At 41.2% G+C, this 144,179-nt stretch overlaps 3 protein-coding genes across 7 annotated transcripts; 2 read left to right on the top strand and 1 right to left on the bottom strand.

Annotated features, from left to right (window-relative positions):
- The first annotated feature begins 23,073 nt into the window (after positions 1–23,073).
- Positions 23,074–43,250, top strand: GTPBP4 (GTP binding protein 4). Its single transcript, XM_061587500.1, has 17 exons — positions 23,074–23,204; positions 26,278–26,448; positions 27,430–27,533; positions 27,808–27,944; positions 29,322–29,422; positions 30,072–30,164; positions 31,394–31,585; positions 31,685–31,750; positions 35,132–35,221; positions 37,570–37,680; positions 38,082–38,159; positions 38,256–38,307; positions 39,080–39,180; positions 39,531–39,728; positions 40,795–40,860; positions 41,459–41,602; positions 43,041–43,250. The coding sequence occupies exons 1-17, from the start codon at positions 23,157–23,159 to the stop codon at positions 43,191–43,193; spliced, it is 1,905 nt and encodes a 634-aa protein (XP_061443484.1). The 5' UTR covers positions 23,074–23,156; the 3' UTR covers positions 43,194–43,250.
- A 3,552-nt stretch (positions 43,251–46,802) lies between these two features.
- IDI1 (isopentenyl-diphosphate delta isomerase 1) lies at positions 46,803–53,766 on the bottom strand. Of its 4 annotated transcripts, none has more exons than XM_061587506.1 (5): positions 53,667–53,766; positions 50,548–50,720; positions 49,087–49,179; positions 48,341–48,471; positions 46,803–47,327 (listed from the first exon to the last, which is right to left on the bottom strand). In XM_061587506.1, the coding sequence occupies exons 2-5, from the start codon at positions 50,687–50,689 to the stop codon at positions 47,010–47,012; spliced, it is 684 nt and encodes a 227-aa protein (XP_061443490.1). In that variant the 5' UTR covers positions 50,690–50,720; positions 53,667–53,766; the 3' UTR covers positions 46,803–47,009. The 4 variants fall into 4 exon arrangements, with proteins under 4 accessions (XP_061443490.1, XP_061443491.1, XP_061443489.1 ...); XM_061587507.1 differs by having other exon boundaries at positions 50,548–50,708; XM_061587505.1 differs by lacking the exon at positions 53,667–53,766 and adding an exon at positions 52,239–52,564 and having other exon boundaries at positions 50,548–50,708.
- A 7,270-nt stretch (positions 53,767–61,036) lies between these two features.
- Positions 61,037–143,660, top strand: WDR37 (WD repeat domain 37). Of its 2 annotated transcripts, none has more exons than XM_061587501.1 (14): positions 61,037–61,373; positions 78,313–78,490; positions 81,890–81,986; positions 83,895–83,990; positions 84,143–84,207; positions 96,036–96,171; positions 98,468–98,539; positions 100,830–100,874; positions 102,684–102,760; positions 103,878–104,115; positions 105,450–105,591; positions 131,870–132,004; positions 133,207–133,321; positions 140,289–143,660. In XM_061587501.1, exons 2-14 carry the CDS (start codon positions 78,353–78,355, stop codon positions 140,418–140,420), a joined length of 1,488 nt encoding a protein of 495 aa, XP_061443485.1. In that variant the 5' UTR covers positions 61,037–61,373; positions 78,313–78,352; the 3' UTR covers positions 140,421–143,660. The 2 variants fall into 2 exon arrangements, with proteins under 2 accessions (XP_061443485.1, XP_061443486.1); XM_061587502.1 differs by lacking the exon at positions 61,037–61,373 and adding an exon at positions 61,423–61,706.
- Positions 143,661–144,179: the final 519 nt, after the last annotated feature.

Raw genomic sequence — 144,179 nt, 5'->3', positions numbered from 1 at the left:
CGAATCGTCTTGCTACAAGAGAGAGGAGGCACCAGACATCCAGTGGCATATCTTAGTCGCAAGCTGACATCGAGGGAGAAGAATTATTCGTCGGTCCAAAAGGAGTGCCTAGCGGTCGTGTGGGGACTGAGCAAGTTGCGCCCATACGTGTGGGGATGAAGATTTACAGTGACGACGGATCATCAAGCATTGTTATGGTTACAGACTATGAAAAATCATAACACTATGCTGCAGAGGTGGTCCTGGGCTCTACAAGATTACCAGGTGGACTTCAAGTTCATCAAAGGCAAGGACAATGTATTGGCCAATGGACTTTCAAGGCAGGTGGCCGGGACTGCAGTGACGTGACCCAGACGTGGGTGCAAAAAAGACATTTTCCCCAAAGAGACTTGTTTTTTATTGTTAACGCGTCGTATGAATCCTAGAGCAGGAATAATACTTTGCTGTTATTTTAAGGGGGGGGATGTGATGTTCCTGCTTATAGTGTAAATATGGTAAGTGCTGTTTATATAGAAGACATATGGTAAGTGGAGTGAAAGAGGAGGGGGAGTACATGAGCAGTAGAATGCTGGATGATTGGCTGAGCGTTTGAATGGCTGGGAGTATAAATGGAAGAATGACAGTTGAATCTGGTGGTGGATGTTAGTAGGGTGGAGAAGAAGGTGTTTGGTGGTGGATGTTAGTAGGGTGGAGAAGAAGGTGTTTGGTGGTGGATGTTGGGAGTGTGGAGAAAGAGGTGTTTGAGGGTGGAGGTCAGGAGTGTGGAGAAAGAGGGAGTTGGAGTTCTGATTAATAATAAGTCAAGTACAAAACAGGAATAGATGAAACCATACGCTTGTGAAACATTCTAAAACTAATCTTGTTATTTCTGATATTTAATAAATACTTATTTGGTTTACCAAAGGCCTGATCCTTGGCTGGGGGATATACATAACAGAAGGGAGGGCAAGGTAATTACCAAGGCTGAACAGAAACAGTATCTAATGGTGGCAGCGGTGAAGGGAGGAATAATAACAATTCAAGTATCCAGAGCAACCCAGAGTTGTATGCGTTATCTATAAAGATACAAGGGGGTTGGGAACAGCATAAGCACGCAGTCACAAAAATAACCAGCTAGAGAGAGACTCAGGCAAAGTCTCTGGGAGTATTGGTTATAGGATGTGACTGGTGGCGCTGCCTAGCAGGGGGACTGGTGGTATCCCTGGTGGTGCCTAGTGAAAGGCAGTAGCCACAAGCAGGTGGGAACCTGACAGGGAGAGCCAGGGAAGGACGTCACATGGTCCAACAACACCTGGTGGCCCACTAGTTGGGAAAGGCTGTCCTAGGGTAAAGTGTGCATAAAAATGCCTGTGTTAATGTAAACAGCATATAAGAATGTGTTATATGAGGGGGAAATTGCTTTGCAAAAAAAAAAAAGTGTATATCGGGGGAAACTGCATAGAAACATGCGTATATTAGGAGAAATTCACACCAAAATGCAGGTGAATTTTCATGAGGACTTTTTTTAAAATTGCCAACTGATGTGGAAATGTGGAGAAGCAAATTTAAGATTGGAAAAATGAGAATTGAAGAGAAATTGAAATTAACAGATTCATCCATCCTGATCTGTCTGTACTTTGAGATCACAGGCAGAGGCTCTTGTCTCCCACTTTCTGAGCTACAGAGGGTGGGTACAAGGCAATGGGATTTTTTTCTGTGTTGGCACCCTAGCTTTGGAGTACTCTACCCAGAGAAGTTTGCCTGGCACCCATGTTGGTGTTTTTCAGGCACTTGGCAACAATCTCTTGATTTTCTCATCTCTTTTCCTACCCTAGACCCAATTCCCCCTTAGCTCTAATCCTGCTTCCTTTAGCATGAATTGTGTCCTATCATTATGACTAACTTTTCTGTGCAACGAGTGCCCTTTTGGCACATAAGCAAAGTCCCATTTCCAACTTGCTATCTTTTGAAAACAAGCGTGTCTGTTTTCTCAACACTGCTAGCTGGAGCTGGAGACAAATATTGATCAATAGCGACAATGTCCTAATTTATTTCATTGTTGGGGACTGAGTTCCTTCCTTGGCCTCCACAAGTATTGACTGCCTTCCCAGAAATGTCCCTTGATTTGTTGCCTTTAAGGTGTTGCTGTCAGAGAAAATAGGGGTGGGGGAGATGGGGGCAGAAGAGGAAGAATCTAAAATATAAAATTCTTTAGATGTGTACGGAACACTTGACATGTGATGAAGTTTGAATCACAGGCCCTAGTTGAGGGAGAAACAATGTTGGCTGAGAATGATAAAGGTGTGGAGTGGCGCTTCCAGCTAAGAGACTGGATCAGATTCACAACCTGAAGCCTGGAGAAAGGATATTGATCGTTGGACCCTCTTGGTTTCTCTATGGGGGAGGGGGCAGATGAGCATCCTCTACTTTGACCGTAGGGAGAAGGGAGAAATTAGATTCAAATTGCATTTAAAGCAGAATCTATCACATTTGCACTTTAGTGAAAATACCATACAAAAAATGCATTACATTAGGGAAAACTGCTTTGCCAAATTGTGTGCATTGGGAGAAATGTGCACTAAATGTGTTTCATAAGGACTTTTACAAAGCACATGCGGACTGATATGAAAATGTGGAGAATTGAAGTAAAGCCTGGAAAAATGAGCAGCAGGGAGAAACTGACAGATTCAACCATCCCTATTTGCAGGGGTGTAGTTGTCTGGGGTCTCTGGAGGTCTTAGACTCATTACCTTTTTGGGGAGCAGAGTCCCAGCAGGGTCCCTGTGTCTCCAGCATACTACAAGTCAATCAGCATGAAAGGGAAGTGTGTTAGCCACTGAGAAGAGTCTTCTAACATGCTTCCTTGCCCTTTCCTCCTGATTGGAGCCAATCAGAGTGAAAGGAGGTGAGTCAGCCATTGAGAAGATTCTTCTCAGCAGCTAACACTTTCCTCTTTCATGCTGATGAGTTCCTAGGGATGTCCGTTGCTGAGGGAGAAGGCATTGACAGGATCTCATTCTTAACCCAGCAGGAAAAAAGGTGGGGAGGGTGTGTGGCTGTGACTACCCTTCACTTCTGAATTTGCCACTACAGTACTGCCTATTTGACAGCACAGTCCCCTGGCAGCATGGCAAATAAATGGAGACCTGTAAAAGTCAGCAGAAGAGAATACACTGTCAGCTTATCTGCTGCATTAATGTGCATGGCATGAGGTTGAGCGTTGTCGGGGGAATGTGGTGATGGCTGTTTTCATCACTTGGTAATCTTCGAGGAGGAGGAGGAGGAGGAGGCTGACTTTATCATTTCTGTGCTCCACCTTCCTCCTTCAGTCGATAGCATTGCTAGCTCCCTATTCGGATGCTATCTCACACTCCCAAACGAAAGGAAGGCCTGGGGGGGAGTGTGCAAGGTGACATTCCAGAGCACTGAAGCTGTTGCTGATGTGATGGGCAAAGCACACCCATCTTAATTGCAGTGTGGCAGAAATTCAGTAGAGTCATACCCGCTTTGGCCAGAGCTGTCAGGCCTGACTTGCAGTATGTATTTATAGCATTATCTTAATAGAGACTCATGAGTAAACCGTGTTGCTTTCCTTGGGACTATCAGTACTGTTGAATTGCCAAGATAGTCCACTCCCAGACTGATCTATGGACAGTGTTATGCTCTTTGGATTCAGCTAAAGGCCAGCGGCTGTTTGGTCAGGGGGGTGAGGTGTTCCCACAAACAGCTGGATGAATCAGAGGGAAATGACAAGGTTCAACATGGCACCTGATGAGGCAGGCTCTTTCTTACAAAGCTCACTTCAGTAAGATTTAGTTTTGAAGATGCTGGAGGACTGTTTGCTGTTGCTCTGTTTGAAAAACAACAAAAAAGTGAATTTAACCTTTCCCTGTCACACATAATCCTATCTATCAACTAATGATCATAACAATTTAAGATATATTTTATAATGCTTCTAGCGTGAAAAGTACTTCAAGTTTTTATTCACCACCACTAACAGTTTGGAGTATGTAAATATTCTTTTTTTATAGACATATATGTTTTAAAGAGGTGTTTATGGTAATTCATTACTATATCTACTTCATGAATTACCTGAGGGAGGACAGACCAGAAGCTGGGTGCTAACTGTCCTGCCCAAACTTGAAGAACTCAGACTCAGACACAGCTGTCGTTTTTTCTTTTATTGAAGTAAGATAAAGTTTCAGTTCAGTGCACTTCATGAATCTATTTACGGCTTAGTCAGAACTCAGGATCTCTCTAGGTCTAACTAGGCACAACTTTGCTGCACTAAGATGCTGAGTCAGCAACTACTCCCCCCCCCCCGCCAGCTTAAGTAAGGCTGGGCGGGCACCCTACTTGTGTCGCAACTGTGTCTGTTGAATTTCCCACCGCTTTTGCCTCCTGGTGCAAAGCGAAGGTGGAGCCCCCATCACCGTCCCGTCTTCCCCCTGAGAGGGAGGAGGGCTGCCTGCAGGTGACATGGGCGCTGGGAGAGGGGAAGCGTCAGGCTCGGAAACAACTGGCTGGTCAGGGTAACTCTCCACAGGGCTATCCAGAGCTGCTGGGTTGAGCTGTCAAAGTCCAGAGCTGGGGTGCCTTCTGAATCCAACTCCCTGCTTGGCTCAACCATCCCACTCTAACTCCTCCTCCGCTTCGTTCTCATCAGTCCACCCCCCTCCAGCAGGGCTCATGACACTATCAGCACGAAGGCCTGATTTCCGGTTATAACAACAATTATTGCTCATCCTTCACTATTAGGACCCAAGGTGGGTTGCAGAAGTTTAAAATACAGTGTTAAACCCCACAAAACAATAGTCACAAGCTGGCCATGGAATTACCAGCTGATACTTATGCTCCACTTTCTGGTTTACTTTTGTGCAAAAATTTGCACAGATTTTTGTATGACTCACTTGAGGATAAATGGGGTGCTCTTGGTCTTCCTGGCTGTTGCTCCACCCTCTTCCTTTAGACTGGAATATTTTCCTATCTTGATGGTGAAATTGTGAAATTTAACTGTTGCACCTCTGTGTCCCACTCCCATTCATGTCAATTTGAACTGTGAGAGGTTTGGTGCATTCAGGGTATACTCAAGTTTTTAAAAAACCAGCTGTTCCAGAAGGGGTTTGTGTATGTATACAGAAAGCACAGAAACATTTGTTCTGGGATAGTAAGGTAAATAAATGAAATAAAATGTGACATGCATTCTGGACCCAGACCATAACACTATCCTCCAGTCCCCACTGCCTTCAACAACCTTCCTTTATGCTTTGTAAAATTAAGCATCCTTGTGCTTTTGCAAATGCATGTGACACCTGATAAGATTAAGTTGCATCTATTTTAGTGTGACAGCCTCCTAGTATATTGTCCTTTTTTTGCGCTTCAATCATTTTGTTTCAAAACATTAAAATGATAAAATATAAAAATAAATAAGTAAAGATATGCAGAGAAATCCTATGCCCCAATTATTTTATTTTAGTTATTTCTTGTATATCTTACCCGCTGTTCATCCCAAGGTCCCAGGGTGGGTTACATAGACTGCTTACTTGCCATACATGTAAAGCACACAACTTTCCCCAAAGAATCCTGGGAACTGTAGTTTGTTAAGGGCACTGGGAAGGGTATCTCTGGGAGGGACAAAATATAGTTCCCAGGGTTTTTGGGGGGAAGTCACATGCTTTAAATGTATGGTGTGTATGCAGCCATAGACTAAATACAATTACAAGTCTAAGGGGTTTCACTGGCTGTCAGTTTCCTCTTCCTTAGTCTCAGTGTTGTCCTTGTAGAACTCAGCAGGGAGGAAGATGGGGACAAAGTTTGAACTTGCCTGTCCTTAGCTCTGACGCCACCTACTGTTGCCCTTCTGTCTGCCCTGCCAGTCCCAAACAATTAGACTACCATCCTTTTGAAGATCAGCATCTGATCTGATAGCAGCAACAGCCCTGCCCTGAGCAAATGAGTCTGGCAAGGGAGATGTTTGGTTGACTGGTCAGCTCATATATCTATGTGCTGTCAAGGGAAAGGTTGTTAATTCATCTGTTCTGCTTGGCTGGTATTTTAACTTGTAATATTCGGATGATAATGATGTGATGGAGGATTGTACGCCATATCAGACCTTGACCAATTTTTTCCCCATTTACGTGGAAAGAGTTGCAGAAAACAAGGGAGTGACTAAGTCACCTACTGCTATGGATACTACACAGGCTTACCTAATACCATCTGAATCCTTATGTTTAGCACGCTTAAGGATCATAAATATGGAAATGCTCCAATCACATAACACTCTACTGTTGCATTAATCCATGGAGATCTGTTGTTAGCATAAGTTTATGGTGGGTATATTATGAAGGCCGATGCTTGTTACTTAATGTTTCATTGCAACAGGGAACACTTTTTGATACATTAAGCTCTACCAATCAAGCATGCTGTGGTCATTTATTGATCCTTTCCTATGTTTCTAGGTTTCGTACTTGCATCTCATCAAAATGTCAAGGTCTTAGCAGCTTAGCATACTTGCCAGACTTGCAAGGGATGAGAGTACAATAGATGTGATACAGTTCACTGCCGATTGATTTTAGTTTAATAACTGCTTTTCCATATGACTCAAGGCTTGCCATACCTCTTCTTGCAGCTGTGCTTTGTTGTCATAGCATGAAGTTCCTGTTTTTATAACTGGTTGGGGAGCATCAATACCTTTTTAGCCATGATAAAACAACGTAGAGCTGGATCTGATTAGTGGCTGAGGGCCTGTTTACATGCCCAAAAAAGCATCTGGTGCTTTTTGCAGATCCTTTTAATTTGGACCGTTTACTTGACCTTTTAGCCAACACACGTGCATTCTACTGCTTTTGCCTTTAACTCTGGATTAAATGGATGCGACAAAAACCCAAATTTGCTTTTAAAATCCGCACCTGCTTCTACCGTGTATTACCTTTTAAGAGCCATTCTTGGCTGCTCAGTTTCTTCACCATTAGATCCTCCCTTTTCTCCGCCACTTTAATTGTCTCTGGGCGTCATTTTGTTTCCTGCCCTGGACAAAGCAACTTCCGGTTGCTCTCGCCTTCCTTTCTCCCACTTTCTCCCGCTTCCCCCCAATACATTTCCTCCCCCTCTCCTTTAAACAAAATCACATTCCCCGCCCCTTCATTCTCGACACCAACAACTCCCCAAGGGTAGCAGGGCTAGAGCTCGTAAAATTCCTTCCTTGGAGCTGTGATTTTGGCATTGTTGTTTACGTCTACCGTGTCTGTGTGTGTGTGTGAGAGAGAGAGAGAGTGTGAGAAAGTGTGTGTGTGGAGGACCTCTTCTGCCTCGTAGCATCCCTCCACTACCTTCCAAAGCTGGATCTCTCCCCCCCCTCGGGTTGATGCATGTGCCCTTTTCGCAGCCACGGTGAGAGGAGGCTGGCAAAGGCGCCGCTGGGGTAATTTATAAGCGCCCAAAAGCACAAGGGAAAGGGGAGCTGCCTTGGCATCTCATCCCAGCATCTGCTCCACTCACGGAGAGCGATAATATTAAACAGTCAATGCTTCCTTTAGTAGCTGCTTTTAATGTCTCTGTAAAGATAATTGTTTGGGGATTTTTTATGTTTCCCAGAATGCATGCTGAGGTTTGTCCTGGGGTGCCAAAGGCACACCAATCTCGCACAGGGACAGCTTAACAGCCATGGCTGGGAGCTATTCCCTTTCTTTCAAGCGCCTATTCCTTCATTTAGGGAAACATCGCCCCTTTCCCGCCTCCGCAGTTAACATAGTAATGTGTGGGCGTGGCAACAAGGAAACACTGATAGCAATAAACGCACACGCGTGTGAATGCTACAAAGAAAAACAGCCAATTTATTCGTAGCGAGGGCGGAAGTATGTGAACTGTCAAAATCAATCGTGATGGAAAAAGCAACATTTTTATCGTGGATCTTAGGTCCCATGTAAACAAGCCCTGGATGAGAAAATACTAGGCACACCTAATATCCAGAAGTCTTAGGGCTCATCCAAACGGAGCGGGATAATCCATGTTTTCCATATCCGGTTCGTCACCTGACAGTCCTCACTTTGCCTGTTTGTTTGCTCTTTCTCGATTAAAAAAAATGCTGTTTTTGCGCCCGCACATGCAGTGGGATGACCCGTACTTCTTCTCGCTTTTTCCCAGCTCCGCCCATAACACTCCCCCTATCAGCCAATTGGTCCACAAAATATGACGTATGCTCCTCTCCCCTTTGCAATGAAGCACAATATCGCGCATGCGCTTGACCGTAACAGCGCAAAAGTTTGAATTTCCTGTGGGTGTAATGGAGTTCCTTGCCACTGGCCACTCTGGAGCAGCGGGGTGTGTGTGCTTATATGCCACTAATTCCTGTATTTTTGTGTGCTTGTATTTGCGATATAACGCAAAAATGAATGTATGTGTTTTTGCCTTTATGCATAGTAAACATTTTGGAGATAGACAGGGCTGGCAAGTCTCAATCAGCAGAGAGAGCAGAAGGCTGCAGGCAAAAATGAAATCCTGGCCTGGAGCCAGGGGTTCCTAGCCAAAGGATGCTGAATGCACTCTGGAGAGGGGGAAGGGGCGCCTGGGCACCTGGCATCCCTTCCTTCTCCATTGCCTGCTGCCCTTTTTGCTCGGTGCCTTGCCTGGCAGCACCCCCTGCCAGCTGCTGCCAGGCTGCCTGAGCTCTCCTCCCCTTTTCCCCACTCTGGCTGGCTTCTCTCTGATCCACCCCTGGGCTTCCAGGGCGCTCTAGCCCACAACTTTGCCATACCAGCGGCTGGAGCGAGGGGACAGCAAAAACTATCTCCAGCTCTCCCGAGGAGGGGGCCAAGGACTCCTGGGGCTTCGCAGGGGATGGGGCATCCCTCCGAGAGCCCTCGCCACCACCCATCTCCCCCTCCCCCTCCTCCCCAACAGCCAGGCTTGCACTGCAACCTCCTGCTTCTTTCCTTTGCTCTCTCTCTCTCTGCTCTGGCTGCTCCATGTTAGGCAGCCGTTCCCCCCCCTTCACCAAGCCACCAATCAGCTGGGCTGACAGCTGAGCCGTCAGCTGAGCCGTCAGAGCGCCCCACAGCTGATTCGGCAGCCCCCTTTCCTCGTCGCTCAGCTCTCCCTTCATGCAGCCTGTGGGAGAGAGGCTCCTGCGAGGAAAGGGGTTGCCTGGGAGCCTCCCTGGGGTCTCCCCCTGCGTGGGGGTGGCCTGGCATCACTGCCCGCTCTCTCCCCAGCTGGCCCTCACCACCAGCGGCCCCCTTCCTCCGCTCTCCTTCCAGAGCCTCCTTAGATGGTTGCGGGTGGCCATCTAGCAAACCACTTATATGCCAATAATTCCTGTTTTTTGGTTGTATTTGCGATATTTCGCAAAACCAACTGTATGCTTTTCTGCCTTTATACATATTAATGTTTCTGGAGATACACAAGGCTGGCAATTCCACTTATTTCTCCAGAACAGCTCCTCCCCATTCTCTCTCTCTCTCTGCCTGCCTCTTGCTCTTTGTGTAGGCGGTGGCGGCAGCATAAGGGAAGAGCCACCGTGAGCTGGCTAAAGATTAATGGCTGTTGAGCTTCTGTGCAAATGTGGTTTTTTGCATCTGCGCAGTAGAAATTGCCGAGGCCTCCCCAACACCACACCATTGCTCTGATTGGTTCCGTTTTCCCGGGCTTTCCCCAGACATTCGCGCACATGCGCAAGAGTGGAAATATGTGATTGGCTGGGGATGCGGCAAGGGGTATGGGGAAACGCCCAATGACCGCCCATGGAATGCCTCCTACTCTAAAGTCCGCGGTATTGCATCTGAGCCCCTAATGTTGCAGCGGATGATTCCCGATTTAAAAAAGCAAATTGCATTTTTTGTGGTAATGCCAAAGCGGATTTAACCGCACGAATATGCAGAAAAGCGCTCAATGTCATATGGATGACCGAAAAATAATGAATACACAAAGAGATCATGTCACATTATACAGTCGTCTGGAGCCCTTAGTGTTTTCAGACCTGGAACCTACCCTTTCACCATCTATTTGCATAGTACTAATAACTGTTGTTGCAACCACCATAGGTCAATATGCAACTCACCAGTTGAAAACCAAAGAGTAAGCTTTTTAAAGGAAAAAGTGGGATTTTATAAATATCAAGAAACCTATATCGGGATTAGGAAAACTCCAAGAAAATCACAAAGAAGCAGGCTGGTAAAGCATCAGCAGTTCAGTATAGCCCCAAGCAATATGTGAGCAACTCAGTTTGCACAAAGGAACAAGGTTCTTTTATATTTTTAATAATTGGAGTTTTAATAATTGCAGCTTTATCAACTCTTTTCTATCAGCTTATCCAGGACAAATAACAGGGTAACAGGCCTGTACTTCCCTGGCTCTCCTCTGCCCCCCCCTTAAAAAATTATGTTATTTTGGCCATCATCCAATCTTCCATAAGAAGTTAGGTTTTAGTGATAAATTGCATATATTTGTTAGAAGATCAACAATTTCACATTGGGTTTTTTTGTTTATTTAAAAAAGGGGCTCTCAGGGGTCTGTCATCTGTCCTTGGTTAAACATGTAATTTGTCTAAGTAGCCCTAGGAACAGGGATGGGGAACCTGTGCCCTTCCAGATGTTACTCCAGCTTCCATCAGCCTGAGCTAGTGTGGCCAATGGACAGAGACATTGTATTCCAACAACATCAGAAGGGCCACAGGTTCCTCATCTCTGCCCTAGAACGTAACCTTTTAGCAACTCTCTTTGACTTCATTCTTCAGATGCCCTCTTCAAAGCATTGCCCTCCGCTTGGTCAGTGTCTTCTGATTGGTCAACAGAGCAGCACCTACCCTGGCTTCAGCATGTGACCACTTCTGGTTCCATCAGACTAGAGGCTTCCCACTTCATCCAGCTTCTCCACATCCTCTTGGCTAGGGGTGGGGAACCTCAGGCCCAGAGGCCAAATATGGCCTTCCAGGCCTTCCCATTTGGCCCTCAGAACTCTCTCAAAGGCCAAACCCTCCTTGAGTGCTTTTGCTTGGCTGGAATGAGTCCTTGAGCTGTGATAATGCCCCCTGCTTGCCTGGCAGGAGGTTGGAGGTGTGCATGCAGAAACCTCTGACTTTTGCATGCCTCTGACATTTTGCATGGCTGGAATTTAACCTATGATAAAGAATCATATTGTTCCACGCATTCTTGCATCTGGCTGCAGCACCACTGGCATGCAGGCCCTGGGTGGGGAGCCTGCCAGGGCACTGAGGTACCAACTCCTCATGACAGCTCTGTCGCCTGTTCAGGTCCTCCTGGCCAACCTTTTTAGAGGCCTGTGAGCCCATCTGGAATTCTGAGAGTACCATGCTGGTCACTCCCCTTCAGAGAGAGAGAAAGAGACTTTGCTTTCTATGGGGTTTGGTTAAGAAAGTCAGATCCAATAGAATTTAAGCTGATCCTGTTGCATTTGCATGAGTTTATACAGCCCCCCTCAATACCCACCATCAAAATAAAGCTTACATTAGTTGACTGCACAGTAAATATCACAGATCTGATGCTTGCCAGCAGCACAGAATTATTGCTTCAAGGCATGGATCTGCAAATACCTGACAACAAAAACCACCAAAAAAATCACAGGACACTGAGGAGATCCCTTGTAAAAATTGAGGATCCATAAGAACCTATGCTGCAAATCTATGTTCTTGTGCCATGGCAACATTGGAAAGCACAGTATCTGTGGATCTGTTTCAGTCACTGGAGACCAATGTGATCTTGATTTGATGGTGGTTGGGGGTGGAACACATGAAAAAAAAATCCTATTGCAAGAGGACCAGTTTTATTGGATCATGGGTGTGCATGACGCTGATGCACACTCCTACTTTTCTCTGTCCCGACTCCTGCAACACCCCATTTTGTCCCCCTCCCTCAACTCTCCGTGGTCACTCTGTTTTCTTTCCCCTCAGTCTCCCAAATTGCCCCCTTTCTTTCTTACCCTCTCAGTCACTTCAGTTTCTGTTAAGCTGCTCATGTGAGCCTTGAAAAGCTCATGGAGCAGAAAGAGAAAGTGGGAGAGAACATAACGCTTCCAGCTTCCTTCTTCAGCTCTGTACTTTTCAGCGGAGGGAAGGTAAATACCATCACTACCTCATGATGAAGAGGGCAGTAAGTGGTAGTGGGGCTCAGATTCTTTCTGGGCACCAGGGGAAGTCTTCAAGGGTGCCACTGTGCCCACACAGGTACCATGTTGGTGACCCAGACAATTTTGCTGAGGTGGTGAGCAATCTTGTAGCAAGAGGGGCAGCTGTGGTAGCTCGGAATGCAACCTGCTGTTTCATCAGGTTCTCCCTAATCTACACTAAGCATTAAGACATTTGCTCGTAAGAACATAAGAACATAAGAAGAGCCTGCTGGATCAGGCCAGTGGCCCATCTAGTCCAGCATCCTGTTCTCACAGTGGTCAACCAGGTGCCTGGGGGAAGCCCGCAAGCAGGCCCCGAGTGCAAGAACACTCTCCCCTCCTGAGGCTTCCGGCAACTGGTTTTCAGAAGCATGCTGCCTCTGACTAGGGTGGCACAGCACAGCCATCACGGCTAGTAGCCATTGATGGCCCTGTCCTCCATGAATTTGTCTAATCTTCTTTTAAAGCCATCCACGCTGGTGGCCATTACTGCATCTTGTGGGAGCAAATTCCATAGTTTAAATATACGCTGAGTAAAGAAGTACTTCCTTTTGTCTGTCCTGAATCTTCCAACATTCAGCTTCTTTGAATGTCCACGAGTTCTAGTATTATGAGAGAGGGAGAAGAACTTTTCTCTATCCACTTTCTCAATGCCATGCATAATTTTATACACTTCTATCATGTCTCCTCTGACCCGCCTTTTCTCTAAACTAAAAAGCCCCAAATGCTGCAACCTTTCCTCGTAAGGGAGTCGCTCCATCCCTTTGATCATTCTGGTTGCCCTCTTCTGAACCTTTTCCAACTCTATAATATCCTTTTTGAGATGAGGCCACCAGAACTGTACACAGTATTCCAAATGCGGCTGCACCATAGAATATACAACGGCATTATGATATCGGCTGTTTTATTTCCAATACCTTTCCTAATTATCGCTAGCATGGAATTTGCCTTTTTCACAGCTGCCGCACGCTGGGTCGACATTTTAATCGTGATGTCCACTACAACCCCGAGGTCTCTCTCCTGGTCGGTCACCGCCAGTTCAGACCCCATGAGCGTATATGTGAAATTCAGATTGTTTGCTCCAATATGCATAATTTTACACTTATTTATATTGAATTGCATTTGCCATTTTTCCGCCCATTCACTCCGTTTGGAGAGGTTTTTTTGGAGCTCTTCGCAATCCCTTTTTGTTTTAACAGCTGTCCTCCCAAAACATAATTCTGTTTCTCCCTGATGAAACTGTAATCCTGTAATCTTGCACTGTGAAAAAGAAAGAAAGAAAGCAGCAGCATCTTGCCCTAGCTACACAGCAGGAAGCATATCTCTTGCTGAATGTTTCTCATAAAACTTATCTCATGAGAAATGAGGCAGGTGCCATTGAGCAACAGGCAAGGCTTGGGCTTGGAAACAGGAAAAGAAGAACCAAAAGGGGCACAGAAGAAGCTTCTGTGAGGTTCCAGTGTAGGCGTCATAGGAAAAAGAAGGAAAGTCTCTGACTCCTGCAATATTTCCTAACATGCTGGTTTTCTATGTGCAGTGATTGCCTGCCCTTCCAATGGAGAAGCATTCGCATATGTGATTCAGACTTCAAACCACCATCTGCAGTTTGAAATAACAGATTACAGGAAAAACTTTATCACTTGATTCTGCAGATTGATATGAGGTGGCCCTTAGCTCATCACTCTGGTCTGTTGACCACTACTAAAGCAGCATTGGATAAAGCAGGTTGTATAATGCTGTAGTGTTTAATGCAGATGTCACCTTCAGCAACCAGGGGTGTGAGTGGGGTGTGTGGGTTGTGTGTGTGGGGATAATGACTCAAAAGCACCATCTTCTGATTCTTGACAATGTAGCAAACAACTATAACATTGTAGACACTTGTTACCTCTGTGTGTGTGTTTGTGTGTGTGTGTGTGTGAGTAAGAGAGAGAGAGAGAGATATTTTTATTTGGAATGAAAATATCAGTTATTGACCCTGAACAATTTATTTCTCTTCCCCACCCCTTCCAGTATTTTTGTTTGTTTGCTTTTGAGCTGGTTACTGAAACCATTCCTTTTATTTCTTTACTACAAGCCTCATACCCAGTGTTGCTTGGGAATGTCACTGCAGTTTTGAAACTGGTGGCTAAAATCTGCGCAGTTCTGAAAGGTTCAGTCTGCCATCTTGATTCAAAATGGTGTCCAACTGTATCCAAACATAGATGAAAACCCATGCTTTGATCTTGGGATCTCGGGAACCATCATGCCAGATCTGGTGATGATATCTTAAGAGGTATCCAAAAGCTTAGGGAACAAATAACTTTCTAAAATATATAGTAGATTTTTAAAAGCTCATTATTTGAAAAGCTTCTATACCACTTTTCAGGCCAAATTGCCTCACAAAGCAGTTTAGTCAGTAAACAGATAGAATAAAACAATGTAAATGCTAACTACAATCTAAAAAAATAAAAACCAGCCCAGAACAAGTAGCCCAAACAGAACAGTATTAAATAATACTATGCTTCGGCTTTCTGATTTTCTTAAAAAAACTTTTAATTCTCAGTTGAGAAATGCAATCCTCTCCTGTGTTTTTATTGAGTGTTATCAGAAATGTCTCCTTTCCACAAGTTGCTGTAAAGACATGTGGTAAATGAATCAGAACTTGTCTCTCATAGGGCTTATCCACATGGGAGCATTATTTCATACCAAAGATGCTGTTTTTACCTCCATTTTCTATTTGCACTGTCCACAGTAAGGGCTCAATGCCAGCTGCAAACACAGTGTTTTCTATTCACACTGAGGGGAAAGATCAATTGCCCAGTTTCCTAATGACCATGCTAATTTAACATTTCCACTTCCTCTGGTTACTTGGAAACCAAGCATGCTCAGTTTGTTCTACCAGTTAGTTTCGTTTAACAACAAACCGGAAATGCAATTATTTGTATTTTCACTGATACAATACAGCTGAAATACAAATCTTTGTTTGAGCAGTGCTTTGCTTTTACACACAAGTTGGGGGGGAAAGAAAAATAAGGCACCATTTGCACCAACATAAAAAAGGCCAGCAGAATGGGGGAGAGCAGCCGGGAGTTGTTTGTCAGCCCACAGGAAATGAAATGAAAGAAGGGAGGAGGAGGGAGTGGGCATGGAGAGGGGAACGATTGACACAACTGCCTAAAAGCATCAGAGCAAAGTGTCTGCAAGCACTAGAGATATGGAGTGAAGACGTTTTTTCCTTCCCTTTTCATATTATCCGAGGACTGGGTTAGTATGAATTTATAGGGGGAAAATTGCTTGATAGCTTCTGTTTGCCAGTAACATCATATGAACCATGTGAATTAAAAGGGGATGTGAGTAGCACCAAACATACACTAAACCACTGTATAGATGAGCCTATAATGTTTGAGCTTGAAGCAGGCCCTGAGACCTTTTTGTTTGGGTTAAGCATATGGTGTAGCCAGAGCTTGGAAAAGTTACTTTTTTGAACTACAATTCCCATCAGCCCCAGCCAGCATGGCCACTGGATTGGGCTGATGGGAGTTGTAGTTCAAAAAATTCACTTTTCCAAGCTCTGGGTGTAGCCTTCCCCAAACTGGTGGTCTCTAGATGTTCTGGACCACAACTTCCAACTTGAATTGTAGTCTGTTGGCAGGCTGGCTACGAGCCTATGAACCTGAGAGACACTTGACCCCAACATGGTCTATACGATTTTTAAAATGGCTTCAGTTTGGTTCATTTTGCAAAGAGGCTGAGACCTTGAGACCTGATGGAAAAAATAGCAGAATGAGTCAAGTCTGTCATTTCAACCGAGAGGATGTTGCCAGTCATATGCACAGGACATGGCCTTTGGCAATCCAATCAGTGCAATTCCCCAAAAGTCATTGCAAAGGTTTGGCCCTCAAGAGAGGAGCCCATTGTTCAAATCTTGTCAAGCTAGCTGAAAAGTGAATGCCACCACCTGTCTTCTCAAAAGAAAAGCCCATTACCCTGACCATATGACTCAAAAGAGATGTGGAAATTAAGGAAGGATCCAATAAATTCTGAATTCTCCTTTGGGGCTTTTGTCCAGAAAGGTATAAAAACTGGACTCCTAGAGCCATGTTCTAGGTTCTGGTTGCCCAGTTCCACTATGAAATCACCTGCTGAATCGCTGCTCTGGGGCTTGGTCACCCACTCTGCTGAATATTACTGTACCTGAAATTGCCTGCTGAATCCCTTAGCCAGCTAGAACCCAGGGATCTGACTCCCCTGCTTTTTCCTTCACTATCTCTGGACCCCTGCCTGCTGAAGCAGAGGTCCCTGCTTGCTGAAGCTGTTTCAAAAGCTCTTTTCAGGGTTCCTGTGTTGCTCTGAACCTTTGCTAGCCAAAGAAAAGATCCAAGAAGCCATTTTAGTGCCTGTCTGCTGTATTTGTAGTTTTCCTGCATGACCCAGGAGTTTCAACCTGCTACAGTTCAATTTCTAGATTGCCCATCAGGGCTGGGAAAGGTATATCTTGCTCTCTATCCTGTCTTCTGGAGGTCCTTTTCCTACAGATTGTAGCCTTCACATCTGTATGTGTGACTGCATTTCAGAAGCCATACTCTGGTCCTCCCTGCCCAGCTGTGCATGACTGAGGCCTAGTCTGCAAAGTAAGCCCAGAGCTGGCAAGCTAGTGTGCCTTCCTTGGTTGTGCTGAATGTAACTCCCCCCATCTCTTCTTATGCCTTGTGTGCTTGCTCCTGTGTGTGTGTGTGTGTTCATATGCTGAGTGTGTATGTGAGTTTAGTTATGATTAGGTTCATTAAGCTCAGAACTTGGAAGTAACTAATTACAAGTAACAAATTACTTGTAATTCATTACTTTTTTGAGTAACGAGTGGGTAATTCCTTTACATTTTGATTATAATAGAAACTAGGAGTAATTTTACTACTTTTGTGGAGTAATTGTAACGTTTCCAGAATTACTTTTGGGCATTACTTGGGGAGGGGGGGTGAGCAGCGGAAGTCTTCTGCTCCTCTGATTTGTGGATGAAAATCATGTGCCTCAAACTGGGCTTCTGTGCAGCATCACTCTTTCCTCATGCTCTGTGGATGGGCAGGAGGCAACGAGGGAGGAGGCAGAGAGTGAGACGGGGTGGAGTGGAGAAAACAATTATTTTAAAAAATGGATAGTGGTGGTGAAGAATGGAGTGGAGGGAAAAAGGATCCAGAGGTCAAGAACATGGATAAAGGAGGAGGAGGCAGCAACAGTTGACATCAACTCCAGGAAATGGAGTTTTAGACCCTTTGGAGGACCACTGTGAATTGTTTACAAGGCGCTTTGAGGGTAAAGTTGTTTGCCTGCGTAGAAATCTTGATGCCTCATCCACATCTACTGTAGTCCACAGTGGGGTGCCCAGTGCGCATCTGCCACAACTTCTTGGAACTGGTTTGAGTTGATGCAATTTGGATCACATCTGTGATGCTGGGTGTGTGCACATCAGCCCTTTATTCTGGGGCCATATTCCTGATGGAACTCCTCTTATGACCCATCTGGGAAAACGTATGGGTAGTATCTATATGTTTCCCCTACTGGGGCAAATGCCAGCTATAGGGTGGGAGGAATGCAGGGGAAAAGAGTTAAACCCTCTTCCCCCCTGGTCCTCTTGCAGATGGCTCACCCTCTCACCACAGTTGCTTTAAAGAAAGAGAGCAAGGTCTTATCACAGATCTCTCAATGTCTTGTCTAGTTTTGTCCTTATTAAAGAAGGCAAAACTTAAAGCATGTAAGAAAATAATTTGATCCTGATTTCTGCTTTGTCAGGGTTGTATCCAGTGTTAGTCCTGCTTAGAGTAGACCCACCCAACAAGAAACAATGGGGAAAAAACCACCCTTCTCCATTAGCAATATCCTACTCCATAAGCATGTAAATTAGGGATTGGGCCACAAGGAAACAGCGATACTAAACCTTTCCAGAGGAACACTGCTTGTGTGAAAGGAAAACAGCGGATTTGAAGGTAGGAAGTGTGAACCTTGCAAATCTATCGCAATGACAAAAGCTGTGTCTTTACTGCGACGTTCCGCTCCCCGTGTGAATGATTTTTTCCTGCTATGCAGTATAATCAGTTATGAACAATTGTTCTTGAGCCTGAATTCAGGCCTTGGCAGCCTTTTTTTTGTTGGCCTTGTGGTGGAGATGATCTCTTGTTTGGTATGTAAAAAGAGAGGTACTGTGAGTAAAGGCTTTGACAGAAGCCCTCGCAAACTCTTGGAAGCCTGGTGGCTGGATGTGGTGTTGTGGTCCTCAAAGATCATTATGCATGTGTTCAACAAGGCACAGCTGTTTCCAGCTTGCTACATATGATGAAACTAACTGTTTGAGATTTTGCTACGTACTATTGCTGGCACATAACTCCAGTCCTTAAAAGTTTGCGCTGTCTGCTGCAATGCTAGCAGGGCAGGTTCAAGGTTCTTGTGTAAATTTACAATGCCCTTAATGATCTGGGTCTGGAATACCTTAAGAACAGCCTCATTCCTTATATCCTTGTCCAATCAATCACCAAGGGAGTTGGTGTTAGTGGTCCCCCATGGCTTGGCTGTACCGATCAAATCCACCAGGAGCTGTAGGTTCAGTATTGTGGGCCTAATTTTGTGGAACTCCTTTCCAGCAATCAGACAGGTCCCCCCACTGTTGAATGCCTGACACCTACTGAAGACTTTTTAAAAATTCTGGCAGGCATTTAAAGTATTTTCTGATGTTATAGTTAGTTTTCAACTGATTTTATCTTTATTGCAATTGTATATAAATTGTCTAAATAAAGAAATACTTCCATAAATGTGATTCCCTAGTAGTGACAGGGTGCAGGGGTCAGGCTGTCTGGGTCTGGCTTCCCTTTGAGGGAGAGTACTAGAGACATATGACATTTTTGCAATATTTGCTTTTTACTTACAAATATTATTTCATTTATTTAAAGTATTTCTTAATTGTCCATCACTGAGAAGATTCTAGGGCAGTATGGAAGGTGATGACTGCGGTTAGAGGGGGCAGAGCTAGAGTGGTAGTACTTGCATGCTTCCTGAACACTTATCACAAACACCTGAAGCGGGCTATTGTTTTAAGGCAAACCTGTAATGTAGTGCAGCCATTTTCCCAGTAGGTAGTAAGCCCACAACAAAAGGTGTTGCATATTCCAGTATGAAGCTGGAATAATTTCATTTTCCCAGTTTGAGAATTGCTACAGAACAGTTTAAAAAAAATTAAGTTACAGGGGCTGATATCGGTTTTTGAATCTACAACAGCCCAGTTTACATAGAACACACACTGGAATGGAGTTAATTTTTAATGACAGACAAAGGAGGCAGGAACCATTATATCACTACAGGTTGAAACCCATGCAATGGAGCAACATATTGTCCTTGTCACTGTGTATTTTATTGTAATGGCCTTGAACTATTGCAGCCAGCGCTGAGTTTTAGTTGCGCCAGTTGGCTCATAATGTGAATCTTGTAGGCATCCCTTAACATCACCATATAATCAGGGAGTGGTTATCAAATGTGGGATCACCAGTATACACACTTTCAACACAATTTCAAGTTTATATGCAATTATTCCAATCTATCCTAGCAATTTTAATATAGAACCATGGAACAATGCACATTTTAAAGAAAGCTTGAATAAAATATATGGCTGTCAAGATGTTAGCAAGGTTGTATTTTAACTCTCCTGATCTTTAGCCTGCTTTCCAATGATATGATTCAAAGGCTGTCTCAACCAGAATTCTTTCCCCCCTAAGACTTGTATTCTTTTGTATGCAGATGTTTTGGTTCTTTAGCCTCTAAAGGCCTCTCCAGAGATGTCCTTTTTATTGTGAATTCATCATAATTTGTGGTCATTTGGGGCCGTTATATGAAATCCTACTTTCAATACTGTTTTCACTTGCAAAGGTTTTGGGGCAGACACTGTTTCATTTCCATTTGGAACATGCCCTGTAACTTTCTGCTGAAATCCTGTAACTTTTCATACCACAGATGTTGTGGGTTTTTTTTGTCCCACTTGTGTTGCACCGTAGTGCAAGAGTGCTCCTCCAGATGGCAATACTTCAGTGACTTCAGAGAGAACATTGCACAACAACCAATAAAGCAGAATGATGTACAGACGATCCGGTATAAAACCACTGCTAATGCATTGTTTTTGCATCAATGATTTGTTGCAGAGTACAAAAGGTTGGGGGGAGGGGCTTACTTGTTGAGGTCTAAACAGGCAATTGTCTAGGTTTGGTGAATATTGTAAAGATGAAAATCTAAATATTAATGACTCTAAAACCAAGAGTATGGTAATCAGAAAATCAGATGGTTAATATAGATAAGCTACTGATGGATCAATGTTGTGAATTTAATAATTTAGGAACTGATTTTTAAGACACTTTCTTGGAAGACTCATATATAGATCTAACAAAGGTTTCAGTCTCCAGAACGGTGGGAGCAATATTCAAATTTTACTGAACAAAAGTTGTCTTTTTCAGTCAACCTGCTTTTAAAACTGTTTTGAGGCAAGATAGTGGCTTACTTCTGACTATTCCTGTATGCAGCTGGGAAAATTCCAATTTCCCAGATTGATAATAGCTACATAATATTTTTTTTTAAAAAAAGATTATTAATTCTGCCCTGGTACTCCATTAGTTCTAACTCATCCAGAAGTCAAATTTCCTTTAATTGAGGTCCAAGTCCAGAATGCTATAATTAACCATTTAAAAAAACTCTCCAGATAATATGTTACTTCAGGTTACAGAACTGCAAGAAATAGGTCTCCAGATATTTATAAGATACTCTGATCTTATTTTAGTTCTATGTGCTCTTTGGTCACTCTCAACGTGGATGTTAAACTCGAGAGGATTTTTTAAGAAAGCACATTTAACTGATAGAGGAAAACCATACATTCAAAAATTTCCAGATGGTTTGGTTAATTTTACTTTTCCTGAACTCAGGCAAGTCCATTTCCAGAGGATGTCCTGATCATTGGATTGCCTTCAAGTCGATCCCGACTTATGGCTACCCTATGAATAGGGTTTTCATGGTAAGTGGTATTCAGAGGGGGTTTACTATTGCCTCCGAGGCTAGTCCTTCTCAGTTGGCTAGGGCCTGCTCAGCTTGCCACAGCTGCACAAGCCAGCCCCTTCCTTGTCCACAACTGCCAGCTGGGGGGCCACTGGGCTCCTTGGGACTATGCAGCTTGCCCATGGCTGCACAGGTGGCAGGGCACGTAACTCTTGAGCCACTCACTGTGGCGGTGATCTTTAGCTGGCCCTTGACACCCAGGAGACACGAGCGGGGATTTGAACTTAGAGACTCTAGACTCCCAGCCAGGCTCTCCTCCCCACTGTGCTATACCAGATGGATCATTATTGACAACTGATATATAATTGTATTTATTTATTTAATTATATACCACCTTTTCCTCTAAGGAGCTCAAAATGGAGTACATTGTTCTCCTCTCTCTCCATTTTATCCTCACAGCAACCCTGTGAGGTAGGTTAGGTTGACTGGCCCACGATCACCCAGTGAACTTCATGGCTGCGTGGGGGATTTGAAGTCTGGTCTCTTAGGTCCTAGTACAACACTCTAACCATTATACTACACACTGCATAGGTGTTTTATTTGACTCTATACATGGAACCCCATTTTAAGTTTCTAGATACTATTTTATTGGGATTACACTCACAAATAGATGTAACTATTATGAAATACTGTCTTTTTTGTGACTTATAAGGCACCTCTCTTTTTGCACTGGCTGTTGCAAGGATTAATGCAAAAGTGCTATCAGAGATAAACTGTGATAGGGATGCCCTTATTTGGTAGTGTTATAATATTGCTTTTTATCCTTTTATGTTATCCCTTGTTCTATTGCTTTTTAAAGACATCCTTGATTTTGCCTTTAATTTATATTCAATATTTGTATTTGCAAATATGGTTTGTTGTATCTCTTTGCTCCTGTTTGAGTTTTTGTAAAGGGCCTTGGTGATACCAATAAAAGTTTGACCTGACCTACAAGGACTTATGATACTATGTATTGTGATATATTTCAGTATTGTGGGACTTGCTAGCTGCTTGGAATTATTTTGAAAATTTAGCAGGATAATTCTTAAAAACAAACAAATAAATGTGTGTCTCTTAAATTCATCCACACATGCCAATTCCCTTCCCCCCCAATATTAATAATCCTTATTATTGCATTTATATCCCACCTTTTCTCCAAGGAGTTCAAGTTGGCGTACGTGGTTCTCCCCCTTCTCCTTTAATCCCCACAACCCTGTGAGGTAGGGTAGGCTGAAAGGCAGCAATTGGCCCAAGTTCACCGAATGAGCTCGTTTAGCAGTGTTTGAAATGGTTTCAATACATAGTTGTGATTATGCTGTAAAGCTTTTTTTTTTAATGCAGCCTATGTATGTAATATAATACGGGGTTATATGTACACTCACAAACTCATATCAAAAACCAATGTGATCTATCGTGTACGGATTTCATGGTCGCTGAACATGACGCTGCAGTTCACATCTCTGGACTCCCGGCGGCGCTATATAGCACTGCTGTTACTGGTTGAGCCAGCAAAGTTCTTCCCAATGGTGCTTCCTCGCTCATCCTGTTCCATAGATATAGGAAAAGGAAGAGTCACTTCGCTTGTAAAAGTTTTCTTCACTATAATGTCCGACGTAGTTTATAGGACCTCACCACAGAGATGCCAAAGTATAGAGAAGCCCTACTCTGCGCCCATAGAGACTCAAGGCCAAGAGCTTTGAATTAGTAACGGACATTCAGAACGGCGCTATTCTAAAAACGCTTCGCTTGTTTTTGGTACTGCTGAATTACAGCGGCGATTATGACAATATTTTTTTAAAAAAATCCTCTCGGGAGGGGGGAACAATAGCGTCTAAAGGAGCGCGGAAGTTGAAGACCTGTTCGACTCTATATAGTTAGGCCGGGATCAAGTCGTGCCATAGAAACACTGTACCCGTTTCGTTCCGGTTAGCCTTTCTCGCGAGAACGGGTGAACCCGGAAGCCCCACCTCCCCCTGCCTCTCACTCTCTCTAACTTCGCCAGGCCGCCGGATGAACAGGCTCCAGCCATGGCGCTGTACAACTTCAAGAAGATCATGGTGGTCCCGTCCGCCAAGGTAAAGCGAAATCGGCTCTCCCGGTTTCCCACCTTCACCTCGCTCGAGGTGGCACGCGAGGCTCTTTGTACGGCTGCGCCGTCGCCGTGGCAACAGTTCCTGGGTTAGTTCGTGCTGAGTGGGAGAGAGACCACGTGTCGCACGAGAGAGGCCTCGTGCCCTGTCCCTCCTGACCGGAACTCTTTTGCTCCCCTTAGTAGCTAGGCAGAAGTTCAGGAGGTGAAGCTGTTCTCAGTAGAGGGGAAGCTTCGCTTGATGAATTTCTGGCAGCAGTGCCAGGATAAAAAAAAAAAAGTAGCCCTAGTAAGACAGGAGTGGGGAACTTTTGGCCCCCCGGATGTTGCTGCATTACAACTCTCATCAGGCCCACCCCACGATGCCCAGGGATGATGGGAGTTGTAGCTCAGGAACATCTGGAGGGCCAAAAGTTCCTCACACCTGTAGTAAGCATTAAACAACAGAAATACAAGAACAAAGACAAGTAAATAATGTATACATACAGGCTAAAAATAGCATTCAAATAGACGCTAAAATAAATGCTAATAGTAGCAGCTTTTTAAACCCCAGGGAAAATGGGGGGGGGTCTGGTGTTTAAATGATAGCAATGAAGGTGTCTGACGTGCTGCCTTGGAGAGGGCATTCACAAGGAGCCATCACTGGAGAAGGCCCTGTCTCTCAAGTCGTCACCTACTGCTCTTCAGATGACAGGGGCAGCTGGAGAAAGACCTTGGATGACTACTTCAGTGGGTGGGTTGTAGTGAAGAAAAGAACAGAGGGGCTTGGGATGACTATGGCAAGTGCAACTTCACTGTGAATTGGTGCAAGCTCTTCACTTTTCTGGGCAGCCTCTCCTATACACAGCAGACTTCAGCTGTCTCATATAGCATCACTCACTATCTCCACCCTAATAGAGTTTTGTTGTACGTGGCTCCTTTTCACATGTGCCCATTCTCGACTGCTTTGCCCTCCCGCTGTGCTTCTTTTGCCCAATACAGATGTCTTTCCCTCCTTCTCCTAGAAATCTATTATGAGTCAATAGTTTTATAGTGCTGGTCCTTGTTGTACAAGGACCTATGTGATGCTTATCTCAATTATTCTTGCAACATCCTGGGAGAGAGATTAAATTGTCTCTTGTGTTGGTGGATATTTATGGACCTTGAAGTGAAAGATGATTCTGTTATGGAGGTGGAAGCTCTCCCTTAATGTTGACCAAAAGCTCAGTTATGATATGCTGACTATTCCTAGGTTCCCTACCTATCAGTGGATAGCAGGCTATTGTGTACCACAAACTGTTTGGGTTGACACTGCTAGAAGCTTAAAGCCCACCACCCTTTCCCTTTCTTTGCTTGTTCCCAGAACTAGTAGAGAAGCCTGCATCATTATCATCCAGCCAATCTGTCTTTGTTTTTCTTAGACATCATTTTCTTTATGAGATAAGTTTTAAGCTCCATCTTAGTGTTACCTTGGTTTGCTCGGTTCAGTGAATTGTTGCAATTTGACTGCCCCAAGTGACTTGGCAGGAAAGTGGCATGAAATGGACATCAGTCATGGGGCTGAGGCCATAGCTCAGTGCTAGAATACATAGCGCGCATCCAGGAGGTCACAGGTTCAGTCCCCAGCAACTCTGATTAAAGAAGGGTTGTAGACTGCAGCTCTAGAAAATATCTCTGGCCGAGACCCTGGAAAGCTGTTGCTGGTTGGAGTAGACGGTAATACTAGATGGTGCAATGCAGCTCCATGTGTTTATATGGCCATTAACATCATACTGACATTTGCTTTGCTTTTTACAGATACAGATTTTAATTATTTGAAACATTCTTTTATTGCACTTAGGATTGCCTTAACCAACATGGTGCCCTCCATATGTTTTAAACTATATACTAGTTGGGGATGATGGGAATTGTAGTCCAAAATATATGGAGGTCACCAGGTTGGTGAAAACTTAGGAAATCTAAAAATACTTTATTTCTGGAGCCAAAGAAGCATGTCATGGTATATTTTTAAGAAGGTTGGTCACGTGTCTTATTTGTGAGTAAACTTGCCCTTAGTTATTTTAAAATTTTATTTGCCACTTGTTTTAATGTTAATTTTCTATGGTTAAGACTGTACCTCTAAAATATTCTGTACATGTCAGTAGGCCTGACGTGACCATCTTCTAACAAATGTATGCCATATGTAATTTTTCTAACAATACCTAAGTATGGAAGAGCAATTTTGTTGGCACATTTTTAACATTTTACCTTCTAAGATCTTAGACAGTAGAGTTGCTGAAGTCCCTGTCAAGGAACTTTGCAACCATTTAGTTTGAAATAGTATCTCGTATGTTTTTCCTGCATTGAGCAGGGGGTTGGACTTGATGGCCTTATAGGCTCCTTCCAGCTCAACTATTCTATGATTCTGCTGTAGATTCTAATCAAGGGATCAGAGTATGCATAATTACAGTGTGGTCCTGGTTGATATTTAGAGACCCTTTTGATTGTTTTTCTTGAGGGGTGGTGCTAAATCTGTTACCAAACAGGTGGCAACGTCTGAATGTTGTAATCTTTTTTAGACCTGTTATAATTGTTAGTTCCTTTACTAACTGGTTCCTCTGAAGCTTGTGATTTTGTGTTTCTTTATATTTTGTACTTTCTTGAATGGAAGTTGACTGTGACAAACACTTGATTTGATTGATTATTTATGTTGAAATGATTTTTTATTGAAATTAGTGGAATTTTGACATACATGTGCTTAAGAACAGGGTGTAAATCTGTTAGGACAATGAAGGAAGGGTTTTGGGTGGATTCTTAAGCACAATCAATGTAAGTGAAAATTTTATGAAATTGCTGTTCTTTTAATCATGGTTTAAAATTTTTGTTCAGAGGCAAGTAGGCAATGAATGCATGCCCCATGATCCCCAGTGTAAACAACACTCTTAATAGCTTGCTAGTGTGCATTACTCTGTTACAGAAGCTTGACTGAGCTCTTTCTCCCTTCCACTGCTGACGTGGGTTTTTGATTCTGTTTTATTATCTTGTTTGGTGATTTTAAAAAGACTACTTGATCTTCATCACTGTTCATTCTTTAATTGCAGGACTTCATAGATCTGACACTATCCAAGACACAGCGAAAGACTCCTACAGTAATTCATAAACATTACCAAATTCACCGCATTCGTCATTTCTACATGAGAAAAGTAAAATACACTCAACAAAATTATCATGACAGACTTACCCAAATCATCATGGATTTTCCAAAGCTAGATGTAAGTGACTTTGCCACTATGAAGTAGAACAAAAAAAGGTGTTTTAAGCTCAGAGTTATACTCTGCATGATATATGGCTAAAATAACTTGCAGAAATCTTTTTTTCTGGTAAATTATATCTGACTTTCTTAGACAAGTTATGTGCTTCAAGGACAGGCAGGGGCTGGCTGCTTCATTTATTTATTTATTATTTGATTTATATCCTGCCCTTCCTCCCAGCAGGAGCCCAGGGCGGCAAACAGAAATGCCAAAAACACTTTAAAACATCATAAAAAGACCTTAAAATACATTAAAACAAAACAACGTTAAAAACATTTTTTAAAAAACTTTTAAAACATCTTTTTTTTAAAAAAAGGTTAAAACACAAAACATATTAAAAGCAATTCTAACACAGACGCAGACTGGGATAGGTCTCAACTTAAAAGGAAAGTCTTCAATCGGGCTTCAGGACTGGGGCAGGTGGGCGTGGTTTCAAAAAAACAGCCATATGGGCCAAATGGGGAGGGGTTGTGAGCCATGTTTGGCCTGCTATCCGGAGGTTCCCCACTCCTGCTCTATGGGAAGTGAGATCCATGTCCAGTGTGCCACAATAGAGAAGCCCCTGTTCTGTATTGTTTCAATGTAAGCTACAGATTTATTTATTTATTTATTTTATTATTTGATTTATATCCCACCCCTCCTCCCAGCAGGAGATGATGACAGAACTATGAGCAGGGGCTCTCCTGTCTGCTTATCCCCCATGTTGAATCACAAACTGCTTTTTGAATTTTCCCCTAGTTTCAAAATCAGTTTTATTTCATGGCATGGGAAGCCACTGGTGGAAGAAAAAGAAGTAAAAACCCCTTTGGGTTCACAGAAGTACTCTCTCAGCCCTTTGGATCTTGGCCATGCTTCTTAGTAAAGGTTAAACTAATAAGTAATTTGCATATTCTGGGGAAAAATGATTTATAACAAAGAACTGACACAGGTTTTTTCCCCCAGGACATTCATCCATTTTATGCGGATTTGATGAACGTTCTTTATGACAAAGATCATTACAAGTTGGCTTTGGGGCAAATTAACATTGCCAAAAATCTGATTGACAAGTAAGAGCTTAACTTTTGCTGTTGTTCATGTGAAACCATTTCTGTTTGAATAATTGTAATATGCATACTTTTTGGAAAAGGCTTTATATTCTCTGCTGACAGTTCCTCTTTATAAAGCTATGCCTTTGTAACATGAAGGAATGCCTGTATTTTCCTTTTCCCCCCTTCCAGACCCCCAGTTCTGTGCTCAAATATCAGGGGGGTGGAGAGGGTAATGGGGTTCACGAGCTTCTAGCAATCTGAATGCAGATTGACTTCTCTTTTTGCAATGCAGTGTTGCCAAAGACTATGTACGGTTGATGAAATATGGAGATTCCCTATACCGATGCAAGCAGCTGAAGCGTGCCGCGTTAGGGCGGATGTGTACAATAATCAAAAGACAGAAGCAGAGCCTGGAATACTTAGAACAAGGTGGCGTATATTTGATGTGGTAACAGGACTATTTTTTGATACAATGCCGCTCCTTCTTCAGGAAGCTTAGACTGATTTATGAGGATTCCTTTCCCAGTCTTACTCAGTGTCATGGCTGAGTGATGGTTCTACCTGATCATAATAACCATTGCACCACACTGGCAATCATTAGAAGATGAACTGTCAAAGGGATAATGTTAATCCATCTGAAATGGTGTCATCAGATAATATACCTGCTCAATCTTTCCATTAAGCAAGAGAGACATTAGTAAGGGGTGCCATAGGAGGTTTGCCTTGCTTCTACAAGAAATAGGTCATTTAGTGTGCCTGTACTTGGGTTGTAGAGCCAATTAATATTAAGCAAGCGCTATCAAGACTCTCCTGGGTATTCAGGCCCTTTCCACAGGCATAGCTCAACCGTCGGTCATTGATTATCACTGTCCAGGTGTTGACCAAATATTTAATGCTGTTTTAGGGGTATGTTACATTCACTGATTGATACTCTGTTGATTGTGTGGTATATAAGCCTGTAAGTAAAATAAATGTAAATAAATATAAAAAGCATCACAGAGCATTTGTCTCTGGGTCCCCATAAATCCCTGGACTGCCCTGTCTTGATCAAAAGGACTGTGAAGGAGGCTGATAGTTTTATTCTCCCACCCTAAATAAAGTTGTTTCTCAGGTTACGGGGAGGGGAGAACTAGGAGTCTGGTGTAGGTATATGGTACTGCGTCATTCTGCTGGCAGAACAGGCGGAGGATAACAATGTGTACGTTACAACGGCTGTGAAGGCAGATGAAAGCTGCAGCAGATAAAGGACTTCCAATCGTCGTGGTATCCATGCCATTGGATCAGAGTCTTTTTCTGTCAAGATTGAGTGTTGATCGTTGTGCGCCGATCTCCTCACATACAACAAATTCACGCACAGGCGTCTTCCAAAAGTCTGAAAATATTTATTTAGAAAAATAAAAATATTTATGTAGAGCATTTAAGCATTATTTATAGCTTTGAATTTCCCTACTAATTTTTGTTGCTGTTTTGGGTTGTCTTTTACTTTGCAAAGAGATTACTGGATTGGGGGTCTGCTTTGACATAATTCTGATGCGGGATTTTTTTTATGTGTTATTTCAAGTTAGCTTTGCTAATGTCTTTCTGCAAAGATCTTTTAACTCCACATCTACCTACAGATTTTCATTTTTTAAAATTCTAAATATAAGCTATTGTTAAAATAGCTTTTTATTGATCTTCATTTTACAAACAACAATAAATAACAAATATAGTAACAACTGAGGAAAGAGAAGTTAGGATTGTTCCAATACTGTATCACAGAATAAGAGCTGTCATTTAAATCTGTAAATATTTTCATTTTTTTTACAGTGCGTCAGCATTTATCTCGATTGCCAACTATTGACCCTAATACACGGACTCTTTTATTGTGTGGATACCCGAATGTTGGGAAATCCAGCTTTATAAATAAGGTTTGTATTATCCTGAACCTCCTGCTGAAATGTAGTGCCTCTTTATGTGTGAACAGATATTTTAAATGCTCAAGCTGCAAAAGCAGGCATGAGAAACCTTTTTCAGTCTGAGGGCCGCATTCTCTCACCTTCGGGGGGGGGGCAAATGTCAGTGGTGGGCAGGGCGACAGATGTGACTCTTCCCTTTGTACTGTGGGCTGCATTCAAGCCATGCAAAAGTCAGCTGTTTCTATGCACACATATCTCTCTCCGGTAAACAAGAGGCATTATCACAGTTCACGGACTCGTTCCAGCCAGGCAAAAGCACTCAAGGAGGGGGCAGAGCAGGGCCAGTGAAGAGTGTGGCCTGCAGAGATGGGGTACTACCTGGGGAGAATCCCTAGGGCTGGATGGGGACCTAGAAGGCTGCACTCAGCACCCAAGCCTGAAGCCTCCCCAATCCACGTGCTAAAGGGGTCAAAAGGAAGATTTTTTTAGTGAGTTCTGAAAAAGAAGATCTCTCTTCTACTGCCACCCCTAAAAAAAAAGAAATCTGAACTACATTGGCTCATGTAAGAAGTCAAGTATGATTATGATATTTGTTATTTGAGAAAAAGGATTGTATTATAAATGAAAGGAGACAGCACCTTTGAGTCTTCTTCTTTTTAAGGTGACCAGAGCAGATGTTGAAGTGCAGCCGTATGCCTTTACCACAAAATCTCTATTTGTGGGGCACATGGATTACAAGTATCTGCGCTGGCAGGTAAGGACTATCCCGTTGCTAAACAATTAGTTGGGAAGATCGTTCCCCTTCAGGGTAACACTATGAATATTTTGCTGTCTAGTGTTCCTTATAAACTTGCTGAATTTCAAGTTAGGTTATTGGGATTTGTCTTGCGGTGTGTGTGTGTATGCACTGGCTGTGATGGGCTGTAATTTGCCCTGGAGATCACCTTGTTGCAAGCCTTGCCTTATGTAAGGAGCTATGTAGTAAAGTGCTAATTAGAATGGGAGCCTACTTATAGTATTAGCCGCTTCTTCTTAGCTATAATGCTCCAAAGACTGGAAACGATCGCAATGCAGCTTTCATAAAAAGGAGACATTCATGTATAACGTCTGCCCAGTCCAGCCCACGCCGCAGACTCCAAACCTACTCATTTGATGTCCCTGTAAATCAGCTGACTGGGTCATGTGATGCTGCTGTATGTCTGCTCACTACTTCTTGAGTCATCTAGATGCTCCTCTCGGTGAGCTACCCATATGACTGCATCAGACAGGGAGTCTAGAGATGTGTGGGGGTGGCTGTGAGGCTTAAGCTCGAGAGTTATGGTGAAATTATCTAAACCCTGGACTTCAGTATAAGACTGTTGCAAAAGAGTTCCTAGGGCTTTTAGCCTTTGGAGGGGTGTTGACGCACGACACATTAACATTATTAATGTAGCTCCGAATTGTTGTTGCCTTCTGTAGATTAGTGTGTCTTTCATGCTCCAGGGCTCTACCAGAAAGCATAAAATCCTGTACCAAAACGCCAAACCAAATGCATCCAGATGTGCAAGTTTGCTAGGAAGATAGGTTTGCTGGCCTCACCTTGTTCAAGTGCAAGTATGCATTGACTGCAGCTGGTAGTCCTATTGCCCAATGCTGTGCTTGCTTGCTTAGAAGTAAATCTGACTGAGTTCATGGGTCTTACTCACAGGATAAGTATGATTGTAGCCTTTGATAGTGCATGTAGGAGTAAGAATTTAATATTTTGCATTTTGAACATGGTTATTAGATCTGTGTAATATCATTTTAGCACACCCTCTTCTATTTCTCAGGAAAAGATAATAGAGTTTGGATTATAGATAGCACTTTAAATGTTTCTCTCCTCCATTTCCCGCAGTCTCTGGGGGCGCTATTTATCTCCCCTACTCCCCCCACCCGAGTTTCTGGTTTGTTACTGGTCAGTGCATGTGTGATCAAGGACCTTAGTTCTGTCTGCCTTTGTTTTAGGTAGTGGACACCCCTGGTATTCTGGATCATCCCCTGGAAGAGAGAAACACCATTGAGATGCAGGCGATAACAGCGCTTGCCCACCTTCGCGCAGCTGTGTTATATGTCATGGATATATCTGAACAGTGTGGGCACAGCCTGGAAGAGCAGCTGGAACTTTTCAACAATATTAAGCCACTGTTTGCAAACAAGGTGGGCTGTAATTTAATATCTTCACTTTAGTTATTGTTGCTTTATTTGTTATAAAATCTAAATTGGATGCTTAATTCAATTTGTTTTCCCCCCTTTTAGCCTCTAATAATTGTAGCAAATAAATGTGATGTGAAGAGGATTTCTGAACTTTCAGAGGAAAACCAGGTAGAAAACTTTCAAAGTTGTGTGCGTGTTTCTCTCTCTCTCTCTCTCTCTCTCTCTCTCTCTCTCTCTCTCAATGGGTTGTGCATTGTTTCTCTGTGCACCCTGAATAATGAGGTGAATTGGGGTGATTTGGAGAAAACTTTTGCATTCCAGAATTGGATTGTACCATTATGTCCCCAAAAGCTCAGTTGCCTTGGTTTTTCCAAAAATGTAAACGCACCATTTCCCCATCTGCTCCATCTGAGGAACAAAACCAAGCTGCCTGGGGAAACATCCAGAGCTTGAGAGAGAACGGGGTGGAGCATTTGTGGGGTACCTTTTCATTTTGATGAATAGGTTTAGCTTCTTATCACAGCAAACTATTTTCCCAGTGCACTCCAATCACAGTAATTTGGGGGAGGGAGGTTGAAGTAAACAAACAAAGGGTTGTCCTTTGCATGGTGTTTGCGTCTGAATTTTGGCCAAGACAGCAGGGTGTAAGTGGCAGAGTTAGACTATTGGAGTGGCCCTGCTTCTTTCCAAGTCATTTTTTCCCTAACAGACAAACATTATTGCTCACTTTCTTTTTTCCCCATGGAGAGTAATTGGGACAGATTAATTTATGTTCTGAATTAATGAATGGTTTTTTAGCTTAAAATTTGATTATGTTGATCTATATGTATTGTTTTTATTCTTGTTGTTCGTCGCCTAGAGTGTCCCTAAGACAGATAGGCGGCTGAAAAATAAAAATTATTATTATTATTATTTAATTCCAGGAAGTTGGGGCTGAGACAAAAAAACTAACTCTTCCATTTTTTTTAAATAATGAAGGTAAAATCACTTAGTACAATAACCCGTAAACCAATTTGGCAGGTTTCTTACCCAAGGGCACCTATGTGGTGTCCCCAGTTTTCAACCTGATTGCCCCCAAAAAATTTAGGAGAGGGAACATGATTTTCCGCCCCACCCCCAAATGGTGAAGTCTCCCCTTGTGGAAGAACTACTGCCCCTATCTTTCTGATATTTGGCAGGCTTTATCTCGTCAGCAGGAGTGACCGTACCTGCAATCTGCATTCAATTCTGCAGAAAATTAAAAAATGAGACTTTTAAGAAAAACAATGTTAAACGTTCCCCTAGATGGAGCTGCCTGAAATTTGGCAGACTTAATCCCCTCAGGCACCTTTGCCTCCAAATTTCATCCACATGTGAACAGAAAAAACTAAAAAAATAGCTTTTTTTAGCTTCCCAATTATAGTCAAGTAGAGTGAAATAGATCTTTGGATTTAACTGATCAAAGTTGGACCCTGTTACGACATTTGTCTGTTGGGAACCTGAGTGTGTGAACCTGCCACCCACGTGTCGCATTAAACACACCTCCTTGAGAGTAGGGGGATCTTTTGCTAGGGATAAAACAAGCGCTTTGCCCTGAAATGTGCCTAAATAGTGTGTACATAACCCCAGAAATGCAGGTCCAAACCAGACTAAAGCAAAACTTTCTTTTAATGAGAGAAAAGGATAGCATTACAAAATTATTGGGTGTGTGGCAGCATTAATCATTAATATCCTAACCCATTCATAGCTTTAAACTAAAGAGATCAGATGTCCCTATTTGTCCTGTTCTGAGCGGGATCCACGAGATGGAGACACGGGTGCAATTAAATCGTGTTTTATTAAAGTAATGGATACATCAAAAGCAGTGCGCTTCATAGAACCCCTAAGTTATCTCACTAGAATACCCTAACTGCACTCTAGGCATGCTCTGCAACGTTGAAAGAAAGTTGACTCAGCAGCTCCAACCCGGAAGCGGCAGGCTTAAATAGGCAGGGTCTTGGAGCGTACTCTCTGGCTTCTGCGCAGTTCTTGCCTTTGGCCTGTCCGTTTCTTCCTGCATCGAGAGCGTGGTGAAGGGGTGTGTGCTTCCAACACCTCGTCTGAAGGAACCTGCTCCTTAGCCAGAGATTCAAGGTCAGGTGGCAGCGAAGTGTTGGACTCATCCCACGAGCCACTGGGTAAAGGGGGAGTTAACGCCTGCTCTGGCTCATCGTCTAGCTGCTGCTCTGACATGTCTGGGGTCGGCGCGCTCTCCCAGCTCGGACAGCGCCGTCCATGGGAACTGGCCTGAAATCCTCCTTACTCCCTCGCTCAAGGTCTTGTGGAGTCTCAACAACTCCTGGGCCATCCTTGCCCTCTGACAGCTGAGAAGCCTGAAATTCATATCCCCCCCCTCCAGGCCCTCGCAAGAGGGTTGGGGCTCAACACTGTTGCGATAAGGAATTACAGGTAGCAGAGATTACCTGTCCTACGCCCAGGAGTGGGCAGTGGAATACAGCTGAAGTGATGTGAAGGAGCTCTGGCCCCAAAGCAAGAAGGAATCTGTTTGCCTCAAGGTTTGCACCAAGACACAGACTCTCTTCCTGTTCTGTGGCCTGCAGTCCTGCGCTGTGTTCCTTGAGAGCGTAGTTACGCATGTTGGAGCTCAGATTGCCCCTCTTAGGTCTCAAAAACTGCTCTTAAAATACACTTTCCTTCTTACAAATCAACATGAAACAGAGGGGTCTGGGTATGAGATCTCGTGTGTGTGTATTCCTTGCTGACACTCGGAAAACTAGTTCTGCTTTCTAATGCTGTTTTTGAACAATGGGATTGTTCTGCTGGGCATGAGGGAAATCTGCCAAGGAAGAAGATAACATTAACTTCAGTTTCTCTTTGTTCTTTTAGTTGCCCACAGAATGGCCTTGCTTCTGTCCTCTTTCACAGTACTTCAGGAAGGCACAACAAGTCAGAAAACAAGGGGTGTGGGGTGGGAATTACAGTCCAGAATACTCCAGGGCCTTGCCACCCCTTCGACTCCAAATGAACCAAAGTGGGGGTTAGCCCGAGCACTCGTAACAACCCAAATAATGAATTGAATTGGAATTACTTAAAGCAGATCCAAAACAGATTTGGCTGCTTCTGAATGCTACAGATGCAAGGCAAAACTTGTGGTTGTTGCACAACCCCCAAAATAATACATATATAATTCAGCTTGCATTCTGCAAGAACAGATAAGGCTCAAGTGAATGTCCATATCCATGCTTGCAACATGCTTTACTTTTAATCTTTGCTTCTGATGCAAGCTTATATTGCAACATACTGTAAGATTTCCTTTTCCATGTTTTGAGAAAATGTACTTTTTGCATACACTTCAGAGCATATGGAGCTTTTGAGTTGGTCTGTATATATGTAATTTCTTGGCAGATGTGATATGTTCCAATATAATCTTTGTATCTTTCACTTTATAAAGATCTTGTGGTTATTTTGATATCTTAGAAATAAATGACAAAAGGAATTTTGTTGGGTTTAAAAACTGAAGTTTTGTTAATGTGACAAGTACTTAATTCACTTACGTCCATCATTTTTTAGAAAATGTTTGCTGATTTAGAAGCAGACAGGCTTCCTGTAATTGAAACAAGCACTCTAACTGAGGAAGGAGTGATTCACGTTAAAACAGAAGTGAGTAGCATGTGTTCATGTTCTTGTACAAGCTCGGTTCCAAACATTCTCATTGGGTTGGTCCAGTGGTGACCTCTTCCATATTTGAAAGATGTGTGGTGCTTATATACCTTGGGATACAGTACTCTGTAGGAGAAGTGAAACCAAACCCAGAAGTGATGATCGGATGGTGCAACCACAGAACCTACCTAGTATAGCGCTGCATGAACTCCTGCACAACCTGTTGTGGCAACATCTATGGCACAATGCCATCAGCAGTTTTTCTTTCTGCTCATGGTTCTTTTGACCAACCTACTGTTCTGTTTGCTGCGGGCAGCTGAACTGAAGGTCTGTTAGGACAGTTGTGAAGAACGGGAACGTTAGCCATAGGTTTTCTTTATTGTGCCATTCTCTCTAATAGGGAGCTTGGGCTGTGTCCTGCCCAGACTACGAGACACGAGATGGAGGCAAGAGTGGAATTAATTCTTGTTTTATTAGAGTAACAGTTGCATCAAAAGCAATGCATTTCATAGACTTAACAATGCTAACTCACTACTGTCCCTAGCTAAGCTACCTAGGCATACTCTGCAGCGTGTGAAGAAAGTTGACTCAGCACCCCAATCGGGGGCACCGCCTTAAGTAGGGAAGTTCTTCACTCATAATCTCTGACTCCTCCGAAGTTCCACCTTCTGGCCTACCCGCTTCTCGTGGTGTCTAGCACGGGGCTAGGGGGAGCGAGCCTCCGCCGGCTCATCTGACAGTACAGGCTTGATAGGTGCCGGCTCTGCTTCAGGAGGCGGGGAAGCGTTTGAAGTGCCAGGCGGGGAGTCCTGGGGGGGGTGGAGTTGGTGCGCACACCAGGTCATCCCCCAACGGCTCTGTTGGGGCACCTGTAGGTGGAGCAAGGTCTGGTTTGGCGGGAGGACTGTCTGTGGGAACTGGCAGACTGTCGACTGCACCCCCTCCCTCATTGTCCTCAAAAACCTCATCTACCTCTGATTCCTCTCCCTGCTCTATCGGGAAGCTGGGGCTCGACTGACTCCCCTCCCTGATCTTCCCGGGAGAGCTGGGGCTCAACAGGCGGTTGAGTCTCACTCAGCTTGGAAGCAAAATAGGGGAGTCTTTTTTACATACATGGGTTGGATGACTCTTGCATCCCTGGGTACTCAGAAGTATCTAAGTTGGTAAATTACAGAAAACGAAATTTAAACTGCAGTGTACTTCCTCACATTGAGGTGGTGCTTTTCCCAAACTGAGATTACTTAAGAAAGATTCAAAAAATGAATAACAATAATTCCATATTGTTACCTGAACTGTGCAATATAAAATAGTTTGCATTGATATGGGGGAAAAACAGAAAGAAAAGGATCCTTGACTGACTTCAGTACACTATTATTTGGGATAGTTTTCCTGTTTGTTTAGCGGGGGAAAGCCTAATTTGTATGGCTTGGATTCCCTTCTGAACAAGCCTTCCATGCCTGTACGGTAGATTGAAAAACACATTGGTTGCACTTGGACGATTGTATTTCAATTTAATAAGCTGATATATTCATGAGCCTTTTACCTGCGCATGAAACCTCGCAGTGCATCTCAGTGCAATGCAGAAGTCTCAGATTGACTATGGCTACCAAGCTTTGGAACAACCAAAATCTTAAACTACGGTTTGAAGTTGGTTGAAGATCCTGGCTTTTGTTCCAAACCTGACAACATTTTTCGGTATAACCATTCAAATGCAACGATTCTGTTCATGTTGACAAATTAATGTTGTTTCCCACATTGCTGAAGGGCCTTTCTGTGCAGAGAGAGTTGTTTTTAATATGTCTGACGGAATGAATTCTTGCTGCATGTGAGAGTGAATTGTGAATATTGTTAGGCTTCTCTAAATCATATATTAAGTCCAAATACATCTGCAGGAAATAACCTCCCCTCTCTTTTTAGACTTACACCTCAGCAGTATGTTTTGAACTAAAATTGTTTTGCTGCAGATGTAATGTTTCCTCTTGACCAGCCTTTCCCAGCCTTTGGGTCCCCAGATGTTGCTGGACTACAGTTCCCATAATTCCTGACCATTGGCCATGCTGGCTGGGGCTGATGGGAGTTGTAGCCCAGCAACATCTGGGATCCAAAGGTTGGGAAAGGCTCCTCTTGACCATAGTTAGGATACTGGGAACATCTGTAGGCTCACATGTAGCCTAATTCCCCTGCTGTTTTTCAGTGACAATCACAGTGTGTAGAATTTGCAAGCCCACATTTGACTCCTGCTCATTGAAACTGTGGTTAAGAAATTGGGAACCATTATGGTTGCATGAGCCTTTTATTCATCTGGTTTATCAGCATAGTTTTTGAATTAATATATTGTATGTTCTTAGGCCTGTGACAGATTGCTGGCCCATCGTGTTGATACCAAAATGAAAGGAAACAAGGTGAATGATATACTGAACAGGCTACATTTAGCTGTTCCATCCAAAAGAGACAACAAGGTTGGTGTGTTTGTCCTGTTAATACTTTTTTTCTCTTCCAGAAGTGTGTGTGTGTATAAGCCCTTTAAGTAGATACCTTATTCCAGTCTGCAACTGTATTGGAATTGTTTGTTAAGATTTTTAAAAAAGGCTTTTTAGTGCTCTAACATTGTTTTGCCACCCTGGGCTCCCTTTGGGAGGAGGGACGGGGGTAGAAACTTAATGTTTATTAACAATAAGAATAATAATTATGTATCTAATCAGAACAGTCTGCCTTTTTTTGCTTTCGCAAGCTGATAGAGACAGAGGATTTGCTAGCTTGTGACCATTGTTCCTTGTAGAAAAAACATGGTTTATTAAGCAAACAAAATGAACCCAGCATGTTTTTTTAAGTTTATGTTGGTTTCATTCTTTAATCTTAGGAACGGCCACCCTTTATTCCTGAAGGTGCCTTGCTGCGCAAAAAACGTATGGAGGTTGATGTACCTAAAAAGAAACTGGTAAGTTTCTTTGGAAAATGTCTCAAAAGAATAATAGCAACATTTGTGTGATGCTTATAGAAAGGGCCTATATTAATACTGTGTGCTTCTTTACAGGAGAAAGATATTGAAATGGAAATGGGAGATGATTATGTTTTGGATCTTAAGAGTAAGTGCCAACAGCATTCTTAATGTTGTTCAGAAACGTCACTGGATTTCATATGTTCTATTTTGCAAACAGTTCAAATAGAAAACTACAACTCCTGCTAACACTACTCTTGCTGTAGTGGATGATATTAGCTTTCTTTTCCTAACTTTGGATCAGGAGCTGTCTAGTTTCTGAGATCAGTGTTAAAATATATTGAGCTTTGTTCTTAAGTTTACAAAGCTGGTGGAGAGCTTAGGAACCCTCCATCTGGAGTGGGTAACCTGCAGACTTGGCCTAATTTCTTATGGTCCTTGACCTAATTTCAGAAGCCTTCTCCTGTGTCACTCCTGGCAGTCTGTGTGTGGGGAGGAAGGGATATTAGAAAGTGTGTGAGAAAGGGTTAGCAGAAAGAGGGAGAGGTGGGCCCATCTGGTTCTGGCTCTGGTCCTGACCACCATTGGCCAAGTGTCTCACATCAATTAACCTCAAGGGACACAAAAAAGGATGCTCACATTGCCCTGCTTGAAACATGGCCCTGTGGGGTTTTTTGGACAGTGTAATCTTAAAAACCAACAAGCCATCCCACCATCAAATATTTTGAGGGTTCAAGGAAGATTGCCAACCTAAATAAACAGGCTTAGGAACTCGGGAATCACCTGATAGCATGTAACTTACTACTATAAGGACATTATAATTTTCTCTCATCATACGTGCTGCATACAACAGGGCTTTTAAGCTGCACGAATTAATAGTATTTGCATTTTTGCTTTCCCTTTTTTTTTTTTTTTTTTAGAATACTGGGATCTAATGAATCCATCTGAAAAATATGATAAGGTACCAGAGATCTGGGAAGGTCACAACATAGCTGATTATATTGACCCAGATATCATGAAGGTAGGAGTTACTTTATATTAATGTCATACTTTGCTGTACAGAAAATGTGTGTATTCATGTCATGACATAAATACACAGAATTTTCTATCTGTCAAGCTATGCACTTCTTATTTGGCCTCTTTTTGAGAATAGAAATAGTTATAAGTGTATTCATTGCTAGGGCGCTTGAGTTGGTTGACTAATTAAAACCATCGTGCTGTGCTGCTTCTCCCACTAATCTTGGTGAAAAACTTGAGAACTTTTGGATATGGAAATGAATGGGGAATTTGAGCATGAACTATCGAAAGGAAATATTTTAAGCATGCACATTGTTAAAAGTTTCTAATGTGCTGTGTTTGATCTTTTTAAAGAAATTGGAACAGCTGGAGGAAGAGGAGGAACTAAGGCAAGCGGCTGGAGAATACGACAGCGATTCAGAAAGTGAAGATGAGGAAATGATGGGAATCCAAAAACTGGCACAACAGATTCGAGAGAAAAAGAAACTGAAGATGCTGGAATCCAAAGAGAAAGATACACAGGGGCCCAAAATGCCGAGAACAGCGAGAAAGGCAGGTGTAAAATACTTTTATTGAGAATGTGTTGAGACATGACTGCAGTTTAACAGATTAAGTGCTGCCCACTCTTCCGCTTCCATTCGCTTGCTGCACCTCTCATTATAAAACAAAAATCAAAACTCAAGTTGTCATGGCTTGAAATGCCTGTTAGGTAAAACAGTCATAGGCCCATAAGTAACAGAAGAATTATGAGATGGTAATTAAGGTATGTTCTGGTTTAAGGATCAAGTCTGAACTCTGATCTACACAAAGAGCAGAATGGTGGAATGAATCAGAACACAGGAAGGTGGCGTCTGTTGAGCCTGACCATGGGTCCATTTAGCTCTGTACTGTTGACAGTGACTGATGGTTTCCCGCCTACCTGGAGATGCCACAGATTGATCCTGGGACCTTTTTTTTTTAATACAAAGCATGTGTTTTACCTCTGAACAATGACCATTGTCTATTTCAGGCACCCTTTTTTGAATTTTTTCAACGCTAAAACTCCCTGCAGTTTAACAAGCAAACCTTAGCACAAAAGTTTGCTTCCTTTTGTGCTAGCTTTCTACTTGCAGAAAGTTTTTCACAGAGGGTAGCATTCAAAACTGATTCCATACCTACATCTGGTAGTACCAGCCATTCCGTTTTCTTCCATTGTGCTTATAGCCCATGCCTTTGTAGATATGATTTAACTTTAATGATTGTAAAGTGCCTTGAGGCCTCAAAGCACTACAGAAATGCTAAGTATTATTGCCTGTTGCCTGGCTCATTTTCCACTCACACTGTGTTGTGGTGTTGAGCATGCAGAATGCATTGAATGTGTTCTAATACATGTTATGCCAAAACAAATTGGAAGGAGTGAAAATTACAGACTGTTGAAGTTGCTGTTTTATCTGTCTCCAGATTGTTGCTGAAACTCTTGCCGTCTTGGAGTCTATCTCAAACCTTTGCAGTTCTCTGCTGGAGGATTTGTCTTGTAGCTTTTGAACAGTGTATTTGATTGCTTCCTAACCTCCTTGCTGCCATTTCTAGAAAACGTGGATTGATAATTGGGAAAATAACTGGTCCCTTGTGACTTTAGGTTCAACGGAAGACATTAGAGAAGGAGATGACCAATCTTGGGCTTGACATGACAGGCAAAAATGAGGTAAGATGGGCTTTCTGTGTGTTGATTTCTTTGGGGTGTGTGTGTGTGTGTATTGATTTCTGTAATCAATAATATTTTTATTATTTCTAAATATCCTTATTCTACCTCCTTTTTCTGCCAGAGGAAATAGAGCTGTGTTAAGGGAATGGATTAAGACTGGATAAGAAAGGGAATGAGATCCAGTGTAGTGTAGTGGTTAGAGTATTGAACTACAACCTGGGAGACCAGGGTTCGAATCCCCACAGCCATGAAGCTCACTGGGTTACCTTGGGCCAGTCACTGCCTCTCAGCCTCAGAGGGAGGCTATGGTAAACCACCTCTGAATATTGCTTACCATGAAAACCCTATTCATACGTTTGCCATAAGTCGGAATCGATTTGAAGGCAGCCCATTTCCATTTCAATAAAGAGAATATACCACCAAATCAGAGGTCAAAGCCATATCACTTTTAGAGATACTAGTTATAAGCTTTTAGTTGAATTAAGTGAAGTTTCTGTTGAAAAGCAGAATACTGCATGAGCAGCATCTGAACAGTTGAGTATCTAATGTAGAAAAAAAGGGGTTCTGAATGGGCTTTTCTTGGTCTGTGAATTTCCAGGCGCATTATGTAGCCCAGGCAAGAAGATCCCGGAGTGTTACCCGTAAACGTAAACGAGAAGAATCTGTACCACCCACATCCGTGGCACGAAGTCGCAGCTCCTCTCGTACACCTCGTGATGTATCGGGCCTTCGAGATGTAAAGGTCTGTCTTAAGTTTATTAAAGTTCTTGACAGTTTTATCACAACTAATATTGCAAATATGCATTTACAAATAAGCATTTTAATATTGTAATTAAGGTTTTGTCATTGCAGAGCATTTTGAATTATGATTTTATGCACTTGCTTTTGTAATTAGTATGTGTGTAAAGAGGAAGGCCAAACAAGAGATGGATTGATTCAGTAAAGGAAGCCACAGACCTGTACAAGGTCTGAACAGGGTGGTCCATGACAGATGCTTTTGGAGGTTGCTGATTTATAGGGTCGCCATAAATCGTGATTGACTTGAAGGCACATAACAAATGTGTGTGTGCTTGAGAAAATGAATTTTTTTAAAACCTCCCCATGTATTTAGTACTGCATTGTTAATATGTAATGCAGTTCCTTTTAGACTCATTGAGAAAAGAAAAAAAGTCATTTGAAGCAGAATCAACTTTTTTGTACAGTTCCTAATTTGTCCTGTACTATGTCAAGGAGGCTAACTTGTGGCTGTCCAGATGCTGCTGGGCTACAACTCTCACATCATCCGTTTGGCCTTAGTGGCTAGGGCTGATAGGCATTTGAGTCCAACAAGATCTGGAGGGACTCAGAGTTAGCTATTCTTCCTGCACTGAGAGATGTGATGCTAATAATGAAGCTTCTGTCACTTATCATAAAACAGTAAGAGTTGGAAAGGGCCTTTGGTTGCAGTGCCCAAGACTGTAACTCTGTGCAAACATAGCTGGGAGTAAGTCCCGTTGAACATATTATTTCTGTGTAGACAACTATGTGCTGTTAACGCTGGACTAGGTGGAGGTACATATGGTCAGGAAAGATGCTGAAGTTAACATACTGGCTTGGAATAACCAAATGACTGGCTTCAGGACTGATGACTGTTTCGCTATGGCTTTTATATATACGTTTGCTTCTGCAAGGACATAATTGTCCCATGGCTTCTATGGAATGCACTTTGCCTAAAGTAAGAAGTGGTTTTTGAAGTTTGTGACCTGAAATATTGTTTTATATCAAGTTTGCAGATGTTGGTGCATTAAGCCATTATTGTTATTATTTTGATTTATTAATCACTTGTAGGTCTCCAAGCGACTTACATTTGCCTTTGTTTTTAACATTGTTGTATCTTACTATAAAACAATATAGAGCCGCAGGAAGTTTGACAGCATACTGCCTTTCCTCTAAGTAGCTCAATAACATTTTATCTTCATAACAAGCCTATGCAGTAGTTTAGGTTGAGGTCAAGTGACTTATCTAAGGTTACCAGTAAACTTCATAGCTCAGTGGGCATTTAAACCCTGCTATTTGAGATCCTGTACACTAACCACTACACCACTCTGACATATAAGGAAGTATTTGGCTCATAGTAGTGTGGAGGATGAGCCTCAAATCAAGAAATATTGTTTCACTGTGATTTTTTATTATTTGTGTAGATGGTGAAGAAGACTAAAACTATGATGAAGAAAGCTCAGAGGAAAATGAATCAGTTGGGCAAGAAAGGCGAGGCAGATAGGCACGTTTTTGACCTTAAGCCCAAACATCTGTTTTCTGGCAAGAGGAAATCTGGTACAAACCAGCGAAGATGAATGGATCTAAGAGGACAATGTAGAAATGGCAATGCAAATTAAAATATATATACATGAGACACCTTGTGGATAGTTGTTTGATTCCAATACATGGCTAATTTTGTCTTAGTGAAGTATGAAAGTGAAGTATGAAAAATACAACCCAACCATTCATTAATTCATTTCTCCCTATGTAACAATCACTTTAATAGAAATAGATTCCAATTTGCTGGGAGACTTTACCGCTGTACTGAATACCTGGAAGCTTGGCAGTAGGTACTGTATTAGTTTTCCAAAAATCTATTTTAACTATCTCTCCTAGGATTTTGGAAGCATCAGCAATAACAAAAGGCTGTATTTCAAACTTGTAGTGGTAACTAAATCTTGCAATTTAAAATAGTCTTAAGACACATGCAGAGGGGCCTTAGTTCAGTTCTGCTTTGCCTGCAGATGTTCCAAGACTTAATCCCTAGCACCTCGGCAGGCTTGGGAAAGACTCCTGCCTGAAACCAAGGAGGAGCCCTTATTAGGCAGTGTAGACAATACTGAGCTAGATGGTCCAATTTCTTCTCTTGCTCTAAGGCAGATTTCCATAATTCTAGATTAACTAGCACTTGTAAACCAACTTGTTGAAATTAAGGAAAACCTATAGCTCAGTAACAGAACACATCCTTTGTGCCACAAGTCTCCAGTTAAAAAGATCTGAGGTAGCAGAAGAAAAGCTATGCTGAAGAGCTGGAGTGTTTTCTGCCACTCAGAATATAGCAATAGGTTACCTCGATCAGTGTGGTTCAGTATAAGGCTGTTTCACCTATAACTATTTCATTCTCTTCTCAAAGGGGTGGAATGGAAAAACCAACTTGTGAAGTATCGAATCATGGAAGGGAGGTTGTGTAACAGGGATAATTAACCTATGGCCTTCTACATGTTGTTGGACTACAACTGCCATCGTTCCTGCTCGTTGGCCATGTTGGTTGGGACTCATGGGAGTCAGTCTTAATAGCTGGATGGCTCCAAGGTAGCCACCCCTGCAATCAGCAGTATTCAAGAGCCAGTCTTCCAGAATAGCTCCTTTCCTTTTGACTATCCAAAGCAGAATATGGAACATAGGGGAAACTAGCAATCGTGCACAATTTTCTGGGACGTAGAATGTATCATAAAGGGTGAGATTATTCAGTGCAGGGTACACAAAATCTTGTTCTGCTTGTTATAGTGAATTACATTAAACACAGTTTACCGTGGTTATGAAAGTAGCAAATAAACTGCTGCCAGCAAAATTGTATGTGGGAAAATCAGCTTGAAAGTTTGAATTAGAGACTGGGAAACAAATCCTCACCCCACTTTCTTGGGAGTAAACCCTCCTCAAAGGACTTTTTTCCAAGTAGACATAGCTAGAATTGCACTGGTAGTTACAAAATAAAGTTATATATAGATACATCCTGTAGTAATGGGCACTTTCCGTAATTCACAGCAGAAATAATTGGGGAGACCTCAGGTTGAGGTTCTTCAGGTATTTGGCAATATAATCTAGCCCTTAATGCTCATCAACATCACCCCCCCCGCTTCCCCCTAACTTTTCAGGGTGAGTGTTGCTGAACTTCTCTGCTTCTACCTGCTGCTGGGAGGATGGTACCATATATGTTTGTTTTGGCTATAAAAAAGCTAGAGAACTGAGGCTAAAAACAAACTTCTTCAAAATCATCTCCTGAGATTTTATAACTGCAAGAATTATGGCTGTCAGAGGCTCTTTTGTGCAGTTAGGGCAATGTATTTGAAGTCAGCTCCATAGCCTTAGAAGATCTGTTCTAGAGTCTCATGTTTACAGTATATATAGACAGTTTCCCCCTCAGCATCAATGCAATGAGGATTCCTCAATCTGTAGTGCATCTTTTACATCCTATCACACTGACCCATATTTTAACTGCCACTTTAGGTATGTCTACCACCTTATACAGGATCTTTGACTTTGAACAGCTGTCTTTCAAACTGCTTTTGAAAGTTTCCTCAGTTTCAAGAGGAGGATGTCACGGCAGAGGCTGGTTGATAAAGAACAAGATAGGGATTTTTTTACAACGCTTTTCAAAGGAAAAAATAAGTTTATATTGGATTATATCCAATTCAAGTCATATTCTGAGTAGACTCACTGAATAAGACTAACATGGATTATCGCCCATTGTCTTGCATTCCACAACAATTATTTTTTCTGTAAACTAGCCTAAATGCTCCCACTCAATAGGCTATAGTAAATTAAAAGGGAACACAACAAACATTTCCATTTTTAATATATGAATTAGTGTAAGATTTTCTCCTAATATGATTGGATCCATAGCCTGTAAAAAATTAGGTTCAATTTATAGGACTCTATTTTTAATCATTAAAATGACTGCTTTTTTCCTAGACAGAGCAGAGTGTCTGGATATGTAGTTTTTACTTTGTGACAAGAGTGTAGAACCTTTGGCCTGCCAGATGTTGCTGAACTATAACTCCCATCAGCCCTAGCAAGCCAAAGGTCCCCCCACACCTGCTTTGACTCCCTATCTAGTTCAATCTGAAAAAACAGCCTCAGCCATTTTCAAGCTACTGTAAAAAGCCGGTTTTTGTAGTCAAGAATTCCTTTCCATGTTACAGCCATTAATTCAAAAAAGGAAGGTACGTTTGGAGTCTACAGAAGAACAAATTGTCACTTGATGTTTTGAAATACCACCTGGTTTTTTCCCTTTAATGACACATGTCAGTTACCCTCACACAAAGCTTACATGTACTTAAAAGCACACTATAAGAGCATTTAACACCAGTTACATATTAACTTGTGTACTCTATACTGTTAAAGCTCCAGAAGGTTAAACATGAATGGATAAAATAAACCAACTTTGGGATGGAACTGGGGGGCAGAACACTTAAGTAACTACTACTTCCTTCATCCCCTAACATGACTTTAGTATTAAATATGAGATGTAGCCTTTAGTCCAGTGGTGGCTAATGTGTAGCCCTCCTGTTGCTGTAGAACTAAAGGTAAAAGTAAAGTTGTCCCCGCACTTAGTGTGAGTCGTTTCTGACTCTTAGGGTGACGTCTTGCGACGTTTACTAGGCAGACTGTATATATGGGGTGGGATTGCCAGTTCCTTCCCCGGCCTTTCTTTACCCCCCAGCGTATGCCAGGTACTCATTTTACCAACCATGGATGGACGGAAGGTTGAGTGGACCTCGACCCCTTTTACTGGAGATTCGACTTCCTCCTTCTGTTGGAATCAAACTCTGGCCGTGAGCTACAAGTCCCATAATCCCTGATCATTGATCATGTAGTGGGGGCTCATGGGCGGTTGAGTCCAACGACATCTGGAGGGCCACACGTTAACTACCTGCTTTAGGCCAATGACAGAGCACCTATTCCAGGTATTCCATTGTTTTGTCTGCAGCAAACGGGATTTCTGACTCCAAATAGCTGACCTCTTCCCTACTCCACATTACACAGCTTGTGTTGCCAAATACATATATAGAGAAAGATATCCTGGTTAAGATGTAACTCCATGTTAACTGGTGGCCTAGTCAGACTTCAGATTCTAGTGGTTATATCAACAAATATATTCCTGTTGCTGGCTTGTTAGAAATCTAAATAATGACTCCAGGAAGTGAAAGGCAAAGGAAACTCAAGTTTTATCAAGCAGCCATCCAGGTCATGCCGGATGTAAAAGCAAATTCCCTTCATCCTCAAAGGATTTGTTCCTATTTCAATCCTTATGTTGCAACCAACTGTACAAATGGTATTTCAGATATGCCCTTATCAGTATTAAAAACTAAACACTACTATATCATTTTAGATCAGCATATTCTACTCACTTACATTCTGTAAATTTTATCATAATCAACAAATTTCTTCAGATTATTCAAGTTATCCCACCATTTAAAGAGAAAAGTCTCTGCAATCAGTTTGAACCATGGAGTAATCTTGATTTCATTTTGGGATGCCTTTTCCAGAAGTTCTTTCAGTTCTTCCTGTGTCACATAACAGTAGCTTTTAATTTCATTGGGATCTGGATTCAGGGTCACATTCTTTTGCACAAATAGGATGTAATCTATTTCATGTTCTCCCCAGGTCCCATTAGACTGGGCTTTGTAGTGAATTCGGGTTAAGTAGAAGATTTCTTCCGGCGTTACCTACAACCAGAAACTTGTAGTGAGCCTGATAATCAGTTTTTTTATATGACTTTTTCCCACAGAACACCTCAGTACAAACCTATTATCTGAAAAAGGGGTGAGGAAAGAACTATGCCATTTTGCTTTTGCTTTAACATCTTGATTTATAACATTGTTTCTGTATAATCAGTGGCTTAGCTCAAAAGTATTACACACAGGACTTTCCCACTCACACCTTCTTTTACCCTATCTAATCTGATCCCAAGGACTGTGGTGCCATCTGGAATAGTGTAATGGAGTAGGCTGTGTGCATGTCTGCCTGGGACATTCAGGGCCTAAGCGAGTGTTTCTTTGAATAATGTGTGTATTAGCTGATAGCAGATAAAAGAACACCCTTCTCACTAAAGGCTTCAGAGAGAGCATTTCTTCTTAGCTCTCTAGTTATATGGCCAGAGCTATTGCTTTGCTTCAGCAATCAAGGAAGAAAATTAGATTCAAAATACTACCAAAAAACCCCTAATGCTGGAAAAACTGTTGGGTGCTGGTTGCCCAGACATGTAGAAATTTGATGCTGGAGCAAAGGAATTTGAAATCTTTTTCCAGCCCTTGGAAAAACTATATTACAACAGTTTCCTTACTGGTCCAAAACTTTTATAGATTATCTGGTGTGTTGTTGGACAGGTTATAACACTTAGACTATCAACTGTTACATCTGTAAACATGCAAGTCCTGATTAATTGTAATCATTTTTAACTATAAATAGGCAGCTATGTAACTAAAACTCAAAGCAAGTTTTCCCGTCATAAACCAAACTTGGTCGTTCTGACTAATGAAAAAACAGAGACATGTTGAAATAGCAGCAAACACACTGTATTAATTGTCCCTGCTCTAAGCTTTTGGGAATAGGGCAGACTAAGAGCTTCCAAATAAGTATTGTGGCTCTGTTTAGTAATTAAGTCTGCAAATACAACTAGATGCTGTTCAACTGCTTTCCTCTAGGGAAGTCATTACTGTGAAACAAGAACATTATTTACCTGTTCCACTGGAATTCCTAACTCTGCTGTCAGTCGTCTCTGAGCTGCTCTTCTAACGCCAACTGCGTTATCTTCTTCCACTTCAAGTGGGGTATTTAGGGGATGACTGCAACAAGTGTTGGTGAAACAATCTATCCAAAAAAAGAAAATTGAGTTTTAAGAATGCTTTGCAGCATTTTAGATATAGAAGCCCACCTCAGGAATCAAGTATCCACGTTTGTGAAGTTTGAAATATAAAGCTCCGATAAAGAAAGCAACAGCTCATACTGTACAGTTCAAGGTATTAAAAGCAACAAAAACCCATAAACACTTAGCACCATAAAGAGTATGTTTCCAGCATGTTAGCATCATTTGTAATTGTGCTCTCAACAGCCTCTAAGTATATTCGGCTTTTTTAAAAAAAGTACAAAGCACTAGTAATTATTTAAATTGTGGCTTTCACTGCCTTCCAATATACACTTGTTCACTAATCAAAAGTGTGCTAGTCTAGACCAAAACAGTTTTACCATGCTTCTGCTGCTGACTGAACAAAAATAGTTCACAGACATGCCCACAAGACCACACCAGGAAAATAAGGCATCCGGTTATTTAAAAATGAAGGTGAATAAATTAAGGGCATCGAAACCGTATCTGAAGTTTAACAGACTATTCTTTACTTTAAGCTTTCAAAATGTATGGGGGGATACAAAGCTGTATTGTTTTCCATGTGGAGCATAGATACAAGACTTCGTTGTTGAATAACTGACCTGGGAAAGTAATTTTGGCATCTGATCTCTGTTGCAACAGCAGTTTATTCTCCGTATTGAACAAGAAGACACTGAATGCACGATGCAGCAATCCTAGTACACAAAGATAGGCAATAAGCTTTATAAAAAATTGTACAAGGGGGAAAAGTAAACTTTATCCCTATTTTGCTTGACACTCAATCTTAAATTTTAAGATCAAAGCTTATACAAAGACAAAACCTTTCATTTTATGCATGACTGTTTCTCTTCTAGGTTGATATCTGCCTTGGAAAGGGGGCCTAGAATATATACGTTTGAGCAAAGTATTTGCTTGGGTAACCACTGGAGAGCTTTGTAGGAGTAAAATTAAAATACCATTATGTGCCTGAAGTAGATGTATTGCTACAAAACACGACTTTTGCAAAAGCGAATTGCTGATGTGCTTTTTTGCTCTCCAGGGAATGGAACTAATGATTTTGAACAGAGATCGGTTCCTTACAGATCTATAATCAAAGAAGTCACAAGCTCATGTTTTCATTAAACCAGAAACAGGCAGAATTTCCTGCACTACAGACTAAAGGCTTGTTCTTTTCCTTAGATATGTTGTTCCTCAAGCCTACTAATTCAAGAGCAGGTTGTACATCATATTTTCTCCCCTTTCCCTTAGTATTAAACAAGATAACTGCTCTTATGCTATCCTGCCTATGAAACAATACACTCAAACTGATGTGTGTGTCAAAGTCAACTTAGAACAGTGAACTCTGATTGTAACCACCTACATGCACCACAGGATAGTCTCAGGTGTTCTCTTGAAGCAGCACAAGAAAAAAAATTGTTAAGAAACTCATATTGCTTCAGTTGCTGCATCTCATCTTGTGAGCAGTGAGATAGTTGTGAATATTTCCTCCGCCAAAATTGATGTTTCAACTATGCAATGTGCTCAGGGAATATGCCCCCTGTTTAGGGAAAGCCTGGGAAAAGTGACAGAATAATGGCAAATCACTCATACAGCTTTTATTGCTCCTTGGAGTGAACATCTGAAGCCACACAGAGTTTAATTTTGTGTGCCAGGCAAATGTATATAAAAGGTTAGGCTAAACGGTGTAGCAGGAAGTTGCTCTGTGGGCAGTGTATGGCTCATTTGATATGACAAATGAATTGATGATTGGGTAACCAATTAGCAAGCCTAAGTTGCTTTTCAGCTTCCTGGTGAGAAAGGTTTTTTTTTACCACCTGAAGAACTCTATTAATTCAAAGTTATCTTGTACATGGATGTACAAGACTAGTCTGTTCAACCACATTCCTCTTTTCTGTTCCATTTCCTCAAGTTCTCTTTTCCCTGCTACATCTAGCTGTACAACTAGATTGCAAATGCCTCGGGAGTCTATGATAAGGCAAGGTAGAAGTCCTCAGTCCAATTTGGGTACTCGGGCAGAACTAGCTTACTTAAAATGGGACTTGAATAGTTCTTTTTTAAAATACCTTTGTCAATGTTTTCATTCAGGTGGCAGTTTTTCTTGGTATCTGAACCAATGTTGTTGTCATTTTCATCAATAAGGATGCACATCTCTGCCAGCAACTGTACTTGCTGTTCATCCAGTTCATTTGTATTTATTTCAGGCATAACTGTAGTATTGATCTTCCTAATAAAAACACTGATAAGAAACGGTCACATTCACACACACAAAAACCCCTGCAACAGCTCACAATTTCACAAATATTTAATGAACTATATCAGAATTAAACCTGCAATGACAATGAGCGCTGTACATAAGAGTCAATGGAACACAGGCATGCAAATGAGGAATTTGAATTTATTTTAGAAATAAAAAATAGCAGCCCCAAGTCTCCTTCAGCTCCATGATAACCTGTCAGCCCCAGTACCAAAAGCTCTGAGTGCTTGTACAGCTACTGCCTCCAACAGCAAAGTTTTGCTGCTGAAAGTGAATATGGAAGTACTTTACATTTATTTATTTATTTTATTGCACTTTTAGACCGCCCTATAGCAACAGGTTCTCAGGGCGGTGTACAACAGGATAAAAACACATTTAAAACCAGCGAATGTGAATACAACATATAAATATAAAACACATTAAAAACAGATTAAGACAAAATTAATAAAAATTACAATTAACTATAACATTAAAATTAAAACAAGACTTTTGAATTGTCTGCACTGCAGGGGGAGTGCAGGGAGAAGTGTACTACTTTTGCTATTTAACAAAAAGGTCAAGATCTTTTACTCAAAAGGTTTCTATGCTAAAAGAGGGCTAGTTATGCGCTACTCTAAAAACACATGCTTTGTGCCTTTCAAGTATCCGAACAGAAATTACATTTAAATGACTTAAATAGGGAACATATAGGAAGCTACCCAATACAGACCACTGGCCCACCTAGCTACAATGACCAGCAGTGGCTCTTCAGGCTTTCAAGCAGGGGTCTTGTGCACCTCTACCTGAAACTCACACAATCACTCTTTCTCACCTAACCTACATCACGGGGCTTGTTGTGGGAACAAAATGTGGGAGAGGGGGCAGTTCGGGGGAAGGGAAAAGAACCACAATCACCATCCTCAGCTCCTTGAAGGAAAGCTGAACAGAACTTTAATATGTTCACAGACCTTAAATAACGCTTCTATGTGGTGGAGGAAGAGAACTCGCTTCCACGAGATGTAGAGACACAACGTGCCTTTAAAGCACATCGATTCCCCCCTCCCCCGAATCATGGGGTCTACTGTTTGTCAAGAAAGGTAAACTCCAGTTATGCGCTTTAAAGGTATGGTGTGTTCCCAGCCAGAGGGTTACTTAGATTCCCCCCTCCCCGTTTTTTACTAGGTAAGTGGATATATTCGCTGGGGAGAACCTTCAACAGCTGTAAGCCAAATTAACTAAGTGGAAGCTCCAAGTACAGAGGCAGTATATCTGGCAGTAACAAATACTAGAGACGAGCGCCTGAAGGCTGCGTGTGTGAAGAAAGAAAGAAGCGCTGCTCCTGTCGTGCTCTGATGGCTTCCCGGAACCCAATAGCCGGGTACTGCGGGGAAAAGAGGAGGCTGAACCTGACGGACCTCTGGCCAGTTTTTGAAGTGGGAACCCACTTGCCCGCCCACTTCCCCTCAGGGTCATTGCCGGCATTCCTTCGACGCCTTCCCCGAAAGGCTTTTTTGTCCTTACCGCGCTCCGTTCTCGGACCTCCACCCGCCCCTTCCCCTCACGCCAAAGGAGGAAAGCCGCGGCGACGACGGAGGAAGAGGCTGCGGAAGAACCCGCGCGCCGTGACTGAGGCAGCAGCAAGGACGACTCCCTAGAGAAGAACAAGAGAAAGCGCGAGCCGCAAAACCTTCTCCTCCGGCTGCCGCGGCAGTGACAGCCGCCGACGCCAACCTGCGCCTAGCGCGCCACATCTCCAGGCAACACTCCCCCTCCGCGCCTGGCCAATGGCGCCGGCTCCAGGCGCTTGCGTCACCGCGTGGGCCGATCGCACCACCACAAACAGGCACGAAGAGCCCCGGCAAATCATTATCGGGAGAAGGGCCCCTCTCGCGGGTCTACAGACCAATAGAGAGGACAAAGCGGTACAGGGCGTGGTTAAAGACGGGGGATGGGCTTAAGGAGCGAAAAGTAGAAAAAGATAGAACATACACACGCATACAAAGTCGCAGACATAATAATGAACAACTACATAAAGAGAACAAGTATACGCTGAGGGGCCGAAAGGCCTTGAAATGCAAGAAGTACATTTTGTAATATTTCTAGGTAAAGGCTGCATGTATATGTGTCCAGTTTTACAATCCTGGGAAGCAGCAGCATGTAAAGATCCCTTCAGAGTCACAAGTCTACTCAATTTTTCAAAGAAGGCTTGGTGAGACTCTTGCCTCTTTGTTAGTGGAGGCCCAAGACTGCTGTTGAGGAGGGCAGGTATGAGAGAACTATTGGACTTGATGGCCTTATAGGCCCCTTCCAACTCTACTATTCTATGAACTAGAAGAGGTCCCCAAATGCAAAGATGTATCACTGAACACTAAAGTCGGGATCATTCAGCCCATGATATTCCCAATCGCTATGTATGGATGTGAAAGTTGGACAGTGAAAAAAGTAGATAAGAAAAAATCCAACTCGTTTGAAATATGTTGGAGAGCTTTGCACATGCCATGGACTGTGAAAAAGACAAATAATTGGATGTTAGAACAGATTAAACCAGAACTATCATTAGAAGCTAAAACAATGACACATAATGAGAAGACATTCACTAGAAAAGACAATAATGCTGGGAAAAACAGAAGGGAGTAGAAAAAGAGGAAGGCCAAACAAGAGATGGATTGATTCCATAAAGGAAGCCACAGACCTGAACTTGCAAGATCTGAACAGGGTGGTTCATGACAGATGCTATTGAGGTCGCTGGTTCATAAGGTTGCCATAAATCGTAGTCGACTTGCAGGCACATAACAAAGACTCTTGTCATCATGCAGATTACCGTGAACCTCAATAGCACAGTTGCAATGACTGTAATCTACTTTCTCTATCCCTTTCCCTCTAGCCAGGGTCGTTGCAACATCCAGTACATTTCTCTGTTTTATCAAGCCCCACCTTAAGGCTACTTACCTCGTCTAGGCTTCTCCTGAGGTTGTGGTGGCGTTAGCTCTTCCAAGCTCCTTTTCAAAGCCTGCTGTTTTGCCCTCCCCTCTTCCCCTATCTCAGCCCTCTTCTTATACCCAGTAGAGAGCCGAGTGCGCACCTTCAGGCGACACTGCCTCACCCTTTCTGGCACAGGTTTGTCTACACACAGCTATGTCAGATGTAGCAAAGCATAGGTGTTGCAGCTATTTCCAGGTACCTCTCCATTATAAGATTTGTAAATGTTGTGCCATTCACAACAAGCAGTAATTTAAAATATTCATCTATTTATAGGCATTAATTTTTATAGATATGATGCTGGTAAACTGGTAACACAATCATTTATTAAAAATATTTTAGAATGGATTCATGGATATTTATATAGATACTTTTTGTTTTTAATATTGTTGCTTGGAGACCTTTGGGTATCAAATGGCTAATAAATTTCTTCTTTAAATAATAATAATAATAACAACATAGATACCAGGGTGGTAACTGGTTGTAACACAATATTTATTAAAAAATATTCATCTATTCATAGTAAATTACCTATATAGACTGGGTTAGCCAACATATTACCCTCCAGATGTTGTTGGACCACAACTCCTATCAATCCCAGCCAGCATGAGGATTAGAGCTGTAGTCCAACAACATCTGGAGGGCACTTTGTTGGCTGTCCCCGAGGAACATAATATAAAAACAACCAAATCATGAAAACAATTAATACTAAAATACACCATCAAACAAATAGGGCAGCTAAAGGTAACTGTTAACAAAGCACCTATCTTTGCTGTGCTAATTTAAAAACTAACTCTTCAAACCTTGGTCTCTGTTGTTGTTGTTATTCTTATAAATACTAATGGATGCATCCCTACAAGAGGGGTCGCCCACTGTTGCTGCTCCCCAGAAAATCCTCCCTAGACTGGGAAGATTGCAGCAAATTAGAGTGCAATCCAACTGCTATTTGTGCTGGGCTGAGAAGGGTTGGATATGGCAGACCCTCAGCTGAGCTGGCTGGGTCCTGGCTCAGGCAGGCTACACCAGCAGAAGCCCCTCAGCTCAGCTCAGCAGCAGTGGAACCTGGACCCAGCTGGGGGTCTGCCTAGGATGCCCAGCCCGGTGGAAGGCCTGAAAAAGGGGCGTTCCAGGGGAATATCAGAGAAGGGGCCGGGGGGAGGGGACTTGGGCCACATCCAACTTGAGTTCGAAGCACTCCTGCAGGCCCAGTCCAGGCAAAAGTTACAGTGGGAAAAAGATTGGTCTTAGAAAATAACTGCAATAGAAGTAAATGGAGAGGGCTTACTCCCTGGTATTTATTTATTAAATTTATACCCTGTCTTTCTTTTTTCATGAAACCCAAGGTGGCTTACATATGGTTCCCAGGTGGTCTCCCATCCAGGCACTGACCAGACCTTTTACTTTCTGGTCCCTGCGTGCAGCTCCTGGCTGAGCTGGCATTCATCCAACCCAGAGGCTCCTGAATGGCAACTTGATGCGGTGGCCTTTCTGCTGGCTCCTCTTGTGTTGGCGTCCCTTGAGTTGGATTGCTTTGTTACTAATATTCCCTTCCTGAGTAATGCTGGAGCAGGTAGTTGCTAAGGAACTTGGCACAGAAACTGAAAGACAAACAAGAGTTATTCATCCTAAATGCTCCTTTCTACCCCATCCACATCTCTTTGTTCAATAAATTAAGTCTCACCTTGGTACGGTCATTAACCAAAAGGGAGACTATAGTCAAGAAATCAGAAGAAGGCTAGGACTGGAGAGGGCAGCTATGAGAGAACTAGAAAAGGTCCTCAAATGCAAAGATGTATCATTGAACACTAAAGTCAGGATCATTCAGACCATGGTATTCCCAATCTCTATGTATGGATGTGAAAGATGGACAGTGAAAAAAGCGAGTAAGAGAAAAATCAATTCATTTGAAATGTGGCGTTGGAGGAGAGCTTTGCGCATACCATGGACCGCGAAAAAGACAAATGGATGTTAAAACAAATTAAACCAGAATTATCACTAGAAGCTAAAATGATGAAACTGAGGTTATCATACTTTGACACATAATGAGAAGACATGATTCACTAGAAAAGACAATAATGCTGGGAAAAACGGAAGGGAGTAGAAAAAGAGGAAGGCCAAACAAGAGATGAATTGATTCCATAAATGAAGCCACAGACCTGAACTTACAAGCTCTGAACAGGGTGGTTTATAACAGATGCTACTGAGGTCGCTGATTTATAAGATCCGTAAGTTGAAAATGACTTGAGGGCACACATACATTTTCACAATTTTATGGATTGACAGGTAGTAATGCATAGCAGCCACTAGCAGGCAGAGTGTTGCCTTCTAAACTGGTAGAGATCCTCCATCTTTGTACATCAAGAAACCGATTTATTCATTTTTTGTTACGATTTTGTTTGTGGTTTCTTCCCTGTTCCTCCGGATTGCTGCTGAGCACATTCAAACTATGACTGAGTAGTCTAATTAGTGCAGTGGCCAGGATTTGGCATGGTAAACATGGGCCTTGGTTGGATCTCCTAATTTCCAGGTGTTAGCACTATAAGATCTTTTTAGAAAGCAACTCAGCTTTCTCTGACCAAGTCCAAGTATAACTCAGTCTGCCAAATCTATTTGTACATACTGCTTACAGCATCCCCAGCTAGCAGCAGATAAAATATGCACCCCCATTTCCAATCTCTGTGCATTCCCTGGTCCAGGAATGACTGACATGGTGCCTTTCAGATTTGTGGACTACAACTCCCATCAGTTGTAGCCAGCATAGTCCGTGGCCTGGGATCATGGGAGTTGTAGTCCATAACATGTGGAAGACACCACAGTGGCTGCCCGTGCAGCATTTAGGTTCTGCATTCCTCAGAGCAAAGGCGATACTTTGTAGGGCCATTAGGACAATCTCCAGCAGTCTTACTGGTTTGACCAGTTTAGCAGATCCCACTCTTGCAATGTTATAATTACAGAGTTGGGACAGACCCTGGGAGATTGTCCAGTTCAACCCCAATTCCATTGTGCTAAACAGAAAGAGACATTCCAAAGCTATTTGATCTCAATGGGGTTAAGTATGTATATAGCAATCAGACTGCGGCCTTTGGGAATTAGTTTTATTTCAGCTTCAGAAATTACAATGATGCTGTGCAACTGTAATCACAGGGATGATGTTGCCCAAATGACTAAAGCAAGATTAGAAGATATTTGCAAACTGAGGAATATATGAATAACATATACATTAACACTATCACTCAATAAATAAATCTTAACCTGCAATTCTGTGCACACTTCCATGTGCGCACAGCCATGAAGCTCACTGGGTGACCTTGGGCTAATCACTGTCTCAGTCTAACCTATATCACAGGGTTGTTGTGAGAATAACATTGAGAGGGAGAACCATGTATGCCACACTGTGGAGGAAAGAAGGGATATAAATGTAAGAACTTTGCTTTCCTAGAAAAGAAAAAGACCAAGATATAAGCAAACAAGCTGGCTCGCTCTTGAGTATCTCAGACCCTCTGCCTTTTTGCCCTTTTATGGCTCTGCGCAGGGTCTTGCGACAAAAATTGTTGGGGTTGTCAAGAGAAGCTTCAGAACAGCACAAGCGCACTCAGTGCAAATAGGGAGCTGAAGTCCAATTATTTCAACTTGCATATTGAGTGCCCCGACCTTTAGGATGCACACCTTAACGTGGTGAGGGGGTTTGAGAGTGCTGAAGAAGCTGAGAGCAATGCCGTCAGGAGTCTAGACCAAGAGGTTAGACTCCTAGCAGGGGCACCCATGGCGGAATGGTCAAAGCTGAGACACCAGACTAAGATGCATCCAAACTCAGAGGAAGGCAATGGTAAACCACCTCTGAATACCTCTTACCACAAAAACCCTATGAACAGAGTATCCAAAATGCAACACAAGATAGTGCTGGAAGATGAGACCCCCAGGTCAGAAGGCACTCACGGAGCTACTGGGGAAGAACAAAGGACAAGTACGAGGAGCGCTGTGACTAATGACGCAGCTGGGTCAAAGCCGAGAGGAAGCCCAGAGGCTGATGCGCACAGATGCGAAAGGAGAGTCCGGAGTTGTATGGCACACACAATAGGAACATGGAATATGAGAAGCATGAACCAGGGAAAGTTGGAAATTGTCAAGCAAGAAATGGAGCGTATCAACATTACAATACTTGGTGTGAGTGAATTAAAATGGACTGGAATGGGACATTTTCAATCAGGCAGCTACAAAATATTTTATGCAGGAAATGAGAAATCAAGAAGAAATGGGGTTGCTTTAATAGTGAGAAGTGATGTAGCAAAGGCAATTAGGAGCTACATCATAAGGTCTGAGCGACTGAGATCAATGAGATTAAACGGGAAACCTATTAACATAACCATCATCCAAGTCGACGCTCCAACATCAAACGCAGAAGAAGAATTGGAGAGATTTTACGCAGAACTACAAGATGAAATTGATCACACACCAAAACAAGATATGATGATAATCATGGGGGACTGGAATGCAAAAGTAGGGAACAGAGAAGAACTAGGAATTGTGGGGAAATGGGGCTTAGGTGACAGAAATGAAGCAGGAGAAAGACTTATTGAATTCTGTGAAGCCAATGATTTGTTTCTTGCAAACACATTTTTTGAGCAACCAAAAAGACTGTACATGTGGACATCACCAGATGGTCAATATAGGAATCAAATTGATTATATAATTGGAAACAGAAGATGGAGAAGTTCCATACTTTCTGCAAAAACAAGACCAGGAGCAACTGTGGTACAGCTCATGAACTGATTGTATCGAAAATCAGAGTAAAGCTAAAGAAGAACAACAAAGCACTCATAATGCCAAAATACAATTTAAATAACATCCCAGAAGAATATAAAGATCAAATAAGGAACAGGTTTGAGGCTTTAAACTTAGTTGACAGAGAACCAGAAGAACTATGGACTGAAGTCAGGGACATTATCAGGGAAGAATGCAAAAAGACAATACCTCTTGTTAAGAAGAGAGAAAGACCTCAATGGATGACTGAAGAAACTCTTAAAATGGTTAAAGAGAGAAAGAAAGCAAAAGCGAAAGGAGATAGAAACACAGTCAGAACCCTAAATGCAACTATACAACGACTAGTACGTAGGGACAAAGACAACTATTACAATAGTTATTGTATAGAAATAGAAAAGGAAAACAAAAAGGGAAGAACAAGAGCCCTATTCCAAGTTTAGAGAAATGAAAGGGAAATTTAAACCAAGAGTATGGATGTTGAATAATCAACAGGGGAACACACTGACTGACCGAGATAAAATAAAAGGAAGATGGAAGCAATACACTGAAGAACTTTACAAAAGAGATGCAAGGATGACAGATTCATTCATGGAGGAACCATATGATGAAGAACCAGAAATTTTAGAATGTGAGGTGAAAGCTGCTCTTAAAATTCTTGGAAGAAACAAATCACTAGGAATAGACGGCATACCAATAGAGTTGCTACAAGCTACTGAGACTGAATCTGTCCAAATTTTGACAAAAATTTGTCAAGAAATATGGAAAACTAAACAATGGCCCATAGACTGGAAGCGTTCAATATATATCCCACTTCCAAAGAAAGGGGATCCCAGAGAATGCAGTAATTACCGAACTATTGCCTTAATATCCCATGCAAGTAAGTAATGCTCAAGATTCTACAACAAAGGCTCTTACCATATATGGAGCGAGAAATGCCAGACGTCCAAGCTGGATTTAGAAAGGGAAGAGGCACCAGAGATCATATCGCAAACATACGTTGGATAATGGAACGGAGCAAGGAATTTGAGAAGAAAATCACCCTGTGCTTCATAGACTACAGCAAAGCCTTTGACTGTGTAGATCATGAAAAACTATGGAATGCTTTAAAAGAAATGGGGGTGCCACAGCATCTGATTGTCCTGATGCGCAACCTATACTCTGGACAAGAGGCTACTGTAAGGACAGAATATGAAGAAACCGATTGTTTCCCCATCGGAAAGGGTGTGAGACAGGGGTGTACTTTATCACCCTATTTGTTTAATCTGTACGCAGAACATATCATATGGAAAGCAGGATTGGACCAAGATGAAGGAGATGTGAAAATTGGAGGGAGAAACATCAATAATTTAAGATATGCAGACGATACCATACTCTTAGCAGAAACCAGTAATGATTTGAAACGAATGCTGATGAAAGTTAAAGAGGAAAGCACAAAAGCAGGACTACAGCTGAACGTCAAGAAGACTAAAGTAATGACAACAGAAGATTTGTGTAACTTTACAGTTGACAATGAGGACATTGAACTTGTCAAGGATTATCAATACCTCGGCACAGTCATTAACCAAAATGGAGACAATAGTCAAGAAATCAGAAGAAGGCTAGGACTGGGTAGGGCAGCTGTGAGAGAACTAGAAAAGGTCCTCAAATGCAAAGATGTATCACTGAACACCAAAGTGAGGATCATTCAGACCATGGTATTCCCGATCTCTATGTATGGATGTGAAAGTTGGACAGTGAAAAAGGCGGCTAAGAGAAAAATCAACTCATTTGAAATGTGGTGCTGGAGGAGAGCTTTGCACATACCATGGACTGCGAAAAAGACAAATAATTGGGTGTTAGAACAAATTAAACCAGAACTGTCACTAGAAGCTAAAATGATAAAACTGAGGTTATCCTACTTTGGACACATCATCAGAAGACACGATTCACTAGAAAAGACAATAAAGCTGGGGAAAACAGAAGGGAGTAGAAAAAGAGGAAGGCCAAACAAGAGATGGATTGATTCCATAACGGAAGCCACAGACCTGATCTTACAAGATCTGAGCAGGGTGGTTCATGACAGATGCTCTTGGAGGTCGCCAATTCATAGGGTCACCATAAGTTGTAAACAACTTGAAGGCACATAACAACAACATTGAGCGCCCAGTTAACTACTCAGGGCCAGGAAACGCATATGATGTTTTCTGAACACTTGACAGTGTTTTCAAATGCTAAGTATTACTTTGAAGCAGCTTCCTAAATCCCTTAGAACTCAGTGGGATTTAACAATTTTAAAATAATAACTATAATATTGCTAATAATACATTTATATAGTTGCCTAGTAAACATGCACAGGAACATGCTCTCAAGCCTTAATGAACTCAGCGGGACTTGCTTCTCAGTCAACACGCTCAGGAAGGCGCTGGCAAACGTGTTTACTCCGAAATCTAATCTAACCTCCCCCCCGTGGATTCCAAAGGGACTTAATACCCAGCTAGAAGCGCGCTTCGCCTTTCAGCCTTGTTTGGCTGTTGCAGCGTGGAACGCGAGCCTCGACGTCACGTGACATGCACAGACGTTCCTCCTGCCCCCTTATTGGCATCTGTCTCTATGGTTGCTGGCTGGCTAGCTGCGACGAGGCTTCCGGTAGTAACCGGAAGTGGGCTCGAGGTTCTGTGGGGCTAGCGGTGTTGGTGCATTCCGTGTCTGAAAGAGAGACCAGCAACACCAGCGACTGCGTCCTCTTCCTCCTATTCCTTTTGCTCGTTTTCCTTCGCCAGCTTCCTTCTAACCGGAGCTGTCTGCTCGCTCGCTCGCTCTCTCTCTCTCCCTTCCTTTGCTTGGCTTGTTCTTCTCCCCGTCCTCCCTCCCTTAACCTTCCTTCTCCCTCTCCTGGCTCGGGAGCCGCCCCCTCCGCCTCTCAGCTGGACTTCAGAGGTGAGCTTCAGGGCCTCCGTCTCTCTCTTCCTTCCTTCCTTTCTCTCCCCCACCCTATACTCCCGCCATCTTCCCATCCTGAGGGAGAATCGTGCTCTCAGCCCAGGGGGGTAGATCCCCGTTGCTTCAGGGCGGCGGGTCTTCAGCTTCACCTGCATAGGGAGCCTGGGCAGATATACAGGGGGTTTCGGGTTGGGGGGTTTATTATAATGGAGATGAAGCGGCAATAGGGCAGCATGGATTGTTCTGTTGAGGGTGTAGGATAGGAGAACATGGTGTTGGAGAGTTGCTGAGGGGATGTGCCCCACAGCGCGGGATAGTTGATGATACTAGGTAACGATATCTGATGTGTGTTTCTTTGTATTTTTGTTATGCTTTTGTATTTTGTTTTTCAACATTGTTTGCCCCGAAATCTAAACCCATCCCCGGATTCCAAGGGGATTCCAATTATTTTTTTAGAGTGTTTTTAGTGTTTTTGTTTGCTGCCCTGGGTCCTTCTGGGAGGAAGGGCGGGGTATACATTTAATAAATAAATAAATAAATTCTGATGTTTTGTGTTTCAGTTGTAGACTTAGGCACAGAATTGGGTAAGAGCAAAACATGTATATAAAGTGCTTCTAAAATGTGTAGATGAAATTTTAAAAAACTTTAATCTTATGAGAAGTTTGAAATACAATAAATATATGAATGAAATTTGTAAAATACAATATTGTATGATCTCAACTATCAAGAATGAAACCTTAGTATCAAGCTGATGCAACAAACAAGGAATGGATTAATGCTAGAGACCAAACACATTTCAATTCCCAAAGGGATCTTAACACATTGTTGTCACTGGCAGTTGGTCACTTGCTGATCTATATGGATAAGGTGAGCTGACCAGTGACATCCATAAGGTTATTGTGCGCACATGGTGAACATAGAGATGTATAAGGTGATATAAAAAGTGGTCTTGATTATAGCTGCCAGTCTGTGTCTCAAGAGTGTCCGTGGGCAGAAATAAGTTTTATAAGTGACAATAAATCAATAAAGATACTTCACAGGAATTGGTGTAGGTTATGTGGCTATTTGAAGAGATGAAAGATGGAAAAGGGATCTGCTTGTAGTTTTGTTTTTTAAAAATCTATACTGCTTTTCATTACAGTGAATAACAAATCAGTTCAGAGCATAAAACAATACAGAAATCAAATAGGAATAAAATTATCAGTAAAAACATCAGAACAGCAATAAACGAGGACATCTGGGACCACTATTAATGAAAGCCTGGGTGAATAAGTAAGTTTTTAACAGTTGGTGAAAGCATCCCAGAGAGTTCCTATATAATTTCAAAAGGGAGACCGTTTTGCTTACACATAAAACCAGTGTCAGATCAGCTGTCTTAAATTAAGTGGAGCTCTTCTTTCCATTCTCCTTCTAAATATTCTTAAAGTGAATACTTCTGTTTGAATACTGAGGTGTTAACCAGATCTCTTGCTCCAAGGTGTATGTTTCAGGAACAAATGAGGTAACCTGGGTAATTAGAGTGTGGAAGGCTGCCAGTTAGATTCAGAGAGTCTGTAGTGTTTCAGTGAACTTCTCATTCCCAAATATAATTCCCTCTAATAAAACAACACCCCTTTCTTCTTTAGTTTTGGGAATACCTCAACACACCTTGTTGAGACTTGAGTTTACCCCCAAATGAATTGAAATGAGGTGGTGTTGCCTCTGCTGTAGCTCTGTAGTAGTACAGTAATAATAATAATAATTTTCATAGGACAGCTATCTATTTCTAATAATAATAATCTTTGACATAGCACTCTCTTAGTGTTCAGACAACTTCCTTTACATTCTCAGTAAACCTTATGCCATCTAGTTCAGATAAATTAATATTATTCTCTTATTATGCATTGGGAGCTGAGAGGATAGTTGCCTAAGATTTCATGTGATAGTGATTTGGTTAATGATTTCATAGCAGAGGCAAGATTTGAGCTGGTGTTTCTTTCATAGTTCTTAGATGCTATGCTATGTTTTCACTAGTATTTTTACATACCATAATTTTCTGAAATGAGTAATGCTGATTGCTTGAACCAAAATAAAAGAGTACCTCATACCTGTGAACAACATACAAACAATATTAGGATGCATGTCCTTCAGGTTTAGAAATGAAGTGATCTTGGGGGTAAAAATTGCTGTCCCTAAAAAAGTGTCTTGGTGTTACTTGCTGAAATGTATAGGCAGGAGGCTTAAAGCAAGCCAAAGAAAGCATTTAACATAACGCACAACATGTGGCATTCAACATAATTCACATCCTTTGGAATTCATATTAAGGTTTTGTGAAGGCCACAACCTCACGTGGCTAAAGATGGCACATTTCAGGTATTAGGCCCAAGCAGAAGTAACATTTGGTATATAAAAGCAGCATACCCACGTGGGAGTTACACACGGCTGGCATATTTAAACTGGATCACTGGTTCCTATGTGCACAGTATTAATGTGCCATTCACGTGCACCATAGATTCCTGTTGTGCTAACACTGTACATACAGAAATTAGCAACCTACTTTAAAAGCAATGCTGTTATTAGGTTGTCAGATAGCAGCAACTGAAACATAGATATTGTCATTCTGCCCTTCATGTAAATTTCCCTGTAGCATCTGGGTGGCTGCTTTAAAATAATGGTTATCTGGATGGACTATTGATACAATCTCAAATTGAAAATTTTCTTCGTATTTCTAATAAAGCAGCATGAAATGTTAAGTGCCAAGGTTACTGTGGCTTCCAAATAAAAATAAACATCATAACAAAATATGATTTTTTAAAAAAAGTACATAACTGATTTTAGAGGAGGTGTTACAGGACAATGGGTAGAACACATTCTTTGTATGCAGAAGCTCCCCAGCATTTCCAAGTAGGACTTGGAAGACCCCTGTCTGAAACCCTGGAGAGTTCCTGCAGGTCAGTTTTGACAGTACTGAGTGAGATGGAAGTTTGGTCTCACTCGGTATCAGGCAGTTTCATATGCACTTTTTAATAATGTTCAAGCTTTGATTATGGGAAAAACTATTTTAAATACTTCTTGGTGCATGATTTCTTCCCTGATATTTACATTTAAATGGTAAAATAATAATTTTCAAAGTGCTTTATTCTCTGGTTGGTTAAAACATCTGTTATTCTATTCCGTATGTTATTTGGGAGCAAGGTGGGAGAGAGGAAGGTGGAAAATGTTGTCTTGAAGGTATTTAAAAGTATAGGCAAGAGTATACTGGGGGCAGGGATATTTTAGCGGTGTATGTATGCCATAAACAGTTTTGTTACTAATTGAGTGGTTAACTGAGACATTGCTAAGTGTGTGATTAAAATGCTCAAGTAGTTTCAGCATCACTCGGATGGAATGGCAAGTTATGGCACATCCCCCAGGTTGCAAAAATGGCAGTGCTTGGGATTGCTAGGTTAGGTAGTTTTGCTCAAGCCCGTGAAGTCTTCTGCTGTTCTGAACTAGGATCTCTCTTAACAAGCACTGTTGCCCATTCTATAATTGAATGCAACATGTACTTTATGTTATCTACAAAACCTTCTGAGGGTGAACTTTAGTACTCAGCTTGCTGAATAATATAATTGAGCATTTAATTTCTTATAGATCAGTTGTTGGCACTGTATGAATAGCAACCAAATTCCAGTAACGACTAATAAGATAAACGTCGATATCAACCAGTGATGGAGGCACAAATTCCCCTATTTAGTTGTTACCAGACATGCATTGGAGTTTTTTCTAAATTCCTTGACTACTACTAGTGGAAGTCGTCATATGTTCATATTCCTGTTTATATTTTATGAACATTAGCTACAGTTTTTTATTTTCAGTATTAAAATTAGCTGAAACTATGAAATTACACTGTGAGTAGGATAAAAGAAAGCTATTTCGATTCTGAGGAAAAAAATAATGCATCTTGCCTGTCGGGGCTTTTAATACTGGGTAAACTCAAAAGGCACCTATGCCAGAATGAGATAAACTTGTTAATGTAGTAATAAGAAAATGTGCAGATAAATAGCAGGGCTTATGCAAATTAAATGGAGACTAGATATGGCTTTAAAGCACACACTTCGGGCAGGTGTGCTTATGATAAGGCGAGTGGAGTGAACAACGAGGTGACCTAAGAAAATTGCTGGTTTTGTTCATGAAAATTGCAGGGTTTTGGAGCTATGAAAGAACTAGATGATTAGGTTATTCTAACATCAAGTGAAAATTCAGTGCAGAAAATTGCTGGTTGAAAAGAATAATGTAATTTGCCTGGACGTTTTAGCTGCTGATCTACAGAACTGTTGCTTGTATACCAATTGGCATTAGCCTGTTTAACACCCACCTAATCAGCTATTTCCCATCCTGTGCCACAATCTGCTGTAGAACACCTGGTTTAAAAAGCAGACTGCTTTGTGGAGGATATGTGGGAAGAACTCTGTGATTGGGCTGTCACACTCAAACTCTTTGTGCCACTGTTTGCCACTGGTTGATGTAGGTAGGTACAGATCATCAATATTAGACAAGACTCAACCTTCCTGCAGCCCCTGATTGAGAACTTCAATCCTGAAGCAAAGAGGCATACATGTACATGTACATACATCCTTCCATGTGCCATCGCATTTCAGTCTGCTTCCCTCCTGGCTCAGTGTCTCAGCCATTTTTTACCTGAGCGTATCAGACATGGGTTTCCTGTTGCTTGTTTTCTTCCCTCCTCGTATCTGTTGGCTTTCTAACTTTGCCAACTTACCTCCTGGCTTAATATTTTTTTGCTGTGAGCCTGTCTCATCCTTTTGTTTTAGTATTGACCTTCCACTCCTGTTCCTAATGCACTATGGTTTGGCAAATCTTGTGGAAAGTCTGAAGAATTGTCCTCTGGGGTCTTGAAACCAGGAAAAGGGAAAACAGATCTGCTGAGTATACAGAGTTGTCTGCTTCCCTGAATCATTTCTGATGACTTTGGTGGTCAAACGTGCTGTCATAATAATGTGACTGTTGTTTATTTGTCTTGCTGAGGACCTCCTGAATCCAGGGTATGTTCATGAATGTGCACTCAATTCACATGGAGTGCAAGTCAGGCCTCCACCCCAGTTAAAGTGCAAGAAGGCGGCTAGCCAATGTGGTGCCCTCCAGATGTTTTGGACTACAATTCCCATGAGCCCTAGCCATTGTGGCCAATAGTCAGGGATGATGGGAGTTTTAGTCGAAAACATTTGGAGGGCACCATGTTGTCTATCTCTGTCTAGACCATGCCCTATATTCTCCTGTGGCTGTGCTTGAATAGGAGAAGATCATTAGTGGTGAGCAAACCATTTAGGAAAGGTTGCCCGCCACTACTCATATTTTTATTGTGGAACTCCTGATAAATTTTTCAGCAACTCCTGGTTTTCCTGGTACAGTACACAGTTTAGAAATCCGTGTTCACTGGATAATACTTAATGCTATCCTATGCTCTTAACTAACTGCTTCTGCCATGATCGTCTTTAAGGTGCCACAAGACTCTTTGTTGTGCTTGCTGCAACAGATTAACATAACTTTCTGAAAATCAGCTGTTAACCTTATGTCTGTACGTTAACTAGACATTTATGGTATACCCTTTCAAAACTGTTTAACTTCATTTTAAATTGCATTCCTTCATTCCTAGGAAAGTATTTAAAATTTGTTTAAAATTATATAATTTTAAACAATATATATATATATAAATTTAATAAATAAATAAAATTAAATATATAAATCAAATAAATAAAATTTGCATCCAGAATCAAACTATATGTTGGGCAGTGAAGCAGACAGGGTGGAGACATTACTTCAATATTTATACTTGCTCTACCACTCTTCCTTCCCCAATCTTTAAGCAATTTTAAATAGGCAAAAAAGGAAGCACACAGTTTTAGTAATTATTTCCACATTCTCATAGTTCCTGAAACATAGAGATAGTCTCTGGGCTTTCAGAAGCACATACGCATGAGGGATTATTTTTCTTTCATTCCAGAACTCACCCAGATTTTTAAAGATCAGGCAGGCCAGCGCATTAGGAATACCAACTATTGCTAAAGTATGTGACTTATTGGGGAGATCTTATACCATTGTTGGTTGATTGTTTAGGTTTGCCATTCTTGTTTCACCTTGGACAATTAAAGGCAATGATAATTTGTTTTATATTTTATTCTCCAGAAATAATCAGATACATCCCATAAAAGTAGATTTTGGGTGTTTCACTTAAATGTAAAAACATGCATGGCAAAAATACTGGAAAAAGACATTCAAAAAGTCTATAGATATTTTCTTTTTGCTATTGTGTAGAATATTTTATTTGTCTTCCACCTTGTCGGAAAGATTTGCCAATATGTGAATAAATTAAGGCGTGTCATTTTTCTGTCATGGAACTGATTTATATTGGAATATTTTGTGCTGGGCAGGTCGAAGGGAGGATCATTTGCAAGTTAGCAAACTAATTCTAGATACTCAAGTGTGATGTTAATTCTGCACAATGCAGTTTTGACTTTGAGCCATCAGTTGTTGGCCCATTATGTTAACAGATAGCTTTGAAAAAAATCATTTTTGTTTTGAGTGAGTGTTCAAATTGATATTGTTCAAACTTATAGTCTAATCTTGATCTTCCTAGTCATCTCAGATAGTGAATTAGTGAGATCAGTTGCCAGCAACCTCTGCTGTATGGAAGGGTGGAGCATTCGCAGGGGCAAAGGGAAAATAGTATGTGGTGATGCAGCCAGGCTACAATGTTATTCTCACAGGTACAGGATTTGATAATTGTGGGCTAGGATGGCTACTGAAATGGGGAGGACCTTATCAGAAGGTGTAGGCTAGAACAACTTTGCCAGGAACCCCACTTCCTCATGTGAAACATTCACAGCACATGTAGGCGACACTGAAAAATGCTGTCAACTTTCTCCACAACGGTGTGTGACAATTTCCACATGATGTAGGTGAGGTTGTCAGAAACCACTCCGACATCAGGTGGCCTGATCATAGTGCATGTTGTTATGGACAGGCTACAGTTGCAGGTTTTGTCCTGTGACTACCAGAATACCCTTGTCAGAATTTGGGAAATCCTCAATATAGATTCCTGCAGATCTTGGTTGTGTGTTTACACTGTAATATTCTATCTAACTGTTTTATGTTTCCTTATTGCCTTGGACCATCTGATTACATTACTTGGTGTTCTAATCAAGTGAGACAAGAGACTGGGGCCATGCACATCCACTCTGCTTGTTTCTCAGATCCCCTTCTCAGTTCAGTCCCTGCATTTGAGGATATGTCTCTAGTAGGGCAGCTTGCTGAATGTGTATTGCCTGTCCCCATGAGCTGCAATTCTGAGCACTCAGGGTTACAGCTCTGGGGGATAGCCAATCTGCATTCTGCAAGCTGCCCTGCTGCAGACATGTCTGTAATGTGTGGATAGCGTTGGGAGGGACCAGCATGGGACACATGTAGGATGAAAGTGTGTGGCCCTGCACTCTGCTCTCCTGCAGTTATAGTCATGTAAGGTTGAACACTTGAACAGGGTTTTAAAAAACAATTGCTCCAAAACAATTCTACTGGCATTGTTTCAGTGTATCACTGAAACAAATGGGATATGCTTTCAAGGAAGTAGATTTATGATGGTGGTACTATAAGGGTGCCTGTCTGTTCTTTAGGTATATTGAGCTCATGAATCAGTAAGAGTTGTGGATTTTCTCATTTCTCACTAATTTCTCACTGTGGCCCTTAACGTGCATGATAGCAAGAAGTTTAAAGTATAAGTAGTAATTCTGCATGCTTCACCTACAATTGACTTTAACATGTGAAAGTCTTTTTGACTAGTTTTTGTATTGTTTCACTAATCAATATTTAATATGGTTTCCATAGGATATTTAACATGACACTGATATACTGGACAGGTAATTTCCATTATTTTGAAAACCTAATTTAGTAGGGTGAATTGAGGTAATTACCACCATTGATCACCTCTTAGTAGCTGCAATCCTGTACTCATTTATCTGGGAGTAAGTCCCATTGAACTCAATGAGATTTACTTCTGAGTAAATATGTATAGGATTGTGCTGTGTATCTCCATGTATCATCACATCGCCAAGAACTTGTTCAATTAATTGCATTTCTTACATTAAATTTGTAAGAGTTTTATGGTGGAAGGTGCAATTGATCTTGACAGAAATCACTTTTCTCGCTTAAGTGATTTACTACCAAATCTGAAAAGTATAGTAGTTTTTCCTTTAATCTAAGTAATGCATCTTTAAAAGCTAAAGGCTATTCTGTCTTTCTGGTGAAGTGGCTGGTGGGTAGTTTTATAGTGCAATCCTATCTGGAGGTAATCCCCATTGAGTTCAATGGGGATTACTTTCTAGTAGGTTAGCACTGGACTGCAGCCCTAAAGTGCACTTAGAGTTGCTTCACATATGAAGTTTCTCCTACACTGGCTTCCTGATTTGTGTTCATGATCAATATACATTCACTCTGTTGTCATATACAGTGGTGTACATGTTTCTTGCACACAGCAATGGTCGGTGTAGGAGAAACATCACGTCAGCTGGCTCTTGGAGGCTGCTCCTGCCTGTTAATTTCTCCCTTTCTCCCCCCCCTGTGTGTGTGTGTGTGTGTGTTTGCGTGTTTGCTTACTGCCTCTTCAGCTTTGGATAAATCTTGCAAGATCTGGGGGAGCGCTTACATTTAAGCATGTATTTTTCCTGAATAATGCATGAATTTTGCCTTCATTCTGGTGCATGAAGATGTGCAATGGGTCGTTAGTATAATGAAACATTAAATTATGATGTCTAACTGAATAAGCTGTAAACGTTTAGTGAGTGAATAACTTTTCTCTAGTCCTCAAATTATTTCTTTTTAGGTTTTGACAATGTTTTATTATGTTTGTCCTCTTCCAATTTTTAAAACTTTTTAGTTTTGCCTAAATTGGATTGGAACTCCATTGGGCAGGCCCTGTTTTTCTGTGTTTTGTACAGCATCTTGTACATTTAGGTTCTTCATACATAATAAATATCATAAGATACTAATATGATTTCTTCCTACTCTCCAAATTTGCTTTGCATTATTTTAACTGTGCCTTCTTTCTTGTTGGAAATGATTGAAAAGGCTCTGTAACTAAACAGGAAGTTATTCACTTGATGCTGTGAAAAATGGCTTAAATAAAGTATTTGTTTTGCAGAATACTTTGACCATGGTTAAAAAGGGGCATTAAATTGCACCATCAGATTAAAATATATTATCCGCGTTTACCAGTTCTGTGAATATAGTAGATCTTTAGGTTTATATACCATTACCAAAGTTAACACAATATGAGGAAAATATAACTTTGCTCAGATCCTTTTGACCGTAAGAACTTAATGATGCCTAGTGGAGCCTACATAACACAAATCTATATATAATGTGAATTTGGTTCCAGGAAATTATCATTCATAGGTTGACTTTATGTATTGTGGCATTCACATGGAGGCATCTTCCGAACTGCTGAAACCATTTCTGTTGCTAGCTAGTCACATGTAAAATACATGTCAAAAGAGTGATTAGTTTATAGAAAGGCAAGAAAGGCTGCTTCAGGTGAATGCCCTTTGCTCATAGTTACATACCAAAAGGAACAGTACCTTCCGCCTTAATTAGTAAGTGTGATTAAACAGAGTTCTAGCAGTATTTTTTCTGTCTGGATTTTAAGTCATATATTTGCACTACATTGCCTTGGAAAGCATGCATTTTTCTTTGGCTGTATAGTTCATAACCTATGACACCTCCTAATTGTTAGAAGTATAACAATGCTAATTCCTGACTCGGTCAAGAGTTGCTGTGTTGCCTAATCTCCCTAGATTAGGGATTATCACACAGATGTTTTAAATCCTCCTCAAACTTCTTTGTTTAACACTTTTGGTTTCTTCTTTGCTCTGCAAGTTCCTGGATCTCTTTCATGGGCTGTCATTATTGTTTTGGAATTTTAGGGGATTTGGATGTTGCTTTTTCGATAGTGTTTTAACCTTACATATAATGCCATAATAATTGTTCTATATTGAAATTAGGGTTGTCAGCTCTGGCTGAGGAAATTCCTGGAGATTTTTTCAAACTGAGATAGAATTTCTACATGTTACTTTACCTATCTAAATTTACGAACGCAACTTAACCTCTTTAATTCGCCTTTACTGTTTAAACCCAAACTTGTGAAACCAGACCTTTAGAGGCCAGAGAGCAGACTCACTTTTATTTATTTTGTTTATTTTATATTTTTGTTATTTTTTGTTTTCTTCTTAGTGTACTCTGTTTTTTCTTCATGTCCTATTGTTATCATTTTGTAAAAATATATGAAAAACCTTTAAAATAGACTTTATTTTTTTTAAAAAACAGTAAACCCTGGGGAGAGTCTCCAAAGACAACCACTAGCGGAGGCCATTTCTTTCACCCTTTTGTTCTGCCCTCCATCTCTGCAACTATTATTATTATTATTATTATTATTACCCTGCCCTTTTCCCAAAGCTGGAACTCAGGGTGGCTTACAAATAAAAATGAATACATATAATAAAAACAAACAAAAACTGGCAATTAAAATTGAATTAAACTATATACGACATTAAAACCTTTAAACATACACTTAAAATGGTTAAAAACAGTTTAAAGATAGTACAATTAAGGCAGTAAAACAATACATCACACCTCTTAAACGCTATCCTTAAACATCTTCTAACTAGGTGGTCAGCCGTAACACCTTCATACTAAAATACTTGAAATATAATGTGAAGTTTGTACCTTAAAGCTGGGCTGGCTTGTTTTGTTTCCTCTTTTTTTAATTTATATTTGAGCTGACCTCTTGCTGTTTTTAGCAGATCTGGGTTCTTTTTTAAGAAGTCTAGAAACTGCACAGGTCATGTTAATGTCCAGTGTTCAGTTTTACCTGCAGCTTGCCCTTCATAGTGCTACCACACAGCCTTTTCTGTCCTTGGTCCACAGTTGTGTCATTAAACTGAAAACTGTCTCTCAGCAGGCATTAGATACAGGAATGGGAAGTGTGAAAGACTTCATTTGGTTGTCACTATCCTCTGGCATTTGTTTGAAAATCTCCACCCATCTCCGATCTGTGTTCTGCTCCTCGGAGACAATTTCTTCCCTTGTTTGTTGTAAAAAAGTATTAGTCATCATACACCTTGTAAATGTCAATCTCAATGTGGAGTGCAGTAGCAAGAGTCTGTAAATCTGACCATTTCACATCACTGTGAAGTAAGAGCACTGATTTTTTTTTAAAGTGATGTTTCAACATCATACCATTTCTTCAGGTAATGTGCACTGTGTCTTATAAGCTGTTTTATAAGCTTCGTCTCTGAATTTTCTGTTGTCAGTTGGAGACATATTGCCCAAAATGACTTGGGCTGATCTTCCATAGAATTTGTCCTCTCTTCTCTTCAGTTTTGAATGGAGGCCTGCCATGACACCATGGAGTTCTATGGAGCTGACATTACATTCCAGTTTCTTCAGAGCATCTTGAAAGATTACGATCAGATTGCGCAAAAAGTAAACATAACGAAGAGGGTGAAATTTGTGTTTTTCCCAGCTGGAAGCTGCCCACATAATCTTCACACATTCTTCTTCCCCCTCTGAAAAAAAATTATGCCCTCAAACATTATAGTATGTGTTCAATAGCAGGTAAAAGTAATAGCCACCTTTTTGTTATGTGCCGAAGCACATCTATGTATTCCCTTTCTACAAACTCAAAGAAAGGACCAAAGAGACTGCCGTCTTGGCCGAAAAGTTAAACTCATTGTATACCTTGAGGATAAGTGTTGCTACATCAAAACTCAAAGTCTTCATCCTGTGTTTGTGGCAGTTGTGAATTATATGATATTTGCATCCCACTTGTATCAGGTGGTTATTGAACTGTTTTGATTTCTGATACATTGGCTTGTGTTTTCCAAAATTTACAGAGGCATTGTCAGTCACATAAAAAGACACACTGTTAATGTTGAGACCATTCTTCAGTAATAGAATATTGGAGATCTGTGTTGCAATTGCCTCTCTTGTCTCTTCGTTGTCATTGTAAAAATTAAGAAAGCCATGCTTAATTCCCTCTGTCACAGAAAAGTAACATACGGTTAATGGCAAGAACTTCCTGTGTTCCTTGTTAGAAGCATCAGGCCCAACTGGAAAAAACCGTGCATTTTCCAAGTCCTTAAACAAAAGTTCTAGGGATTTTGGTGCCAAAATATTTTATTCTCTGCCATCTGCCCAGAAGATTTTTTTTTTTTGTAATTTCAGAATCAGGCAATATTGAATCAGGCATTTTGTTTGCACAGTCTTGGTTTATGTAACTTAAATGATACCCTAATTCAACTATTGTCACCTGATTTTCTTGGGGTGAGTCAGTTTTGGTAAAAAAATGATATTTGTGCCATTCTTTTCTGTTTTTCTAATTTATGTTTTATGCTTTCAGCATGGCTTCTCACTGCTTTTCTTCCATCATACTTAATTGAAAGCCCTAGAATATAGAATTCAGCAGTATTCTTGTGCTAAAGTCTAGGAAAGTATGCTTGGTGGCTATGTGTAAGTTTTGTTGGATGGGAGCTTTAAATTTTAAGCTCTCCATAACTCCTGAATCATCTAAGATGGCTTCCATAATCCAGAATGACTGCCATAGCGATCTACAAAATTGCGGAACAAAATTTTTATCGTTTATATAAGTTGGAAAATGAGAACTGAGGAAAGGTCTTTGGTAATGATATATGGTTATTATGGGTATGTTAATTCAAGAGGGCTTCTTCCCCCCCAAAAAAACCCTTGGTAATTTATGCTTAAGACTAAGAAGTCTTTCAAAAGATAAACCTGCTGCACCTAAGATGAAAGATGATAATATTTCTTAATGCAGAGAAAAGGGGAATAGAAGACTTCAGTAAATTTGTTGAAGACTGTTGCACATTCAATGTATGTACCATTTTTTTCCTTACCTCCTAAACTGGGACTTAAAAGATCTCACAGTGATCATTAAAGACAATGCAAAACATAGACTTCTTCCACTGAAACAAGATTGTGCACTCTTTTCTAGAATAGCTGTTTTGGGCAGGTATGCAAAAGTCTGTTTTTGTCATACCTGAAACCCCTATCCTGGTCTCTGGGTGATGCATTTTCTCATCTCAGGAAGACGAACAAGGCACAACCCTCGACTATCTCATTAAAGATGTCCATGCTGAAGCACCCAGAGCTTGCCATATCTGAGTTTGATGGAATGGCTATTCTACAGAAAAGATCGCCTGCCTAGAGTGAAACATTTATTTTATTGGCACAGAACGTATTCCAAAAGGTCACATGGGTGCCAAGCAACAGAGTTGATGTACTATTCTGTGTGTACAATATGTTTTCCATTAAAGACATTGAGAGAAACAACAGATCAGAGAATGCTGCACCATCAGGGGTAATTTACAGCAGCATTATGGGGTCATATGAAATCAACAGAGACAGTCCATCTGATAATTGCAAAATAAAACAGAACTTACCAGGTTTCTTGTCAATGAATGGAAAATAAGACGCATCAAGAGACATGTTGAGTGATAAAGAATTCTGTGTAACAGTTGGTGACGTGTATTGGCGAATTTGTGAAGAAGGTGCCATTCGTATTCCATAACTTACTTGTGTACATGAAGAGGCTGATACCAGGATGATGGTACATGTTGCACATGCAACACACAAAAAGTACATCTTGCACACTGATGACATAGATGTTACAGGAATTTAACTCTGCCAATACCATTCAATAAACAGAAGCGGTTATGTCTACTCCAGAAAGCAGTCAAAAGCCCACATTTTGAGTTATGATCTTGTGATGCAGAAGATTCTGTTTCCTGATAATGCCCCTCTGCATGATTTCTTAACAGCGCTTTCCGCTGTGCATGCTTTGTTCGGATGTGATTCAGTTTCTGCATTTTGCAGTAAAGGAAAACTGGGTATTCTAAAGTTGTTGCTGAAATCACCAAAACATGTTAAAGCATGCATACAAGCTAGGCTCATCTGGAGATGTAGAAGAAGAAACATTTGCAGCAATAGGACCACTGGTGAGAGAGCTTCGGCTATGGGGCGGTATACAAGTATAATAAAATAAATAAATAAATAAATAAAGAGTGGTGATATGCATCCAGAAGCTATGCCTCCATGCTGTACATCCTTGCATCTTCGTATTCAATGGGCAAACTATCAGGCTGCAATTTAGAGACATGCCGTAATTCCAAATCCTGAAATACCCTCTCTGAATGGGCATGGTTAGATTATCAGTGATGAGTACCTGAAGATTGAATGGCTCGGCAGCAAAGCTCCACTGGATGTGATTTTAGAGTTTTTGGCATGTAAATATGGGAAGTATGTGTCATTGAAAAGTGTTAAGATTTAACAGGACTGAAGTGCTGTGCAAGATAAAGTGTGGCAATATGGAAGAAGGAAATGATTAGCCAGCAAGAAATACAATTAATGAATGTAATATCAATGGAAATTCTTTTTGATTATTTTTGTTCCAAATATTTTTTTTTCTTGGAAATGCATATGTCTTGTATTTTTTATGTGATTGCATAACTTTCCCAGCATTATGGAGGGGAAGCAGGTGTGGTTCCCATAGCTTTGTAAATCATTATGGTGGTGGCCGTTTTGGATTATGGAAGCCATTTTCGATGATTCAGGAGTTATAGAGAGCTCAAAATTTAAATATCCCATCCAACAAAACCTATACATAGACACCAAGCACACTTTCTTAGACTTTAGAACAAGAATATTGTCGAATTCTACATTCGGAGGACTCAATCTTGGATTTTGGCTGCCATGTAGAAAAAGCTACTGTTTCAGAATGGGCAACAGTCATTTTTGACCATCACTATATGCCTCTAAACTACTGGCAAAGTTGTGTTTGTTATCTCCTAAAGAGGATCAATTCAGTCCTAGCTGACTGACAATATAGCAAGATACAGGGAACTGTTCTTGAATACTCAGCTCCCCCTTTCTGTCACTCCTGGATGTCTCTGCACCTCTACCAGTCTCCTAACTCCAATATTTACCCAGGACTAGTTTCCATGGTTCAACTCATTTGAAATGTGCTGTTCGAGAAGAGCTTTGCGGATACCATGGACTGCAAAAAAGACAAATAATTGGGTGTTAGAACAAATTAAACCAGAACTATCACTAGAAGCTAAAATGATGAAACTGAGGTTATCATACTTTGGACACATAATGAGAAGACATGATTCATTAGAAAAGATAATAATGCTTGGAAAAACAGAAGGAATAGAAAAAGAGGAAGGCCAAACAAGAGATGGATTGATTCCATAAAGAAAGCCACAGACCTGAACTTACAAGATCTGAACAGGGTGGTTCATGACAGATGCTCTTGGAGGTCACTGATTCATAGGGTCGCCATAAGTTGTAGTTGACTTGGAGGCACATAACAACAACAACAAAGTTTCCATGGTTTTCTCCTCTCTTTACTGTCTATTAACTCCCCCTTTGTATCTCCTGCACCTTCCTGCTTCGGCCTCATGAGATGACAAGTCGGTGTGAGACCACAATGGTGGCTTGTTACATCTCCAGTATTAGCCTCGAGAGGTTCTTGGAGACTGAGATTAATTCCTGGACTCCAGGCCAAACCTGGAGGGTTGGCAACCCTAATTGAAGTTAGAAATGCACGTATTATATTAAAATTGGGACTCATACTAATAAAATAAATCTTAATTAACTCTGAATTATAATTGATTAAAATTGTGTATGAATAGAATAATAATTCTGAACAGCAGTCTTTGCCTTTAGATGAATCAGACACCATTTTAGAAGAGACATTTTTTCTCATGGGGTTGAGGAGGAGTGCCTCTGTTAAGATGTTGCCTGCCTCTCATGGCTTTTGTAAGTTCTTATACTAAAAAATATTAACAATTTGAAATAAAACATCTGCTGCCGGGTGAACTGTGGCCTTCTTCTTAATCAAACGGTTTTTAGATGACAAAATGCTCCAGCCCTCATTAAAATGGCTTTTGAGAGGAAAAATGGCAAATGCTGCTCGCTTAATAGACTCATGTTCATTGTTAGAAGATTCGGATGCAGTGTAGATTCTTGGATCCTCTGCTGTAGATGAAGCACAACTTGATTTTCTTAGGGAACCACTATGCTTCATGCATGGGCAAGTCTGGTTGAAGTGTACTGTCAGGTAATTTAAACACAAGTCAAATTAGTTTTCTGGAATTAAATTTTGAAACACATAGCAATGATTTTATAGAGGCAAAATGTTAAAAAAAAAGAAATTGGCAAATCTGTTTTGATAGTAGTATTAACCGCTGAATAAGTTAACTTTTAAAGAATTTGACTATAGTGCTATCTATATGTAATCTGCTTTACATAAGAATGGGCTTGATAGGAATGAATGCATTTAGTAAATTGCAAAAGTCAAGGAAAAAATCCTTGGTGAATGTTTGTTACTAAATATTACCTGATGCTGCCCTTCAAACATCATCTTCCTGTATTTATAGCTGGGTTTATGACTTTGCATGTATTTCATTGAATTACAATAGATATTTGGTTGTTTGCCGGAAGCATTTTGGAATTCTTACTTTGCATTTGAAAAGCACTTAATAAAACCCTAAGTGGATGAAATTTTTATTTATGGGGCAGCTTTGAGGTTAATAATTAATGGCAAAAAGTGTGGTCACAATTCCACTGTCTTATATCTCCAAAGGGCGGGATATAAATAAAATAAACTGTAAATAAACAAACATTATTTTAAATAGAAATTGAATTAATTACAGATGCAGTCTTAATTAAAAGCAGTTTTTTTCTGGAAACGTTTAACAAAAAAAAACAAACACCCTTCCCTAAAAATGATTTAAGAATTCAGCTGGCCTAAATGTTTCCATTACAATTTTTACTTCTAGGAGTAACTTGTTATAAAAGGCAAATTGTAATACTTAATACTTGATTTTAGTTTATCTTAGGAACTTCTGGGAAGTTATTTTCTTGAAGTAATGCCCACAGAAAGTGGAAGTTGTGCCACTGCTCGCCAAGCAAAGCAGAAGCGCAAATCTCACAGTCTTTCTATACGAAGAACGAACAGTTCTGAACAAGAGCGATCAGGATTGCAGAGAGAGATGTTGGAAGGCCAGGTAAACGTTACTGGAAAATGTTGTCCGTACTTGGTTTTTTTTTAATGAAAAGGTTCCTCTACTTTACCCTATTAAGGCAGGTTACAGTAACTTGGACAGCTGGTATAGCACAGTGGGGAGGAGAGCCTGGCTGGGAGTCCAGAGTGTGTGAGTTCACATCCCTGCTTGTGTCTCCTGGGTGTCCAGGGCCAGCTAAAGATCACCCCCACAGTGAGTGGCTCAGGGGTTACGTGCCCTGCCACCTGTGCAGCCGTAGGCAAGCTGCATAGTCCCAAGGAGCCCAGTTGCCCCCCAGCTGTCAGTTGCAGACAAGGAAGGGGCTGTCTTGTGCAGCTGTGGCAAGCTGAGCAGGCCCTAGCCAGCTGGGGAGGACTAGCCTCAGAGGGAGGCAATGGTAACCCCCTCTGAACACTGCTTACCATGAAAACCCTATCCGTAGGGTAGCCATAAGTCGGGGTTGACTTGAAGGCAGTCCATTTCCATTTTCCACAGTAACTCGATAATCCATTGAGCAGCAGAACTATTTCCATATCACCAGCAGGGCTTTAAAACAAAACAAAAAGCACATGTCAAGTCATGTGAATGACCAAATGTGAAGGAATGACCAAATGTGAAGGAATAGAACTCCTAGGGGTTTTCATACTTGGGAATGCTTAAGGATTGTAGCCCTTACCTCATTTATCCTCACCACAACCTTTTGAGAATGTTCAGATCAGAGATGGAATCCATCACCCATCTGCCTCCTACCTGGCCACTCCTGCACCACGGAGAAAGAAGGCAGGAGGGAAGCTCCCCTGCTCGGCTGAACGATAGAGTGGAGGCCTTGGCAACAGCCTCCCTGAGTAGGGCCAAACCACAGTGGAGGAGCAAGAAGAGGAGGCGCCACACCATGGGGCAAGCAGCAGGCTGGGATGGGTGAAAAATCCACATAATTTTGACGTGGTCTGGCCCTGCTGGGGAGGCTTTGCCAAGGCCTCCACTCTATCATTTGGCCGGGGGGGGGGAGGTCCTTCTCTCCTGCTTTCTCTGTGGTAGTGGGGAGGCAGGCATGGAGTGGATAGGTGGTGAATCTGAGGTAGCTGCGGATTCCATCCATAGTTCAGATGAAATTCAGGGATTTATTCCAATTCACAGCTGAACTGTGAATTGAGTCTATGCCCAAGTTCAGACAGTTTTTTGAGGCATCATAAACAATGGTTCATGAAGCCATGAATGAGCATTGGGGTTCAGCCCTCCCCACTTAACCTTTCATTCTACAAGTTTCTGGCTCACTCACCAACATTAAGCTAGAGTCCCCCAGTTCAGACGTAATGGGGAACTCTGACTTAATACTAGCCAGGATCTTCATGCCAAAGCTGGTGCGCAGGAGGAGGAGGGGAGGGTTGAGGGAGAAGTGCTCAGCCGTGACATTTTTTTTAGTATAAACATGTCAATGAAGCCTTGCACAGTTGTCCAAACCAGGCTATAACCGTATCTGTCTAAATTCAACATCTGTTTGCTGCACCGCACTGGCAAGTACATTTCTTTGTTGGTAGAAAACTGAATGCAGGGCCTTCAGTTTAAATCAAGAAGAGTGTTTCTTCTTTTTTTTAAAATGGAAGATAGCAAAGAAGGCTAAACCCTGGGTTGTATCTAAATAAATAACAGAATGACTTCTGTGAGTCCAACAAAATGTCCTCCCCCTGCGTGTGCCTCTGTGCTGCCCCCCAAGCTGCTCTGTTGGGTTGCAGAATCCTAGAGCATATTTGGGGATTAGGAGGGAAGTTCCATTGTGGTCGTTGAAGCACTTTCATGCATGCGATGATGTAGTTGGATACAACCCATTGTTTCTGGGAATATTGGCCAAGATCCAAAGAACTATGAAACTATTTTTATTAACCTAAATGGGCTTTAGATTTGTTTACTTCCAGCATTATTCCCGAGTCTCCACCCACCCTTCCATGCTGCTTGGTTAACAATTGAATTAGAGAACTGTTCAAAGGGGAAAATGTCAAAAATTGTACTGAACTAGTAGAGCCCTTTTGTGCAAGACTAGTCAGACTTTTGGATTCCAGCTGTACTGTTTTAGGAGCTTGCTGAGTTTTTTTTTTGTTTCTGTCTCAGGTTTTCCAGCTATTCAGATATCTGCTGCTTAAGTTTTACAGGTTTTTCCACAATTTAGTCCAAGGAAGTATAACTTTAATGTGGTCTTTTCAGTAAAAACAATGTCCAGAAGTCAATGTTCTTCACATCCGTATGGATAGAGTTGTATTCAGGCATGCCTTTCTGCGAATGGAAGGAGCGGGTGCTCCTGTTGCAGGAAGGGGGGTATTTTTGCCATCCCCCCTTCTCCTGATGGAGAAAGGGGGGGAGGCAATTTTTGCTTAATCCTCCTACCTTTCATGCTTTTCCAAAGAGTCCCCCAATCCTCCAAAGCAGCTTTTGGGGTGCAGACATAGGGGGCTGAAGAAGAAAGGAGGAGTTGGCAGAAAGAGCTTCCTTCATCCCGTGGAGCATTCTCAGGGTGCAGTTCTGCTCACAGATAGTATGGATCAAACCCATAAGTTTTAGAATTGGTATTTCAACTATAAATGAAATCTCAACATGGCTTTAGTTTTGCGGCCTGTTATAAAAGGTGCTTGTGCTTTAATTTAATTCATAGGGTAATTTCATAACGTTTGACTAAATGAAAGTAGCAACTAATTGGCCTGTTTTTACGGAGAAAAATTCCTATAACAGCTTGAGAGGGATAACCCCTGGCTAATCTTGCTGTGTGCAGTTTCTTGTGCAATACTGAACTGGAAAAAGTACTGAAGGCCATACTGAGAATAAATAGCTGCTGGGCTGCAGTTGTATAGTGAACTTTGCCAAGTAAGAAGTTAGCAAACTGATAGCATCAGTAGTACAGTCTACATCCACTCCATGCAGTAGACATTTTGTCAGCGGAATGTGGATTGCTATTCTCTTGCACCTGAAATAACAATGCTTAGGAGAGCTATTAAACCTTTCCTCTTCCTGTTCCCTCTTACAAGTACCAAAGCCTTGTTTTTCTATGTTCTTTCTGGTATTTTGTTTGTAGAACTAGTTACCACTTGACTGCCATGCTCTCTTCTGCTGTTCAATCCACCTTCCTTAGACTAGTAGTTAATAAATACTTAGAACCCCAACAAAAATAAAACAACCCTCTGCTTGTTGTATTGGGGGTAAAAGCATGATTTGTTCAACAATCTAAATAGCAATGGGGATAGAAGCATGATTTAAATGTTTGAATTTGAAATCTGTGCTTTGAAATATTGAAAGAAATATTTCAGAATAGATTTCAGAGTCAAATTACAGACTTGGCATCAAGTATTGTAATGCACAGAAACAGAAAGCCCTGTAAAACTCTCCAATCATTTTTAATATTTTCATCCTCTCTAGGATTCTAAATTGCCATCATCTGTAAGAAATACACTTCTGGAACTTTTTGGCCAAATAGAAAGAGAGTTTGAGAACCTCTACATTGAAAATCTTGAATGTGAGTTGGTCTTTATATAACTCATTGGAAAGATAAGTTGAAATAAACTGCGGGGGAATTATACTAGATACATTATATTCCAGGTAATTATTCTGGTCCTGTGGCTCCATAAACAATGGTGAAGTATGAACTTTGAATGGGCACTTAAGCTTCCCAAGCTACCTATACATATTTGAGATCCTATATGCTAGCATTGTCTAATCCCTCTTCACTTTAGATCTCGAAAACTGTACTGTCTGTCATGTTATTGAGTACACAATTTTCTAAAGATATAAACAGAGCATTCAGATGTCTGATAATGCTTTATATTATGTTCTGTATTTCACTTATTAACAGCTATACTTCACTAGTTTCAGCAGCAGCCAAGCCAGCCGCTTGGTGATAAGGCAGCATAAAAATGTAAAAATACATATCAAATAATAATATGCTTGTCAAATAAGCCCTGCAGATAATATGTGGAGGACCTAGAAGAAATGCATGCTCTGCCCCGCCTTAAACATCTGCATCCTTGCTGGCTTCACCACCAAACCTTTACCCATTGGGCAGAAGTCCTCAAAGGGGGAATCTACATACATGTGGCTGAATGTGCATAGGTTCTGCCATTTGACCAGAGATGTTGTGTCATGGGGTCCCTGATCATATGGTGGAGCCTGAATGTATATAGCTTCCCCCTTTCAGACCTTTTGCCCAATGTGCAAAGGTCTGGGAAGGGAGCCAGTGGGGAAGTTGGGAAATAGTGCGCTTTGCTACACCCTCCACAGGTTCTTGGAATGTGTGAAGATTAATGTCTATTTTTAGGGCTGTAGCGTGTGTGTGTACACACACACACACACACACACACACACACAATGCTCCAAGTGAGGCATTACTGAGGTTCTTATTAATTAATTAATTTATTATTTATTATTTATTAATTAAACTTATATACTGCCCGACTAGCAATAGCTCTCTGGGCGGTGAACATCAAAAAAATACAATAAAATTACACAATCTCATAAAACGAAGTATATAAAAACTGTACAAACTGAAATCAGATTACAACAATTTAAAATTAAATTAACTTAAATTAAAATGCCTCAGAGAAGAGGAAGGTTTTAACTTGGCGCCGAAAAGATGATAGTGTCGGCGCCAAGCACACCTCCTCGGGGAGACTATTCCATAGTTCGGGGGCCACCACTGAGAAGGCCCTAGATCTTGTCACCACCCTCCGGGCCTCCCTATGGGTCGGGACCCGGAGGAGGGCCTTCGTAGTAGACCGTAGTGAACGGGCGGGTTCATATCGGGAGAGGCGTTCCGACAGATATCGTGGTCCCGCGCCATATACGGCTTTATAGGTTAGTACCAACACTTTGAATCTTGCCCGGAAGCATATGGGAAGCCAGTGCAGGCAAGCCAGAATTGTGTGCATTGATTCAAGTTTGCAATCACCAAGTATCTGGACTGGATGTTCTTTTTTTATTTGGCAAAAATAAGATAAGTTCTACTGCTGGGTTCATTTTTTTTTGTTTTGGGAGTGGAATTACAAACAGGAACAAGCTGTTTGGCAAGCAGTGACTTGCTGATTGTGGAAGAGAGATAGCGGTCCTTCCTTCCTGAATTTTCATTTACTTTTACTGACGGCTGTTTTGCATCAGCATTATTCCCTCAGGAATTGTGATTTTAATACAACTTCCTGATGACAAAGTTCACTGTGAAACTTTTGTCAGAATTTGGTGGCTGCTGACGTGATTGTGTTTATTAATAGTTGTAGTATACAGATAACCACAAAAAAAAATCCTGTGTAGATGAAAACTAGAGACTATTAGCCAGCACAGTTGAAGCCTTGGAGATAAGGAATATGTGATGATTTAAAAGTTGTGATTGAATGGTTGTTATTTGCATTAACATTAATTTTTATGCTACTGCTAGTACGTAGAGAGATTGATACACTTAATGAGCGCTTAGCAGCTGAAGGCCAAACCATTGATGGAGCTGAACTGAGCAAGGGACAGCTGAAAACAAAAGGTAAGCCCAAGAGAGTTGACAAGTATACCCCTCTTAGTTGGCTTTTCATAACTTAAGCTGGTGTTCTATCAGAATATTAACACCAATGTTCAAATAAGATATTGAAACATCCTTTAAAAACAACCCCCCTTTAAATTTATTTGTCTCAACAGCCAGTCATAGTACCAGTCAGCTATCTCAGAAATTAAAGACTACTTACAAGGCATCTACTAGCAAGGTATGAAACACTGAATCTTTTCTATTCCTACAGTATTTACTCACCAGCCTAATTTTGGCAAGTTTGTGTGAAGTACCTTTTATGTGTAGGTATTACTTAGCAAAATGATTGGCATCTTTATTTATCTAGCTCTTCAGAAATGTTGTTTGAAAATTATGCAGTGAATACTTCATTAAGAAAGGGAAATTAAAAATGAGTGACAGAAAGAGGTTTGCAGCAAAGGGGAGATGTGACAGGATTTTTAAAAAGATAGTAATAGGATATTAAAATTAATAGAATTCGATTGTGAGGAATTCTGCAGGAATAAATGGTAATTAATTGAAACAGATGTCCATTTTGCCTATTTCCTTGTTTATGGGCATTATTTTTTGTTGTGGCCTCTTTCAAAATGTGGATTCACAGGACTGGATGTATCTTCTGATTGCAGTTACCAGTAACCTGATTAATATTTTAATTATCAGTCACATGTCAATAGCAGTGTGTTCTTGCCCCATGCATGTACTACTCATTCATGGGAAGAGGAGATAATCCTATTATCTTCCCAGGGCTTTCAAAATAAATTGCATTCTGATGTGCAAACCTAAACTTTGGGTGTTGGCTGTACACAGAGCTTTCCTTGGGTGTCAAGTATCAACTCTAGGATCAAGGACGTGACATTTTTCTGGCCTTGATCATGAAATGACCTTAGGTTTGCTAATCGACCAGAGAGAGGGATCCCTATTTATTTATGCTGTCTGGCTGGTTTCTAAAACAGCTAAGGTGAGACACTTTCTCCCCTCAAATACGTTAATATGTCTTACTGCACCCTTTGGTCTTTCTAGGAAACTTGGGGCTGGTTGGTGGTGGCAGCCTTCAAAGCAAAACCATCTTGTCTGCCACGATCTCCATCACCAATAGCATGCAGAAATTGTGGGTGATGTAGACTGGCAGGGTGTTTAGTTTAGACTACCACACCTAGCCCTGAGTTTATGTTGAATGCCCAACCAATCTTACTTAGAGAGGCAAGCACAGTGGGGATTTGGAAGGGATTTAAGAGCTCAAACTTTTAATCCCCCACTTGGGATTGGGTCAGCAGTGGGCCTCTTGGCAGGTGAACAAATTGTGTGGAGCAACAACTGTATTTGAAATGTAGAAACTATCCTCACTACAGAACATTTCAGTACAGTTACCTTTTGGTTTTTGGTTTTGCCACTGTTGCTCTTGCTCTTTAACGAACTGTTGCTCTTGCTCTTTAATAAACAATACAGTAATTAGAGCAATAAAAATAGTAATAGACGAAGTGTAATTTGAACGTGCAAATTTACGCGGGTTTTAGTAAAATGCTGAGATGTTTTAATTTAACAATGAGTTGTGTTTACAGTGTTCATTTTCCGTTTAAGGGATCCCACCCCCTGTCTTTCTACATAGTTCGCACTGTCAATAAGATTCTTGTGGGATGGAAATACCTCCTCTATTTTGTATTAATGTATTATTAATCTGTTAAATATGAACAGCAGTTCACTTTCTATATAGTCATCACAATAAATACATTTATTATTAATTGTGTGTTATAAATTGCTTTTCTTTAATAGCAAGTGCTGAATACTTATCTCTTCTTACTTGCTACATAGCGCTCAAATTCTTTCCCAGGCAAATCGGGTGGACCTCGCAACTTCAACGTAGGAAGCTGGGAAATATGGGGTGGAGACTCCTGGGTAACTGCTTTGCTTCCCAGTGTGCCAATACGCATGCCTAGCTAAACATTAGTGAGCAGTGGAACATGCAGAATGACATATTAATCAATTTGTCTCTATGGATATCGTATCCGTCAACTGTGCCCTCTTGGAGGACCTTGTCCCACCCATTATTAGCCATTTCCTGCTTTTGTTTTGGATACTAATTGATGAAGTCAGAATCTAAGAACCAGAAACAGCTTTTCCCCATAACGTTCTTATATTTGATGAAGGTGTTATTACCTGTCTGGATTAATACAGACCGATGATTTCATCTCCTTTAACACAAGCTAGGGAATGGCTTTCTTTATTAAACCAAATTGTTGTTGTTATGTGCCTTCAAGTTGATTACGACTTATGGTGACCGTATGAATCAGCAACCTCCTATAGCATCTGTTGTTAACCACCATGTTCAGATCTTGTAAGTTCAGGTCTGTAGCTTCGTTTATGGAATCAATCCATCTCTTGTTTGGCCTTCCTCTTTTTCTACTTCCTTCTGTTTTTCCCAGCATTATTGTCTTTTCTAGTGAATCATGCCTTTTCATTATGTGTCCAAAGTATGATAACCTCAGTTTCATCATTTTAGCTTCTAATGATAGTTCTGGTTTAATTTGTTCTAATACCCAATCATTTGTCTTTTTCACAGTCTATGGCATGCGCAAAGCTCCTCCAACACCACATTTCAAATGAGTTGATCTTTCTTTTACCCACTTTTTTCACTGTCCAACTTTCACATCCATGCATAGAGATTGGGAATACCAAGATCTGAATGATCCTGACTTTAGTGTTCAGTGATTCATCTTTGCATTGGAGGACCTTTTCTAGTTCTCTCATAGCTGCCCTCCCCAGTCCTAGCCTTCTTCTGATTTCTTGACTATTGTCTCCCTTTTGGTTAATGACTGTGCCAAAGTATTGATAATCCTTGACAAGTTCAATGTCTTCGTTGTCAACTTTAAGGTTACATATATCTTCTGTTGTCGTTACTTAAATCTTCTTGACATTTATCTGTAGTCCTGCTTTTGTGCTTTCCTCTTTAACTTTTATCAGCATTCGTTTCAAATCATTACTGGTTTCTGCTAAGAGTATGATATCGTCTGCATGTCTTAAATTATTGATATTTCTCCCTCCAATTTTCACAACTTCATCTTGGTCCAATCCTGCTTTCCATATGATATGTTCTGCATATAGATTAAAGTAGGGTGATAAAATACACCCCTGTCTCACACCCTTTCCAATTGGGAACCAGTCAGTTTCTTCATATTCTGTCCTTATAGTAGCCTCTTGCCCAGAGTATAGGTTGCTCATCAGAACAATTAGATGCTATGGCACCCCCATTTCTTTTAAGGCATTCCATAGTTTTTCATGATCTACACAATCACAGGCTTAGCTGTAATCTATAAAGCACAGGGTGATTTTCTTCTGAAATTCCTTGCTCCGTTCCATTATCCAACGTATGTTTGCGATATGATCTCTGGTGCCTCTTCCTTTTCTAAATCCAGCTTGGACATCTGGCATTTCTTGCTCCATATATGGTAAGAGCCTTTGTTGTAGAATCTTGAGCATTACTTTACGTGCATGGGATATTAAGGCAATAGTTTGATAATTACTGCATTCCCTGGGATCCCCTTTCTTTGGAATTGGGATGTATATTGAACGCTTCCAATCTGTGGGCCATTGTTTTGTCAAAATTTGGACAGATTCAGTATCAGTAGCTTGTAGCAACTTTATTGGTATGCCATCTGTTCCTGGTGATTTGTTTCTTCCAAGTATTTTAGGAGCATCTTTCACCTCACATTCTATAATTTCTGGTTCTTCATCATATGGTTCCTCTGTGAATGAATCTGTCATCCTTACATCTCTTTTATAGAGTTCTTCATTGTATTGCTTCCATCTTCCTTTTATTTCATCTCGGTCAGTCAGTGTGTTCCCCTGTTAATTATTCAACATCCCTACTCTTGGTTTAATTTTCGCTTTAATTTTCTCTAATCTTTTGGAATAAGGCTCTTGTTCTACCCTTTTTGTTGTCCTCTTCTATTTCTATACAATACCATTGTAATAGTTCTCTTTGTCCCTATGTACTACTTGCTGTATTGCTGCATTTAGGGTTCTAATTCCTAGTTCTTCTCTGTTCCCTACTTTTGCATTCCAGTCCCCCATGATTATCAGCACATACTGTTTTGGTGCGTGATCAATTTCTTCCTGTATGTCTGCGTAAAATCTCTGTAATTCCTCTTTTGCATTTGCTGTTGGAGCATAGACTTGGATGATAGTTATGTTTCCTGTTTCCCGTTAAATCTCATTGATATCACTCACTTGAACCTTGCGTTTTTGGTATTGTTTTTTTATACATCACTTCTCACTATTAAAGCAACCCCGTTTCTTCTTAATTTCTCATTTCCTGCATAAAATATTTTGTAGTTGCCTGATTGAAAATGTCCCATTCCCTTCCATTTTAATTCACTCACGCAAAGTACTGTAATGTTGATACGTTCTATTTCTTTCTTGATAATTTCTGACTTTCCCTGGTTTATGATTCTCACATTCCATGTTCCTGTTGTGTGCGTTGTACATCTCCAGACTCTCCTTTCGCATCTGTGCGCATCAGCCTCTAGGCTTCTTTTTGGATTTGACCCAGCTGCATCATTAGTCACAGTGCTACTCGTACTTGTCCTTTGTTCTTCTCCAGTAGCTCGGCGAGTGCCTTCTGAGCTGGGGGGGGGGTCATCTTCCAGCACTCTCTTGTGTTGCATTTTGGATACACTGTTCAAACCCCCTCACCACGTTAAGTTGTGCATCCTAGAGGAGGATTAAACCAAATAAATTCAGTGTAATTTTTCACACTGCTTTTTTCAGTGTTTGGATTTTTTGTAGCTGCGGGGTGGGTGAGGAGGGGAGCTTATCAAGTGCACTTAGGATTCAGCTTATGCTGTATTTTGGAGAATAAGTAGCAAATAGAATGTTTGTCATCTTATGTGACTATTATAAAGTAGGAAATGCTGCAGAACTTGTTGGGCTGCTCAATCAAAGGACTAGTTCAGGAGTCCTGCAGCAGGAAGTAAAATGAAGCAAAGCTTTCAAAGTCTCACAGTAGGTCATTTGTTTTGAGCAGAGAGAATAGTATATAAATGAACAGAAAAGATAAAGATGTAATAGTCTTTTTCTTGGACATTCCTTCAAGGAGCTGTTGTCATTTAATATCAGGGAAATTTATTTAAGAAAATGTATACCCTGACCTTTCATTGTCATCACAATGCACACGAATCATTAACCACAATTGCAGGGTCAATTCCTGGCTTAATCTAGGATGTGCATGAGGTTCATGCACTTGCATGAATCCCCTTTGCTCCTCCATTATGTGAGTGGCGAAACAAACTAGGAAACAATTGCTAACCAGTTCAGTGTTGGATGCCATGAACCATAGTTCCTGGTCCACATGCAGTGGGAACCTGTGGTTAACTGTAGGGGTTTTCCCTCCATGTGTGAAGGAAGAACCAGAGTGGGTCATGTGGGTACACCAAGCTCAAGCATGACTTGATTGCATGAGCTGGCTATTGAACATTCCTATGGAAGGCTAAATCATAATGGTCTCTTCTGGCATTTACATGCCAAGTTGGAGAATGTTCATTAGATGGATTCTGTTTTAGACATTATCCAACAGTTTAAGTGTGGATACTGGCATCATTTCCATGCAGTGCTTCTGTAATGCTACAGATAATGTCATTACACTGGTGTACCGGTGGGGAGGTCTCCTTGCCAAGCACTCCCTGATTGGTGTAGCAAGTTTTGGTGTTGGACTGTGAGTAGTTTGTAAAATTTTAAGAGCTAAAGAATGCTGTTCACAGGCTTCTGTTATCCTTTTCAAAGTGAAACTTTCAAAACTATGAAGTGGCACACATTGTCTGAAGATGGTGTTTGTGTTAGGGGAAAGAGTAGCTGCTGCCTCCAAAAATTCAATCAGCCAGCACAAGTGATTAGGAATCTGTGGTCCTCCAGTTGTTGCTGGACTCCCAACTCCCGTAATTCCTAATCATTGATAATTCAGACTGGGGCTAATGTGAGTTGAAGTCCAACAACATCTAGAGGACTGCAAGCTTTTTCTAGAAGCAGATTCAACAATAATGAAAAAAGAGACTTTAGTCTCGAGTATGGTTTCCTAAAGCATGAGTGGTGAATCTTTTGTGACTCAAAGGCCGCATTACTTTTCAAGTATGTTTTTATGTCGTACGTCGCCCAGAGTGGCTGGATGGGGCGACTAATACATTTAATAAATAAATTGAAAAAAAGTAAACCCTCCATGGGCTGCATACCTAAAGCAGGTGAGGCTGAAGTAAAAAAAACCGGCTCAGCCTAGCACCATGATGGGGATGACAGAGAGAAGGCATGGCAGGCCAAGGCACCGTGGTAACTGTGGAGCTAGGAGGAGGTGGGGTCTCCTTTTTGCTTGAGAACTACCAAAGATCCAGAAGTGCTGCAGTTGGAACCACTCTTCACCTGACATTTCACATGGTTCCTGATTTTATTTGTATTTGTTTTGATACCACCACTGCCATAATCGGGGAATGGCTCAGCCATAATCGGGGAATGGCTCAACCATCCCCTTTCTTCTCTCATCTTTGTCCATGAGCCCATTAGTAGCTGGCAGGCAGCTACTGTACTTCCCATGCTGCTAAATTGAAAGCCTGCCTAGCAACGGACTAGTTTGCACTTCAGGAAAGCCGCTCACATGTGCTGTGACTTTGGACGAGTTCTGCAGCACTCGAGAGCTAGATGTCCCACTCCACGGACAATCTGAGTGGGACCTATAAGAGCAGAGAAGTAAGAAATGATTACCAATCAATATGCTGGGTGGTCTGAGAGAAAGAAGCAAACATCAGTACATAACAGACAGGGAAACAAATGGGAATGAATATGCATAGAGGCTAGTAGCCATTAGAACAACAGCTGGTCACACATACTATTGAGTGTTAGTGCATACTTGCAGGAAAGCAAGCGACAGAACCTTTAGACAAAGCGTATCAATTGAAGAGAGACTCTGCTCGTTATACAAGCATTTGCAGTCATCCCAAGACCAGGTTTCTGCTCATGTCTCCCCTTTTCTTTGGACTTCTTTTTAATGGATCAGATTTGAAAAGAATTTGTCTTTTTAACATGGCATACTTTACATATAAGTAATAGATTTGTTGAATTCTGCAGAGTAGGCAGTTCTCCAAAATGGAACGAGGAGTCTGTAAATGTCTTTCCAATAACAGAAGTTGTGAGGTGCCATCCTTGAGCACTTTTGATTCTGAGTTCTTTAAATTTCTCAGAAATCTAACAAAAACATTCTATAATTTGTTTCCTTCTTTGAGGTGAGATGTGGGCCCAAGAGCCTGGTTAGATTCTGAGTATCTGAGTCCTATTGCTGTAATTCTACTGTTCCGCTTCTCATGCATAACGCCATTTTGTTTGAAGATATTTATTAAATCTGACAACTGCATTTTAATACTGCCTTGAAATGTTTATGATTAATTCCACACTATGGTTCAGGTACTAATCTCTACCTAGTTCTGCAAGAATTAACCTGTTTCATTTTCAGTGCATCCATGGTAATTATTGCTTTGAAACAATTCTGCTCATTAACCACTTAATTATCAGTCCATCTAGTTCTCATTTCATCATTATAAAGATTAACACAGAGGGGAAAATGGAATACTTTCACTATACTATTATAGGGTTCTTCTAGTACTTAAATTTCCTTTTTTAGGGAATTTAATTTAGTATACAGTTAGAACATTTTTTCTTTTTGTGTTTTTTAACCATTGAACAATCCTAGTACCATATTTATAATAAGAATAATTGAATTCTTTTTCTTTGTTTGCTTACAAGATGTTACATGTTGCATCCAGGATTTTGGCTTAACTAGGCTCTGATGATCAAATACTTTATATAAACGCTTCCAATTTTAAGGCTGCTTTTAGAATTCTTCTTTTCAATTAAAAATTCACCTAGTCTCCCTTCATGCCTTTTAATTCTTTTTCTGGCAACACTGAAACTTTCATTTTATACTATTATTATGTGAAATAGTGCCTAAAGCTGCAATTCCACATAATATATAGTATATACACTTACCTGGGAGTAATCTCCATTGAACTCTAGCTTATGTTTGATCAGTCATGGATAGGACTGCACAGTAATTTTTGTTTGTGTGGGGGGGAATACATGAATATTTTATTTTAGGTTCATTCCATACAGCAACAAACTAACTTTTATTCAGTAGGGAGCCTAGCTCTCCGAGTATACTGGTACAACATATGTGTTTTGAAACACTTGTTTGACACATTTACTTTTTATTTGGGGGTGGGGAACCCTCTTAGAAATACACCTAGAAACATTGCCCTTGTTTGCATGTAACAAACAAGGAAACATGCAGACTTCTGGAGAGGAGATCACAGCTGCTTTGCTTCTGCTTTGGTCATTCTACTGGTGAACTGAGTCATGTTTTGACCTAGCGTGGCATCTGAACTGGCCTCATAGTTTAGCTCTCCTAGATGCACCACAAGCTGTAAACCATAGGGAAAATACTGGTTACAGCTAGCAAAACAACTGGAGGAGCAATAAACTCGTTTCCATAGTTTTGCTTATATGTGTGCTGGGTCATTTTGTGAAAAGTTCTCTTAGATAGCTATTCTCTCACTCGCGCACACACACTTTCTTTAGGATGCCTCTTAGGACTGCTTCTAAACTAAGACTTTTAATCATGGGGATGCTCTTGCAATAATTGCAGTGCCTTAAGGCAAAATGTTGAGCATAATTGGAGCATGTATGTAATGTGAGCACCTACTTCCAAGATTTTTGCACACAGAGAATCTGGGGGTGGCTCAGCGCAACTGTTCTTCATTGGAGGTTAAAATGTGAATAGGCAAAAATATATATCTTGTTGGTTTATTATTTATTAGGTTAACTTATATACTGCACTTAATTTGGGAAACCCACCCAAAGTGGTTCACCAATCAGACTGTCATACATAAAGCAATCCCATACGTTTTTACAGATTCACAGTCTAATAATATACACGTATTTAGGCAGGTAAAATAATTTGTTGAAGCTATGGGAGACAGTAGGTGGCCATATGATGTCATTGTACCATGCTGTTGCTAGAAGCCACTGTGTAGCCATCCACACTGCATGAGTGTGAGAAGAGGAGGTAGGCTAGACCAAGTGAGGCCTCTCTTCTTTGTCCCCCCCTCCACACTACCTCTAACAGTGGCCTGAAGTGCAGTCAGCATGCCCACCCTCCACGGTTAGTAAGTGCTCAAGATCTTCAATTTCTCATGAGTGGACAATGCTCTTGCCTATGGATTTTACTCCTACTCCCAGCTTAATTGTCAACTGCTCAGGCTGTATCTCGAGTGCTGGGTCCAGTTCTGGGAGCTACGTTTTAAGAAGGATACTGACAAACTTGAACAGGCCCAGAGGAGGAAGATAAGATGCTGAGGCATTAGGAAATGAAGTCTTATGAGAAACTTTCCCATTGAAAGAGCTGGGTATGTTTTGCCCCAGAGTCTAACATCTTCAGTAGACCTAGAAAACAGAGTTGTCATTTCTTCCTCTTCCTGCTTTTCAACAGTCGTAGTTTGCTGATAAATTATTTATACAGCCGTGACTTACTTATATAGCCAGCATAGATTTTTCAGATTCCGCCATGTTAAATTGAAAATGCCCCATGCCATTCTGCTGCTTCCCATAAGCTCATTTCAAAAAAATCTTATAAAACTTATAGTCCTGAACTCAGAAATGCTTGCTTTCATGTGATACACAAAAAACTCAGAGAATCCAGAGTTCAAAGTCTAAAATGAGTAAAATAATCCAGACCCCTGTTGGACTTCTTTCTGTCAGTGGTCTCATAATTTATTGAAAGCAATTAAAAAATCAGCCATGTTCACAGAGTACATGTGATCCTGTTACTGACCTTGCCCCATACTTTGACTTTAATCTTCTGCAGTTTAAAAGTTTTTAAAAGTGTGGCTGATTTTTAATTAATTTAAGAAAACTAACATTGACGTCTATGATAGAGCAGGCATGCTCAGTATGAACCGGCTGTCAGTGTTCTAAAAGCCAGACTAACAGCTGTTTGGTGTGGCTAATCGGCCACACCCACACCAGACATTTATTCCACTTTAAACAGTCATGGCTTCTCCCAAAGAATCCTAGGAAGTATAGTTTGTGAAGGGTGCTGAGAGTTGTTAGTAGACTCCTGTTCCCCTGGTACATCCACTATAGCTGCTCAATTTCCCTGCTTTTAAAAGTTTGGTAGAAATATCTGTTGGCTATACATATATTCTTAAACCTCAAGGTTTTTTGCCTACTAGTGAATTACACTCTAGTATATGGGAATGTCATATTAGGAGCATTATTGTGAAATAAACCAGTAGCCCTCTAACGTTTTAAACATTAGACCTCAATCTACAACATAAGATCTTCATTTCAGTTTTTATCTTGTATCAAAGGTTCTAAACACACCCATAACTTTTCACAGAATCCTTAGTTTTTATGAGCATGGGTGGAAAAGCAGGAGCACTGGACAGCTTCTGTAAGTACAGTACATCTCTTTCATACTGCAGTGTGCCACCCTTTACACGTAATCTCCCAAAGCCCCTTCACCAACGCCCCATTTATCTCCTAACTCTGCATCATATAAACTCCCCCATATGTCACTGACTAGCCTCTAAAGCCCTCTTGCATGTCCAAACAGTTGCCCCTCCTCCCATACTGTAAGTCTAAACATCCTTGTTGTCCAGTCTTCTCCGCAGTCCGTTCCTCTTCCTTCTTAGCTGCAAACACAAGCAGACTTGCACATATGACACTCCAGACTCCTTGAAACTTGCCATGCAGATTTAAGTTGAAAGTCTGATGCTGTGGCATGCAGTAGCAGCTGTTGAGGGGCCAGCCTCTGTATCCCAGGGGCATTGCTTCCTAGCCCTGAATTATCATTCAGCAACTCATGTGGAATGTAGTTGGGGAGCTGCAGACCATATTGGGAACCTTGTAAAGGGCATTATAAAGTCCTTAGGCCATTTCACCACCCTGTCTTGCATGCCTCCCCCCTCAGTGCTTTTTGTTCTGCTGGTGCCAATGAAACCCACTAAGCAATGAGTTAAAGCTGGAAACTAACCTTGGTTGGCCACACTAGTTAGTACGCGCACCTTTAGGCATAGACGTGGTCCAGGACAGTACATATTTAAGTCCTTGACTTTGCCCTCTGTCTTTCCTTCCTTTGACCTCAAGTCCTAGCATTTACCAAAATCAGTACACACAATTCTGGGTTTTAGCACTTAGCTCTTAACTAATAGTACAAAGTTCTCAGGTGCGGGTTCTAATAAAGTGTGAACTACTGTTTCCTAACCTTCTTTGCACTGTTTTCTATGAAGCAGTTGAAATTCAAGAAAGTTTTTTCTCCCATTCCCCCCCCCCCAAAAAAAAGTCATTTAATGAGAACAGGCAAGGAAGTAATTCATCTAAGCATTTGTTAGTTTTTTTAGTTTTCTCTTGTGTTGTTAAATTTTTTGTGTATTATTTCTTGGAAAGAATGTTTCATTGTCATGCAAAAGGAACTGGCCTGTGCTTCCAGGTTAATTGTTATTTCTAGTGTAATGCTAACCCTGTTAACCCTAAATTATTTATTTTGCCATTTCAAATGGCTCTTAGCTTTAGATTTTTACACAGCTCTTTCCTTCTCCCCCCAAGTTACCCATTTTTGTCCAGCTGTTTTTAATAAACAGACTTGTTTGGCATATACAATACACTGTAGACAGGAGAAAAAGCTAAGTGCTCCTCAGATTATACCAACCTGTTTGTTAGGAGAGAGAAAAGGAAAATCTTGAGAATTTGCTGCATTATAACCTCCTGAAATGCTTACACTCGACCAAATTCTGCTCTGGCGTGCACAGCACAGTGTCCTGAATTGACACAGGACAAATTTGGTCCCATTATTTTTAGGAGAGAACATCCTAGAGCTTATGCATCCATAACTGTGCTACAGTTAAAGTATCAATGGCTTTTATTTGTGCATTTGTAAGCAGGATAGTAAACAATTGTACATCTATACTTGTGTCTCAAATTTGCTGTTGCTCTCCTTAGATCGTATCTAGTTTCAAAACGACAACGTCCAGAGCAATTTGCCAGCTGGTGAAAGAGTATATTGGTCATCGGGATGGGATTTGGGATGTCAGTGTCACGAAAACTCAGCCAGTGGTGCTGGGGACTGCATCTGCTGGTAATGTTCTTATCTTTGTCTTCATTGCTATTTATGATGTCTGTTCTTAAGGGATGTGCTAGACCTGATATGGCCAACTAGTAGCCCATGGGTGGCATCTGATCTTACCCCATTTTTTGTCGCTTAGCCCGTGATTGTGTTATAGAGGGGTGCCTACTGGATTCTTCAGTCTGTGGGGCTGGATCTTCTCCAATCAAGCTGTTTGGGGCCATGATGGCAAACTAAGGAAGGGATGTACAAGTGTGTAGATGTGCAGACACTCTCACCCCCATGCACAGTTTAACCAAGCCCCCGAGACTGAAGGAGACAACTATTGCTATGCTAAATGCTACATGCTTTCAGGCTAGCATTTGACTCCTATATAAATCAAAGCGTAGATATGGCATGGATGCATATGTCATGTTACGGTTTTGATCTTAGCAATTGTGTTGCATTCATTCTTTTCTGTTTTGCCATGCATCTCTCTAAGCATGGTTTACTAAGGAAATTTACACAAAGTAAAGGTAGCTGTGTTGACCCGTAAGAAAAAAATCCACATTTATTTTACATTATTACATTTACACCCACCTTTCTTCCATCACGGAACCCAAGGTGGCATACAGTGTGGCTCCCAGATCTCCCATCCAGAAATTGGCCAGACTCAGACCTGTTTAGCTTCAGCAAGGTGGTAGCCTTGTGTGACTTTAGGTGATACCCTGGGACAATGTATTTTATTAGGTCAAGCAAAATGTCACAAAAATAGTATACGGACTTTCAAGTTCTCAAAAAATCTTCATCAGACTAGATGGTGAGCAGTGCATGAGTCTGCATCTTGTATGAGTCTTAAGATGGAATGTGGGAGGAGGTAGCAGACATGCAGTTGTAGATGCTGTGTAGGTATCATGTTGCACCAAGGCCTTTTGGGAAGGAGAAGCATAATTTTCTCTCTACCTGAGTAGGAACAGGCATGTTGTCTTACCGGCTAGATCAAACACTTAAGTTATGGTTTAGGTAATAATTAGACCTATCCATTCTCTTCTTAAGTACCTATAACTCCTTTTGTTGTTTGAGTAAATTACTGTCTCTGCTGAAGTCAACTACTGTAGTTTCCTCCTTAATGTTGAGATGAGTTTTAGGAAAATTGGTATCGTTAAGGAGGAAACTGATATTGAATAAATTGTAATTGTTAAACTTTAACACAAATCTTGGGTTTCTCTTGTTGCATTTTCATCATTAATTTTCCTTTCAGCTTTGTCTTTCACCTCTTTCGTTGTCTGTCTACGTAATGACTTGACACCAAACTTAGAAATATACTTATATTACAAACATTCCCCTTAAGTCTTATCAATAATTCTATTGCTAAAAGATTATATACTAAGGTCACTTGTTGTATTAGGCCTAGCAGTAATCCCCCAGAGTCTGACATACTTTGGCAACTGCTTAAACCAGGGTTCCTAAACATACATATAACAGCAATATAACTTATCTTTGAAAGTGGATAAATGAGGAGTCTGAGATACAATAGCACCATCTGCTGGACATCAAAGCGAACAGAAGAGTATGATTCAGGGAAATTAGAAACCAGCATTTGGTCAAGAGAGTGAAGTTACTCCCTCACCAGTACCTTAGAATTCACTTTGGCTGGTTCACATATGCCTGCTCATCCCTTGATGACTGAAGAATCAGGTGATGACTGGATCCCTCTTCATTTGTTCTCTTCACCTGTCCAACCTTCACCCTCCCTATAAGCAGGAATAAGCTTGTTGTCCCTTTCCTCTCCCACATGTCCCTTTTGCCATTCTTGCCGTTTCCTACGTGTTGGCACATGAATATCTGCAACAGGGATCCTGCTGGACTTGAGTATGCTCTCTGCATGATTAAAAACCTCCGAGTAGGGCTTTGCGTTTATGGATAAGCCATCACAAGTTAAACAGCATAGAGAAGTTTGGCCACTTCAGAATCAGTGTTTAGACATTCAGCTGTGAGTAACGAAGCAATGAGAAATCAAATGATGAGCATGCGTGTGTGAACCAGCCCAAAGTAACAGATTGACTCTGTACACAGTTGACATTTCCTTCCTGGCAAAGAGACGCAGGAGTTGTGTGAATTGTCTAAGAAGCATATTCTCTGACTTAAAATTGCATGTACAACTTCCGTCTTTTTCTGTTGTCAACATGCAGAAATACAGGTTGCTAGCAACGGGTCTGACTAGTAATTGTATTTTTGGTTGTTGGACCCTGGCCTAGAGTGCCTACATTAAAGCATTTTTCTTTTGAAAAATTTTCCCCCCATTTATCTTCCTGCTTAATTCTCACAGATCACACTGCTTTGCTGTGGAGCATAGAAACAGGGAAGTGCCTCGTCAAATATGTTGGGCATGCTGGGTCAGGTGAGAATAAATCCCTGTTGGTGAACAAAAACGTCAGAAAAATATTTTTTGTATGATCTTTTCCTGCAATGGCATGTGTGGTAGAGCTCAAGTCCTTAGGCAAATCTTAGAAAACTTTTTGTATGCAAAAACCACTGGGCTGAATCCAGTTGTATCTTTCTCTGAACCGATGGAGACCTTACATTTGCAGAAAAGTCTTTGATGTAGCAGAGGCTTGCACTAATAGAAGAGGGAATGGTGATTTGCACCAGTTGTCTCTTCCCTCATTGTAATCCTTTGTGCCACATACCATATTCTGTAGAGTTCCCCAACCCTCTCAGCAGGGTTTTTTGGGGGGGAATGGGAGGAGTTGATGACTAAGGTTGAATTGGCAAAAGTTGCCTCCCCTTGGCTTCTGTTAGCAGAAATGTCCACTGGATCAGAAGCCCTTCCCAACGATAAGGGCACAATGGGATTCAACCCAGTTTCTTTAAATTGATTAAGTCAAAGAGAAGCATCTTAGTAGTCAAAGGGAACACTTGTATGCAGCGACTGTAATTTGAAAATTTTTGTAAAGTGCAATGACTGAGCAAGAAGAAATAACAAAATGTAATAGTTTAGTTTTGCTTTCAAACTTGATAGCTGTCTTACAACTGTCCTAAAATTCTTTTGATGATCAGAGCCATTCTACACATTGTACAGACTAAGGTGATAGAATTCTTGGTGGTGGGCTGGATGAGGGCCAATAAACTGAGTCTGAATCCTAGCAAGACGGAGGCATTGTGAGTTGGTGGTTCCCAAGTTCAGATAATTGGTCAGTTGCCTGTTTTGGATGGGGTTGTACATCCTCTGAAAGAGCAGGTGGGGGTGCTCCTGGATCAATCTTTGTCGCTAGAAGCCCAGGTGACCTCAGTGGCTAGGAGTGCCTTTTACCAGCTTCAGCTGGTAAGACAGCTGCGGCTATTTCTGGACCGGGATAGCCTGACCACTGTTGTCCATGCACTGGTAACCTCCAGGCTGGATAACTGTAATGCGTTCTATGTGGGGCTGCCCTTGAGGTTGGTCTGGAAGCTGCAGCTGGTGCAAAATGCGGCGGTGAGACTGCTCACTGGGGCAGACTATCGCCAACATGTCACCCCGCTGCTGAAAGAATTGCACTGGCTGCCCATTTGCTACTGGGCCAAGTTCAAGGTTCTAGTTTTGGTGTACAAAGCCCTATACAGCTTGGGACCTGGATACCTGAAAGACCGTCTTACCCCTTATATACCCAGTTGATCACTGCGCTCTGCAGGTGAGGGCCTCCTGCAGATACCATCTTATCAGGAGGTCTGTTCTGCACAACATAGGAAACGGACCTTTAGTGTGGTGGCACCTACCCTGTGGAATTCCCTCCCCTTAAATATTAGACAGGCGCCATCTCTGTTATCTTTTCGGCGCCTTTTGAAGACCTTCCTCTTTCAACAAGCCTTTTAAGTTGAGATGTTATCCCAGTCTGCATCTGTGTTGGAATTGCCTTTTAATATATTTTTAAAACCTTTTTAAAAAACCCCCAGTGTTTTTAAAAATGTTTTTTTTAAATGTATTTTAAAGTCTGTTTTTATGATGTGTAAACTGTTTTTAGTGCTTTTGTTTGCCGCCCTGGGCTCCTGCTATAAATCAAATAATAAATAAAGAAATAAATAAATTCTGAACTGTACCACTTCAGATTGCAAATGGGAGACATAAGGTTTTTGAAAGCTCCATGTAGAAAGGTCACTGCTTGTAGTGAACTAGTGCACTCAGTCTTTCCCCCCTGATGTGCTAGCTAATTGCATATGGAGAGTTCTTGTTTTGTGTTCTTGGATGGGGGATCATTCCTCTTCTCCCTACCCTGCAATATGAAGTAGAATAGTCTGGAAATCTGCTAACTTAGTCTGCGTAATTTGTAGAATGTCTTTTATTGGATAAGGCAAACTCCTTTCCTGCTGCTGAAAGACTTTGCTCAGGGACTTCCTGCAAGGACCTATTTGTTTGTTTATTTATTTATTTATTTAAGCCTTTCTATACCACTGTATCATAAAATTATCAGAGCAGTTTACAATGTTGGAACATCAAGCCCTCCATTTTTAAGCTAATCATCCCCCCCGACACTAAAGTCAAACTGGAAGCATACATTTTAAATCTTGGATTTGGGAAATTACCACTCAGTTCTTCTACAAACCACTGCAACAAAGGCCCAGGTGTGCCCTACACACAGTTCAACTGCATGTACACTGCGGTAAGACTTGTGGATTTGTTGGTCTAATGATTGTGTTGTTTTTCTTAAAAACAGTAAATTCCATAAAGTTTCATCCAACGGAACAAGTGGCTCTTACAGGTATGTATTCTGTGCACACAAAATACTGTTTACAAGACACTTAGGAATGAACAGTCACTTATGATTAGTTTCATGTGTGGGTTTGCTGAATAATTACCTCTGCCAATATGAATGGAGTAGAAAAAGAGGTTGGCCAAAGAAGAGATGGATTGATTCCATAAAGGAGGCCACAGACCTGAACTTACAAGATCTGAACAGGGTGTTTCATGACAGATGCTATTGGAGATTGCTGATTCATAGGGTCGCCATAAGTTGTAATTGACTTGAAGGCACATAACAACAATGTTGGTTTAGCAAGCTGCCTTATACCAAGTTAGACTGTTTTCATCATAAGAAGAGCACTGTTGGATCAGACCAAAGGACTATCTAATCCAGTATCCTGTTTCTCAGAGTGGCCAGATGCTCTGGGAAGCCCACAAGCAGGGCATGAGGATAATAGCCCTCTTCAGTGCTTGTTTCCCAGCAACTGGTATTCATGTTGGAAGTGGCGCAAGAGCAACTCCTGTTTGGTTCTTTTGTGTGTATTCCAGAAGGAAGATAGAGTTAGGATCCTCCAGCTGGCTTGGCTTGCTAGCCTTTACCTGTGCTGTTCTCTACCTGACTTCCTTCTGTTGTAAAGTGATTTGCACACGGAAGCTGACCTGCCCCTTCTTCTGTTGTTTTCTTCTTCGACTGTCCGAGGAGAGTGGAGACATCTTTGTCTTTGCTCTCTCTCCTGAGCCATGAGGGCAATACCCAAGTCTGAGCAGTATGCCTCCAACTTAGTTAGTTAGAACTAGGTATGCCTTTCCTATCTCCTATGTATTTCTATAAATAAAGTAGTTTTTCTTATTTTACTAAGTCTGAGTGATCTAAATGCAGGGTAAAAGCCTGCTTCTAAGGTAAATACACACATTGGCACATGCAGCTCACACTTCAGTAACTCTGTATAAATATACATAGTTCCATAACAATTCAGAAGCATGCTGTGTGTGATCTTGCAGGTAGTATAGCCTTGCCCACCATGACTTTGTCTAATCCACTTTAAAACCATCTAACTTGGTGGCTGTCACCACATCTTATGGTAACAAATCCCACAGTTTATAAGTTTTGTGAAGAAGTACTTCTGTCTGTCCTGTGTGTATTATTGCCATTTATAGGTCATCCCCTACCTTATCCCTTCAGGAGTAGTTTCTGGCCCTGGAGTTGAGATACAATTGTTAAGCATTTTTGCAATGCGAGTGGGAAGGGAGGGAAGTGATGCTGAAAGTCTTCCTGAACTTGCAGACACACATTAAAGCTTAGATTGGAGTGCAGGAAGAGGCAACAAGGAAGACTGATAGTAAGAAGGGATGAATATTTATTTATTTATTTATATTTAACAACATTTGTATACTGCTTAACTGTAAATAAAAACTCTAAACTGTTTACAGAGAATAGCCTCCCAGAATATGTGAATTATTTATATGAATTGCTAGATATTAAAACATTTTAAAAATATATGTAGAGTAATTAAACTTGCTGACTTCATTCTGTTTACTTAATTGAACATTGTGTAGTCCCCAAATGCTAAGCCATTTAATTTAGGCTGGGTGTTAACGATGTGGTTAGTAGTAGTAATTGTTCAAAAGTAAGTATTATTTATTTACAAGTAACTTATGTCTTTTAGTAAAAAATAAAAATAAAAACACAACAACCGTATTACTGATCCTTTAAAATATGGCTTAAAGGATTGAGAACAAGTTCAAGTGCTTCCCGTCCCCGTTTGCATATAAAACTTCCTGGTTTCCTCAAACCACAATTTTAATATATTTTCCACTTGTGCTTCAGCTTCAGGAGACCAGACTGCTCATATTTGGAGGTATATAGTGCAGTTACCCACACCTCAACCTACTGCAGACTGTAATGTAAGTGATGAACTCCAGACAGGCAGCTTCCTACATTCCTGTGACTGTGATGCAGGATATTGAATAACGTTTTGTGTTGTATTTTTAATCTTTGCAAAATCCTCTTTGAGAAAATGCACCTTTTAAAATCATTGGTGATCTTTTTTTACCACTTTGTATTTTGCTCATTGCTTTTTTTGTTATTGCTACATGTGCTTGGCATGTTGTCACCTGGGTGTAACCATCAGCCTTATCTTGTGGCTCTGCTCAATTATTGCTGTTGCTAGCATCAGTGGAAGCTAGTTGGTATGTTATCTTTACCCATTAGAAACTCACAGTTAACACGGCTAAAAGCAGGCACTGCAGATATCGCTCCCTTAGCGTTCACAGCAGCTATGTAGTTCTTCCACCAGTTCTGTTGCCTGCAGTGAGTTCCTTGTGTAATAGTGGAGGAAATGCACATCACTTTGTTACTGCAGGGCATGATAATATGGAAACATTGCACATGGTTTAATAAAGGGTGTATAAGTTCTTTAAAGAAAATGTATAGGCAATCCTTTAGGACAAGGATGGGGAACCTATGACCCTCCAGACGTTGTCGGACTGCAACTCCCATCAGCCTCTGCCATCATGGCTATGTTCAGGAATGATGGGAGTTACAGTGCAAGAACATGTGGAAGGTCACAGGTTCCCCATACCTGCTTCAGAAGACAAATAAAAGCTACTTATATGCTATTTTATCTCAAAGGCCCAGGACAATTTATAATCTGAAAATAAAATCGAGAGAGAGAATATTTTCAGTTCTTTACATGTTTGTAAATAGCAAGACAAAATCTCATAGAGTATTTAACTTTAGTTCCTGTATCCCATCTTTTCCTCAAGTATATACACTCTGTTGCCGAAGCTCCATGCCAGTCTTCTCTTCGCAACCCAGCTATTCTCTGTCTTGTACCCACTCACTCTAGCTCTCTCCCAAACTACCTAGCCTGGATGTTATATTGCACAGGGAGAATCCAGATAGCAGAAACCTTGTGTGTGCAATAGATAACCTCCATGTTAAGGATCAGTGCTGATTGTGTTGGAAGCTGCATTCAACTTGTCACGCTTAATACATGTTAAATTTTCTCAAAATTAACAGCAAATGTCTGGAGAAGATGAAGTTGAATTCTCTGATAAAGATGAACCTGAAGGAGATGGAGATGGCTCTAGTGATTGTCCCACCATCCGGGTTCCTTTAACTTTCTTAAAAAGCCACCAAGGTGTAGTCATAGCAGCTGATTGGCTGGTTGGAGGGAAGCAAGCTGTGACAGCTTCATGGGATAGAACAGCAAACCTGTATGATGTGGAGACATCTGAGCTGGTGCACTCTCTGACAGGTACCTCTTTGTATGGAAGTTTTGTTTTTGTTGGTTTGTTTCTTACGCTGATTGTTAGTTCTAGGCCACCACTGTTAACATGGAGCTTAGAAATCCAAACATTTTATTTACTTGGGAAGGCAAGGGAGAGTAAACCTCACAGTTTACTATGAATGTGAGCTACCACTATGCTGTGTGTCACCCTGTTGCTGCTTTGAACTCACTTGTTTCCCATATTCCAAAGGCCTTGGGCAGCACACAATCTGAAAATAAGATCTCAAGGGGGGGCATACTGTATTTCTAGTGCTTTACATGTTTACAAAGGGGTTTCTTTTCTGTTTTCATCAGGCAGTTTAGTAGACTTTAATAACAGATACGTGAAATAGAAATGGGCAATTTGATATCCTACTCATACAAAATGTGTATCAATGGAAATTTTTAAATTTTTTGTTGCACAAAATAGACCAAGATAGCCATTCAGTTCATGTAACTTTCTCATACAGCTATTTTCCAGCTGCTGTACTAGCTGCAGAAGCTTAATATATTATGAATTGCTGTCAAATGTGCAATCAGTTAACCAGGCATAAGAAATGCAAAATATGTAATGTGGTTAGAATTATTAGACCAGTTTCTGCCTAGTTCTGTGGAATTTGGTTTAAAGAATTTGGTTGAGTTAAAAAAAATATAAAATCATTATCTTGTTTTGTGCTTCTTTTAAGATTAGCAATTTTTGATACTAAAACTGCTGATAGTGAGATGTTGAGTGGTGTAGAGTACCAAAGAAATTAATCTTTGTGGGTGGTGCATGTTCAATATTTAGTAGGTTCCTTTCCACATATGGTCGTGCTACCAAGTTACCTATGTTTTTCTACATTCACCCTGTAGAGAAGTGATTTCTAGATTGTTTTTCCTAAACTATTTTGTGTCTGCAGGCACTGGGCATGGTAGAACTTGTGTGCTGCTGCTCTGGCTGCCAGGGGGAAGTTATAATCTGGTAGTTGTGCATTAGTTAGTAGAAGATTGAGCTGTAGTGTGGAGTACTTAAAGTAGACGTGTGGACCAGATGATTTGAAGATCCTTGCATATAGCTGGATCTATATGCTTCTGAAATACATGTTTCTAGATTAAATGAGGAGTCTAATCTATGATGGCAATGATGGCCAGGAATCTGGGACAGGGTCATATGGTATAAGGGAGTGGGTGGGGCAAAATTCTAATTCATCTTGGACAGTCCCTGCCTTCTTGGGCCCATCAAAGCATAAGAATTGTGTGTCTGATGTTTTTCATTCCCAGTGTTTGTGGAACTGAAATCTCTTACATGCTCAATGCCTTTATGTTTTCATCTGTGGTTGTAGGACATGACCAAGAACTTACACATTGTTGCACGCATCCCACCCAGCGTCTTGTGGTGACCTCATCACGCGACACAACTTTCCGTCTGTGGGATTTCAGAGACCCTTCTATCCATTCTGTGAATGTCTTTCAGGGCCATACAGAGTAAGTGAGCAGTTTCCTAGGGATTTTAAGGGGGAATTGTGTTGGGCTATTCGTACCAAAAACTTTCTATTCTCTTCAGGTTTTGTCAGTGATTGTTTTGGGATGCTCTTTCATCAGAAATAGTTTTTCTCCTCCTGTCCCAATTAAAACTTTTGTCAGTGCCAAGAAGAAGTAAGATAAGACACCCATCTTCTCATTATATGAGGATGGGACTTCAAGAGGCTCTCTACATTTTAAATACTGTTCTTACTATTGCTGCATTATTCAGTAGCCTGGCACCATTATGCAACAGGCTTCCAGCAGCAGCTTCCACGACACCTTAAAGATTGTTGGAGCAACTCTGTCCTTCTAGGGCAGGAGATGGGGAACCTCTGGCCCTCCAGATGTTGTTGGACTATAACTCTCATTAGCCATCATTGTCAATGGTCATGGATGATGGCAGTTGCAGTCCAACAACATCTGGAGAGCCAGAGGTTTCCCATTCCTTCCTAGGGGCTGTGCAGCATTATGCAAGAGGATCAAAGGGTTTAGTAGAATTTAGGGATGTTGACATCCATTTGATCTTGGGAGTGTTATTGTTTCAAGTCTGTGTATTCTAATTTTCATTAAGGAAGGTCACAAAACAGTTTACAAAAAAAAGCAAAATTAAAATTCAGCATATAAAACAATGAAATATCAAAATCCATAAAATAGGATTTTACTCAGTATGCATTCAGTTTTATTCTGGACTTGTGCAAGAGTATGGATTTCTGGACTCTTTTCAAGGTTTTTTTAAATCCCCCAGGTGTTTTCCTAGGCCAGTTTATATATTCTTCTAATGGAATAAGGGTGGTCTCTCTCCCTCCCCCCCCCAATTTTGGCAGTACCTCAGATAGAGCCAAGTGGGACAGAACTACGTGAATCTACTCAATTTTCAAGGGATAGGGTGGCATTCTTAATGTTGCAGCATGTGCTGGGACTTAAGATTGGGCTACCATGTAGCAAGCAGTCTTTAGCATTTTTAAGCATTCTGAAATATTTTCCTTGAAGATCATAGTGATCCTCCCCAGGTGAAGAAATAAAATTGTTGGAGCCTCTCAAATTTCACCTGGAAGACAGTGTCAAGATAAGGAGCACATGGTACGCAAAAGTCCTATAAGAATTATTCATAGTCATAACAAGAAAGGATTAAGGTTGAAGTCAGATAAGTTGCCAGTGCTTGTTTATGACGAGGCTGTCGGCAGGAAGACTAGTAGTAAAGCCGGTAGAACTGTGAAGCCCTGTGGTGTTCCTCAAAGTCTGTGAAGGAGGTAACTTTCAGAAGCATAAAGCTTATGAAAAGCTGTGGGTTCAACCCATAGATTCTCAGCATACCACTGATCAACATGAGTAGTTCACTAATCTTATATCCTGCTTTTCCTTTAAAGAGCTCAGATGAGCTTGCATGAGTCTGCTCTACAGGCACTGATTGGGCCCAGTGCCATTTTGTTTCAACTGTGCCATAGCATCAGCTGTTCCTGTATGATTCGTTGAATATTTCAAGAGTTTGGGCTTTTGCAAGGGGGAGTCGGTACACCAGTATGTCAAAGAGAGAACAGTTAGGCCTGTGGGAAAGGTGTATTGGAAGGAGCTCTTGCGTTAAAGTATAATTATTGAGGAAGGCCAATCTCTTTGCTGCAGCAGAATATTATTGCAACAAACATGTCACCCCATCTACATTTGGCAGTTTCTGAAGGTGGTGCTTGGAAACTCCAGTTGTGCCCTACGGGTGCTTTTCTGAGTGTGTTACAGAGTGTTCTATCACCTGTGCTTCTTAACATTTACATAAAACCGCTGGGGAAGGTCATTGGGAGATTTAGCGTACCATGTCATCAGTATGCTAATGACAGTCATTTATATCTCTCCTTCCCAATTCCCATGAAGGCAATAGAATCCCTGAATCATTACCTCGAATCAATTAATGGGCTATATGGCCGATCAATTGAAGCTCAGTCCAGATAAGGTTGTGTTGATAACTGTTGGTGGAACTCTATACCGAGGTGAATGCTCTGCTTTGCATGAGGTCACATTCTTTATGAAGAAGCAGGTCTACAGCTTGGGGGTACTCCTACACCCAGCTTTGTGGCCAGGAGAGTCATGGGCTTCATTTGTTCCCTCCCGCTAATGACTGGGATATTTATTTCTGTGGTCTATGCCCTGTTATCTTCTACTTAACTTTTATGACATGGGGTGGCATACAGAGGTTCATAAAATAAATAGAATATCTTAAACTTATAGTTTGGGTTACTCTACATGGATCTGTGTTTGAAGACACAGTTTGGAAATTTCAACTGGTACAAAATGTAGTAGCAAGAATTTTATTTTCTGTAGGCTGCCTTATAACACTGGTGCTAAAAGATCTACAGTGGTTAGCTTTTATTTCTGGGCCAATTCAGAGTACTGTTTTTGTTTTATTTTGTTTTACTTTTTAAGCCCTACACAGCCTAGATCATGCCGCCTGAAGGAAAGCATCCCCATATGCCTTAAGGTAGTCTAAAGAAGTTCTCTTGTGAGAGCCCCCCTAATATGAATTATCACATATGGCCATATGAACAAGAGCTTTCTTGGTGGTGGTGCCCCAGTTACCAATCCAGGAAGTTTCATCTGATGAATGGCCTTCAAGTGGCAGATGACAAGCGTTTCAATGAGCTTTCAATTAAATTGGTTTTTTTTAGCTAGAGCCCTTGCTTTTATTCTTGTTACTTGTGTGTGTGTGTGTGTGTGTGTGTGTGTGTGTGTGTGTGTGTGTACATGGTGCATAATGCACTTTCTTGTAAACTGTCAACCTTGCTGTGGAATGACGTTAAAGCTTTATGAATAATAACATAATTTAAGGAATGAGAAATGTCAGCATATCTAGGCATCTAGGTACTAGGGATATTCAGGAAAAAGAACTGGCAGAGGGATTAGAATCTCAAGGGACAACTGTAGAAAGGAATAAATTCATTAGTAGAAATGGAGTTTTGATACTGACAAGTGTCCTTGTGCTTAACTTTCAAATTCATCAGAGCTGTCCAACTTTCTTACAGTCCAGATGCCTATATTGCCTGTTTCAGCTTTGTGCCAAGCTCACTATTAATGTTGGTGATTTGAGCACTCAGAAGCTTCCTGCCTAGGATCTTCTACATGAGCATAGTTTAGGGGCTATGGGTGTAATGGATCGTGCACTGTATTTGGTAACCACACAGCACACTCTTCTAGGTTTTCTGTTAAGTGTCAGGCTGAAAACGAGGTTTAACGTGTGGAAATGAAAAATACCGTATATTCCGGCATATAAGACGACTTTTTAACCCTGGAAAATCTTCTCCAAAGTCGGGGGTCGTCTTATACGCCGGGTGTCGTCTTATTAGGGTTGCCATATTGCCCGGATAGCCGGGTTTTACCTGGATTCTAAGCATGCCACCCGGCGCCCGGCTAGCCCCTTAGGTGGCCCGGATTCTCAGTGGAAATGAAAAATACCGTATATTCCGGCATATAAGAGGACTTTTTAACCCTGGAAAATCTTCTCCAAAGTCGGGGGTCGTCTTATACGCCAGGTGTCGTCTTATTAGGGTTGCCATATTGCCCGGATAGCCGGGTTTTACCTGGATTCTAAGCATGCCACCCGGCGCCCGGCTAGCCCCTTAGGTGGCCCGGATTCTCAGCTTTCATTTAAAAAAAAAATTAAGTTTCTAGGTGGTGCGGTTCTCGAGATATATATAAAAACGTCAGGCACCCCCCCCGGTTAAATCTTTTTTTAAACTACTGTATAGCACTTCGTAGCTTTAACCCCGCCCGTTCAGGATTTCAGCCAATCAGTGAAGTGTTTGTTTGGTGGCAGTGTCTGCAAAACCTCATTGCGAGGCCAGAAAATGGTGGTTTCCCCTCCTGTTTATATGAAAATCTCATAAATTGGGTAGGTATATACATTTCAGTTTTTCCCGCTGTTGTGTGTAGGAGTCAGATCCTGGGCAGTTTTGAAAACCTTCCCAATAGTTGCTTTTGGGGGTAAAAACAGTGCTAATCCCATATGTCCAGAGTAAATCCTATTGAATTCAGTAGGAATTACTTTTGAGTAGACATGATTATGAATGTGCTGAAAATCAATGGGACTTCGGAGTGAATGTAAAAAAGAATTGTGTTTGTGTTCTCTTTCTGCCCCCCCCCAGTCCTATTTTAAAGCAAGTAGGCAGGGCTTACTTAGGTATTGCAGTTTTTATTCTGTAGGAAACTAATACTGATTTTTAAAAAACTAATACTGATTTTTCTGCAATGACCAATTGGTTTGACAATAAACTGTTATATGGGCTGTATGTATTTATACATCTGCAGTGTGTGCGTGTGTGTATGGAGTCTTTCGAACACCCCTGTGAGGTAGGGTTGGAAACCAAGGCAGCTCACAACAAGAAATAAAGCCATTTAAAATCCAATAACCATAAAAACAAGTATAAACAGTTGCAAAACAGTGTAAAGTGGCATGATTCGGAATTTTGGGTTGTGTGAATGAAGTTGCTTATCACTTGAGGTTGCATTTCTGTCCCTGTTTGAGTAAGCCCCATTGAATACGCTGGGACTTGCTTCTGAATAAATAAATTTAGGATTGCACTATAAATATCTTTACAGTTTGTGTAAATAATAAATATATTTGATAGTTATGCTTATATAAATATTTCTTCATTTATCATATTTTTGGTTTTTGGTTAGGAATCCTGACTGGTTGTGAGATGCTTAGTTTTTTGCCTTATAGGAATCTTGTTGTGGTTGGTATGGTATTACATTTAGGAAAGTGTTACTGCCTTCTGTATTTTTTTTTCCTATTTGCATTTCACTTATCTTTAACCTCACTCCGTTACAGCCATAGAAGCAACAGCAGCATATGCAAGATAATTAACTCCCATTAGTGATAAGAACAAGAATTTATAATTATTATTTCAATTGAAACAAGAGGCTTATCAATACTTTGAAGAGGACCAGATATTTATTTTCTTTCTGAGCCCAGGACTGGGTCTTTCATGATGCCCGGGGGGGGGGGGGAGCAGGAGAGTAGTCGATAAGACAGACATCCTGGCATTGATAATCGAATTAGCAAGGTATGTGTGGGGTTGTTGTACACTTCCAAGCTCAGTTTCATTTTGAGTATGGAGGTGGAACCTGTGTAGATGTGGTTATCTTTTTTTTTTTTTCAATTAATTTTTATTCTAATTTTCAAAACCAAAATAATACAAAAAGAAAACAACACAAATCAATAACTAATACAATACAAAAAAAATACATATATATAAAAATATTGACTTCCGATTTGTCATAGTTCAGCTATAAATCTATAATATATAACAAACCTATCTCTTAATAGATTATAAAATCACCTTCCTCCAGCGGTTATCTTAGTTGGTTTCAAATCTCATTAACATCATATCATTTTAATATTCCACAAAAAGTCAAAGAGAAGTTTCCAATCCTTGAGATATATATCAATCAATTTTTTTTCTAAATAAACATGCCAATTAATCCAGCTCATCAAATCTACTAAATCCAGTAATTTCAAAACACTATAATTCAACTATAAATCTATAATATATAACAAACCTATCTCTTAATAGATTATAAAATCACCTTCCTCCAGCAGTTATCTTAGTTGGTTTCAAATCTCATTAACATCATATCATTTTAATCTTCCACAAAAAGTCAAAGAGAAGTTTCCAATCCTTGAGATATATATCAATCAATTTTTTTTCTAAATAAACATGCCAATTAATCCAGCTCATCAAATCTACTAAATCCAGTAATTTCAAAACACTATAATTCAACTATAAATCTATAATATATAACAGACCTATCTCTTAATAGATTATAAAATCACCTTCCTCCAGCGGTTATCTTAGTTGGTTTCAAATCTCATTAACATCATATCATTTTAATCTTCCACAAAAAGTCAGAGAAGTTTCCAATCCTTGAGATATATGTCAATCAATTTTTTTTTCTAAATAAACATGTCAATTAATCCAACTCATCAAATCTACTGAGTCCAGTAGTTTCAAATCGCTCTTCTGTCATTATCCATATTGGGTCCATCTTCCATCTTTACGCACCCAAAAATCTTGCTGTCATAGTCATATAATAAAAGTCTGATAGGAATTTCCTCCATCACAGATATTTTCTTACCATCAAATCCAAACGTAACACTGAAGTATTGTTTCAAAGCCGCATCTCTGCTCCTCTTTTCCACATGATACACTAGTACATTTCTTGAAGGTTTTTCCATTGACACAAAACAGGGATTAATTCTATTAACTTTCTCCATTTCAAGTTCCATCAAATCCTTCCAGTCCAGGAATTTTTTTGAACCGATAATATCTTTATCTCCAATCTCTTCAATTCCTTCAGAGAGAGCACTGTATTCCAAACTGTAATATTTATCTCCAGGATCCGTCACAACCAGGAAATCCAAATCTTTTTTCATGTCCATATTTAAGCCAATCTCCATAGATTGAACCTTGCCTCTAATTTCTCTTTCATCCTTTTTTGTTTTCCAGATCTATCTTTATTCTCCTTTCTCATAGAATCCTGAGTTTCTTTCAGCTCCTATCTCATTTCATGAAATTCAGTTCTCCACGCTTGTCTATTATTTCTCAGTTCTTGTTTTATTGAGTTAATCCCATCCATTATTTTCTGAAGCATATCTAGAAATAAAGTCCCTTCTTGTACATCCATGATCTTCTTAATTGCCATTCTTAAAACCAAAAGAACAAAACTCCTTCAATTTTCAATGTCCCAAGCAAAGAGCAGTTTATTTCTTTATCCGGTTACAAAGGAGTTAATCTTTCCAACCAACTAACGTCACACGCTAGACAGTCCTTATCTCTTAAATGTCCAGAAGTGCAAAAACAGCTTTTAGTTCACAGCATTCAAATAACTAGTAGCAGAGAGAATGAGCAGATTTGTCAACAACAACAAAAGAAAAAGTAGATCAGAAAAAATAGTCCCTTATATATATTACACAAAAGTCTTGTAAATCAAAAAGATTTCTTATCTCTCCCAATCAGAAAGCTCTCATCCGTTGTAATCTTTAAAACGCAATTTTCCATGTCAGCTTTTTGCAATAAAAAAAAAAGATAAGCTATTTATATTTTCTTCCCCCTTAGTTCCGTAAATAAAGAAGGAAAGTCTTACCTCATCTAGGTTATCTTAATTGCTGTTACTTTGACAAATCTCTTTAGCTATATAGATAAGAAAATGATAAATGTAGACAGGAGGTTTGCCTGCTAGTCCGTTAAAAAAAAACGGGTCACTTATCCAGCTGAGCTAGCATAAAATCCTCGCTCTGTCTGAACTGCTGGAAGACAGACAATTCTGACGAATTCCAGGCTCCAACAATCAAAACAAAACTATGTGGCAGATCTCACGCTTCTTCCTTATCCGGAAGAAATCATCCCCAGTCAGAAAAAACCCTTCTGACTGAATTTAAAACTGGATAAGTTTCATCCAAGACGGGAGCCCGTCTCAGAGGCAGCACAGGCGGAGGGATCCTCCTGGGAAGTCTGTAGATGTGGTTATCAAAGGGAGAAGAAATTTTGAGTTAAGCAAAGCTCTGCTTTTATAAAACCTAAGAAACATACAGTACTTTGAATGTCTGAGTGCCTGCACCAGTGGAATACTGGAGGAACTTGTAAAACTTGCTGCAACAGTATTTAGAACTGAGCATGTGGTGTGAAAAACTCCTTTTCCTAACATTTTGGCTTGTTTTTCTCTGATTGTGTATTTTTATTGTTTTTACTATATTTGTAAGCTGTGCTGAGCTCTGTTTTTAACAGCAAAAGGGCAGGATATAAATTTTCTTAATCAATCAATAAATACTCTATAGTGTTGGAAACTAGAGTCTAGGCATTTAATGTTGCTTTTAAAAAAAAGATTTCTCACATCTTTCCCCAGTTTTTGGTGGTAATTCCTAGGCACAAAAACAAAACAACTGGACAATCCAAATATTAATATTTATAAGTTTATAAGTGACAGTTTTCCTGCTAAGTACCTGCATGTCATAAGCAGGGGTAGTCTTATACGGCGAGTATATCCCAAACTCTATATTTTAACTGGAAAAGTTGGGGGTCGTCTTATACGCCCAGTCGTCTTATACGCCGGAATATACGGTAACATTTTTACTTGAGACTCAAAAGTTGGTTTTACTCAGAAGCTGTGAAAAGCTTTGATAATCCTCGATCACTTTGAGTGGTTGCAGTACAGGCAATTATGTCAGTACCCAAAAGGGTTATTTTTCTTATCAGACAAAATTCCTACTTGAAAAGCACAACTTGCTGCATTTTTGAACTAGTAACATCAAAATTCCATCTAGTGGTTCCGTCAAAGTGGCAGCTACTGACAAAACAATTTGTGTTGTACAAATGATCAAAATTTGTACAAATGGTCAGCACAAATGCTTTTCATGGATTGGTAGCCTAGTAGTATTTGGTGTAACTTGAAGAAATAGATTGACAACAATTTGGTGATCATTTATCCTCAGGCTTCAGACAACTGCTTATTCCATTTGTTTTGGGCTTTCTTTCATTCTTCATTTTGTAGGTGGATGTTTGCTTGTTTACCTGTAGGCCATTGTATCAAAGAATTAGGAGTTTACTTTTATAGACAGTAGCCATGTTAATCTGTAGCAAAAAGTCCTGCACCATTTTAAAGATTAAGGATTTATCAGACATACTTGTATATCACTTCATCTGCTGTCACTTGGTGGTATACCGCTCAGTGTGTGAGTGAACACTCTGAGAAGCTTTTCTAGCAAGCTCTGTCTCTTTGGGTCAGGAAGATTTCAGATTGAAATAAACACAGGATTGCTACTTCAGTAATTTTTCCCCATGATGATAGGAGCATGTGCACTCGAGGCTTGCTCTCATCCCAGGTGGAATCCAGGGTCAAGTAACAACTAGCAGGCTTATATTTATGTGCTACAGGGTAGTTAGCTGACACCCAAAGGTGCCATGGAAGACAGGCTTGTTTTTTAAAGTTTACTCAATGCATTTCAAGAGTGCGGTAATAAAGCACATGCAATAGGTCTCTATTTTCTATCTAAAGTTTTTAATTAGTTGTTTTAAAAAAATTAAAATGAAAGAGCACTTTCTGAATTAAAGATGTGTCTGTTGATTTTAAAAGGATCGTTCAATCAGACAATATAGATCTATTGATTTTTTTAAACATATATTGGATATATTTATCTATAATGGGTTAGATCCCTTCACATTTGGTTGGCATTTCTTACAGACGTGCCATTTAACACCTTGTGTAGAGCACTGCATGGGAAAGATTGAAACTTAAAGTCAAAGAATCTCTTGCACAAGTGGAAGCATAGGAGCTGCTAACAGAATGTACCTGTGACAATGTTGCATTGTGAATTTCTGTGTGAGCATTTGTGGCAGAGTGCTAGCAGTTCCCCTCACAGGTCTTTGGATCCATTCCAATGATTCTGTGAATAATTTGCTTCATTTTAATGTGTGCATATATATATTGCATTAAAAAAAGCAGCAAACACAAAACATGTTGGGTACATTTTAATATTACAAATATTACAGCACCCTTAGATGCTTTCCTGTGTGAAATGGTGCAGCTCTCTTAATTCTGAAAGACAGGCCTGGCAAGTTAGTTGCCCTGTGCAAGTGGGCAACTGTCTAATTATAAGTTATAACACTGGTAGTCCATCTTTACAGCTGTGATTAAAAATTAGTTAATTTGGGGGCAGTGAATAATCTGGATGTGTTCCAGCAGATGGCGCCTTAATTCTGTTTTTAAACCTGAAAAATATTCTCTCTTAACATTTGAGGCATATGCAGTTTCTATAAGCTTAGCCAAGTGAACTATAAAACAGCAGTTTGGGGGTTGTTTACTTTTTGTAAGCTATATGAATGTTTACCAGAAATTTGCAGATTCATTGGCTTAAAATTATGGATTCTACAAACACATAATTTTCCTCTAGGAAGGAAAGATCAGCTTGGAGGAATAAGCACAAATATAAAAAAAGGTGATAGTCGTAACTTCCGTATGCTACCAGTATATGTAGCGCTTCAGAATTCAGATTGGGCCTGACATGCCTGGTTTCTCAAAGCAACATTGGGGAAGATGGAGAGATGACAAGGAGGGCTGGAGAGTGTGAGACATTACATTAAGACTTAGAAAATTCAGTTGGATATACTCTTCACTAAGCCACAATTCATTTCATATTAGAAAATAAGGGCACCAGAGTGAGTTTTTCCCCCAAGATATTTGAGGACATATGCTGAGAAAGAACTTAAACAGGAATCATTAGTTACATAGCAATCCTAACCATGTCTCCTCAGATGTAAGTCCTATTGAATTCAGTGGGGCTTACTCTCAGGTAAGTGGGGTTAGAATTGCAGCCTTAGTTGCTATGAAAAGGGTAATTCATATGTAAGTGGTAGCAATCATTTTCACGTTAGCTTATAGTGTAGGATGCTTGTACACTGTAGAGCAGTGGTTCCCAACCTGGGGGCCGTGAAGTAATCCAGAGGGGGCCAAAAACACTAAAGAAATGAATTATTTATTACTTTTTTTTTTTTTAAAGTCTTCACTCCCTGGACACTGTCTGCTCCCCACTGCCACTGCAGACAACATGAGAGGGGAGGACTTTTGCTGAAGCGCCAGAGTATCTTTCAGCTGTGCCAAGGGCAGGCATCTGCCTATAAAACACGTGGCAGATGCTAAAGGAGGCTGAGGATGGAGCTACCAGGAAGAAGAGGGAATTACTATCACCAACTCCGGTCTCCTCGCACTGCCACTGCTGACGACACCCTAAATCAGAACGAGTACTGCAGCTGAAATATATTTATTTATTTATTATTGCATTTATATCTCGCCTTTCCTCCAAGTTGCTCAAGTTGATGCACATAGTCCCCCCCCTTTCCATTTTATCCTTACACCAACCCTATGAGATAGGTCAGGCTGAGAAACTATGTCTGGTTCAAGGTCACCCAGTGCACTTCATGCACTTTATTTATTTATTTATTTATTTATTATTTGATTTCTATCCTGCCCTTCCTCCTGGCAGGAGCCTGTGATGCGTCCTTCCCTGGCTCTCCCTGTCAGGTTCCTACCTGCGCGTGGTTACTGCCTGTCTCTAGGCACCACCAGGGACTCCACCAGTCCGGACCGCACTCTCTTCTGGTTTACCTATCCGCTCTAGCACAGATCTCAGCAGATCCCCCTGCTAGGCAACCACCAGTAACGTCCCAATACTAGTATTCCCAGAGACTCTGAATACTGGTATTGTTATTCTCTTCACCGCTGCCACCATTTGTTACAGTTCCCCTTCAGCCTTGGTCATTGCCTTACCCTCCCTTCTGGTCTGTGAAACCCCAGCCAAGGATCAGGCCTTTGGTAAACCAAATTAAGTATTTATTACAGATAACAAAGCTAACAAGATTAACAAGATTTCTTCTTAAGGCACATAAGCATATGGTTTTACTCAATACTAATCCGAACTCCACCTCCCTCCTTCTCCACTCTCTCCTGGCAAACAACTCTCTCAAACCCCACCAAGCAATCCACTCTTTCTCTTCTCCCCCCAGATTCCACAATTCACCACCTCATATTCACCCAGATTTACCTGTCATCCTTTCATTTATACTGTCAGCCATTTTAAACATTCAGCCAATCATCAAGCATTCTATTGCCCATTCACTCCCCCTCCTCTTTCACTACTTACCATGTATACTCTAAACAACCAGCACTTACCATATATACACTAATATATAGGAACATCACATTTCCCCCCCCTTAAACAACTGCAGAGTATTATTCCTGTTCCAGGATTTATATGTCGCGTTAACAAATAAAAGTCTCTATGGGGAAAATGTCTTTCTTTGTTCCTCTGTCTGGTCACGTCACTGCAGTCCCAGCCACTTGCCTGGAAAGTCCATTGGCCAGTACATTGTCCTTGCCTTTGATGAACTGGAAGTCCACTTGATAGTCCTGTAGGGCCCAGGACCACCTCTGCAGCATAGTGTTATGGTTTTTCATAGTCTGCAACCATAACAAGACCCGATGATCCGTAGTCACTGTGAATCTTCATCCCCACACGTATGGGCGCAACTTGTTCAGTCCCCACACGACCGCTAGGCACTCCTTCTGGACCGACGAATAGTTTTTCTCCCTCGGCGTCAGCTTGCGACTCAGATACGCCCCTGGATGTCTGGTGCCTTCTCTCTCCTGCAGCAAGACGACTCCCAGCACGAGGTCTGACGCATCTGTAGCCACGATGAATGGTTTCTCATAGTCTGGTGCTATTAATATGGGTCCTTGGCACAAGGCTTGCTTCAGCAGATCAAAAGCCTTCTGACATTCATCCGTCCATACCACACGCTCAGAACACTTCTTCTTGGTCAATTCATGCAAGGGGGTTGCTATTTCCCCAAAATTTCTCACAAACTTCCTATAAAAACCAGCCACACCCAGAAATGCCCTTACTTGTTTTTTGGTTAAGGGGATCGGCCACGCTTGTATTGCCTCCACCTTGCTCCATAAGGGGGTGATTTTCCCACTCCCCACCTTATGTCCTAAATAGATTACTTCCTTTAGTCCAAACTGGCATTTCTTAGCTTTTATTGTGAGGCCTGCTTTTCTTAAGGCCTCCAATACTGTTGTCAGGTGTTGGACATGCTCAGGCACCGACTTGCTAAAAATGGCCACGTCATCGATATAGGCCACTACAAAATCTGACATGCCTCGCAACACAGTATTGATTAGCCTCTGAAATGAACTTGGTGAGTTCCTTAGTCCCATGGGTAAGGTCACAAACTCATATAACCCATCTGGTGTACTGAAGGCAGTTTTGGCTCTGGATTGCTCGTCTAGTTCCATTTGCCAAAATCCTTTACAGAGATCTAGTGTAGAGATAATGGTTGCTGCCCCCAATAACTCTAACATAGCGTCTACCCTAGGCATAGGATACGCATCTGGGACAGTAATTTTATTGATTAGCCGATAATCAATGCAAAACCTTGTCGTTCCATCTTTTTTCGGAACCAGGACAATACTTGAGGCCCAGGGACTGATGGATTCCCTGATCACTCCTAATTCCAGCATATCTTCCACCTCCTTTTTGATCTCATTCAAAACTTTCCCATTCACACGGTACGGAACAGATCTGATTGGGGCATGATCTCCAGTATCAATGGAATGTATAACTATACTGGTTCGGCCAGGTTTGTTGCTAAAGAGATTCCTATAGGTTTTCAAAACTCTCAGAATCTCCTCTTTTACTTCCTCCTTCACCTCCTCTGACCATTACACTTGATCTACCCCTCCTTTGTCTTTGCTTTCCTGTACCAAATCTGGAAGTTCAGGCCCACTTCCCTCAGGGAATAAGGTAACTTGCAAAACCTGTGCATCCCTGGTATGGTAAGGCTTCAACATATTTACATGAACCACTTTGCTTTTGTTTAATTGGTCTGTGGTAATTACATACGTCACTGTGTCAAGCCTTTCTCTGATGGTATATGGTCCTTCCCAGTTAGCCTGTAATTTGTCATGTTTCCTGGGTATGAACGCCATAACCATATCTCCCACATCATACACACGTTCTCTAGCTGTTCTGTCATACCAGTAACTTTGCTTCTCCTGTGCATGACTCAAATTCTCTTTCACTACTTCCATCATTGATGTTAATTTATTGCGGAATTCCAATACAAAATCTACTACAGAAGTTTTGTACTCTCCCAGAGTTCCTTCCCATGAATTTTTTAGCAGTTCCAAAGGTCCCCTCACTTTTCTAGTGAACATGAGTTCAAAGGGTGAGAAGCCTGTTGACTCCTGAGGGACTTCTCTGTATGCAAATAAGAAGCATCCCAACCGTTCATCCCAGTCTTGTGGGTGATCTTGAACATAGCTTCTTATCATGCCCTTCAAAACTCCATTGAATCTCTCAGTTAGCCCATTAGTGGCGGGATGGTAAGTAGTGGTCTTTAGATGTTTTAGACCACAACATTTCCACATACATTGCATCACTTCTCCCATGAATACACTGCCTTGATCTGTCAGCACTTTATGAGGGAAACCCAGCTTCATAAAGATTTTTAATAAAGCCTCTGCCACTACAGGGGCTTCTACAGATCTCAGTGCTTCTGCGTCTGGGTACCTGGTGGCAAAATCCACCACCACCACTAGATATTTCTTGCCATGCCTTGTGGGTTTGGAAAAAGGGCCCACCAAATCTATTCCCACTCTATAAAAGGGTTGTCCAATTATAGGAAGGGGCTTTAAGGGTGCCTTGGTCTTTACTCCACTCTTTCCCACCTTTTGGCATATTCCACAAGATAGACAATGTTGTTTTACATCCTTGGAGATATTTGACCAATAATAATGTGCCGCCAATCTCCTCTTGGTCTTTTTTATTCCCAGATGTCCTGCACATGGGACATCGTGGGCTACCTCTAGCAATCTGGTTCTGTATTTGCTAGGTACTATCAATTGCTTCACTGGTTCACATTCATCATTTCTTTCAGCAGGCATCCACAGTCTATATAAAATCCCATTCTCACACACAACTTGATTCCTCAGTTTGTCAGTGAAAGGAATCTGTTGGGTCAGCGCTTGTTCCTTTATCTGCTTCAGACTTATATCTTTATGCAGCTCTTCCCTGAATTGATCTGCTTCTTCCCCAGAGACCACTTAATACAGTTTGTCTTCTTCAGCAGGCCTGCTAGTGGTTGCTATGGTGACCTGAGGCTGGCTAACAGATTCCACCCTGTTTGTTTCAGCCCCCCTTAATATGGCTTCTTTTTCTCTGCCAATTTGCTGTCTGGTCACTACATATATTTTCCCCTGTGCCCCCATAACATCTCTTCCCAGTATTACTGGTTCTTGTTGCTGGGCATTAATACCAACTTTATATTGGCCCCTTCGGCCTCTCCATTCCATTTTCACTAGGGCTACAGGCAAACTCTCTGGTTGACCCCTCACTCCTTGGATAGTCACTGTTTCCTGAGGTAATATTTCTTCAGATTTTATTAAATCTGGCCTCAGTAACGTCTGAGCGGCACCAGTGTCAAGCAATGCCCAATAAGTTGCCCCTTGTACACTCACTTCCTCTCTCAGACTTGAATCAAGGTCTGTTACTTCTGTCCAGTTTATCTGGCAAAACTGAACCTTTTTCGCTGCTTCTAAAGCCTTGGGCTGTGTTTTCACTGCCCTTGTCTGAGCAGGATTACTAATGGGGTTGGCAACCTCACATTGAAAACGTAGGTGCCCCGGTCTACCACATTTGTAGCATAATTTCTCCTCACTTTTAGGGTACACAGATCCACTCTGGGGTGTCCTGTGCCCCTCAGATTTTAATGGAGGACTCACTCACTATGGTACCACATCCCTTCTGCCAGCACTATATGGTCTGAGTTTAAACTCTCTTGATGTTTTCCCCACCCAGCCAGTTCTATTGGAGGCGAAGTGATCCGCCATCTCTGCGGCCTCCTGCACAGATGTAGGGGAACGGTCTTTGACCAGGAGCCTTATTTCTGGTGGTAACTGATGGTATAATTGATCCAGTATCATGAGGCTTTTCACCTCTTCCACTGACTGAGCTTTGGCACTACTCATCCACTTTCCAAATATATCCATCAACTTTGCTCCCAGTTCCACAAAAGACCTCCCTGTCTGTATCTGGCAATTTCTGAAAAGCTTTCTAAAATAATCAGGCCCCAGTCTGAATCTTTTAAACACTACTTCTTTGAATTCAGCATAGGTGACGGGCTTGTCTGAGGGGAAATATTGGTATACCTCAGCCAATTCCCCTTTAATCAGGTTTGATAAATACTGCATGTATTTATCTTCAGGTAGCCCCCACAACTGAGCTGCTTTTTCAAAGGTGCTGAGGTAAATTTGAGGATCTTGACCAGGCTCATAGACAGCAAAGTCCTTTGGAGTAATTTTTATTTTTGCTCCATCTCTCTCTTTCCTTGTCTCCTCAGAGTGAAATTTCTCTCTATCAAATTTTAACTTTTCTACTTGTAATTCAGCATCCAATGCTCGTTGCTTCTCCCTCTCCTCAAACCCCAATCTCATTCTCTCAATTTCCAACTCCCTCTGTTTTTCCTTCTCTGCACCTTCCATCCTCAATCTCTCAGCTTCCAACTCCCGCTGTTTATCTTTTTCCTCAGCCTCCATCCTCAATCTCTCAGCTTCCAACTCTCTCTGCTTGTCTTTTTCCTCAGCCTCCATCCTCAATCTCTGAGCTTCCAACTCTCTCTGTTTTTCCTTCTCTGCACCTTCCATCCTCAACTTCTCTCTCAAGTACTCTATATAAGCGGGATTGCTTAAATATCCTTCTGGGGTCTCTTCTCTGACAGGTTGTTTTTGCTGGGCAGTTGCAAATCCTATAAGTGCTACCCTCAATTCATCTACCCCTTTACCCTCATGAGGTAAATTGAATGTTATGCACTTCTCCACCAGCTCCTCTCTTTTCATTTTTATGTATTCAGCCATGGTGTTTGAGTTCACTCACTCTTTGCCACACACTCTTTGCCAGTCACTCTCACAAGAAATCTTGTTTTGTTATTTCTGTTTGCCACACAACTATTAGGGATTGTCTAGTATTCGTATCTCACTGCTACAGCCAACACCTGTGACGTAGTCTCCTTTGTCACCACGTGTCTTTGGGACTCTCTTTGGTTCGTATCTGGATTCTCTGTTGTTCGTATCCCACCGCTACCACCACATGTGATGCGTCCTTCCCTGGCTCTCCCTGTCAGGTTCCTACCTGCTCGTGGTTACTGCCTGTCTCTAGGCACCACCAGGGACTCCACCAGTCCGGACCGCACTCTCTTCTGGTTTACCTATCCGCTCTAGCACAGATCTCAACAGATCCCCCTGCTAGGCAACCACCAGTAACGTCCCAATACTAGTATTCCCAGAGACTCTGAATACTGGTATTGTTATTCTCTTCACCGCTGCCACCATTTGTTACAGTTCCCCTTCAGCCTTGGTCATTACCTTACCCTCCCTTCTGGTCTGTGAAACCCCAGCCAAGGATCAGGCCTTTGGTAAACCAAATTAAGTATTTATTACAGATAACAAAGCTAACAAGATTAACAAGATTTCTTCTTAAGGCACATAAGCATATGGTTTTACTCAATACTAATCCGAACTCCACCTCCCTCCTTCTCCACTCTCTCCTGGCAAACAACTCTCTCAAACCCCACCAAGCAATCCACTCTTTCTCTTCTCCCCCCAGATTCCACAATTCACCACCTCACATTCACCCAGATTTACCTGTCATCCTTTCATTTATACTGTCAGCCATTTTAAACATTCAGCCAATCATCAAGCATTCTATTGCCCATTCACTCCCCCTCCTCTTTCACTACTTACCATGTATACTCTAAACAACCAGCACTTACCATATATACATTAATATATAGGAACATCACATTTCCCCCCCCTTAAACAACTGCAGAGTATTATTCCTGTTCCAGGATTTATACGTCGCGTTAACAAATAAAAGTCTCTATGGGGAAAATGTCTTTCTTTGTTCCTCTGTCTGGTCACGTCACTGCAGTCCCAGCCACTTGCCTGGAAAGTCCATCGGCCAGTACATTGTCCTTGCCTTGGATGAACTGGAAGTCCACTTGATAGTCCTGTAGGGCCCAGGACCACCTCTGCAGCATAGTGTTATGGTTTTTCATAGTCTGCAACCATAACAAGGCCCGATGATCCGTAGTCACTGTGAATCTTCATCCCCACACGTATGGGCGCAACTTGTTCAGTCCCCACACGACCGCTAGGCACTCCTTCTGGACCGACGAAATCACCAACACCAACCCTATGAGATAGGTCAGGCTGAGAAACTATGTCTGGTTCAAGGTCACCCAGTGCTCTTCATGCACTTTATTTATTTATTTATTTATTTATTATTTGATTTCTATCCTGCCCTTCCTCCTGGCAGGAGCCCAACACTGGGTTCAAGCCCAGCTTTGGCCAACACTAACCCACTGGTTTTGGGAGACAGGACTTTACATCTTCAGACTGTGGGAGAGAGGAAGGGTTGCCAAGTTGATTGGATCTTTGCATTAAGAAAAAAAAGCAACACCTCCCTGTCTACAGGGAGCTTTTTATGGAAAGGGGAATTGGCAATGTGATTTTGCCACCCAGCATTTTTTCAATTAACAGAGGCTAAAGTTACAATTAGCATGGGGGGGACGACGATGAACATTTTTGAGCTTATAAAGGGGGTCTCATACTCATAAAGGTTGGGAACCATTGCTGCAGAGAAATACAAGACTGATGCCCTGACTGTGCACACCTGTTTTTAAGGGCACTGCAGCTACTTGAAAGTCATAAAATTAAGATTGCAATCTTAGCTACTGATTGCTTTGTCTTAAAAAATGGAACAAAAAAGCAGGTTTGTGTTCTTAAAAAATGAAAACATGTTTATTGAAAACTAATCGTCATTTATATTTTTGTTATGTATATTATCACACAAAAAATATTTAAAGAAAAAGGTTTCCGTGTGAGTGACAGAAATAACCAGATCATCAAAACTGATGGCAGTGGGCATTTCCTTTCCTGGGTACTGTTATGTGTGTACAAGTAGCTGGTCTTCCTGAATGTTCCAGTATTTAAATGCATGTGTGTGCAAGATTAGAATTATTGTTAGAAAGTAGTGACCTCCCCACAAAAAATTAGTAAGTGCATTGCATCTGAGGGATTAAGAATATTTCTTTTCTGCTATTAGTTATACTTAGGGAAGTGCTTTTGCTTCAGGAACCATTCATGCTTCAACTTATCTTCTGCCCACTGTATATGATATAGTAGTGTTGTAAGTAGAATACTAATGAGACTTTGGGAGCCTTGGCATTTTCTAGATTCTTGGAAAGTAAATCCTTTAGTGCTTTGGCTGTGGGGCCCAGATCTTTATCTGGCCCCACCCTTGACAGGTGAGGGCAACCCACATGTCATTCACATGATGTCATTATAATGCCACATGATTGAAAGGTGGGTTGTCCCGCCTACCTGTCAAAATCCCTTGCGTGGGATTCTTAAAGTTGTCAACCCTGTGCTTTGCAAGACTCCCCAGGATGCTCCTTTCTACCTCCACTGCTGCAGAGGGGCTTGCAAAGGAGCAGCGCAGGGCAGCTTCAAAGAGCAGAGCTGGGGACAGGGAGAGAAGCAGTTTCCATGGAAACCGGTTCTCCTTCCTTGAGCAAGTCACTTTGCTCCAGCAAAGGAATAATCGGGGCCCACTTAAAGCTCCTAATTGTTGCTTTGAAGCCCCGGCCTTATCCACTGTCTGTGATATCAAGGGTGGGATGGGTGGGTGTGGCCAAATGGGAAGGTCTGGCAGGCAAAGTTTGACTGGCAGGCTGGGAGTTCCCCACCCTTGTTTTAGCTCAAATTCATATGATAGTAAATATTCAACATTTAAATTCCATTTCTCTCTCTCTCTTGTGTATGCGCGCGCACATGTATATGTAACGGCAACAAAGCTTTTGGTATGCATTGATATTTGTAAACATATATTGACCTAATTGGCCACTGAAAAATCTGGAATGGCTGCTAGGCCAGTGGCCCCACATCTCTTCCCAGTCTGTCTTTACTTCCCTGGGATAGATGGCAGTTGGTTCTGGGGCCATTGGATCTAGTGTGTCAAATGCAGAGCATCTTGTTCACATCTGAGGCAGGCCACCTAGATTGCTTCATCAGGGATGGAATAGTACTGAGCGTTCCTTGCCACTGCTCAATCCTTTGATACCTGTATGTATCCAACTACACAGGAGTTTCTCATTTACAAATGCTCCTGCCCATTCTTAATGATGGGGAGGGGAAAAAATATTTATTCTGATTATTGTCAACTTTCAGGCATTTTGGTCAATCTTACACTTCCCCAGGTCCTAGTGCAAGTTATGTCATTGTGAATTCCCTTTTCCTCACCTTAAGGAAGCCAAACCATACTTAGCTTTGATGCTGTTGTGGCTGAAAGCACCTGCCGCTAGGCATCTTACATATCCACTCACAGAGTTCATTTCTCCTACAATTTTTGCAGGTATTCTTCACCATTTGTATTATGTGTCCAAATGGCTAACTTTGCTAATAAGGATTACATCATGCAAAGGCCTGTTTTTATTTCAAGGCAAATTGTGCTTATTCACAAACTCAATTTTTAATTAGAGACAGTCTCTGCCTCTACGTGTTAGCATTTGGTATCAAGTGTACCTGTTCCCAGAATGTAACAGATTTATTTGCCTGCTCCTCCCATCCGCAACTCTCTCTAAAATATCATGCTGTGTGAGTGAAATGGGCACTGCAGTGTTAATTTTTTTGAAGCTGTTCCAAGCAGCACACCGCATCAGCATTTCATGGTCCAGCATTTTCTGCATCATATTTTCCCCCCCATGAGTGTGAAATTTCAGCAGATTGTTATGCAAAACAGTTTTGTGTCTCTGTGTGACTGGGGAGACAGCTGTTAGTCCTAATGAGGAGTGCTAGCATTACAGTATTTCTGTTGATTGAGACCCACAGAGGGAGCAGAATGTTCCAGATCAGGCAGTGGGGTGTGGTGAAAAAGTGCCACTCTGTCAGCTGGAAGTGTATGCTCGACTGCTCTCTACGACAAGATAAATGAGTTTTGCTGGGGCTTGGCAGAGTCTGAAGTTTTTCCAGAGAATGGTAGTAGCACACCAAACTCCCTGTGGGGGACCCACAGTTTAAGGGTGTCGTAAGAGTACTGTCTCTTTGCCAACTTTTTTTTAAATGCCCAAAGATACCTGTCATCCACTTTGAGTTATTAAAAGCCTAATGCCTTTTAGCGTTCCATTAACACAGTCTAATGATCTTTTGTTGACATTTTTTATTAATTTAGCCGAAGGGATGTTAACCACAGTTTTAAGTTGGCCACACTTGCTAGAGAGCCCAGCATCAAGTAAGAGAAAAGTGAGGTAAATGTTAATTTACCCTCTCTTCCCCAAGTTCTTTATTTAAACTTTCCATATTCGGCACAGATTGAGCTTTGGGCAATATGTGTTTTGTCATTAAGCATTCAAACAAGAGGCCAGCGCATTAAACCAAATGCTCTACTTAGCCCCCTGCTTTCCATTAACTTTCGAGTTCAAGCCTCCAATTTAGTTGGCAAGTACGAAAGTTGGCCTTGCTCCTGTATTGTTTGTTACATGAACAATTATCTTGTAGTCTAATGTCAGAAAGGGGCGCAGATTAGAGTATCTGAAAGTTGCACTAGGCTTGGGATGATAATTTCCTTCCTAGTACAGCGCGTCAGCATACTCCCCTAGTGCAATGCTATGAGGTGCCATTTGTGGAGGACTTAAATATACAGGCTGTTGATAAATGAGTGCAGTCATTAAGGGGTTGTTTAGATGTCTTTATGCAGTTAGTGATGTTTCCTGATCATTGAAATGAATGCTGGAGTTTGTGCTTGCATGAGTACATTTTTTTTTAAGCCAAGTGTCTAGTGGAACCTTAAAACTAGCAAAATGTATTTGGGGCATAAGCTTTTGTAAGTCAGCGACCACTTAATTAGGTACATGAAGTGAACAGTGATGGTGCTGTGGTAGTAAGGACCTCATGATTTAAATGGGATTGAAAAAATGAACATATTCATAGACCATTAATGCATTTTTGCTGTTGTAGCTATTCTGTTATTTTTAAAGGCTATTGTTCCAGAGAACTTACAAGACTGAGGAAAACAGATTTTCTTGGTGTTCAGTCTTTAAATGAAGGAAACCTTAACGGAGAAGATTTAGAGTGTTTTGGGAAGTATCCCTTTTACATAAAATGTGCAATGCACATCCTTCAAATGGTTATTCAGTTTTTAGTCATTATTATTAACAGCCCATTAGAGAAATGTTAAAGGGTACAATCCTGAGGGTCCCCTTTCCTTTTTAAAACGTGTATAATAGACACACACATTTACAGTCAGAAATACAAATATCACACCGAACTTAAGACATTGTATTTACAATCACTATGGTGAAAAAATACTCTTGAGGTTTTATCCCTCTAACTGAAATCGCTGTAACTGTGTTCTCCTGACTTTGAACCTAGAGCACTGCAGGTTTTAGTATGTCACTGTGAAGTTTTTTGCATCAGATTTCAACCCTTTAGGAATGGGCCCAGGGATGCTGCTGCATCATTTCCCCCTGGAATCGCCACTCTTGCTCCCTTTTTATGGAGAAGGTCCAGATGTTACCAGATGGTTGACCTCCAGTGTTTTCATCTTTCTCCTCCAGTGTTTTTTCCCCCAGATTTGGTTTATCGCGTTTTGTTTGTTTATAAGGAGATGCGATTGCAGCTCCAGCCTGCCCAGTGTGAATAGACTAAGCACTATATGCAGACCTGCTGTGCCTTAGAATAAAACTCTTGTAGGTTCAGCCAGTTTAATTACTTCCTATCCCATTGAATCAACCTTTCTGTGACTTGCCCCATGTCCATTACTTTTCCCACAGTGTGAAAAGGGAGAGGGGTAATTAATTACTGACTTCCTTTCATCCCCCACTTTCTTCTTTAAATAGTGAAACAACTTGTTTATTACCCTTTCAAATTCTGTAGACTGGCACTATAGGTTATGTTGTCTTTAGCTTTAGTGGCTTTGATTTGCATTGCTTATAGTGCATTTACTACTTCAGACATCTGTTCTTGTGCTTGATTGCCATATCCATAGTGCATTTTTCCCCTGTGTACCAGCATTTATTGAGTCATCCTTTAGGTTTGTTTGCCAGTGTTCTAGCAGCTTCTGTTAACATCTCACAAAAATTGCACTGGTTTTCACTTTTCTGTTATAAAAAAAGTACAAAGTACCATACAGAAATTAAAATAAACAATAAAAGCAGTGCAAAATAATCAGAAAGAAGAAAAAATTCTTTTGTAAATCAACAAATTCAAAACAAGGAATCAACAGATTGGCGGAATAAAATCACACACCCAAAGTACACAAACAGAAAAGTCTTCAACAAACATTGAAAAGCTGAAAGAGAAGTGGCTCGGTAAATCTCCGTGGGAGGGTATTTCATAGTCTGGGTGCCCCTGGTAAAAAGGCCCTGTCTTATATATTTGACTTTCTCATATCACATAAAGGTGTGGGACCAAGATCAGCACCTCAGATGCTAACCTTAAGTGTGGGCATAGATGGTTCTTGAGATAATCTGGCCACAAACCATTTAGGGATTTAAAGTATGAAACCAGAACTTTAAACTGAACCCAGAGATGAATAGGTAGCTAATACAGATGCTATAAGATTGGAGTAATATTTTGGACCAGTTGATCTTTTAAAGGCAGTTGTTGCAGTAATCTTGCCTGGATAACTAAGGCCAGTTATATCTTCTCCAGAAAAGGTTGCAGTTTGTAAACCAGCTGATGCTGGCAAAAAGGCAGACCACCACCACCACCACCACCACCTGAATATCTGATGAAAGGAGCACACAGACCTTGTCTAGAAGAGGCTGCATAACCTCTCTCAAATTGTCAGCTCTCTTGAACACTGCCTCCCTCCTGTTTGCACACATCCGTTTCTGAACTAATGTCAGACACTAGGTTGTCATTTCTAATGCCTCGCTGGGATCAGATATTGAGAATGAAAGGTAGAGCTAAGTTTAATTTGCATACGAATGACACTTCAGCCCAAAGCTCCAGATGACCTCCTGCAGCAGTTTCATGTAGATTTTAAATGGAATTCTGTGGTACCTCACAGTTCAAAGGTCATGGAGTAGTCTGCCAGTGTCATCTTGAGACTGGCTTTTCAGAAAAGAGTGGAACCGCTGAAATACAGTGCCCTGTATATTGAAGCAGCTCAGAAAGATGATATGACCAATGGTATGCAAAGCTGCTGAGATTTTTGTACATTTGCCCAAAGTGTGAATGGGTAGTTTCAGGAAAATAGTAGGTGGAGAATGGCAACCACAAATTGGAATAGAGAGGATATAAGTGGTACAAAAATAGGAATAAATTCAATGCACTGGCAACAGTCAGGTGGCTATTTAGGATTGCCAACTACTGCACTGGTGTGAAACATGTTGAAGCAGTGGTGATGTATCCCTATCCAAATCAGTTGTTCCGTCTGCTCCATTCAGAATGGTTTTATGTGTTTTATAATTGTAATGATTTTATTTGTTTTTAATAATTGCATATTCTGTTGTAACCTGCCCTGAGACCTTGTGGGGAGAGGTGGGCAAGAAATATTATAAAATAATAAAATAAATCAGCCCATTGTGATATAGGTCACTGGCAAAGCACATTCGTGCATGCACGAGGCTCCTAGTTAAACTGGGCCTCACAAGGCAAAGCTAGGAACAGCCTCTTCTGGAAGTCTTGGAGAGAGCCTCAGCCAAGCAGAGCATGCAGTGCTGAATTAAACAGACCAGTGGTCTTTCAGCGCAAGGCAGCTTTATATGTTCAAAAATGTATTTGGTGTAGTATGTAGATTTTGCATGGACAATATTGGATCTTCTTGCATAAGCTAGCATTTAGAAGATACGTGTTCTGTCAGTAAAGAGTTAATTTCTGATCTTTTTGATCTTTTTTTTTTTAAACAACACATCCAACCCACACTGTACCTTTTGGGATGTAGCTTGAGATGCAAATTTAAACAAATGAAAAAAGTGTTCAGGTTCTTGAGCAGAATTTGAAAAGCAGAGAGCTTTGAACAGATGCTTTTAAATCTTAACTAGATGAATAATTTTAATGCATGATGAAAGAATCAAATCTGTTGTCATGTGTTGTGGAACAGTGAAATGCTCTGCTTGCGTGAATATTTCCGTATGTAATGCATGTATTTTGGGAGACGAAGACGTTCTCCTGGCTGTGGATGTGTGGTAAGTTTGGAGATTTTCCATAGATTCTCTGGCTGTTCTTAATTGCTTGGGCCCTCCCCAGCAGTTGATAGGCATATGTAATTGGATATAGGGCTCAGAAAGCTCAAGTGAAGACCTTTAGATTTTGCCACATAATTACCCTATGGCACTCTGAGCATAAAAAAACAAAAAAAAACTCAAACTTTGTACCACTGATGTAATGATGTTTGGATCTAATTAGACTTTAATTTGATGTCAATTTAAATTAAGAGGGCTTGCACATACTAGTCCATTGTGACTTGGGTAATACTAATCTCAATCAGTAGACTGAATAGGACATGAAATCAAATTCTCACAGTACAATAAAAGTGACAGGAGAAACTTGACGCCTTAAATTACAGTTACTAAATTCTGAGCAATTGATGTGTGACCCTCAAGCTATACAGGATAGGTCATTAAATGCGATCCATAGAAATTGAGCTAAGAAACACATTGTAATGAACCAAGGGAGGGAAAGAAGTGCTTTGTTAGCATGCTGTGCAGGTGGAAACAAGCTCAAGGCTTTGTAAACTAGAATGAAAGCAATAGCTTGAAACCCCAGTCTTTGTCTCTTCAGGTGTAATAATTATTAACATGTTCCTGCTTACTGGACTTAAATATTTTTACAGTAGGGCCCCGCTCATACGGCAGGTTCTGTTCCAATACCGCTGCTGTAAAGTGAAATATGCCGTAAAGCAGAACGCATTGACTAACATTGTCTAAAATGGTGCCCGACGCCCAAAAAATGCTGTAAAAGTGGAACAAGCGCCGTAGGAGTGGGGCCTTTCTGCAATTGACAACCGCCTTATCAGTGGAACGCTGCAAAGCAGAGTACTGCAAAGTGGGGCCTGACTGTATTAAATATTTTTATTATCTAATCCTTGATTTGATCAAATTAATTGAAATATATGTATATGTGTATATATATATATTTAAAAATCTTGTCCTCATCCACTTCTTATGACTGAAGGGTAGTTCTTTATATATAGTTGACCTTTGTTTTTATTGTATTTTTGATGTTTTTATTCTATTTGTTTAACGTGTTGTAAACCACTTTGATGTTTTTAACGAAACAGCAGTGTACCAATATTTTTATAAATAAATATAAGGACTGATGGACTCTGTTACAAAGTCTCATCCCTTGTAAGAAAAATAACCTGCATTATTTTAACATGTATGTTAAAAATATGAAGCTATATGTTTAAAATGGGTACATGCCATAGGAAGCTGTTGATTGATCTCAGTGACCTATAGGTTACAGCCATGTCAGAAAACTTTGGGTTTCCAATGTCAACTCACTGTTAAGGCTTGAAAATATTTGATTTAAAATTTGCTTTTGTCTTCAGAACAGTATTGTTATGTGTTTAAAAGAGAAAATTGCCAAGTAAATTTAGGTAATGGTATTAAACATGAGTTGAATATTCCCCCTTCCCCTTAAGCACTGTGACGTCAGCTGTCTTCACTGTGGGGGACAATGTTGTTTCGGGTAGCGATGACCGTACTGTGAAAGTTTGGGACTTGAAAAATATGAGATCACCTATTGCCACTATTCGCACAGATTCTGCGGTAAACAGGTAAGCCAAAGCAGTTCATGTGGTTAAATGAAGGAGATAGTAACTTGATTTTCATGAACAAAAATTAGTGTTCAGATTCCTGTAGAATTTGGGTTTTAGCTAGAATCCTGTCAATTTGAGGCCTCTGCCTTCCTTCACTTCATGAAATCTCTTTCTAAGGCTAGACTAGGCATAATGGATGCCATGTCTTAATGCTGTGCATGCACAACAGTATGCTAGAATAACAGCTCTGATTAGGCATTTTTAGTGGTACCATTTTGGTCATGAGGCCTGGTTTCTGCATAACATGACATGTTCAGAATGGTGGTGCCCATGACATTTAACCTCTTCCAAAAAAGGGACTGTAAAGAGATGGAGTTATTGTATGTAAACCAGTTGAAAATTCTTAGTGAGGGAGGCCACATGGATTTTGGGTTTGTTTTGCTGAATTTGTAGTTCCTCTAAAGAGCCCGGAAAATGTGGCTCCCAAACTTTACCTAACTGAGCAGAGTTGTTAGGCTACAGTTCCCAGAGTGATTTAACAATCAGTCCCTCTTTCCAGGCAACTCTGGGAACTGTAGGTCTGTGAGGAGAGTAGGGGTCTCCTAATAACTCCCAGCACCCTTAGTAAGCTACAGTTTCCAGGTTTCCTTGGGGAAAGCCATGACTGTTTAAAGTGTTATGATACTGCTTTAAATAAATGCTTAGTGTAAATGGGACCAAGTCTGGTGCCAATTTGATTTCTTGTTGTTTTGTTTTAGTGCTTGCATGATAGAAATTATTTGTGAAGTTGCACAGTTACCTGAATTCTACTTGGTAACTATGGGACTGGGATACTCTTTGTTTATGTAACTTTTTCTTTAAAGACCTAAATTCAAAGGTTCCCATTCATTCAATTCAAGTGTTTCTTGTGATCTGGATATATGACCTTCTGAAAGGTTTCTTAACCCTAGATGGTGGTGGAGACCCAGTAAAATTCCACTGTGCACAAGGAAGGCCTTGCCTAACTGTTTCGCTGCATTGGTGAATGTGGTGGTATAGTTTCTTTCCTCCAGAAACAAGTCTTTTTCCAGAACTTGATTTTATTGCAGAAATAAAGTAATATGTATTTGCAGGAAATATGTACAATATAAATCTCCAATTAAATCATTTTCAGTGAACTTGAACAACTGTCAGTTCTTATTTGTCAGGCTCCCTAGCTTATTTTTATCTCTTCTGTGCAGGATTAACGTTTGTGTTGGCCAAAGAATCATTGCCCTTCCACATGACAACCGGCAGGTTAGATTATTTGACATGTCTGGAGTGCGATTAGCACGGCTCCCTCGCAGCAACAGACAGGTACCAGAATTTTGTGTTCTGTATGTAAGAAATACTCATGCTCCTACCCTGTGTGTGTGTGTGTGTGTGTGTGTGTGTGTGCATGATATAGAATGTTGATGGCAGAATATCTGATTCAAAAGAAGAATATCCTTTGCTGGGAGAATACCTGACCCCAAAGTAACCTCTTTAACAGTTCTGAGACTGTATACGTTGAACCCAGTTTGTCTGTGTAAGACAATTGCATTGGATCGAGTCTGTTTCTGAGCCCAATTTAAAGTGTTGCTCTTATCCTTTAAAGCAGAGAAAGGAAACCTTTTTTTCTATCAGGGACCACTGATGCACAGAAAAAACATTTGGGATCAATGAATCATGACCTTTAAGTTTTTATTACAAAGCAAACAAGTCCTTTACATTTCAGTATTTTCTTTCAAATAAGCCAGAATCTGGACTTCTACATTGGGAAGGGCTGTAACTCAGTGGTAGAGTTTCTGCTTTGCATGAAGAAGGTCCCAGGATCAATCCCAGCATCTCCAGGTGGGGCTTGGAAAGGCTTATGTTTGAAACCCTGGAGAGCTGATGCAAATCAGTGTAGGCAATACTGAACTAGATGGATCAGTAGTCTGACTCCGCATAAGGCAGCTTCCCATGTCCTGTTCATATCCCTGTGGAACTTGCTCCCAGATGACTGTTCTTAGCATCACAGCCTTAGTGTGAGATTCCATCTCCACAAGCTAAGCCATTTTCATTGAAGATTATATATTCTGAATGGTAACTACCAGCATTGGCTCGATACTTTAAGCAGTTGAACTTGTGATCTCTTTGGGGTTGTGCAGTTTCTCTGCAAAATAAAATGGCCTTAGAAGTTAATGGGTGCACTTTTATCAGAGCCAGCCCCAGGCATGACTGGGTCCTTGGGCACCAGCCTGCCCCGGGCCTGCAGTGCTGTAAGGCCATACACCCCTGCCCAATACAGGTGATGCGGGTTTAAATAAGCCTGCCTGTAATCCATGGCTGTGTCAGGATGCTGAGTCCTGCAACCTGCCGCTGCCGTGGATTGCCGAGTGGGAGCTTCACTGTCCCACCCTAAGGAGGGGCCTCCTAGGGGCCCCTCTGTGCCTCCAGGTCTTTGGCCAGAGCCCAACCTGGCTGTCTGCTGGTGCCGGCCCTGACTTTATGGTCAGTTTTCCTCAAATACAAGTTGGAGGCATGCATTTTCTAGTGTGTGTCCATTCCTCTTAATTGAAGAATGTTATTTATTTTTATTTATTAGATTTATATCCCACCCTTCCTCCTAGTAGGAGCCCAGGCAGGGCAGCATGGATTATCTGTGTTGAGTGATGTGCATTAAATGATCTGACTGGAACACGTGCTCCCACATGAACATGTCTGATTTATTAAGATCGTCCTCTGAAACTGTTAGAGGCACCTTGCTAACACATTTCTTTCAGCAGAGGGGGACACATTTTCTAATTATACACACCAAATATAGCAGTGCTATCTTAGGGATACCTTTCTATGTTCCTCCAGCCCTGTTGTTATAGTGGCTGAGATATCCTGGCAAGCCTCAACTCCACTGTGACACTTTGTCTCCTTAAAGCTCACAACTCTGAGTTGAGCCTTCGCAATCTGATACTATATCTCTCATTCAGGTCCTTGCTGCCACCACAGATACCGTAGGACCGCGCTTTACAGCAATTCGCTAATACAGCGGTCTCAGTTAGATGCAATTAGACTAAAGCCCCACTCATACGGCGCTTGTTCTGCTTTTACGGCGGTTTTCGGGCATCGCTCACCATTCTATTCAATGGGTTCCGCTTTACAGTGGTTTTCACTTTACAGTGGGGGTCCAGAACGTAACCTGCTGTATGAGTGGGGCCCCACTGTAACTGTATCTGTTTCAACGTTAGCATAGCCAATGAGGTGATGAGGCATGTGTGAAAACAAAACAATTTAAAGTACAGATGTACTCAAAAGAGCACGTTCACTTTGTGTTCATAAGCATATGATTTCAATACGTTTCTCTTGGTCTTTCACATAAGTTACATGAGGTTCTTTAAGTTCTTAAAATCCTACCTGTCTAAAATGTAAATGTACTGCCTTCTAGTCGATTCCGACTTACGCCGACCCTATGAACAGGGTTTTCATGGTAAGCAGTATTCTAAGGGGGTTTACCATTGCCTTCCTCTGAGTGTAAGAGGCAGTGACTGGCCCAAGGTCACCCAGTGAGCTTCATGGCTGTGTGAGCATTCGAACCCTGGTCTCCCAGGTCGTAGTCCAGCACCTTGACCACTACACCACACTGGCTGTCTACCTATGCTAAAATATTCCTATGCTATCGCCACCCTTTATCTAATTCCAAAATAATAAACCAACGCTGAACCTACACTATCTAAGCCCAATGCAATCTAACTGCCAAACTGTCATACTGATATCGTCCACCTGTCCCTTCCCTGGAGGGGATACATAAGCTGGCTGGCTGAGGTGGCTTGGGAGACCCAGTGCCTGTAGGAGGAAGGGGACCACCACCACCCAGGGAAGGAGGAGAGCTGTTTGCTGCTGCTGTGTGTCTGCCTGCCTGCTTGGTTGCTACTGCTGCTGCTTGGCTACCACCACCGCCCTCTCCCTGTTGGACTTCTGCTCTGCAGGTGTCACACCTTGCAGGACCAGGCCTCCAGGTACTCAGCCAGCTATTGCTAATATCGTCCACCTGTCCTTTCCCTGTAGGGGATACATAAGCCGACTGGCTGAGGTGGCTCCTACTTTGCAGATTGCTTGGCTTTTTGCTGGTCTTGAGTCATGTGCCTGGGAGAGAGGACTCAGAGCCAAGTGGGGAGACTTGAGGAGGCCCCAATCAGTGTAGTGACAGGTAGAGGGAGATATGGCATTGTGAGGCAGACTTGCCTGGTAAGGAGAATGTGGCCCAGGCAGTTAACGACTGTGCCTTGTTCCAGTCTTCCCCACACCCACAGATTTGTTGGTTGCCGTATCAGCCAGCTCTCAGGCCTCCGGATGCTGCTCCTAAATACCAGATCGGTGCATAATAAGACCTCCCTCATTCACAATTTAATTGTGGATGAGGCAGCTGATCTGGCACGTATATCCAAGGCCTGGGTGGGTGAGCAGGGAGGAGTCAGTCTCTCCCAGCTACGGTTCAGCATCAGGGTAGACCTGAAGGTTGGGGAGGGGGGATTGCTGTGGTCTATAGGAGCTCCATCTCCTGCAAGCACCCTGTTCATGTGACTACTGGTCTGGAGTGTTTGCACCTTGTGTTGGGTCAGCGGGACAGACTGGGGATTCTGTTGGTGTACCGCCCACCCCGCTGCCCAACAGACTCCATAGCTGAGCTGATGGAGGTGGTCTCGAGTGTATTGTTGAGATCCCCCAGACTGTTGGTTCTGGGGGATGTCAACATCCATGCCATGGCCACCTTATCTGGGGTGGCTCAGGATTTCATGGTCTCCATGACAACCATGGGACTGTCCCAATATGCCATTGGCCCAACACATGTAGCATACTCTAGACTTGGTGTTTGCAACTGGACATGGAGATGGTGATCTGAATGTGGGGGGCCTTACATCTGTCCCTCTGTCATGGACAGATCACTGCTTGCTGAAGTTTAGACTTACAGCAGCTTTTCCCCTCTGCAAGGGTGGGGGACCTATTAAGTTGGACCGCCCCCAGAGACTAATGGATCCAGATGGTTTCCAAAGGGCTCTGGGGAGTTTTCCAGCTGATAAGGCTGGTGCTCCTGTCGAAACCCTGGTTGAACTGTGAATACAGAAATGAGCTGGGCAGTTGACATGATTGCTCCTGAGCACCCTCTCCTGTGTAGAGCTCGTACGGCTCCATGGTATACCCCAGAGCTGAGAGCAATGAAACAATATAGGAGACGGCTTGAGTGCAGATGGAGACGAACTCCTGATGGATGCAATTACACACTGGTAAGTGCCTATGGTAAGTTGCATTTGGGGTAGTGAGGGCAGCAAAAAAACAATATTTTGCTGCCACTATCAAATCATCAATCTGCCGCCCAATGGAGCTCTTCAGAATTGTCTGGGGGCTATTACATGCTGTCCCCAAGGACATGGTAGAACCATCTGAGGCCTGCTGTAATGAATTTGCTAGGCACTTCTAGGATCTTTAGCATCTGCCAGGACTTAGACTCCAGTGTTATAGCAGGTGAATCAAGCGAGGTATCCAGAGCACAGCCTTGTCCTGATTTCTTGGATGAGTTTCAGTGGGTACAGCTTGAGGACATTGACAAGGTGCTTGGACAGGTTTGTGCAACCACTTCTGTGCTGGATCCTTGCCCTTCTTGGCTAATAAAAGCTAGCAGGGATGGAACAGCTGGCTGGGCCAAGGAAGTGATCAATGCCTGTCTGCGAGAGTGGGTGGTCCCTGGCTGCCTGAAAGAGGCGGTAGTGAGACCACTCCTGAAGAGACCCTCCCTGGACCCAGAAAATCTTAATTACTATAGGCTGGTGGCAAATGTTCCATTCCTGGGCAAGGTCCTGGAACAAGCGGTGGCAGGCCAGCTCCAGACACTCTTGGATGAGACGATTATCTGGATCCATTTCAGTCGGGTTTCAGGCCTGGTTTTGGTACGGAAACAGCCTTGGTCACCCTGTATGATGACCTCTGTCGGGACTCTGTTGATTCTCCTTGATCTCTCAGCAGCTTTCAATACCATCGACCATGGTATCCTTCTGGGAAGACTGGCTGAGTTGGGAGTGGGAGGGACTGCATGGCAGTGGTTCTGCTCCTTCTTGGCGGGTTGGCTCCAGAAGGTGGTGCTTGGGGAACATTGCTCGGCACCCTGGACTCTCCAGTATGGGGTTCCACAGGGGTCAGTTCTGTCCCCCATGCTGTTCAACATCTACATGAAACCATTGGGTGTGGTCATCCGGAGGTTTGGAGTGCGTTGCCATCAGTATGCTGATGACATGCAGCTCTATTTCTCCTTTTCATCTTCTTCAGGTGAGGCTGTCAATGTGCTGAACCAGTGCCTGGCTGCGACAATTGACTGTATGAGGGCTAATAAACTGAGGCTCAGTCCAGACAACACTGAGATGTTGTTAGTGGCTGGTTCTTCTGACTGGATGATGGATGTCCAACCTGTCCTGGATGGGGTTACACTCCCCCTGAAGGAGCAGGTTCGTAGCTTGGGAGTTCTCCTAGAACCATCTCTGTCACTTGAGGCTCAGGTAGCCTCGGTGACACAGAGTGTCTTCTATCAACTTCGGTCGGTGGCCCAGATACGCCCCTATCAGGACAGGGATAATCCGGCTTCAGTGGTCCATGCTCTGGTAATCTCCAAGTTAGATTACTGCAATGCGCTCTACGTGGGGCTGCCTTTGAAGATGGTTTGGAAACTGCAGCTTGTGCAAAATGCAGCGGCCAGATTGGTAACAGGGACCAGATGGTTCAAACATATAAAACCGATTCTGGCCCGCTTGCATTGGCTGCCTGTATGTTTCTGTGCTTGATTCAAGGTGCTGGTTTTAATCTATAAAGCCTTACATGGCTTGGGACCACAATACCTGATGGAATGCCTCTCCCGACACAAACCCACCCGTCCACTACACTCAACATCAAAGGTTCTCCTCCGGGTGCCTACTTAGAGGGAAGCTGGGAGTCTGGCAACAAGGGAGAGGGCCTTCTCAGTGGTGGCCCCCAAATTATGAAATGATGTCCCTGACAAGGTGCACCTGGCGCCATCACTGCTACCTTTTTGGGCGCCAGGTCAAGACTTTCCTCTTCTCACAGGCATTTTAGCATGTGTTTTTAAATTGTTCTTTAAAAATGTGTTTTTAAATTTGTATATTTGTTTTTAATGTTTTTAATTGTTGTAAACCACCCATAGAGCTTCGACTATGGGGCGGTATACAGATGCAATAAATAAATAATAAATACTCTCAAATCAAACCTTCCACTTTGTCACTCATCCAGTCACCATCCAGCACACTCCAGCATTCTTCTCACTCATTCCCCCCTCCCAACACTTATCACTTACCTTAACCATTCTAATATAACCTCTTACCATATATTTTAGAATATAAAAGCATGAAACATTACAGAGGCCTTCTTAGATTCCCCCCCACCATCAGAAGTAAAGTGGGTAGTGATCAGATGTAGGGTCTTCACAGTTATTGCTCTTTTGAATTCCCTCCCCCGAGTAGCTCTTCGACACCATCCTTATATTCCTTTTTGCACCAAATTAAGCTTGGCACCATCCTAATATTCTGTTTGGTACCAAGTGAAGATTGTCTTATTTGTCCAAGATAGTTGGGTATGTGTGCGGGGGACATCTGGTCATGGACCTCCTGCACAGCTGAGCCCTGAAAATTTAAATATCCATGCTCTTCAGCTTTCATAAAGATCAGCTTTCTTGGGAAGAGGCAAGAGAACCTAGTTTTAGCAAGTTGTTTTCTGCCAGTGTGCACAGCATGTATACATTTTCATATATGGAATTGCATATACAGTTTCTCTGTATGTATTGTGCATAGCTCAAGCAACATTACTCATTTTAAGTTCCATTGATTTCAATAGGAGATATTCAAGTATATGCTTCACTCACTGAAATCAGTGGGAGATGAAAGTGCCTAACATTGACTGGATCATGCCCTCTTAGTATTTTTATCTTGTTCTGATGTATTCTTGTTTTTAAACTGTAAACAGTACACTTATTTGTGAGGAACTAATCCAACTGATTTCACCGTGTTCCAAAAATTTCCAGGTATTGATGTTCTTGATTTTGAGGATTATTTTTGGTTGCTTGTTGTGTGCATGGCACAACTTGAAGCAAGAAATGAGTAATGGTACTGATGAGAATTCAGTCCTTTGGAAGGTTAAACCCAATATGTATGATAAACTATCTTGGTATGCATGTTTTGAAAGTAACAGCATTTGGGAGTGCATAGGGACCTACTTTTCTTTGTGGGGTGGAGATACCAACACTCTAACTCAGCCATTTCTGTTGTCACAGGGTCATAGAAGAATGGTTTGTTGTTCAGCATGGAGTGAAGACAACCCTATATGTAATCTGTTCACTTGTGGATTTGATCGGCAGGCTATTGGGTGGAACATCAACATCCCTGCCTTGCTTCAGGAAAAATGAGAGATGCTGGAAGAATTCTATTTTCCCCCATGCAATTTTGTTGCCATAGACTTTTGTGCAGACTTTCCTGTAAGCTAGTCTGCTGTTATTGTAAAAGGTGCACCTTGAAAGGGAGTGTGTTGCAAATGTTATTATCACATTGTGCACAGTTTGCATGAAATGTACAGAAAAAATGTGACCTTTTCAAAGAAGCTAGTTTCTTGTGTATGGACTTTTATAACTTAGCATCCACTGGTGAGTAGAAGGATATTTGGCTTTCCTATGGAGCGTATAAATGTTCATAAGTTATTCAGCCTAGATGAACAGTAGGGCATTATGTTTGACTTGAATGTGAATTCTGTGTACTTATTGTGGAGAATATATAGTCTGCCTTTCCCCCATCATTTTACATATCTGCCTTGTGAATTAAGGAGAGTATAGGGCTAAACTCTTAAAATGAAGGGTGAATTTCAGTTAGGAGTATGGTGGAGATTCCCCCCAGTGTAGTGTTAAGTTTTAAGGAAGGAGACAATAAGTAACTTTTTAGCATTGGCCATAGAATGTTGGTTTGCCATGTTGGGAATTTTTCTATACATTTCAAGAACTATCTGGTTCTTACTTTGTTGGCCTGAGCCACCATTCTGTGTTTTGGTGTTTTACATAACAGCAAACTACAAAATATTACAATCACGGCAATCTGAGTAAGTTTTTAAGCACTTTAGTTTATAGCAGCTGTTATAAACCACAAGCATCAGATGACACTTCCTAGAAAATGTGAGACCTGTATCTAAGAAGGATTTACATTGTTACATTTTTGTGAATATTTTTTTAAGCCAGAGAATAAATCTTCTTGTTTTGGTTTTTTTTAAAAAATGCACCTGTGTTTTAACATATTTTTAAATGGGAGTTCTCCCATTGGAGTTCTGTTTTTGAGCCAACAACACAAAGGCCAAACTCCAAACAAATCAAACTTGTTCTGCATGCCCTCACACATGACAAACCACTTTTGAAACTAAAGGGCCTTTCAAAAGTGGTTTGTTATATGGCTTGGTGGTTGGGAGTGGATCTGCTGTTCAAAGAAAAAAGTAAAAAATCTCACTGGGCATGCCCAAACCCTTGGTCATGTTAACATAGTTGTCTGGATTCTGACTATTGTAACAAAGAATGCTACCTCAAAAATGAATGTGGGGCTACTATGAATCTTGCAGTTTAATCTTGATAAAGCACTTCGGATCTAATTCTGATGTGCTGTCTTAAAGAGTAGAAGACAATCATAGCAAATTTCAAGCTTGAACTTTATTAAGCTTAATGGAGCATTGCTACAGTGAGGCATAACGTTCAAAGTGAACATAGGTCCCTGAGTTGTTTCACACAGTTCTGTAGGTTTTCCTTAACTTTTACTCAACAGAACCCTGATGGGTTTTGCTTTTCCTATGTTTACTGTCAGCTTATTGTGCTTGATTCTTATTTGCAAGCACATTTGGCAGCTGACAGTTTTGAAGAAGAATATTGAGGCTGTATTTAAGACTCCTTCATAGATTTTGCATTTGTAGCTGAAGGCAAGCAATGGTTCTCTTAACTTTCCATCCATATCTCAGGGTTGGGGCCAAAATAATGAAAGCAGTAATGTTGGTTGCATATAAACAGTTTAAAATTTATTCCCATACAATACCCTGAATTACACATTGTTGATCAATTCTTTCTTTTTGAAGTTACTGTCTTCCACAACCCTGCCCAATATGAATTTGAGAAGCTGACTCTGGAAGAGAGTGGAAGCACCATTTTTGAGAGTGCTAATACCTTAGACGCGGGTTGTGGCATAAAATTGTAGCATGACAAATGGGAGTTAAGGTAGTTTATGGAGAACTTAGAAGAGAATTTATGCAAGAAGTGTATATTAATTGAATAGATTGATCTGTTTGGGCAGAAGGATATATGACGCCAAAGCTTAAGTGGCTATGTGGAACTAGAGCCTGGAGCAAGTAAATGGTGGAGAGTTTCTGATTGTTGTCAAAGGTATATTGATAAGTAAATGATGACTTTTCTTTTAAATGCATTAAAAATGTCACCCTCCTCTTCCTTTTGGGAGAATCTGTGCTGTGGTCTTTAAACCTGGGTCATCTTCTACCCATACTCCATGGCAAATCTCAAATGAGTTGCGGATGGCTTTATTGCATGTTTTATTATATCCTTTTGCAGAATGAGCTTCTATTTGGGTCTTGCCACAGAGTGATTGGATGGGAAAACTGTGGAAAGAAGCAAACCTGGCAGTTCACCCATTGATTTCTCACTTTTTTTTAAAAAAAACACCCTGATTTGCTTATGCGCTCCCTGGCTAATGGATTTGAAGGCATTTCAGTTGAATGTTCAGTTTTGAGAGCAATAAACTCTTTCAGAATATTCAGACCTACATTAGGGAAATGCTTGGGTGCCCTGAGGTCTATTGTCGTGGGGCTTTCCCATTGAGCCATTTGAGCTAATAGATTCTCCCCTTCAGTGGGAGACAATGGATGCCGGCTGCATGGACAGTTCATAGGATTGGGGTCTATACATTTTTAAAATACAGAAGAAATAACAGAGGAGCATGGGGTTGATGCTGTCCACTGTTACTGAGCTTTATATATCACCAAAGGACCAGCCTCTTATAGCAGAGATACCTACATGCTTGTTCTCAGCCATATGCTATGGCTTCATTGTAAGGGGCAAACTAGCTTAAGTGTTGTGTTGAGGCAACAGGTGCCTGTCCCAACAATAGATGAATGGAAGCAGTGAAAACAGTTATACATTTCACATTTTCTGGTCTCCACATGAAAACAAACAGGTGTTCCAACAACTGCTGTGAATATTAATCTAATTATGTCTTGCATTTCACATAGAAGGAAAGTGACTGTTACATATTTTCAGTATTGAAACTTAGTTTTGCATAAGATGGCTGTATCACTGGGCAAGTCACAAAGACCTTTCTCTGTCTATCTGTCTTTCTCTGTGTACACGCGTTCTTCAAACACCGCACATCATTTTTTAAAAAATGAAAACATCTGGACCTGTTTCAGAAATCAGAAGAATCTTATTTTGATGCCTGAGTCTTTGAAAACCAGCTTCCACAGAGGAAGAAACGCCTGTACTTTTATGTCAATATAGGACCACTTGTTTTGTGTTTACTGATATTCTGGTGATTTGATTGTTTGTGAATGTTTTTTTAGATGTTCAGTGTTTTGTCTTTGTTGCAATGTGAAAATGCCATTAAATCATTCAGCATAGTTTCAGAATTTGTGTTTTTAATAAGTTCTCAAAGACATGATTTGCACAAGCTTCTCATTGCACTTCGTGTGAAAAGCAACCAAATGGAAATTTCTCAATGTTGTTCAGCCTTTTTTCAATTTCTTCTGCTATTAGAATTCAAACTAGATGTTAGAATACACAGGGCTGCTACTGAAGAAAGGGGCACATGTGTCCTTTGCCTGCCTTCCTTATATGTAACATTTAGGAACACCACACAGTGATTTCCAATGCCCCATCTCCACTAAGTAGCTGTTGCTTACAGGGCAGGGAAATTGACGACTCGAGATAGCTCATACTTTGCATACCCCTAGACAGTACAGAAAAGAATGCAAGAATGAGACACAGGTCTACCATTTTTAGCATTTCTTCAAATGGCTTGCTTATCCTAAGCCATTACTCTTCAGCTGGTGGATTGGGGCCCATTACTGGGTCATGGCCCAATCTAAGGTGGGTTGCAACAGCAGCAATATCACCATACAAATGTGTTGGGAAGAAATC

This window comes from Rhineura floridana, chromosome 10 (assembly GCF_030035675.1).
Source record: "Rhineura floridana isolate rRhiFlo1 chromosome 10, rRhiFlo1.hap2, whole genome shotgun sequence".
Taxonomy (NCBI): Eukaryota; Metazoa; Chordata; class Lepidosauria; order Squamata; family Rhineuridae; genus Rhineura; species Rhineura floridana.
Note: the sequence above shows the minus strand (reverse complement) of the source record. Positions and strands in the feature narration are given on the sequence as shown.

What these genes read in the sequence shown, in the direction of transcription:
- WDR37 (XM_061587501.1), top strand. Translation starts at nt 78,353, where the DNA reads ATGCCCACAGAAAGTGGAAGTTGTGCCACTGCTCGCCAAGCAAAGCAG. An exon ending in GGGACAGCTGAAAACAAAAG is followed by an intron (nt 83,991 to 84,142) that starts GTAAGCCCAAGA and finishes TTGTCTCAACAG; the next exon opens with CCAGTCATAGTACCAGTCAG. An exon ending in GCTGGTGCACTCTCTGACAG is followed by an intron (nt 104,116 to 105,449) that starts GTACCTCTTTGT and finishes CTGTGGTTGTAG; the next exon opens with GACATGACCAAGAACTTACA.
- GTPBP4 (XM_061587500.1), top strand. Translation starts at nt 23,157, where the DNA reads ATGGCGCTGTACAACTTCAAGAAGATCATGGTGGTCCCGTCCGCCAAG. An exon ending in TGGTGGTCCCGTCCGCCAAG is followed by an intron (nt 23,205 to 26,277) that starts GTAAAGCGAAAT and finishes CTTTAATTGCAG; the next exon opens with GACTTCATAGATCTGACACT. An exon ending in AATCCAGCTTTATAAATAAG is followed by an intron (nt 29,423 to 30,071) that starts GTTTGTATTATC and finishes CTTCTTTTTAAG; the next exon opens with GTGACCAGAGCAGATGTTGA.
- IDI1 (XM_061587503.1), bottom strand. Translation starts at nt 52,468, where the DNA reads ATGTGGCGCGCTAGGCGCAGGTTGGCGTCGGCGGCTGTCACTGCCGCG. An exon ending in AGGTCCGAGAACGGAGCGCG is followed by an intron (nt 50,721 to 52,238) that starts GTAAGGACAAAA and finishes GTTTCTTATCAG; the next exon opens with TGTTTTTATTAGGAAGATCA. An exon ending in TAGGAATTCCAGTGGAACAG is followed by an intron (nt 47,328 to 48,340) that starts GTAAATAATGTT and finishes TTCTGGTTGTAG; the next exon opens with GTAACGCCGGAAGAAATCTT.